A 109,996-nucleotide genomic window follows, 5' to 3' on the forward strand; every position below is an offset into this window, starting at 1 on the left:
CGCAGGCGAATCGCAACCGAATCGCAAGCGAATCGCATGCGAATCGCAACCGAATCGCAACCGAATCGCATGCGAATCGCAACCGAATCGCAGGCGAATCGCATGCGAATCGCAGGGCGAGAAAATGTCTGAAAACACAACCTTTGTTATATTTTTTAAATATTTGAATATAATAATTGAAGTATTATTAAATAACTAAGGTTTGAACTTTTTTTCAAAAATCGCATGCGAATCGCAACAGAATCGCAGGCGAATCGCATGCGAATCGCAACCGAATCGCAGGCGAATCGCATGCGAACCGCAACCGAACCGCAGGCGAACCGCAACCGAATCGCAACCGAATCGCAGGCGAATCGCATGCGAATCGCAGGGCGAGAAAATGTCTGAAAACACAACCTTTGTTATATTTTTTAAATATTTGAATATAATAATTGAAGTATTATTAAATAACTAAGGTTTGAACTTTTTTTCAAAAATCGCATGCGAATCGCAACAGAATCGCAGGCGAATCGCATGCGAATCGCAACCGAATCGCAGGCGAATCGCATGCGAACCGCAACCGAACCGCAGGCGAACCGCAGGCGAATCGCAACCGAATCGCAACCGAATCGCAACCGAATCGCATGCGAATCGCAACCGAATCGCAACCGAATCGCAACCGAATCGCAGGCGAATCGCATGCGAATCGCAACCGAATCGCAGGCGAATCGCAACCGAATCGCATGCGAATCGCAACCGAATCGCAACCGAATCGCATGCGAATCGCAACCGAATCGCAACCGAATCGCATGCGAATCGCAACCGAATCGCAGGCGAATCGCATGCGAATCGCAGGCGAATCGCAAGCGGATCGCAGGCGGATCACAGGCGGATCGCAACCGAATCGCATGCGAATCGCAACCGAATCGCAGGCGAATCGCATGCGAATCGCAACCGAATCGCAGGCGAATCGCATGCGAATCGCAGGCGAATCGCAAGCGGATCGCAGGCGGATCACAGGCGGATCGCAGGGCGAGAAAATGTCTGAAAACACAACTTATGTTATATTTTTTAAATATTTGAATATAATAATTGAAGTATTATTAAATAACTAAGGTTTGAACTTTTTTTCAAAAATCGCAACCGAATCGCAACCGAATCGCAGGCGAATCGCATGCGAATCGCAGGCGGATCGCAAGCGGATCGCAGGCGAATCGCAGGCGAATCGCAACCGAATCGCAGGCGAATCGCAGGCGAATCGCAACCGAATCGCAACCGAATCGCAACCGAATCGCATCCGAATCGCAACCGAATCGCAGGCGAATCGCATGCGAATCGCAACCGAATCGCAGGCGAATCGCATGCGAATCGCAGGGCGAGAAAATGTCTGAAAACACAACTTATGTTATATTTTTTAAATATTTGAATATAATAATTGAAGTATTATTAAATAACTAAGGTTTGAACTTTTTCAAAATCGCAACCGAATCGCATGCGAATCGCAACCGACTCGCAGGCGAATCGCAACCGAATCGCAGGCGAATCGCATGCGAATCGCAACCGAACCGCATGCGAATCGCAACCGAACCGCAGGCGAATCGCAACCGAATCGCAGGCGAATCGCAACCGAATCGCAAGCGAATCGCATGCGAATCGCAACCGAATCGCAACCGAATCGCATGCGAATCGCAACCGAATCGCAGGCGAATCGCATGCGAATCGCAGGGCGAGAAAATGTCTGAAAACACAACCTTTGTTATATTTTTTAAATATTTGAATATAATAATTGAAGCATTATTAAATAACTAAGGTTTGAACTTTTTCAAAAATCGCATGCGAATCGCAACAGAATCGCAGGCGAATCGCATGCGAATCGCAACCGAATCGCAGGCGAATCGCATGCGAACCGCAACCGAACCGCAGGCGAACCGCAACCGAATCGCAACCGAATCGCAGGCGAATCGCATGCGAATCGCAGGGCGAGAAAATGTCTGAAAACACAACCTTTGTTATATTTTTTAAATATTTGAATATAATAATTGAAGTATTATTAAATAACTAAGGTTTGAACTTTTTTTCAAAAATCGCATGCGAATCGCAACAGAATCGCAGGCGAATCGCATGCGAATCGCAACCGAATCGCAGGCGAATCGCATTTCGCAACCGAATCGCAACCGAATCGCATGCGAATAACCGAATCGCAACCGAATCGCAACCGAATCGCAGGCGAATCGCATGCGAATCGCAACCGAATCGCAGGCGAATCGCAACCGAATCGCATGCGAATCGCAACCGAATCGCAACCGAATCGCATGCGAATCGCAACCGAATCGCAACCGAATCGCATGCGAATCGCAACCGAATCGCAGGCGAATCGCATGCGAATCGCAGGCGAATCGCAAGCGGATCGCAGGCGGATCACAGGCGGATCGCAACCGAATCGCAACCGAATCGCATGCGAATCGCAACCGAATCGCAGGCGAATCGCATGCGAATCGCAACCGAATCGCAGGCGAATCGCATGCGAATCGCAGGCGAATCGCAAGCGGATCGCAGGCGGATCACAGGCGGATCGCAGGGCGAGAAAATGTCTGAAAACACAACTTATGTTATATTTTTTAAATATTTGAATATAATAATTGAAGTATTATTAAATAACTAAGGTTTGAACTTTTTTTCAAAAATCGCAACCGAATCGCAACCGAATCGCAGGCGAATCGCATGCGAATCGCAGGCGGATCGCAAGCGGATCGCAGGCGAATCGCAGGCGAATCGCAACCGAATCGCATCGCAGGCGAATCGCAACCGAATCGCAACCGAATCGCAACCGAATCGCAACCGAATCGCAGGCGAATCGCATGCGAATCGCAACCGAATCGCAGGCGAATCGCAACCGAATTGCGAATCGCATGCGAAAAATCGCATGCTCGCAGGCGAATCGCAACCGAATCGCATGCGAATCGCAACCGAATCGCAACCGAATCGCAGGCGAATCGCAACCGAATCGCATGCGAATCGCAACCGAATCGCAACCGAATCGCAACGAATCGCAGGCGAATCGCATGCGAATCGCAACCGAATCGCAGGCGAATCGCATGCGAATCGCAACCGAATCGCGGGCGAATCGCATGCGAATCGCAGGGCGAGAAAATGTCTGAAAACACAACTTATGTATATTTTTAAATATTTGAATATAATAATTGAAGTATTATTAAATAACTCAAAAATCGCAACCGAATCGCAACCGAATAAATCGCAAGCAAATCGCTCGCAAGCGAATTCGCAAGCGGATCGCATTCGCAGGCGGATCGCAGGCGAATCGCAGGCGGATCGCAATCTCAGGCGAATCGCATAGGCGGATCTCAAATCGCAAGCGGATCGCAAGCGAATCGCAAGCGGATCGCAAGCGAATCGCAAGCGAATCGCAAGCGAATCGCAGGCGGATCGCAGGCGGATCGCCAGCGAATCGCAAGCAAATCGCAGGCGGATCGCAGGCGGATCGCAGGCGAATCGCAAGCGGATCGCAAGCGAATCGCAGGCGAATCGCATGCGAATCGCAAGCGAATCGCAGGCGAATCGCATGCGAATCGCAACCGAATCGCAAGAATCGCATGCGAATCGCAGGCGAATCGCAAGCGGATCGCAGGCGGATCAAGGCGGATCGCAGGGCGAGAAAATGTCTGAAAACACAACTTATGTTATATTTTTAAATATTTGAATATAATAATTGAAGTATTATTAAATAACTAAGGTTTGAACTTTTTTCATCGCAACCGAATCGCAACCGAATCGCAACCGAATCGCATGCGAATCGCAGGCGGATCGCAAGCGGATCGCAGGCGAATCGCAGGCGAATCGCAACCGAATAGGCGAATCGCAGGCGAATCGCAACCGAATCGCAGGCGAATCGCAACCGAACCGCATGCGAATCGCAACCGAACCGCATGCGAATCGCAACCGAACCGCATGCGAATCGCAACCGAATCGCAACCGAATCGCATGCGAATCGCAACCGAATCGCATGCGAAGTCGCAACCGAATCGCAACTGCGAATCGCATGCGAATCGCAACCGAATCGCATCGCATGCGAATCGCAACCGAATCGCAGGCGAATCGCATGCGAATGCAACCGAATTGCGAATCGCAGGGCGAGAAAATGTCTGTTATGTTATATTTTTAAATATTTGAATATAATAATTGAAGTATTATTAAATTTTTGAACTTTTTCAAAAATCGCAACCGAATCGCATTCGCAACCGACTCGCAGGCGAATCGCAACCGAATCGCAGGCGAATCGCATGCGAATCGCAACCGAACCGCATGCGAATCGCACCGAACCGCAGGCGAATCGCAACCGAATCGCATGCGAATCGCAACCGAATCGCAACCGAACCGCATGCGAATCGCAACCGAATCGCATGCGAATCGCAACCGAATCGCAGGCGAATCGCAACCGAATCGCAACCGGATCGCAAGCGAATCGCATGCGAATCGCAACCGAATCGCAACCGAATCGCATGCGAATCGCAACCGAATCGCAGGCGAATCGCATGCGAATCGCAGGGCGAGAAAATGTCTGAAAACACAACCTTTGTTATATTTTTTAAATATTTGAATATAATAATTGAAGTATTATTAAATAACTAAGGTTTGAACTTTTTTTCAAAAATCGCATGCGAATCGCAACAGAATCGCAGGCGAATCGCATGCGAATCGCAACCGAATCGCAGGCGAATCGCAGGCGAATCGCATGCGAATCGCAACCGAACCGCAGGCGAATCGCAACCGAATCGCATGCGAATTCGCATGCGAATCGCAACCGAATCGCAACCGAATCGCAACCGAATCGCAACCGAATCGCAGGCGAATCGCAACCGAATCGCATGCGGATCGCAAGCGGATCGCAGGCGAATCGCAGGCGAATCGCAACCGAATCGCAGGCGAATCGCAACCGAATCGCATGCGAATCGCAACCGAATCGCATGCGAATCGCAACCGAATCGCAACCGAATCGCAACCGAATCGCATGCGAATCGCAACCGAATCGCAACCGAATCGCATGCGAATCGCAACCGAATCGCAGGCGAATCGCATGCGAATCGCAGGCGAATCGCAAGCGGATCGCATCACAGGCGGATCGCAGGGCGAGAAAATGTCTGAAAACACAACTTATGTCGCAACCGAATCAGGCGAATCTTATATTTTTAAATATTTGAATATAATAATTGAAGTATTATTAAATAACTAAGGTTTGAACTTTTTCAAAAATCGCAACCGAATCGCAACCGAATCGCAGGCGAATCGCAACCGAATCGCAGGCGAATCGCAGGCGAATCGCAACCGAATCGCATGCGAATCGCATGCGAATCGCAACCGAATCGCAACCGAATCGCATGCGAATCGCAACCGAATCGCAGGCGAATCGCATGCGAATCGCAACCGAATCGCATGCGAATCGCAACTGAATCGCATGCGACGCATGCGAATCGCAACCGAATCGCAGGCGAATCGCAACCGAATCGCAGGCGAATCGCATGCGAATCAGGGCGAGAAAATGTCTGAAAACACAACTTATGTTATATTTTTTAAATATTTGAATATAATAATTGAAGTATTATTAAATAACTATGGTTTGAACTTTTTTCAAAAATCGCAACCGAATCGCAACCGAATCGCAGGCGAATCGCAAGCAAATCGCAGGCGGATTGCAGGCGGATCGCAGGCGAATCGCAAGCGGATCGCAAGCGATTTGCTTGCGATTCGCCTGCGATTCGGTTGCGATTCGGTTGCGATTTTGAAGAAAAGTTCAAACCTTAGTTATTTAATAATACTTCAATTATTATATTCAAATATTTAAAAAATATAACATAAGTTGTGTTTTCAGACATTTTCGCCCTGCGATTCGCATGCGATTCGCCTGCGATTCGCATGCGATTCGGTTGCGACGGTTGCGATTCGCATGCGATTCGCATGCGATTCGGTTGCGATTCGCATGCGATTCGCATTCGGTTGCGATTCGCAGCGATTCGCGATTCGCATGCGATTCGCCTGCGATTCGGTTGCGATTCGCATGCGATTCGGTTGCGATTCGGTTGCGATTCGCACTTCGGTTGCGATTCGCCTGCGATTCGGTTGCGATTCGCATGCGATTCGCCTGCGATTCGGTTGCGATTCGCATTTCGCCTGCGATTCGGTTGCGATTCGCCTGCGATTCGCCTGCGATCCGCTTGCGATCCGCCTGCGATTCGCCTGCGATTCGCCTGCGATCCGCTTGCGATCCGCATGCGATTCGGTTGCGATTCGCCTGCGATTCGGTTGCGATTCGCATGCGATTCGCCTGCGATTCGGTTGCGATTCGGTTGCGATTCGCATGCGATTCGGTTGCGATTCGCATGCGATTCGGTTGCGATTCGCCTGCGGTTCGGTTGCGATTCGGTTGCGGTTCGCATGCGATTCGCCTGCGATTCGGTTGCGATTCGCATGCGATTCGCCTGCGATTCTGTTGCGATTCGCATGCGATTTTGGAAAAAAAGTTCAAACCTTAGTTATTTAATAATACTTCAATTATTATATTCAAATATTTAAAAAATATAACAAAGGTTGTGTTTTCAGACATTTTCTCGCCCTGCGATTCGCATGCGATTCGCCTGCGATTCGGTTGCGATTCGCATGCGATTCGGTTGCGATTCGGTTGCGATTCGCATGTGCTTGCGATCCGGTTGCGATTCGGTTGCGATTCGCCTGCGATTCGGTTGCGATTCGCATGCGATTCGGTTGCGATTCGCATGCGATTCGGTTGCGATTCGCATGCGGTTCGGTTGCGATTCGGTTGCGATTCGCATGCGATTCGGTTGCGATTCGCCTGCGGTTCGGTTGCGATTCGCATGCGGTTCGGTTGCGATTCGCATGCGATTCGCCTGCGATTCGGTTGCGATTCGCCTGCGAGTCGGTTGCGATTCGCATGCGATTCGGTTGCGATTTTGGAAAAAAAGTTCAAACCTTAGTTATTTAATAATACTTCAATTATTATATTCAAATATTTAAAAAATATAACATAAGTTGTGTTTTCAGACATTTTCTCGCCCTGCGATTCGCATGCGATTCGCCTGCGATTCGGTTGCGATTCGCATGCGATTCGCCTGCGATTCGGTTGCGATTCGCATGCGATTCGGTTGCGATTCGGTTGGTGATTCGCATGCGATTCGCATGCGATTCGGTTGCGATTCGGTTGCGATTCGCCTGCGGTTCGGTTGCGATTCGCATGCGATTCGGTTGCGATTCGCATGCGATTCGGTTGCGATTCGGTTGCGATTCGCATGCGGTTCGGTTGCGATTCGCATGCGGTTCGGTTGCGATTCGCATGCGGTTCGGTTGCGATTCGCATGCGATTCGCCTGCGATTCGGTTGCGATTCGCCTGCGATTCGCCTGCGATTCGCCTGCGATTCGGTTGCGATTCGCCTGCGATTCGCCTGCGATCCGCTTGCGATCCGCCTGCGATTCGCATGCGATTCGGTTGCGATTCGGTTGCGATTCGGTTGCGATTTTTGAAAAAAAGTTCAAACCTTAGTTATTTAATAATACTTCAATTATTATATTCAAATATTTAAAAAATATAACATAAGTTGTGTTTTCAGACATTTTCTCGCCCTGCGATCCGCCTGTGATCCGCCTGCGATCCGCTTGCGATTCGCCTGCGATTCGCATGCGATTCGCCTGCGATTCGGTTGCGATTCGCATGCGATTCGCCTGCGATTCGCTTGCGATCCGCTTGCGATTCGCCTGCGATCCGCCTGCGATCCGCCTGCGATTTGCTTGCGATTCGCTAGCGATCCGCCTGCGATCCGCCTGCGATCCGCCTGCGATTCGCTTGCGATTCGCTTGCGATTCGCTTGCGATCCGCTTGCGATTCGCTTGCGATCCGCTTGCGATTCGCTTGCGATTCGCTTGAGATCCGCCTGCGATCCGCCTGCGATTCGCCTGAGATCCGCCTGCGATCCGCCTGCGATTCGCCTGCGATCCGCCTGCGATCCGCTTGCGATTCGTCTGCGATCCGCTTGCGATCCGCCTGCGATTCGCTTGCGATCCGCCTGCGATTTGCTTGCGATTCGCCTGCGATTCGGTTGCGATTCGGTTGCGATTTTTGAAAAAAAGTTCAAACCTTAGTTATTTAATAATACTTCAATTATTATATTCAAATATTTAAAAAATATAACATAAGTTGTGTTTTCAGACATTTTCTCGCCCTGCGATTCGCATGCGATTCGCCCGCGATTCGGTTGCGATTCGCATGCGATTCGCCTGCGATTCGGTTGCGATTCGCATGCGATTCGCCTGCGATTCGGTTGCGATTCGGTTGCGATTCGGTTGCGATTCGCATGCGATTCGGTTGCGATTCGCCTGCGATTCGCCTGCGATTCGGTTGCGATTCGGTTGCGATTCGGTTGCGATTCGCATGCGATTCGGTTGCGATTCGCCTGCGATTCGCCTGCGAAAATGTTTGAAAACACAACTTATGTTATATTTTTAAAATATTTGAATATAATAATTGAAGTATTTATTAAATAACTAAGGTTTTTGCATATGAACTTTGTTATGTTATATTTTTAAAATATTTGAATATTATAATTGAAGTATTATTAAATAACTAATAATCGCGAGCGAATCCAAGTGCGTATATGATATTCTTTTGACCAAGAAAAATGTCCCTTATTTTAAGTTGCTTTGAAAACACAACTTTTGTTATGTTTTTAACATATTTTGAATATTTCAAACATTTTTTAAATAATAAATAAAAAAACGAATAAATCGCGAGCGAATAATCGCGCGCGAATAAATCGCGGGGCGAGAAAATGTTTGAAAACACAACTTATGTTATATTTTTAAAATATTTGAATTTTGAAATTTGGCAAAAATTTGAGACTTTGAAAATTGGGCAAACGATGAATTTGTATGGGCCATAGGCTGAAATCAAAAAAGTATGAACATTTTTGGAATTCGGCAAAATTTTGAAATTTTAAAGGGTGGGCAAACGAAAATAGCGAATGGGCAGTCTGAAAAAGTCAAAAAAATTTGAAAAATTTTGAAATTTGGCAAAAATTTGAGACTTTGAAAATTGGGCAAACGATGAATTTGTATGGGCCATAGGCTGAAATCAAAAAAGTATGAAAATTTTTTGGAATTCGGCAAAATTTTGAAATTCTAAAGGGTGGGCAAACGAAAATAGCGAATGGGCAGTCTGAAAAGTCAAAAAAATTTGAAAAATTTTGAAATTTGGCAAAAATTTGAGACTTTGAAAATTGGGCAAGCGATGAATTTGTATGAGCCATAGGCTGAAATCAAAAAAGTATGAAAATTTTTGGAATTCGGAAAAATTTTGAAATTCTAAAGGGTGGGCAAACGAAAAGAGCGAATGGGCAGTCTGAAAAAGTCAAAAAAATTTGAAAAAATTTGAAATTTGGCAAAAATTTGAGACTTTGAAAATTGGGCAAACGATGAATTTGTGTGGGCAATCAAAAAAGTTGAAAACCTTAAAATTTTTCAAAATTTTGAAATTCTGAGATATGGGCAGACTTGAAAACACTTGAGGCTACCGTTGTAGAGCTTTCGTTTTCATAATTTCGAGGTGTGGGCTATCGAGTTTGAGTCATTCATGCCGAAAAAATGTCAAAATTTTTCAAAATTCAAAATTTCGAAAACGAAAAATTTTTTCGAAAAACTATAAGATGGGCAAACATGGGCAAACGATTCTAAAGCGATTTCCGCAAAAAAATGTTGAAAAAAAAAATTTTTGAATTTTCGAAAAAAAAAATTTTTTCATAATTTCGAAACTAAGGGTGGGCAAAAAAAATTTTTCCTGGGCAAACATGGGCAAACGATTTAAAACAATGGGCACCAATTTTTTTTTGAATACCTCAAATCACAGGACCCAGCTTCTCTGAGCTCCAGTAATTCTCATATGTGAAAAATATCCAACGCATGTAAAAGATTTGAATCTTGTAATATAATTAATTAATTTTCGAAGACTGTATTAAATAGCTCATTTAAAGCCAAAGCTGTTTGCATTAAGGCTTCAAAGTGCATAGCTAACGGTATAAAAGCTTTTGCGCTTGCCTGAAAGTGCACAATTAAGTGACTTTTATCGCAAGAGCTCCTGCTGCTTCTGTATAAAAATAATAATAATATTTATGGTTGGTCAACGTTTCGTTGACAAGCTCAATGAACAAGAAGTGGTGGCGGGAGGAAAGGGAGGGGAGGAAAACATATCGATTTGCATATGTTGTACTTACCAATATATGTATGTTTAAATTTGGTTGTAGTCATCCAACCGTCAGTGGACTTTTATTTCGTCAAGTGTGGTGTGCTTGTTGTATATTATTTATGATTTGAGTTAACTCTGCGTACGAATCCCAGAAATAGCAAACGCACATCCTTTGCATACACACACACACACACGTATACACGCGCATTGACGCACATACACACACGCGAACGCTAAACCGAGGCAGACGAGGCTGTATTAGCACACAACACGCGCCAAAATTGGCTCACTTTAATATGCTGTGCACACACACACACACACACACAACTACGCCCGCGAACATGTGTGTGTGACTGTGTACTTGTAAAGCATTTGTTCGAATTTGGTTACTCGCCTGCTCGCGATGGCGCTGTAACTGTAACCGGGTTGAGGTTAGGATAAACACAACCAGCCGAGTGTAACGAGTGTGACTGAATAGGAGATGGTGGAGCAGGACGGCGGAGAATATGATTACGTGTGTGTGTGCGTGCGTGTTTTTGTTACTTGTTACACATTTTTGCCGCCATTATTTCTTTCATTTACTCGAATTTTCCTTTATTGTTGTTTGCTCGAGTGCCGTTATCATTTGTCGGTTTATTTTCGCCATATGTGTCCATGGCAAAAGCACTCCACCTCAGGCAGTACAGCCACTGCGGTTTATGCGCTCTGCTCCATTGGGTGCCCTAATGCCCTGCGATCCCCACACAGACATACTCACACAGCACAATATATACTACGTAAAAAGGTGCTGAATTAGCACGCCATCTTCACTGTCCATCCTTCGTCGTCCATCGCGTCGGCTGCCCAAGTGCCCTGTAAAACCACTTACGAAAGGTTAGTAGGTCCCCTTTGCAATTGTGTATTAACCACAATAGTTATATATATGCTCTTGTGTTACTTACTTTTTATTATTTATTACATATTGTGGTTCGTGTAACAGCAATTTTAACGCGGTAGCAAAAACTTTTATGGCGCAAAAAAAACTGTAACGATCGCAAGTAGGCTTGAAAAATATACCGACAAATACTTTCCGTTATAATTTGGTTACATTGCTCGGAGCTGAGCTGTTGATCGATAGCTCAGAAATATATCGAGCAACATTTGATATTCTTAAAAAAAAGAACTTTTTAATTAGTTTAAGCTTAACTCAATAGAAGTAGTTGTACGTAAAATTCAACAATTGGCTTACAATTTAAAAAGTTATTTGACGTTATAATTTAAGATGTCAGCCTGCGCAATGTTGCCAGACGCAACGAACTACTTTAAAAAATCATACACTGCGAAGCAACAAACACACATACTACCTCACAATTCACAAACATATGCACAATGAAGCAAATAGATATACTTTTATTGTAATAAATAGCATCATTAAACAGTTCAATATAAAATTACAGTTTAAATTCACATTTCTGCAATCAGCTACATTTCAAATGACTCGCTCGCGCCATACAGCGTTGCCAGACGCATCAAGCCACTTGTGACTGCCATTCACAGCACAACGAAAACCAACGTCAACAAAAAACACACTCACTTGCCTCGCACAGTTTACAAACATATGCATATGGTGATGTGAAGGCAGTTTGTGTATGTGGGGCATTTGTATATTTGTGTTGCAGTGCAGCAAATAAAAAGAAAACGTAATTCCAAAAATAAAGTGTAAAGAAATTAAGTAGAGGGTTCTACTCACTGCACTCGCAGTCGTCAACGGGCCAACAACATAAAAAGTAGTGGGCCCAACAATAATTCGAAGCCACACAAGGAAAATATTGAAGACGACGTTGATAGTTTTGTGTTGTGCATTTGTTGCTGTTGTCGTTGCTGTGACTGTTGCTGCTGTTGCAGCTGTGATTAGTTGGCATGTCCTACTTTATGCACAGCGCCAGCAGCGATTTAGTTAATCTCAATGTGGGCGGTCAACGGTAAGTTTTTGAAGAGTGCATTTGAACTTTATTTTTTTGTTGATGACGCATAAAGTGAGACAAAGACTGATAATCCCCCCTTCCCCTACCCCCGTGCGGTTGCAGCTTCTCAACTTCCAGACAAACGCTTACGTGGATACCGGACACATTCTTTACAGCGCTGCTGAGCGGTCGCATCTCAAGTCTGCGTGATGAACACAATGCCATCTTCATTGATCGCGATCCGACGCTCTTTTCCATAATTCTCAACTACTTGCGCACTAAGGACATCGACATCAAGCATTGTGAAATACGCGCGCTGCGTCATGAGGCGGAATATTATGGCATTACTCCGTTGACTAAACGTTTGGCGCTCTGCGAGGATCTTAATCATTCCTCATGCGGCGATGTTTTGTTCTATGGCTTCCTGGCAGCGCCTGCTATGCCGCCCAATGATGCACTGCAGCAGCAACAACAGCAGCAGGAAGCTGCCATGGAATCACGTCCTGGTTCCATGGTGCGCGTGCCCGAAACATCGTCCGCCTCGGCATCGCGGCATTCATCAACACATTCGCGCAACTCGTCGTGGGATTTGCGCTGCGGTCGCGCCAACAACTCAAGTGGCGCCTCCAGCTCCAATACCGGAGGCTGGAATGCCAACGGCGGAGCCAGCCATTCACGCAATGCTTCACTCGATTTTATGCGTCATTCACGCAACTCCAGCGCGGATCTAAACAAAGCTATACGCAATGAAGTGGGACTTGTCTTTAGTCCCACTCAGAGCTCCAACTGGACGCCACCATTGCGAGTGCAACTCATTAAAGCACATCAGAATTGGATTGCTGTGGCGTATGCGCATTTTGTGACCTGTTATCGTGTCAAGGATTCCAATGGCTGGCAACAAGTGTTCACCTCACCGCACATCGATGCGGCCATCGAACGCATTGCCATCAACTCGAAGGTGAACACATCGACAGCTGAGCCGTTGCCCAGCAAAATGATTGCCATCTCCTATGGCAGCCAGATACGATTGTGGAGCATTCAAGAAGGCGGCAACAAGACGGACATTGGCACCTTTAATCTGCATGTGCGTGTAGAGTATTTATTCTTCATCGGCAGCCAGCTGGTGGCGTTGTCCTCCTCGGGCAAGATTGGCGTCTGGCACGCCATGACACAACACTGGCAAATCCAGGATTTGGTGCCCGTTTTATCCTTTGATTCGGCGGGTTCGTTTTTGCTGCTGGGTTGCAACAATGGCTCGATTTACTACATTGATATGCAAAAGTTTCCATTGCGCATGAAAGACAACGATTTGCTGGTCACCGAACTGTACAAGGATGCCAACATGGATCCCATAACAGCCATCTCTGTGTATCTAACACCCAAGACATCGAGTATTAGTGGTAATTGGATTGAGATTGCTTATGGCACCAAGTCGGGTGCAGTGCGCATAATAGTGCAACATCCGGAGACGGCAGGACACGGGCCACATCTCTTCGAGACTTTCTTTGTGCATCAGAGTCCCATTACAAAGGTAAACCCTAGTCAAACCTTTATTTTAATGCACTTACTTTCAACCCAAACCATTTGTTTGCAGGTCATGTTATCCGAGAAGTATTTGGTCTCCGTTTGCAGTGAGTATCATCACGTGCGCACCTGGAGTTTGACACGTTTCCGCGGCATGTTGTCAACGCAACCGGGTTCCACACCGGAGGCCAGCTTCAAGATCGTTTCCCTGGAAGCCACCGACAGCAATTACAGCTATGCGGCTGGCAATGATTTCGGTCCCTATGGCGACTATGATGACATGATCTTTGTGCAGAAAGTTGTGCCCGAAACGAATCAACTCTACGTGCGTTTGGCTTCGAATGGCGATCGTGTTTGTGTTGTGCGCTCCGTGGATGGCTCCACAATCTCGGCATTCTGTGTGCACGAATGCGAAGTCTCCTCAAGGATGGGCTCGAGATTTATATTAACCGGACATTGTAATGGGGCGATACAGATGTGGGATTTGACAACGGCGCTGGCGCTGGCGGCCAAGGATGAGCCGCAGCAGAAAACCTCGGGCGGACCCGACACCAACGAGCTTCTCCGCCTACTTGACCAGTGTGAAATCAGCAATTCATCATGCTCAACACCTTGTATGTCGCCGTGTCTCTCGTCTCTTATGGGGGGGGAGGAGCCAACGGCGGCGGCATGGCCATCCATAATCCCATTGCCCGAATGAAAGCCAGCAACATAGCGCTGCTCAATCGTGAATCACAACAGCAGCAGCAACCATTGCAAGCGCAACCACCCCCAGCAGCACAGTTGCCGCAGGTGGCACAGGCAGCAATGCCTGTTGTTGTCATGCCACAACAACAGCAGCAGCAACAAGTGCAACCTGCTGTGGCAGCATTGGCAGCTGGTGTGGCAGCGCAACCGGGCGAGAATGAATGAAACGTGGAAGCGGCGTTTTCGGCGCTTGTCGGGCGCGTTTCATCTTTTACACTGCAGCGTTGCAGCTTGATCTTTGATTATCAATTCATATTCCTGCAGTTTGTGCTCTGCGCCATCATCTACATTTGTGTAATGCGCTCACGTGCCTCCTCCGCCTCCGTCTCCGTCTCTGCCTCCTCGTCATTAAGTGCTGCTGCGGCGGTGGAGGCGACACACAAAGCGGGAGACGATGCGCAACAGGGAGATGATGGTTGACTTTTTTAAACTGACTGCATCCGGCAGCCGGCATTTACACGTAAAATGAAATAATCTCCCATTATACATATATACTACATTATACTATTAATATTATTATTATTATTGTGCTCGATGTGGTTGCGAAATGCAATTTGATGCGCGTCATGTTATTATCATGTCTGTGTGTGCTATTGTAAGACCTGACCCGTAAAAAAGTATAAAGTAAACCGTAAACATAATCGTAATTGTAATTCATAAAATCGTAATGAGTAATGAGTAATGCGTAATCTGTAAAGGCAACAAAAACTAAATAAAATACGTATGCAAACATTGTGAAAGTCATCAATAATTTATTCAACTCGGTAGCTTAAGTGTAATTCTTTTGTTTCTGTTGCTCGAATACTTGCAAGTTAAAAGTTTAAAAAAAAAAACGAAGCAGCACAAAATGCCAACATATAAAAATATATATATATATTATGTATATGTATTTTATAATCTACAACTTCCTTCGTTCTTGCTGCGAATCTAATCAATTTTCAAGAATAAAACAAATCTCTTATTTAAACTGCGCGCTTTGTTCGTGCCATTTTTAAATTGAACTAAATTAGGACGCACACTGGGCAAAACTCTTTGTGGTTTTTGTTGTTTTCGTGTAGATATAGATAGTATTTATAAATATATTTATATGGGTGGTGTCAAGCGTTGCGCTATCGCTTTAAATACATAAGTGTTAGGGAAGGGAAGCAAAGTTAATTATCGAAGTAAACATACAAATACTTTGTACATGGAGTTTTTCTTTGCTTTCCTTAAACATTTTCTTGTGTTGTCTGATGTTGTTATCTATTACTTAGTCTAGCAACTAGCTAAAGAGTCTAAAGAGCAAAAACGATATGAAGCATGAGAGAGTTGTTTGTGTGTTGTTGTTGTGTGCAAAAGGTCTATGAACTGCGTCGAGTGCTGTGCATTCCAATTTATGATATGTGCATAAAAATTGCTAAGCAAAATAAAAACAAAAACAATTTGTGTGGCTGCTTCCTATGTTTGTGTTGCTGTTGTTGTTGTTGTTGTGTTGCAAACGAGATCCAGCTCTTCTCTTAAGTGCTACACTTGAAAGTAATCATCCACCAGCAACTGATCGCTGGGCGTGCTCAACTCTGGACTCAACGGGCTGCTCGCCTGGGTATTGTTATCCGACTCCAGACGCTCATAGGCATGACTGCTGCTGCTGTTGGTGTTGCTGCTGTTGTTGCTGCTGCTATTGTTGCTGCTGTTGTTAGCCGTAGTTGTTGCTGTCGTCGTTGTTGCCGTGGCATTCAGATAGCATACCGACTCGTAATTGGGATCCGTTTCACTGCCCGTGCCCGTCAACGATTCGTATTGCGATGAAACCGGCGTTGAGCTCACATTGCTGGTGGTGCTTGTGGTCACCGTAATCATCGACAAACTCGTGACCATCGATGAGGAATTGATTGAACTGGGCGATGCCAACGTTGCCGCATTCTCTGCAATGCGCGCATAATGATCCGTTTCACTCGCTGCTTTTGTCTCCAATATGCTGGCATAATTATGATTGGCATCGGCACCCGGTATCGTGCTATAGCCACCGCTGCTGTCGACAGCATCGCCGCCACCAGGTGGTCGCTTCTTCTCCAGCACTTTGGCGTAGCCATCGTCGGAGTGGGCGCGACTCTTAAGCACCTCGTAGTTGGGATCGTAGTCGGACTTTTTGGCATCATCATCGTTGTTGTGGGGCGTTGCATGCAGTTGCTCATAGCCAGGATCGTTGTTGGTGTTGCTAGTCTTACTGCTGCTGCTGTTGTTGTTGTTGTTTGGGGGCTGACACGGTGGGCAGTTAATAGTCTCATAGTGCTTTGTGCTGCTGGTGCTGGGCGTAATGGAAGTCAATTGGACGCTGCTGCTGCCGCTGCTAATGCTGCTGCTGGGATTGTGAAGCGTCTGACTTGAAGCGGCTAAACGGGAATAGGAAAATCGATTAGTTGTTGTTTAAAGCAAGCATTTTGAAGCTAATTTTAAATCATATTAAACACAGTTGTGTACAAAATATTAAAAGTAAAGGAATATCTTAAAAGAAGTCATTCATAAAGTTGGAAAAATAAAATATAAATACATTTAAAAAGGAAACACAGATAAACTTAATTTTTGTTTGAAGAAACCATTTTAAAAGAATATTTGAATAAATAAAATATGTAGAAGAATAAACTGCAACTTACGAAGAAAATAAATTTGCAATGCAAAGAATAATAGTTCACTTGGTTAAATAAGTAAATAAAAACATTAACTTTCTTTGGAGTTAATACTAAAAAAGGAAACAAATCGAGCTATGAAGAAATCCAAATTATTTCATTTAAATAGAATTTATAATCTCAATAAATTTAGAAGAATTGCAACAATGGCAACAGAGAAAACTTGAAGTATGACGATTTAAGCAAACAATAAAATATGTTGACAATTATCATATTCAATAAATTGTTGTAAACTGGTTTGAGCTGATATGTCAAATTGATTCTTGCCTGATTTTACAATAAGTTTTTAATAAATTAATAAGTTACGCAACAAAAATTGCATTCAACTTATATTAAACTGACTTTTGGCATTAAAAACTCAGTTATAAGTATAATTTTTATGACTAATTAAAAAAGGCGCAGCAGTAAATTGTGTGAAAACGAAATAAAAATCAGCTAACAAAAGCGCACATTTAATTTGCATACTAACCAGACAAAAACTGACGAAATTGTCGCGTTAATTTCATTGTCGCGTTAATTTCTCATTTGGGCAAATCAACTAAATGATTTTTTTGGGAGGAATTTGAGTGAAATATAGTTGTGGAAAGCAAGACACAAAGCAGAGAGAGAGGAGACAGATAGATTGGTTTGGTTTGGTTACACACTGGGAGACAAAGAAGCTAAACTCAATTGATTTCTAGATGGTTACCTGCTTCCTGTTGTCGCTCCTTTTGCAGCATATTGGCGGCATAACAATCCGATTTGCGATTCTCATGTGGCAGCTGATGATGTTGGTGATGCTGGGCCAGATTCTGACCATCGGCTGGTATCGTTTCATAGCCATGATCCTTGGCCGTATAACTGTTGCTGCGCACCCGACTTTTGTCGCCCGCTGAAGAGGAAGTTAACAACGCCGCCGCCGCGCTGTCCAAGGGACTAACGCCAAGCGCCTCCGGCTGATGCGAGGAGAATTTGTGCTTTTTCATCACCTAAAAATAATTGAATATTAAACGGAATCCATTTCGATCTAAAGCATTAACTTACCTTGGCATACATGCCTTCGATGTTGCGGCTGCCCTCCACATCCTTGGAGGGACTGAGACTCTTGCTGTGCTTGCGCTGCGGCGATGCATCGCTTGCTTCATTGGCATCATTTGAGCTGCCATCGCCGCCAGCTTCAATTACCGATATCACTGAACTGCGACCCGATGTTAAATTGCTGCTACTTGCTGCAGAATGCAAATGATGTTGTCCCGATTGACTGAGACTTGCTTTTGGTGTCGGCGGCAGCGGTGAGTTGGCCTGACGTTTCTCTGGCTTCGGTGAGCCAAGATTGCACACGGAAGAGGATGAGGACGCTTGTCGCGAATGCATTTGTGCGCGTAAACTGTCCACATGCGGAGGCACTGGACCCGCATGCTCCATGCTGCTGCTGCTCATCCGATGCGTTGATGCATTGCCAGCGCTGTGATTCAACGTTGACAACTGTTGTCCACTGCTTGACAACGATGTATTATTGCCCGCTGACAAGTTGCTGCTGTTGTTGATCTCAACGGCGACCACAATGGGATTCAATTGCATCGGCTGGATTTGTGCGTAGGTCTCGGAGCCGCTGGTATATATATCGGTGGCATTTGGAATGTGACGATTGTTGGGATCCTCAATGGCCGCATAGGTTTCATCTGCAAGTAGTTTAAAGTGAGTAAAAAAGGCAAGCTTGGTGTCGGAACTGACTAGGAATATATGAAAGTACTCTATGGAGTTAGAGCCGCTTTCTTCTGCCTTTCTTCTAAGTTTGCTCAAACTTACCCGAATCATCAGAGACTGTAGCATAATGAGAATCGTTGACATCGCGCGTTGAAGTTGCATTTCTGGCCGTCAGTTTGCTCGCTGGCTGCTGTGCCAATATATTCGCCAAAGGTTCGCGCACGCTGATGCTTGTATAACCCTCTGTGGATGACAAATAAGTTAGTTACAATATTATAAGTTACAATATTAAGACTTTTCACTGCACACACTTACTGGACGAATCCTGCGAGTCGCCGCTAAAATGCTGGTTAGCTATCGGTGGCGTCATATAAGGCAGATCCTGGCTGGCCGAAATCATGCCTGCTATAGCCGAGGCAGCTGGAATCTCCACCTGTGGCGTCGCATCATCATTCAAATGCTGCGTGGAACCCGCACTCAATTGTGACCCGCGTTGCACTGAATCGGTGCCGTGCTCTTGAGTGCTGGAAGTTGCTGCTGTTGCTGCGGTGGCTGCCACAGCCGCAGCTGCTGCGCTGGAAGTGGACGGTGCATTGAGTTGCGCATAAGGATGCTCGGTGGCACGCACTTTGGCATAATCATGCGGTATGCCTTTAACACGTGAATACGGTGAGCTAACATCGTCCGCCTGACTGATCGAACTATGCTGCGAGACGCTCGTCTGTTTCTTCAGACTGGGTTGAGCTGAAAGTAAAGAATCGGGTTTAAAAGCTGCCTCTAAGCAAGGAATACCTTCAAGCTACTCACGACTCTGATTATGCGCATTGGCCAGCTGTTTATCGGCCACTGTTTCGTACAGTTCCGAGCCATTATCCTGCTGCTCCGCCACTGGAATGTCCGGCAAACTGCGATGCGCTGCCGTGCTGGAACTGCAAGAAGAAATTCCATTAATATACATACATAGCTATGCGGGTTGCTTTATATATATTGCTTATGGCATGAAATTTGTTTTATCGTGGAGGGAAGTCGTATGAACTCATGAATCATACTTTGCTCAAAAGTTAAAATACAGTTTTCTACGCACCGTTTCTCGGAGTCTGCATTTGACACCGTGGAAGCATTGAGCTCCGCTTGTGATTCGCTGTTGTGCACCAAACTATTGCTGGTTGCCACAGCTGTTGCAGACGCCGCTGTTGCACCATTGTGGCCGCTGTTGAGCACAATGATTTCGTCGGGATTCTTCAGCTTGACCATGCCCTCGAGACCCAGCAAATCATTTCTGCAAAATGCATAGAAATTAGTTAAAGTTTTATGCTTCTTTTGGCGCGAGTGCAACGATGTGGAAACTTTCACTACGCCCCACTGGGGCAGAAAGCGGTCTATGTGCTGTGTGTCTGTACTCACTTGGGTATGCTTTTCTTGCAGCACAGACAATTGAAAAACATTACAATCAATGTTAGCGTCAGATTGAGGGTCACAAGCAGATAAGTATAGGCTTCCAAATTGCCAAATTTTGGTGTCTCAACCATGCCTACAATTTGTTTTGTACTCTCTACGCACTATTTGTTATTGTTATTTGTATATTAGCTTAGCACATATCTACGGATCGTTTAGCCATTGCACTTTACGTATTCGCAAACACTTAGCAACTGTTTTACATTGTTTTTTATATTTTGATTTTTATTTTGTGTATTTTGCTACTTTCTTGTTGCAGTAGATTGCAATGTTATTTACGATTTTTCCATTCCATTTTTGAATGCCATTCACCCGGAATGTGCACACGCTGGCAAGCAGGCAGCAACAAAAACACAACCGGGTGGCAACACTAAAACGCACTAAGTGCACTGCAAAAAATATTTGATTGAATTTGTGACTTAATTTATTTTAATTTGGCTTCATCTATTTAATTTGATTCATTTTGATCATATTTTTTATTTTGCAATAAAAAAGGCAACAAATTCAATTTCTACTTCATTCTCATTTTAATTCATTTTGTTGGGTTAAACATTAATATAAATGCTGCTTGAGAGCTGCCTATTTTGGTATAAAAAAATAGTAAGCTAAATTAGTTTGTGCTAAACTAAACAATTGCTTCAGAGATTAATTGCACTTAAAATCTAATTTGCTCGCTTGACCAAGTCATGGTTTCAATATCAATCTTTCGACTCTAAAAATTAGAGTTCTGTGTGCTTGAAGATGGTTTTCTCAATATTCTCCTGAAGTTTTTCAACTTTGCGCGTTTGTTTCTTCAGCTGATCCTCCATGTCTTCAAAACGATTGCTCTTATCCTTGTGCTTCTCGTCCTAAAAGGTCAAAATCTTTATAAACTTTGAAATAGGGAGGTATTTTTAACGTTCACCTTGTATTTTTCTTTGTGCAACGCGTGCTCAGCATGCAGATGACGCAATTTTAGTAAACGACTCTCGAAATGATGCAGTTCGGTCTTAATGGAAGCCAGTTCCTTATCCGTAAAATTACTTGCTTGTGCCACACGCCACAAACCCTGAACCTTGGGTTCAATAAAGTCCTGGCTGTGCGGTCCAGAAGATACTAAACGTTCCAAGCGATCATAATGATCCTTAATACCTGTATGATGACCACGCAGGGAATTCAAATCATTTTGGAATTTCTGCACATTTTGCTGATGTGAGTTTATTTCATTCTCGTTGGGATCATTCGATATGAGATTATAAGTATCCAAATCCTCAGTGTTAATGGCATCTAAATAGAGATTTTAATAAAATTAGAAGACTTTATTTTTATTGTAAGCTTGGTTTAAGCTTACTTTCATGTTTGTCAGTGTCCATGGTGCCAACATGTTCTAGCAAACTATAGTAGACATCCACCTTGTCTTGATGATGGTCAAACTCTTGCTTTAAAGATTTCAATTCGTCAGCTGTGAAGCCAGCGAGCTCTGCCTTTTCCCATAGTCTGTTCAGTTTCTTATCTTTGAAAAGACTTTTGTTCTTGTGACGCTCCTCGGGATCGTGGAATTTCTATAGATATAACATGAGAGTTGAGGAAAATGCACTCGACAGTAATTTCAAAATCCCTTCTAAGTTCTCTCTACCGGGTATTGTAATTTTTTGTTAGGTGGCCTACCTTATAAGGCTTTATTTTCTCCACATCCTGTGTGTCGTCAAAGTGTTCCAGCAAATCGTAGCTACTCATGATGCCAATTAACTTTTGCCGCAATTCGTTTTCTTTGATGCCATCTTTATCCTTCACTTGGCTACTAATTTGCTTCCATGTAATCTCCTCCTTATCATGTATCTTTAACTCCATGTAGAGCGATTTGATTTTGCTCTCAGTCAAGCGCTAAATGAGCAACAGTGTAAATAAAGAATCTTACTTTAATAATTTGCACTTACATTTTGCGCCTTGGCCCAGACGAGATTCAATTTGGCCATGCGAAATGGTCGCTGGAGATTCCGAATTTCCGGCTCATATTTCTCGTTGATGACTTGTTTGAAATGCGGGTCATTTGCCTCTTTGCTATATTTTTTGCTCTGTTTCTTGTCGGCATTTGCACATTGCGTTGCAATTAAAATGCAAAAGGCCACAAGTGCCACAATAGACAAGTGACACGTTTTCGTCATGATTCTTCTGTAGCAAAAAAAAACCGATCAAATCTTCCAGCTAGCTGTTCTTCCTCCTCCACTGAGAAGCTCGTCTCGCAACAAGTCTCCAGCGCAGTGTGGCCATATAATTTACGGCGCTGCCACATTGATGTTTCGTTATCGATATGCAAATCGACACTGTTTAAAGCAGAGTTGCTTTTGCTCCACAGCCGGCGCGTCAATTTAAATTCAAACCACATTATAGGCGTATTTAATACTGTTTTATTAATCGTTCTAAGTTGATATATACATTTCGGTATTTACAAATATTAAGTTAAGACCGCAATTTCAGCTACGCTCACATACATAATTCGCATAACCCCAATGAAGATAATAATAATAATTGCACATTGTGATGTCCTTTCGAGTTGTTTTCGAGTTTTGATTTCTAATTCAACGTATGGCCTGTGACATGTGTAGTGGCGTCACCATCAGCGCCAGCTCGGCATCTTTTAGATTGGCACCACGTAAATTGGCCTCCTGTAAGTCGCTGCCCGACAAATTGCAACGCTCTAAATCAGCGCCAGCCAAAACTGCTGCTCTTAGATTGCAATTCTTCATGTTGGCATTCTTGAGGTTGGCCACACGTAAATTAACGCCCGCCATGTTGCTGCCCTCCAGGCAGGCGCCCTTAAGATTTACGCCCTCCAGATTGGAGCGAACTCCTGTGGGATCTTCAAAGTTGCAGCCCCTTAAGTTGGCGCCCTCCTTTAAGAGAGAAATGTTAGTTATCGGTGCCGATTAATCATCGTTATTGTTACGACGTTACCATATTAGCGCAGAGTCCGCGTACTGAAACCAACTGAGCACATTCCAGATTCGCATTTTGAAGATCTGCGCGTTCCAAACAACAATAATTGAGATTTGTGTGCGACAAATTGCAGCGCGACATATTGGCGTACTATTAGAATATAAGATACATATAGTAAGAGTACATTTTTATCTTGGTTACCCACCTTAAAGTTAATGTTGCGAAAGTCGAGCTTGCGTAGATCGGCGCCAGCTAGATTAACACCCTGGAAACGCAGCTCTGTGATTGAGGGAGTCTGAATGATGGCTTTTATCACCTCCATGCGAGTCAAAGGTCTGTCATCGACCAATTGCTCCTGCTCGCCTAACTTTTCCTCAAGGTGCGTGACCAGCGAGTATATGCCAAAGAAACGCGCCTCCTCCAAAACACCTTTAATGCTGATATGACTTTCACAGACGAATTCGCCGTGACGCAGATAATTAATTATAGGCTCAAAATACCGAGCACTGCGATCGATTAAATAAGCTCCCTGCTCATCACGTTCACTGGGCATCATGCCGCCAGCATCCTGCAGAAACATTCGGGCCAACATTGAATCCGGTTCGCGGCCCACAAGCGTATCAATTGTTGTTGTATAAATTTTACCACCAACATTCAGTTTTATCCATTTATTTGTTGAAAAATTTTTGTGTGTTGTGACGGCTGGAACAACAGCATTACATGTACTTTCTGGCGTTCCATCGCTTTCCATTTGTTTTCTTTAAATTTTGTGTATTCTTGTTTTGTTGTGTTCACTTTGTTTCGCGTTTTTTTGTTGCTGCAAATTTTCTTTGAGTTGCCTCTTGCGTTTTGTTTGTTTGTTCGTGCAAAAATGCATTGGAGTGGCAGCACCGTTCGACAGCAATCGCTATCGTTGTGGTGGCAACGCCTTATGCACAGCCATCGATATGTACACGCAATCATAATCGATATGTGCTAGCGATAAAGTATCCATAAATAATCTTTATATTATTGAGAAAAATTCACAATCACTCATAGGTCACAACATAACATAACACAACACAGGTGTAAATAATAATTTGGAAAAAGTGATATTACAACTACTATTACTATTACAAAAGAACATGCCCACGGCCGAAGCCGAACGTCCTGCTGCCAGCGGCAGCGGTAGCAGCACCACCACAAGCTCCTCATCCAACACGGCCGCCAATCAGCGCGGTGTCAGCCGCGTACTTGCCAAATTGTCGCATTCGTTGGCCGAAGGAGAATATTACGAGGCCCACATGATGTATCGAACGTTATATTTTCGATATACTGCCCAAAAACGTTACGAGGACTGCTTAGAATTGTTGTACGATGGTGCACAAAAGCTCATCGAAAAAGAGCAGGAGAGCAGTGCTGCCGATTTGTGTTTATTGCTATTGGACACACTGGAAAAGCGTGGTGCCATTGCCGAAGATGTTGATAACTTTCAGTGGGTGCCACGACTGGGCGCACTAATACGTGGCCTTAGCGCCACGACAGTGGAGCGTGAAACACTTATTGTAAGTAGAACTGAAACCATAGTTGTTACCACTTTGCAATTGATTTTTCTACGAAATTAGCAACGCGTTGTCAAGTGGAGTACGGCATTGCATGGACAATTTGGCCATCCATTGTTGCATAAACTGATTGCGCATGTCTTTTGGGCCGAAGGCAACATTGAGTCAGCACGTCATCATTACTTGCTCGCCCAGGATGGCAGTCTCTGTGGTCGCGTCCTCATCGAGATCAGTCAAAACAAGGGCTTCCAAAGTGAAGTGGATTTGTTTGTGGTGCAAGCAGTGTTGCAACAATTATCGTTGAAGGATCGCAAGACCGCGGAGGAGACATTCATCGAGTACACACGTTATCATCCGAAATTATTGCGACATGCGTTTCCCTACAAGGAACCGCTGGTGAATTTCCTCTACTTTCTGTTTCGTCTCATCGAAACGAAGAGTGTGACGGGTTTTCGTGCTCTACGCAAACTTTACGATCCCTCCCTGAAGCGCGACACATCATTTCACAAATATCTGACGAAAATCGGTGTCATCTACTTTGATGAGCAGCCAGAACATGTGCACACTGGACCCGCCGGACTTGGCGGCATGTTTGGCGATATATTCAATCGTTTGATGCAGGGTTTCGATGATGATGATGATGATCAGCAGCAACAGCATCAAAGCAGCAGACCTGGCCAGCAGCAGAGACAACGACAACAAAATGCAAGCAATGAGCTCGATTAGCGGCAAATTCAATTAAAATTCTTTGCTACTTATACAACGGGCTTTCTTTATAATGTTATCATATAAACCACATACATATATATATTTGCTAAAATCTAAACTTTAATAGAAACTGTGCAACGCACATATCATTTTTAATGGTGTGGGTGGCTGTCGCTTCAAAAGTTTCCTTAAAATGCCTCAAAAGGCGTATGAAGAAAAAAAGTAATTGTATTGTGATTGTGTTGAATAATTAATTGATTTTTAACATTTTACTGTAAGGTAACAAAACTAAATTAATAGTGCTTCAAGTCGATTGGTCCATAAATTGTAAAATTAAAAAAAATACTAAAAGTGAAATTTGAACTGAAACCCGTTTTTAAAGAGTTGTATCTTTGAAGTTTAAAAATGTCAAGGTAAATTTGAGTTTGCTCTACTCTCTCTTGGCAGCACTGGTTACAGACTAGGTATCGATTGCAGTGTCGCTCGTAAATTTGGCTGTCGATAACGATACTATCATTACTCATATCTATTGGAATGCGGTGTATATTTTTTCGGTATTTTTCTAGCATCAAGGTGCCGAAATTTGCAATGTTTGCTTCACCTCCCATTCGTACGGAAACAAATTCCGTTACGAGTCTTTCGAACCGTAATGTTTTCAAAAACTTTTTTTTAAAAACTCAATTTTTATGATTGTGTTAGCATAAAAGTATAATTGCGTGTTTTTCATTTTGATAAATCTCATTTGGGTTAAAACGTTATATTTTTTAATTTTTCACTTGTGGTCACACCCTGAAAAGTAAAACAGCTTTAAGAAAGCTCTTTTTAAGAAACAAAAAGTCTAAAATTAAACAAAAATAATTCATTCAATAATAAATGAATTTTTAACATATGTTGGCTGCAACTAAACATCGATGTTTGCCATAAAGAAATCGATGTTTTTCAAAATTATAAAAACATCGATGCATCGATAGTGCCATCGACGTTTCTCCACCTCTACGCTCTCCTCGAATGGAAAAAGTTGGAAAGAAAAAAAGTAAAAATAAATATATGAAATCGAGTAGGCTGTGGTGAAACAAAACATAAGTTTACAAATAAATTAGCGAGTAAGTTGATACGATTCGTAACTTGTTAATTGACCAAACCAAGAATGCATAAGAATTCGTGTAAATGGCGTGTTATTGACAGAAGCAGCAACAGCAGCGGCAGCAGCAGCAGCAGCAGCACTATTATTATTATGGATGATAAAGCAACAGCAGCGCCCACTGCAGACGCCGCGACCGAGACCGAGAAAGAGACAGAATTAGCAACAGAGGCCGGCAATAATGAAATTTCATCAGTCACCGCCGCCGCCGTCGTCGCCGCTACCGCCGCACACACAACAGTCACCGTGGAGCCCTTGCCAACGACCTCCAAGTTGCCTCATCAGCAAAACCTCAAATCGGATGTGCTAGACACTAGCAGTAGCGGTGCTATTGCAGTGGACGCCTCAGTGGATACGGAACGGTGTTGTTGGATCTGCTTTGCCACCGATGAGGATAATCGTCTGGCCGCTTGGGTGCAACCCTGCCAATGTCGCGGCACCACCAAATGGGTACATCAGAGTTGCCTCTATCGCTGGATCGATGAGAAGACACAGAAGGGCAATGCGTTGCGTTCCGTGTCCTGTCCACAATGTCAAACGGAGTACATCATTGTGTTCCCGCAAATGGGCAGACTGGGCGGCGCCCTGGAGGCCATGGACAATGTGGTGAAGCGATTGAGTCCGTTTCTGGCTGCGGGATTCTTCGTGGGCTCGTTGTACTGGACGGCAGTCACCTATGGTGCTGTTACCTTTCTTCAGGTGGGTGTCAAGTTTATCAAATATATGTCTGTCTGTCTGTCCATTCGCTTGAACACTTCAATCTATGGGACTTTAATAGCTAGTCCCATAAAAATGATGATAACTCTCGTACAACTTCAATGCAAATAAGTTATTCTTAAGATTTCGGCCACGCCCTTTTTCGTCCTCTGAAATTAGAGCAGCTAATACACTTCAGTTTTATACCAAATAAATCATATTCTAAATGATTTCTAAAAATGTGATTTAACAAATAATTTTATTAGAAGAAAAGAACTAGCATGTATTTTTAGACCCGCTTACCTATAGAGTAGCTACAAGAAATGGTGGAAGGCGACATCTACGACAATATGTATATTTGAATTTTGTTTTCTTATTGAAACTTTAGTCTAATATTAAATCTTATTAATTTTGTATATTCCCTGCAGATTGTGGGCCATGAGCATGGCATGTCTATTATGGAAGCGGGTGATCCGCTTATTTTGCTCATCGGTCTGCCTGCCATACCAGTTGGCCTTATTCTTGGTAGACTCATCCGCTGGGAGGATGCGTTGTTGCGTTTGATACGCAATCGTGGAACCGTTATGCGCAAATTTCCCTTCGTCAACTTCATCTACCCGAATCTGTAAGTAGTTCAGTAATCGAAAAATCCACTTCATAAATAGTATTCCTTATTGAATTTGCAGTAATCAGGAGGAGGAACCGCCCACATCATCGAACCCGGCAACGCCTGCGTTATCCGATCCCGTATCAGCCACTCGCATCTTTTGCGGTGCTCTGCTGCTGCCCACCATCTCGTGCATTGTGGGTCGCATTCTTTTCGATTCGGTTGAGAATACATTGCATCGCACACTGCTCGGCGGCCTTACGTTCATCACGGTCAAAGGGATGCTGAAGATCTATCTGAAACAGAAGCAATATGCGCGTCGCAAGAAGCGTCGTATTGTCGATTATACAGAGGAGAATATACGGAATTTTATGCATCGCAGCAATAACAATAGCAATGCTGCTGCTGGTGGCGGCGGTGGCGCCACAGGACTTGCGGCTGGTGCACGTCATCATCATCATCAACAGCAGCAGCAGCAGCCAGTGCTGCCAATGTCGCGGCTGGCCGCTGCTGCAGCCGCTGCTCGTGAACGGGAACGTGATCGTGAACGAGAACGTGAACGGGAACGGGAATTGGAGGTGAATGGTGACAGCGTTGTTTGAATTTGCAAAATGGACACACTCAATTGAATTGCAGCAATTGATAATTCATATATGTATGACAAATACTTCTTGTTCAAAATAGTTTCGTTTTTGCTTTAAGTTCATATTTGTTTAGAATCCCCAAAACAAAACAAAAAAACAAAACCAAAACTGAAAACAAATCCACACATTTCTTCAGCTGGAAACTCTGAAAAAAAAGAAACCCAAAATTCAATGTTAAATATTTTGACGACGATGACTATGAATGATGATGTACAATGGGCAGCAGCTGTTGCACGTTGCTTGGCCAAAATTGTTTGTTAACAATACACACAAGAGAAATCAAATTGCACTGTCCATTTAGCTAATAATAAAAATATATGTATAACTATTATAATATGCTAAACAAAAAAAAAGCTATGCTATATACGATACGATTATATATATATATAACTAACTATATATAGACATCACTTGATATACTTATATTATGCTTCCACACAAAACTTTGAATTTATGTTGATCACATCTTTTTGTAAACACTCTAAAATTCTACTACAAAATTGCCTATGTAAATAAAACCAACAACAAACCCTGTGGCTGTGGGTGGGTTTATAAATGAAATTTAATCCACCAGCGATTCTCGACTCGAAATTTAATTAACTTTTTTTTTGTTGTGGCTGCAAGGTGCAAATTTTCAGATTAGATAAGCTCCATGAAAATGTGTGAATAGTTTGTTTATTTAAATACATATATAATATCGCAACTTGGACTTGGGCTAAACCATTGGATGAGTCATCAAGATAATGAACCCGCTTTGCAATTGTACTTGAACCCTTCTTGAAGATGATTGAGAAGTAGGAAGAGGAGGAGGAGAGCAGCACCATCATCATCATCATCCCATCGTATCGTACACACAGACACACATAAAAGATACAGTTAAAGACCCCGGACAAAGTGAATGCTCCAAAAAAGCGATCTAATCATTTATAATTGTTAGCGACTCTCGAGTGTTTGTTTTGTCTATTTGCGCTTATCATCGACAACACACGAGCTCTTTGCTGCTAGATGATATCTACAATATATCTACATAGGTATGAGTGTGTCTGTGTGTGTACATATAGAAAATACAAATGTAGCCAAAACGTAGACTTCTTGTTGAGCCACAACGACTCGATGAATGCGCTAAGAGAGCTTTGAACGTAGAAAGGCAGAGAGTGCACCTGAAAGTCCAAAGAGCGAGAGCGAGCTGTTGAGAATACTCATTAAGCTAAGTTATTCTCTCCCGCTTTTTGTTTGAGATGACAGCTATAATCTACTACACTCAAGTGCTGTATCTAATCAATACAAATCGAATTGCAGCGCATTGCGTATGCCTGCCTAGCTGCACCCCTTTGACGTCAACTCAAGCTCTACAAATACTCGCGCAATATTCGCACACACACTACGCACAGCCAGCCGCCAGGTGATTTATGTGTGAATTGCAATTGTGTGTGTGTGAGTGTATATGGCCCACCTGTTTGGCTTTTCAGGAGCAATCACACGCTCTTGGATTCACAGCAGTTGAAAGATTTCTTGCTGCTTTCTTTCGCTGCCAGCCAAACCACCAACAACAACAACGGCATTAAGAAAAGAAGCAGCAGTAACAACTACAACAATAACAACTCCAACGGGTTGCGTTTGTTCTTTGTGACTGAACGCCCGTTGGGGGGCCAAAGGCGGGCATACATACACACACACACATGCACAACACACTCGCAACACCATAACGTAACGAATCGTGTTGCTTGTCGGCTCTTGTCGTATTGTTGTTGTCGCGCTTGTCACTTGCGTCGACGACGACGACGTCAGCGACAGCAACTGCGACTGCGACTACTACTACGGTTAATAACAGCGTTGTGTCGGCAGCGGCAACTTCGCAGTCAAACGGTCACCGGCTACCAACACGCATCGCGGCGTCTCTTTCTCTCGCGCTTCTGATCCAACTCAAAAGCTGTGAAGCACAAAAAGAAAACAAGCATACTTATGTAGTAAAAAAAAAACGATATTTAAAATACGAAAAGATTATCGAAACGCGTTTTAAATCGTTATCGAACTATGAACTGAAGTGCAACAAGTGCTACCGAATTGCAAAATTAATTGTAAACAAAAGAAGTAACGTTCGATCTCCAGAAAGACAAATCAATACTGATCCTGATTCAGATTATTATTAAATCAAAATGAGCAACACGATGACAGCAGCACATGAGCCGACCATGCATTATTTGGACAGCATTTTGAACGAGGAGGAGAAACGTTGCGGCGATCAATATTCGCATCAATGGCGCAATTTCACAATTTCTCGTTCAGGTCGCTTCAGGTCGAAGAACAAGAAACGGGATGTGGTTGATGGCAAACTTTTCGATGGCAGTAATGCCAAGGAAAACAATGATAAGGTGCGTTTTTCATTACCGATTTCTAAAATGGTAATGGGGTTAAACGAAACTGAGAGCTTTTGGTGTTATTCCATTCTCATTTTCAATTTCATTTCATTAGTTATCCGTTATCAGGCTGGGTGCTCTATAAAAAAAAAGTATAAAAAATATTATATATCAATGACAATATCGCGATCTAAATAGTGTAAATTGTGTGTGCGTCAACGCTAACGTGATTTCATATATTGGTATAACGTTTTGGTTGTTTGTCTGGGCTTTTATGTGTATTTATAACTGGGTAGAAACTAATCTAGAAAAGGGGTCTTAAGGGTCTCTGTGGTTCGAAAGTCCACACGTCACTTTCGTGTTTTATTATTTTCGTGTGAAGCGAACAATAACACAAATACAACAACAACAACCACCGAAAACAACAACAATAAACGGAAATGCTCATTAATAAGAAAACGGAAGTTGTTTTATTGTGATAACAACTCCCAATGCATCCCATCCACAGTCAACATAATAATATAAACACTATTACGATCACTCTCGAGAGCAACAAAGATCTCCTATACTATATATACATATATATAGCACTCAATGCCATTTGCAAGTCGAGTGAAATCGAAAATTTCCAAGAATACTCGAAGGAAGTGTAATAATAACTCACTTCAAGATATTAAAAAATTGATGATAAATATTACTCAACTTGAGTCATCTTGAGTTTATTGCAATTATAATAATTAGATGGCGAAGTTGAATCGCATAAATTAGCTGCAATTCACTCTTTAGAAAGGTTGACAACATTAAAGTGCTTATGATAATTAACCGACACACTCTAAAAATGATATATCACATCTATATTTGGTGTATAACTAAACGTGACACTTAAAACACACAATTTTTGCAATGATTTCGTATAGGAAAAGATTAGATTGCAGCAAGAAGGGTACTTTTCTTGCTATCATCAAAAAGAACAAAAAAAAAAAAAAGAACTCTTTTTAGCCTTGACTGCAATTTTATTTTCTATCTTACGACGCAAATCAACGGAAGAAACGAACAAAGACATTTCGTAACCTGGCCAACAAAGTAAAATCCTTTATTGTGGCTTAATTTGCAGCTCGTAAAAAAGGGTTGTATATATTTTTAAACAAAAAGCTACCATAAAAAAGAACTCGAATATTGCACACTTTTTATGTTGGCTCAACGAAAATAAATGTAATGAAATAAAAATAAGTACACAAAGTAAACAAAAAACAGAACTTAGCCGTGTTCAAGCCCAAATAAGCAAGATCAATGGGTTTTTTTTTTTGTTGTATACAAGGTACATACATATGTACGTTTGTATCATGAGAAGCGACCGACAAACACACCTTTCTGGAAACTTTATACATCTGTATTTGTTTGCGACGTTGTAAGATGAGTAAAACGACGAAAATTCGCCACTTTGTCATATAATACGAATTCGTATTTCATCTATATATAGTCAACTTGCATACATATATAGTATATAACACACATATAAGTGTGTGCATTTTTTACAAAGAAAGGGGCGCCATAAAATTAACAAAAACCCGCCCAACTCTTAACTCGACGGGCACGCGAATTTTGTTTTCTTAATTTTTTGGCAAAAGGGGAACTTTCAAGAAGTGATGCAGTCAGTGAGGTCGGTCAGTGAGGAGAGTACCGCGGGGAGTCGTTACAGACCAGTGCCGGACCAGTTCCCAGGTGGGTGGTGGAAGAGTTTATGTGTGTGGTGTGTGTGTGTGTTGTCTTGCGCAATAAATGCAGTGACCGATCGATTGCCGGCAACGTTCTCGCTGCGTCATTGTCGGGGCTGTGCATTGAACTTGGTTAATGTTATAAAAGTATAACACATCGAGCATGCACTTAAGATTACACAGATTCTAAGACAAAGTATAAACAGCTCTTTTATTCTACTTCAAAGGTACTTTAGGTGTTCCATTTAATTGGGGCTTTTTTTATAGACATACTTATCAAGACTGGTTAGATTTTGAAGTACTGAAAGCAAACCAAAGCACAAGGGTTTTTAATAAGTAAATAAAAAAGGTTTTGGTTTTCCCTAGATACTTTTTAAGGAAGTACGTGCTTCATAGCAACGTACATTTAAGTTTTCGCCTCACCTATATCTTTAAGTAAATATCAATATCGCTAGTTATACCATTTCCTTGATATGAAAACTTAACAATCAAAGAAATCAAAGCGTTTTATGGCCGCCTGCCTTGGTACTGCCCTCGAATTTTTGGAAAACCATATATGGGTTATATATTTGATTATAGTATAGTATAGATTTTGTATAGATAGAGGAAACTCCGATAGTAAGACATGAATTATGACCAAGGTTTTACCAACTAAAAGCACTCAAACAATAAGTACATGTCTACACCGCTATACCACCGATATCAGATATTGCAAAATTTTCTTCTTCTTTTTTTTGCGTTTTAACAGTGCAAAAAACCTTATCAAGAGTGTGAGAGTGAGAGAGAGAAAGAGCGCAATAACAAAGACAAACCTTTTTGTTATTGTATATAAATGTAGGTAGTATATCAGGTGTGTATGTCTGTCTATAATAATAATATAGGTAAGTGCTTGTGCACGCCTCGACTGCTTGACGGGGGCTTTTGCTGTTCTTCTAGTTATTGTTATTGTTGTTACTGTTGTTTCTTGCCACTTGTCAAAAAACAGAAACAAAAACAATAATAACAAAAAGAGAGCGAGAGAATTATACTTGTGCATGTCGATAGCTTGTGTTTGATTAAAATCAGGTGCTAAATCAAAAACAAAAAAAAACTTTTATGTATATATAACTTTTGGAACATGCCGTTTGATTACTTTTTTCTCTGATTGCTGACCCCCCTCCAAAAAAAAAAAAATCAACTAAATGATATTCTTATCAGAAGAATAAGCAAACACATGTACTTGGAAGTTTAAATAATGTTCTTCCCTCTTTATGTTCTTTACAGATCTCTGCGCGAAACACAGCGAAATCATCCTCCTATTCAGCAACTCCAACAATTGGAACCAGCAACAACAACACATCGATAGCTCCAACAGCAACAGGAACGACGACGACGTCAGTGCGAAGTCAACGTGACAAAACGGAGAGCTATAAAAGCTTTTACGAAACAAATTTATAGATAGTGTTTGGGGGCTCTATACATCATATGTGTGTATACTATAGCATACTATATATATATATATATATATATATATATAAAGTTATATATAACATTTGTATTACGCTTTATTAAATCAACCTAAGAGTTTATTGCACAACGTTGTGTGGACTATATAAATGTGCAAAAAAAATTGGCAACACAAAAAAGAGAGCAAAACAGAAAAACCGAACGCAAAGGGAAGACTAACTATGTATATAGTTCATATTATTTGCTTTTGCCTTTTTGTGCTTTTGTGTGTTGTTTTTAGTTGTAATATAGAGAACAGATTGTGGGTCTAATATAGGCACTCGCTAAATATATATATATATATATACAATACAATATATATTATAGATCGATTGTACTTACTTAGTATATATAAAGTAAAGTTATGAACATTATTATCTCTTTCATGCTTAGATTGTACAAGTATTAAAACGTGATAATTGCACTAAATTGCATTGCATATGCATATATATCTTTAACTATGCTACATTTACATTTACATAGTACTTATATAATTGTCTTAATTTTTTAGTAAGAAATTCAATTCATCAATCTTAACAATAAAGCATAAGGTTTCTTTTTGAATTCATCAACTGTGTGTTGTTTGTTTTGAGTTTCTTGCTCTTGCCGCTGCCAAATCATGAGGCCTCAGCGTTATTAGCATTGGTTGCCATCGATGGCCTTATATAGCTAACATCGAGCACACAGAATTTGGCACGACACATCGGACAGGTGCATTTCTGTTCCAGCCAAACCTCTCGATCCACATCGCTTTGTCGGGCCGCAAACCAACGAGCCAAACACTCCACACACCACATGGGACGACAATAGCAATTGGAGCAGCAAGCCTCATCGGTTAACGGTGCTCCGGCCCGATTTAGATCGGCACATTGCTTGTTAATTTTGATATTCGGCTCGGCCAGCATGCAGGCGAAACATTTGTCTGTAATGGGTTCCGAGTTGAAGATGGGATTGAGCGCCACTTGTGCTCGGAACACATCCACAAAACGATCGATAACGCTGCGATGGAATTGTATATTTGAGGGTATGGCAATCGGGCGACGCACACGATCCTCCAGACTACGAAACTCGAGGGCATTGATGCGAATGTGAAAATCAGAGACCCCCCTGACGCATTGGACGAACAATGATGCTTATCATTTGCAGCGTATCGTTCTGGTCGTGCTGCGAAATATTGTATGTTTCCGCCTGCAAGCAAAAAGAATAGTTCTTTATTTAGAAAACGTTCGGGTAACTAATATATAGTAGTATAAGCTAGATAAGATGCTTCATAAGAAAATGTAATATCGATGTACGGACTGATTGAAAGTAATTGAAGAGTGGGCGATGTTGAAAACATCCCGGTTTAAGGGATCTAAATTTATAGATAAATAGAATTTTCCTACCTTGGCCACGCTGAGTGTTGTGTTGCTCTGATGAGCGAAATTCACATTGTACATGGTCGTCTTGATGATCCAGTTTTCAGTGGCAATCACAGTACTGATGGAGTTCAGTTTCCGCTTATAAACATCCTGACGCCGGAATTCGGTGCCAATATCGCTGGACACCGCGCTATAACTATCTGGAGTATTTGAGTATTTTGCCAAGGTTTTATTAATAGGATGACGCCGCCAATTGTGTTGATGCCAATTAAAGATCAAGGCGGGCACAGCGAGCACAGCTAGAACACTGAAGCGTTGCGCCATCTTCCAAGTGAGCGTCTTGAAGGCCACAGCTTCCTGTGGCATTGGGAAATCGGGATCAAGTTCATTGTATTCGAGTGGTTGTTGTGTGGCAAACACTGAGAACTTGAGGCGATGGATGAGGAAATATGTGACGGGCAGGCAGCTGTGAACGAAGAGATTCAGAGAAGTGCGGCGTATGTGATAGCCGACAAAATCGAGATATTCTTCGCCCAGAAACCGCGAGAACAGCTGCTCGATGGTGAAGCCCAAACGTTGGAATTCCTCGGGTGGATAGATGACGCACATACACAGCAGGAAGTAGAACAAATTGAAGAGCAGTTCCGACTCGTCCATGTTGCGAAAAATTTTGAAAGAAATTCAACCAAAGAACTACGAAATTATGTCTTATTATTGTATTGATGTGTGTTCCAAGGGCTTTGAGAATTAGTGATGCGCAACTTGTTTTGTTGATGTGTCGCAGTCACCACAGCATTCACGCAGTGTCGCAAATGTTGCGATTAATCGATAGCTTCGTGTGACCGATTGGCGCGACTTTCAAATCGTATTATTTCCCGCAAGTGGTATAATCGATCAATATCCTTTTCTAATTCTCTCTCAGCGATCAGTTTATCCTTACACAATTTTTTAATGTAAATACTTAACTTAATACCCAGCACAACAATTGTCACATTCAGTACGCAATTGATAAAATTGTCAAAAAAATCCATTTTCGTTGTTCACGTATTAAATCTGTATTTGTTTTGTAAAATAGTTTTCTTTTAATACAAAAATTGGTTGCTTTGATTTGTGCTATGGATTGATTACAAAAAGAATACCTGAAACCAAACAAAAAACTATACAAATAAAAAAACATATAATCTCTTGCCTCAAATGAAAAAAAATACATATTTCAATTGGCTGTCATGGAAGCTACACATATATACGCTATATATATATATGTATATCTGAGTGTTGTCGTGAGTTAGCTTGATATGTTAAATTAAGTCTGTTAACAACTTGCGTTAAGTTCTGTTTTTTTTTTTCGTTTTCATTTTTTTTTATATCTTATATGTGTATGTACATGTTGCTCTATATATAGTATATATAGTTTAGTTCAATATTACAAACCAAACACACACTATGGAATGTATGTTATATATTTCATGTGATTTGCAGAAAGTCATGGACGGTCGATAATATTTTTTACTTTTTCTGCAGTTCACTCACATTTGGAATGTTGTGGGCGTTGTCATCATCGTTGGACGCTGAACTGGAATCGTTGATCATCTCAAAGCTATTGTCACCGCTTGTTCCAGTTACCGTTGTCAGACTCGAATCATTGTTCGATGTCTGATGCTCTGAATTACTCAAATTGGGCAATGACACATCCGCCTCTTCGTCATCAACATCAACATCCTCGTCATTATCATCATCGTCGTCGTCATCATTGCTTAAACTGCTCGTGCCGCTGCTGTTATCATCATCATTATGCGATACAGTTCCGTTTGGAATGTCTTTGCTGCTGCTGCTGCTGCCACTGGCAGCATTCAAATTCAACGCACTTATTGCTGGCAAATTATTGTAGCTCAAATCAGCAACAGTTGCCGATGTTGTTGCTGTTGCTGTTCCTATTGCTGTTGTGCTCGCATTAATTGTAGAGCTTATCTCTCCTCTTTGATGTTCAAGTAGAAGCGTTATCATTGGTACATTTGAGCTGCCATTCATCGCCCCAGTCTCAGTTCTTGCTGAGGCTGTGGTGGATGTCGTTGAGTTTGTGCTGGTCGCCAACTCAGTTGACAATGTCTCGGAGCTGCCATTAAGAAGCGATAGATTGGGTATATTACTTTGAGGCAATGCGGCAATTTGTGCCGAGCTGTGCGAAGTAGACGTTTCATCGTTGCTGCTTGCATTAAGCATTGATAGAAAGGGTATATTGGACTCGATTGCTTGGCTAGTTGCGGCATTGCTGGTGGTGTTGTTGCTGGTGGCATTGCTGTTGGTTGTCGTTGTACGTTGACGTCCGCGAGGTGGACGCTGTGGTCGCGTTTCAGCAGCAGCAGCAGCAATCGCCTGCTCTGGCTGTGGCATACTTTTATCACGTCGCACCATATGCTTCTCATAGAAATCCACATTCATGTGCGTGCCACGCGCCTGAGCTTGTCCCGCATTTAGCTCGGAGGTGTCTGGCTGAAAGCTGCTGCTCTCATCCACATCCATCTCCTCACTCAACTCGGTGTTGAATTGCACAAATGCCGCAGGACCGTCAGCGGGACGTTCTGGGTTTAGCTCTGCAAGAGACAAGAAGTGGATAAATTGCAAGTTCGATAGATATCTGACAAGCTTACCGCTTAGGAAATTGTTGGCGACATAGTCCGCTGCACTGTAGATTTCGGCGTGTATTAGCAATTGCAATAACACTCCCACTGTGGGTCGTTCCCATTGTTTGCCCGATGTCTTCCACTCATCAATCATAATCTGTGATATACTCTGTCCACGATCCACATGCTCCGACGCAATCAAATTGATCTGATGTTCGTTGTATTTGTAGCCCACACGAGTGGCAATTTCCTTGAAATTTAAAACACCAGGTGCACTACATTCGGTGGCGTCCAATTGTTTTGGTATTTTGGACATTAACTTGCGCCAGCAATCGTGTCGATCGAGTATGGTGGCCAATTTATAGATGTCGTTGTCCTCCACGCGTCGTAGTTCCGTGTATCGCGTATATTTTGAATGATTGTTGATGTTACTGGTTGTTGATGTCGTTGGACCGTTTGACTCAGCCATTTCCATTCCCCAGCAGCAGCAAAGCAGCAGAGAGCAGCGTTCGCTATTGTTTTGGTTTGTTTGTGTGCGTTGTTGTAGCGACTGCTCCAAGCGTTTGCCGTGTGCTTGGGGCTTGGGTGGGTTATCTACTATTTGTATATTCTAATCACTTGCTACTTTTCGTTTTCACTCAATTTTCACTCAATTTTCCTTATGAGCCATCCTCCAATTTCGTTTCTCCGCATACACTTATGTACAATGAATGTCGTATATACATGCATATGTACATATGGCAGCCGTATGCAAACAGCTGTTTAAGCTTTTAGTGTTGCTTCGCTCGATAAGTTATCGATAACACAACGGCTAACAGCACTGCGTATTTAAATATTTGAAATTCTAACGAATTAAGGGGACTCCACCCATTCTACATATTCAATGTGCCGGTAAATGAAAATGCAATGCAACTTAATAATAATAATTTTTCAATAATTTTTTGTCGTCTTTTATTTAAGAGTACATTTTAAAAGATTTGTATAAGTTTACAAATTAAAAATTTAATACATTGTACATTTTTGGTATGTACTTACAGAAAGACGCATAAAATTAGGACGAAAGACAACTGAAAATGTTATATGCAATAGGTAGCTTTTTTTGCTTATGCTAATATACAATATTCGTTCGTTGTTAAATCAAAAGAAAAAACATATATCATGTATATATAATGGTCGAAAAATATCTATAAAAAAATTGTGATTTCATTTCTATCAAAATTCATATGCTCTACTTAGATGTATATAAGGTCACTTTCTTATCTCTGATTTTTCTTTCTTTTCTTTAAATTGTATTGCATATGCTCAATTCGCTGAGGTTACTGTACTAGTATACATATTTAGACGGAATGTTTGTTGATTTAAATCTAAACGAGACTCTTAAGTTTGTGTGTTTATGATTTGTAAAGCGTGTGCGCTTTGCAACTCTCTCGGACGGTTTGTTTTAATCTTAAATGGCTATTTTTGCAGTTGTCTAATTGTTGGTATAGAAAAAGGTGGTGATAAACAACAAGACACTCAATATCAGCGCTGTGTTGATGTTATGGGCGTATCGTGTATTAGCTGCATTGCGAGCTGTCCTACCCATTTGGAAGCGTAACGTTGGACTGGACATGCGACCATCACCACCATTGCTGAAGGCCAGTACACGCATGTTGTAGCTTTTGCCTGGCGTTAAAGTGTTGATATATTTCTCGAGTTTCTCGCCAATGGGCACAATGGTGTTGTTGGCAGTGATCATATTCTGATCCGTCTCCCAAATGCGTACCTAAAACGAATGATTGCAGTTGATTGAGCTGTTTAACTTTTAAAGTAAAAAAATGACTTACCTTATAGCCCTCAATGGGCTCCTCATCCTGTGCCGGGGAGACGTAACGCCACACGACACGAACTGTGGATGGATTGATGCCATAGACATGCACGGAAGACGGCGGCTTCTGTGGCGCTTTGCGATATGTGCGTTCTGCAAATTAAACGGAAGTGCTCTCAAATCTTTATCATTAAATTCTTCCATATATTGTTATTACCTTCGAAACGTTCGCTTTCGGGACCTTCGCCGGCTGCATTGTATGCCATGACCTTAACAAAGTAATATGTGTCCGGCTGCAGACCCACAATCAACGCCCAATTGCGTGTGGTACGCGACAGATAGTAGACGGCATCTTCCTCTTGATGCTCCGTCTTCCAGTACTTCAACTAAAATAGCAAAGAAATCAATTAAAACTCCACCGAGTATTAGATAATCTAACGTATTTACCCTATGCCCTATCAGCTTGCCACGAATATTCTCACGTGACATGTCGATGGGATTCCAAGTGACATTGAAACAAGTAGAATTGTAGGCCAATGCGAAGGGTTTCTGTGGTGCCACCTGTGGCATATCCTCTGCCGAGTGTATAACAACCGTTTCGCTTTCCGGTCCCTTGCCAATGTCATTGATCGCCTGCACTTTCACCTCGTACTCGGTGTAGTAATTGTTGAGCGGAATATTGACGACAGCAATGCCAATGTTCTCCTGCTTTTTAATGATATCACTTGCCCATTCCAAGCTGCCTTTGAGCTTCCAGAACACCTTGTAATGTATGCCATGACTGTGCTGTTGCTCAGGCAATAGCGGTTGCCATGTAATTGTCAGATCGCCAATCTTGCCACCGCCACCACCCACATTACGTGGTGCAATATACGGCTTATCAGAGTGGGTACTGTAGATAGGTGATGGTGCTGATGGCGTGCCAATGCCCAGATCATTAACAGCAGTCACGCTAAACTCATACGATGACCACGGAGTCAAATTGGTGACCTCAGCCTGCTGGCGAGATGTATAACGATCCACTTCACGCGCCTGCACATGCGTGGAAACATTCACCCAGGTGCGATTCCAATTGGTGCGTCCCAAGATGTTGTAATAGCGGATGGGACGTCCGTTGTTGACGCCATCGACCCACTCAATGATGGCTTTAGTCTTGCCAATCTCAATCACTTGCACACCTCCCGGTGCACCTGGTGCTCCCTCAATAATCACATTGGTCTTGGTGCTAATCTCATTGACAGCCGACTGCACAACGCACTCGTAATCTCCAGCATCGCGCATCGTTATGTTGTGCACCGTCAAGCTGTTCCAGTCCACGATCTGCAAAGATAAGTTACGCTATAGTTTCATATTCAATTTGATAGATTTATTAAGCTTACAATACGCTGAGTGCCATCGTGATCGTTGCGCAGCTTGGCGCCATTGTGCTTCCAAACGTAGGCAATGTCCAGCAGCTCATCAAAGGCAGCTTCGCAGTGCAGATAAATGATGTCGTGCTCCCCGGGACACAATGCGCTGTGGTGGCGTACGAACAAAGCGAATTTCCTCTGCAAAAAAAAATATATTAATGGAGTGTACTCCAGTAATATTGTTTTCTTGACTTACGCAGCACAATGACACGAGCATGAGATTCATCGGTACCCGCCTGATTGGACGCAATGCATGAATACAATCCCTCATCATCTCGAGAAGTGGGTGCAATGATTAAAGTACCACTGGGGAGGATGCGACGATGTCCGCCTGAACCTATCACTTGACCATCCTTCTTCCATTGGAACTTGGGACGAGGCGCTGCCTCTGGATTGCACACAATAGTTGTATTGCCATTGTAGACACCATAGATTTCCGATTCGAGTGGATACTTTTTTGAACGATGGTTTCATGGAGAGCACACGCAGCTGGGCCGAGGAGAAAGATGTCTTCAATTGATTTTGTGCACCGCATTGATACATGCCTTCATCCTTGTCCTTCTCCAGGAACTTTATCGTCAACACATTGTCCTGTATTACATAACGATCTCGATTGACGGTTAAAGGATCCAATCGCTCGGCGTTCTTATACCACGTATAATTGGCATCGGGAATGGCAAACGATTCGCAAATGAATGTCACATCGCTATTGTAATCCTTGATCATGTCCTTTAGCGGAATGGTAAATTCGGGTTTCATTTGTATATTGATGAACACCGATTTCGAGAGCGATGTGCGTGGATTTGTGATACTGCAAGTATATTGACCATTGTCATTGGTTGTAGCATTCCTGATGACCAGCACACGACCGTAGCTCGTTATGTAAGCATTCCGCTGCAGTGTTTGTCCATTTCGGGTCCAATTATACGATGGTATCGGATAGCCAAAAGCCATGCACTCCAAGCGTATATCTTCGCCAGCAACCGGTGCCTCAGGGAAGACCTTGGGGAAGGTGTTGGCAAAGATCAACGCCTGGTAGTTGCTGTTGGGAGTGACACGCAGCGGGAAGAATGGTCCATTGCGGCCCGTATCCGAGACAATTGTTTGCACAGTACAAGAATAATTGGCACGATCCACGGTCTCAATGAATGAGAAGTATAGCGCACCATCGTATGAGACGAAAACACGTTGATCCTCCTCCACGAAGTTGGGGAAATAGTCACGTGCCCAGTAGAATTTAATGGCAGGATAATGTTGTGGAGGATCACAGAAGATTGCCTTGCCCCAGTTCATTTCGCTAGTCTCCGCTGAACGCTTCAGATTGAACTCCATGATGAAACCAAAATTAAGATTTGCGCTCTCCGAACGCACGCTTCCAAATTTGTTTGCAGCCACACAATGATACGAACCCTGATCAAGAGCCTGACTGGGTTTGTAGATGATGAGATTGCCTCCCGAGATGGTATAGCGATCATTCGTTAGCGGATCGATGCGATGATATTCGAGAGTATCGTTGATATAAACCTCACGATACCATTCGTAGGTAGGCGTTGGAAAACCACCAGCCAAACAACGCAGCGACACATCATCGATCAACCGATTCTTGTTCACATCATAGGTTGTGTCATTGGGTTGCCTCACAAAGAACGGTCCACGTGGAACGCGCTCATAGTCACGTATATCCATGCCATAGTCATAGGGTCGCTTGTCGTCCAGCTTGATGTGCACATTATCGGGAGTGTATAGAGCCTTGGACTCGCAGATGAAGAGATTCAATTCGATTTCGTAAGCGGGCATAAACATCCAGCGATCGTTTTTCCGCGAGTAAGCATAAACAACACGATCACGCACATATCCATTGTCGCCATAAGGTTGATTGGGTCCTGCGGAAAGGTTAAAGGATTTAGTATGAAATATGTATATTATAAAATTTATGGTGAAATTGTAAAGAAAATTTAAAAAGCGAAGAGGCATTCGATTCGCTAAACTCCAAAACTGTTCGTAAAAAGGGTTTTCATTAGAGCTTTTGAAATACTCACCGAAATATCCCCGCAAATTGTTTTGATTGCGCTGATTGATGTTCGTTGTGCCCGTCATTGTGTTGTAGTATTGATTGGCAGCGTTAGGATTAAAGTTGCGATTGCTCTGGACCAGAAAACGATTGTCAATCAGATCCTCATTCTCCAGTGCCTGTTGCTCATCAAAGGCAAACGAATCCTCGATGTGCACCAACTGAGTGTTGTCATCATTCACCCAATTCTGCGGTCCCGTTTGACGCGCCGAGATGAAGAAGCGATTCTGACGCTGGTTCTGCAATATGAGATTCTTCAAGATGAACGCATGCTTCTCCACATTGTCCACATTGATCAAGTCCGCCGTGTATGCTTTGCAAATCTTCCTGGCCTCCGCCCAGTTGCGTTTGGGGGAGCGTATAAAGCGATAGCAAGTCTGACGATGCGACACCCAATATTCGGGACAAAAGTTATCTTCATCGGTGAAAATATCACGATATCCGAGTCCGGCATTATTGTTGTTGCTGTTGGTGATGGTGTTGCGATTGAAGGGATCATATTGGGGACCCAGATTACCACCCAAGTTACCAGGTCCGGCCACATTGGCACCGCCAACGCCCAAGTTATTGAAATTATTATTGTTATAATTTTGTTGATTAACGCCGCCAATGTTGCTGCCTCCTACATAATTGGGACTTCCCGGCTGATTATTGTAATCCTGCAGAGGATTATCGTATAAAGCGTTTTCGGGATTCTGTTGTTGTCCCGTGTACAAAGGGTTATAGCGTGGCGAGTAGTCCTTATTGTAACTGGGTTGATATGTTTGTGGGTCTTGCACCTGTGGCTGTGGCAACCCTGCTTGCTGTTGTTGTTGCTGTAGTTGTTGTTGTTGCAGGTCGTTTAAAGGAAGTTGTGCTTTGGTCGCGGTTGCCAACAACAACAGCAATGTAACGATCATTAACCCATAGTGATGATGAGCTGACATCGTGACTTGGTTTAGTTTCATGTTTGACTGCTTGATGATGACTAAAGGCACATTTTCTGCTTGTGGATGGAAAATCTATAAATAAAGCACAATACAGTAGAATGTTTATTTTGCTAATATGGGATTTAGTTGTTCAAAAATGTTTAGCATAAACAAATCTTAAAGATGAGTCGGTTAGTCAGCAGACCCACACATACACAGATTAATGTTAAGGTGTGCTATGTATTTGCGTACGTGTGAGACTGAGTGTGTGTATGTGTGTGTGCTACACTAGGCGTGGTCTAAAGCGCAATTTAAACAATGCACTTACTTAAATTAAACAAACTACCCTTTATATTGGATTCAATTTCTTAACAACCGTTTCATTTATGTATCAATTAATTATAATTCACATATTAATTACACTTGACCAGCGCCCAATTGGAAAAAAAGCTGCGCTTAGTCAAACACCCAACATCAAACCACACCTTAAATTTAGAGCCTCGAATTTTTCAGTTCTCATTTGGCTTTAAACACACAGTCTTCAATTAAAATCAAAACTAATTATGGGACACTACTAACCAGTTGTATATTAAACAGTAATTACACACTTTAAACTTATAGTTGAATTAAATAAAAAACAAAAACTAAGCACACAAATTCCAACAAAAATAAATATCAAGCCACCGATATGTGCAAGCCGCGCGGTGTGACCGTAGCTTACAACTGAGAATATGCTAATGTTGATGTTTCATATATACTGCATAATTACGAAATTTAAAAAAATAGTAATAATAAAAACCCAAGTTGTAAGACCCCTATTGGACTTGGACGAAGACGAACAACACAGTCTTAATAGGCTATAAAAAGTGATTATTATTCAGAAATTTTGAATCAAAATACAAACATAATTGGCAACGCGATAGGCAATAATAGTTGTCAGCGGCTCATGCTTAGGGTTGCCAAAATTATTTTTTTTTTTTATGGTGATGACATGACATCGTGAATTATTAATATTAATTAATTTAACTAAATACAAATAATATAAAAATAACACGCTTATCATATTATTTCACAATAGCTATTTCGTGACACGAAATTGCGAAAACAATAACTGTAGTATATTTGTCACGTTAAAATTGTAAATTTTGAAAAGTGAGCTGGCGGTCACACTGGGATCGGCAATGGTGATGTGTAATAAACCAAAGTGTTGCTGATATTTAAAATAGAATAACACAGGGCTAAATTCGATTAAAATAAACCACTAAGAAAGCAAAAAGCGGAGCGAAGACAAGGCCAAGATGAACTACAATCCAAACGCGGGTATGAGGAATCGTAAGTGGGAAAATTGTAAGGACAAAGCTACGGGCAACGCAAGTATTTTCTTTTAACCACGAAGGCAGCTTCTGCAGTCTTCCGATTTTTATACCCGCTACCCATAGGGTAGAAGGGTATTATAACTTTGTGCCGGCAGGAAATGTATGTAACAGGTAGAAGGAGGCATCTCCGACCCTATAAAGTATATATATTCTTGATCAGCGTCAACAGCCGAGACGATATAGCCATGTCCGTCTGTCCGTCTGTGTGTCTGTCCGTCTGTCCGTATGAACACCTAGATCTCAGAGACTATAAGAGATAGAGCTATAATTTTTTTTCGACAGCATTTGTTATGTTTGCACGCAGATCAAGTTTGTTTCAAATTTTGGCCACGCCCACTTCCGCCCCCGTAAATCAAAAAAATCGAATAACAAGCGTAAATGTCAAGCTAGAGTTGCGAGTTTTGGTATATACAATAATTACTATAGTAGTTATGATTCCTGAAAATTTGGTTGAGATCAGATAAAAATTGTGGAAGTTATTAAAGAAATACTTTTGTATGGGCAAAAACGCCTACTTACTAGGGCTCTTAGTTGATTTGGCTGACAATCTGGTATATTATGCCGCCTATGGTATATTTTGAATGGTGTACTATATCGATATACCAAACATACCATTTAGTATATTTTTAGTATTTTTTTTAGTATTTTCGGTATATTTTGAAAATGATACCGCAATATTTTGCCTTTATTAAAAATGGGTAGCGGGTATCTCACAGTCGAGCACACTCGACTGTAACTTTCTTACTTGTTGTTGTTGCCGCCATTGCTGGAAAACTCAGAAAGCGGCTGCAGCTGTTTTAAGTTCATTCAATTTGTTTCTTTATAGCCCTACTCTCTTAATTGTATGTTTTGCGTTATATGTTATCGTTTCGTTTGCGTCTGTAGCTTTCCTAACACTTTTCCCCTTCCCGCAGTCTTTTTGCTTCTTGTTTGCCTTGCAAACTATTCTATAATTTATTTATTTCAATAAAAATAGCACAAGGCGGCGGCCGAGCGCGTCCCATTAAGCGTGTCAGCGATGTCAATGCCATGGGGCCATCTGCACCGATGCCCACCGGTTCCGCTTTCATGCAACCCACAGCTGCACCCACAATGTTCGATCCCAATTTGTACGGCGGACCGGCGCCTCAAACCAACAGCTATGGGGGTTATAATGCTGTCCCTACGATGGCACCACAAGCGGCAGCTGCCCCAACACAGCCACAAAACTTTGGCTACACAGCAGCGCCGCAGCCACAAGTTCCAGGAGCGCAGCCATCAGCTTCGTATGGTGTTCCTCAGCAGCCAACACCTTATGGAGTAGCACCACCAAACGCTGCAGGAGCAGCAGCTCCTGGTCAATATCCACAGTTTGCCATGTTGCAGCAGCCGATTGTGCAGGACATGGCCATGCAATATGGCCAACGGCTAGCGGATCAAGGCAAGCAACTGGTGGAGAATCAGTTCGAGAAATGGGTTCCAGTGGCAAAGCTAAAGTACTATTTTGCTGTGGACAATGCTTATGTGGGTCGGAAGCTGCGATTGCTCTTCTTTCCCTTTATACACAGGGTGAGCATAAAGAGATAAACATACTTGTTAGTCAGCATTGGGTACATTTTTCTTAAATGGTACAATGTACCAGAAGTAATCACAAATGTACTAGTTGTAGCACAAAAGTACCAAGTAACCGAAAATGTACCTATTGCAGTACAAAATGTACCAAAAGTGATAATGAGCATCCAATTGGATTTATGCTGTTAAGTTAACAGCATATGCACTTTTCCAACTACATACGGAATTATCTGATTGGACTCGATGTTAAACTATACAGTGCTGTTAAGCTAACAGCTTTATAAAATCTCGATACATATTAACAGTTTATGTATTATTCTTTTACAGGACTGGTCTTTGAAGTACGATCAGGAGCATCCAGTGCAACCACGCTACGATATTAATGCACCCGATCTCTATATACCGACGATGGGCTATATTACTTATGTCATTGTGGCCGGCCTGCTGTTGGGCATGCAGAATCGCTTCTCACCCGAACAGTTAGGCATCCAGGCCTCCAGTGCTTTGGCGTACAGCATTTTTGAACTTGTCGTCTATTCGATATCGTTGTATGTGATGAATGTGAAGACGAGTCTTAAGACATTGGATTTGATTGCATTTACGGGCTATAAATATGTCAATATCGTTGTCTGTCTGCTGCTGAGCACGCTCTTCTTCAGATCTGGTTATTATATAGCATTAGCGTATACCAGCATCGCCTTTGGCTTCTTTCTGGTGAGCATTTGATGAACCACATATGTTTAGAATATCGTTTTTAAATTCATGTTTATTTGCAGCTGCGCACGCTACGCACAAAGTTGTTGCAGGATAATTCGCCAGCAGCTCCCAGCGGTGGCATCAACTATGATCCTTATGGGAATCCGCAGCAATTCGATTATAGCGGCGGACGGAAGCGAAAGCTGTATTTCCTATTCATTGTGGTTGCCGGCCAAGTGCTGTTCACCTTCCTGCTCTCCAAGCACTTGTATCTGCCCATTGCGGCGGATGCATTGGCGGCGCTAAAGGCGCTCTAAGAAAACAAGAGAACGAAATCCTTAGTGTAATATTTTTTTTTTGGCGAAACTCATTGAATTAACAACCGCTGGGGCAAATGATATATGTTACATATAAACAGCTAATCCGTAAATATACCTATATTTAGCGATATACTTCCCAAAATCGATGTGTTAAATGTTTCCAAAACCCATTTCCAAAAAATGTTAAATCTTAGTGGTCAAAAATACGAATTCCAATTGTGAGATTACGCGGAAATGAAGCATAAAATATTTTTGTTAAAAAGAAAAAAAAAAAACTTAAAAAGAAACACACATTTTATAAATAAAACAAAGGCTTGAGAAATAAAAAACTATAAATTGTATAAATTTAGCGGGCAGTAAAACAAGCTTTGTGTATGTTTTTTCATTGATTTTTTGTCTTTTTTCAAATAGTATATAGTTTTTATTGAAATTTGTTTTAGTCTCATTACTGTAACGTGTTGTTTGTTTGGTTGGTTGTTTGTTTTGTTTTGTTTGCATGCCTTTTCCTTTTTTGTTTTATTTCAACTTATTGGCTACGTTTTTCATTCGATCCTTTCTTCAAATTTGTCACTAGTTTCTTTCGCACGCACGTAACCGACTTGCATTTTATAAAATATAGGTTCGGTATGAAATATTTAATTTATATTTGTTTGTTTCCTGTTTTGCATTTTAGTCTAATTTGTTGGGTGTATTGGATGTGTGTGTGTGTTTTTATTATGCTTGTGTGTGAGGCTGAGAGAGTTTTCTCTCGAAATATAGCGTGAAAAATAATCATAATAAGTAGTAATAAGAATAATCCATAATAATAATCATAATCCATAATGATAATAACGATAACAGTTGCCCTACATTTTAGGTATTAGTTTTCGTTTACGTTATTCGCTCGTTTCTATTCTTTTCTTTGCGTTTCCTTCTTCTTTATTTAGTCATAATGCAATACTAATTAGTTTATATAGTTAGTATAAGTAGTTCGTTTAGTTTTTTGTTTGGGGGGCCTCAATTGCAAACTCAGTACCATAGCACAAATGTGTGAAAAAGTTTCGCATACAAATATTTCTTTCGCTAGCTTAGCTTCAATTTCATTTTTTTGTTTTTGTTTGTCGGGTTTGTCGTTTCATCAATTTTAATTTCATCATTGTTGACTAATGCAAAATGTGTGTGGTGTGTGTAGTTGTTGTTTTTTTGCTTTTTATTATTATAATTATAATGTGTGTATTCTGTGTGTATTATGCTAGCGCTTAGTAAATAGTTATAAACATGCTTTGCTTTGTTTTCAACAAATTCCACGTATTAAAAATAATACATTTACAACTAATAATAATCCAAATTTAAATATATATTCATGTATATATATATAGATCAATTTATATATATATCTTTTCAATTGTATTCATATATAAATGTTTGTTCTGTTGCCTGTTGTTGTTGTTGCATATACATATATATAAATCGTAGTTATGTTTTACACAACTATATCTCGTATAATATTTTCTTGTTATTTATATAATTTATGTTTTTTGTTTTTTATTTTCTTTTGCTTTATGAATATTCTTTTTCTTTCATTTACGAGTGGAATTACAAAAAGGTCGCAACAAACAGAGAGAGAGAGGGGAAAAAAAAATAATCAATCAAAAAGAAAACATCGTGTGTTGTGTTGTCTCTAAAACAGGAAATTATTTAAGAAATCAATCGCTAGCATTCTAACCTAAATCACCGACTGCGCCGCCTCCTGTTGCTTGACAAGATTACGCTGATAGTTGACCGCATTCATTTTATCGAACTATATTACCGTGCCGCCCGGAGGCGCTGTTTGACTGGGCGACAAGTGCTGAGCAACATGCTGCAAATAAAAGAGAAACAACTTTTAGAACTTACATTAAATGGAAGCATATTTCCCAGACTCACCGTTGTGTGGCCAGGTCGCGCCCATGTGTAGATAAAGCCATCCTGGCATGCCGTCAAAAAGCAATCCTCACGAAATATCAACGCCGTTAGACGCTCATGAGCAATCTTCTTGCACACCAGCGGCTCCAGCAGCGGACATTCCTCGAAACGCGGACACGCTGGTGTCCCTATGAGCTTCATGGGATCATAGCTTCCGACACTGGTTGACGATTGTCCCGCCGTGGCCAGCGATGAGTTGTGCGACGATTTGCCCAGCTTCAATGAGCCAAAACTATTCGCTGTCGCACTGCTTCCCATCCCTGTTCCTGTGCCCGATGTCGATGACTCCACGGTGGTGGAGTGTGCAAAGTTATTGGTGGTGTTGCTGCTGCGATTGTTATTGTGATTGCTGCTGCTGTTGCTGCTGTTGTTGTGATTATGTTGATTATAGCTCTTTAGCATGCTCATGGCTTTGCGATGCTGTCGATGATTTGTCGCCGTCGTTCCATCGTAGCCAATGCTACCCGACGAACGCTTCTCCGAATTGCTCAGAAAACTAAAGTTCGACAGCCGTTGTGTGAGACTATTGAAGGCGCTAAAGCTGCCGCCGCTGCCCGAATGTGAATTCGAATTTGATTTGTTGGAACTATTGGAATTCTTGCTATTGTAGCCGGACGTTGAGTTATACGAGTTGCTCATCACACGCTGCTGCTGCTGTTGTTGTTGTCCGCTGTTGCTATCGATGCTATCCGATTTGGTGGCCACCATGCAATTGGGAAACTTCAACGAATTGCTGCTCGCCGCTTTGCTATTCGTTTTGGCTGTTGTTGTCGTCGCAGCTGCTGCTGTGTTCGCTGTATTCACTGCACTGTCCGTGGCTTGCGTTTCACAGCATTCGTCGGGCGGTGTATTGGCATTGGATGATTGCGAGGATATCGTGCAGTTGGCCGTTGAGAATTTGCTCGAGCTGCTATTGCTGTGCTCGGCGGTTGTGCCAGCCGCCACGCCTCCCGCCGCCTCACGTATCGGACTACAGCTGCCCGAGTCGGCGAAATTGTTGGCCTGACCCATGGCCACGGGTCGTATCACTTTGATGCCATCGGCATCGACAACGCCGCCATTGAGAAAACTGCTATCGTTCAGCTGTGTGCTGTTCACACGCTGTCGCATCGCCGCCAACGGATGTCGCAGCACATCCTCCGTGATGTCCCACAGGCAGATTTGCGTATCCTGACTCACCGAACCGAGGCGATAGCTGATGGCCAGTTTATCCGGCGCCAGCGCCGCCGACGAGGCATCTGAGCGAAACGAGGCCGAATGCGGACGCGCTCGCGTTGCATGCAACGGCGTCGAGTTCTTGTCGAAACCCTCGAAACCGCCATTGGCCGTCGAGTCGCCGGAGAAACGTTCCTCACGCGATGCCGTGTACTCGTTGAGTTGATTCTCATCATCGCTGAAATCACCGCCATCCCAATTCGTATAGGACGTTGTGTACGGATCGAAGGCGACCACGGAGACCCACGAACGATGTCCTTGGCCGCGGGCGACAACACGACGTTCGTGCAGTGACCACACGGTGACCAGATCATCCTCGCCGCCAACGACAATGTATTTGCCATCGGGCGACCAGCAGACGCAGAGGAAGCCACCGAAATAGGAACGAGCAATGCCCAGCAGCTCCATTGTATCGTAGTGAAAGACACGGAGAAAGCCATCCTGTGAGACCAGCGCCAGATTGGAGCCGCAGGGCGAGAAGCACAGCTCATTGATGCAACAATTGTCGGTGCTAAAGACCCACTTGTAGAGCGGATTACGTGTTGACTTCGACTTGCAGGTGAGTATCGTATAGCCATCGCCCACCTTGAACGGTTGATAGCTGGGCGCTGTGGCCGCACAGGGCAACTCCTCGTTGTACAGATAGAGATGACCGGAGGCGTGCGAGGCGAGAAACAGATGCGGTGAATTCGGCAGCCATTTCAGGCAGGTCACTTTGGTCTTGTCGATCAGGCGCTGTCAAAGAGTTTAAGAACCATTAATATCAAGTAAATTGAATATACTAGAGATGTGACTTTACCTCCTCGTTGAACAGCTTGCGCAGCTCACGTGGCCCTTGCTGCGGTGAGACCAGTTGAATTTGTCCCGTTGTGAAGCCAACCAGCAGCGGTGCTCCGGTGGGCGTGGCGGCATTCGCATTGAAATCATGGCAGCTGGGATTTGTGCCCTTGTAGAACTTCTTATCGATTGGCTTGCTCATCTCGGTGCCCTGCAAAAATGCACACAATACCACACAATTGTTAGTCATTAAAGTGTAAACAATGAAAACAATATAAATAACCAAGTTTAAGTCTGGATTTGAGTCACTAGCAGTAAAATAAATATTTTATTACAACTCAAGTCATAGTCGCAATGTTGACTCAAATTTGTAGCCTTCTAGCTCTTACCAATCAGTTAGCATTGCCAACGATCTAATGTGGTCAGTTTAGTCTACCCTTTGTTCGTCTTTTCTAGAGCACAGGGTATGCAAACAAATTAACACTGCTTGTGGCATCATTGTGCAAATTAGCGGCTTGTTCATGAACATTTCTGCTGAGCAGCTGATCTGCGAATGATGCCAATAGCTTGTAGCACGAACTATGCCAGCTTTGGCCAAGACTTTCAAGGCTCAAATTCAGTTTTTGTATTCGCGAAACAAATGCATAAAAGATTATTGCAAATGAAAAAGAATTCAAAACATCTGTGCGTCAAACTTTAATAATTAAACAATATAGGAAATCCAATCGCAGTGAAGTGTGAATACGCTAAATAACCTCGGCTTTTTGGTGAAACCCCTTGCGGGTGAATCTAATTTAATTAGACTATCATTTCGTGTACGAATTTAGCAAAACTAGATATAATGATTAGTCATTTTATTAATATGAACATCACTTAATCTGGAGCAAACTAAAGACGAAAATAGATGGATAGATAATATGAGACTTAACGTCACAGTGTAACAATGACTTAAAGATACTCTAAGGTGCGTATATTAAAGCTACTAAATCATTGCTTTAATTAAAATTTAGATTATAAAACATCAATTTCTATACGGAGTTGAAGCTATATGAAGAACAGAATACTATGGAAGATTATTTTTCATCATGTTTGTTTCTTAAAGTTTAATTTTTTTAAGAAAGTGTATTGAGAAAAAGTGTATATCACGTCGCTGGATGATTTCCAGTGGAAAAAAGCTGCCTTCGAGCGCAATAAACACACATTTAAATAAAAGCTAAGCAAGCGAATTGATCAACAACAGTAACAACAACAACAAAAAGAATAACAACTGCGAGAATTGGAACAAATTAAGCGATTGTGTGTTTGGACAGCAGCATGTGCGCAAAAAAAGGGGCAAAACTGGATACTGCTGAGACATCGGAGATGTCTAGTTCTCTAGTTAGACTAACTAACTAGAGCAATTGACAATTACTGAGCGGGGGTGAAGAGCACAATGATAACAGTGGGTATGATGATGATGACGATGGTGATTATGATGTTGTTGCATTGCAATTGCAATTTTGAATGGCGAATGGCGGCGCTCTTATCAAGCAAACAAGCTGATAAAACAACAGAGGGAAGAAGTCAGGTGTACTCAGCTCAGAAATACCCGAATCTATACTCCTAAAAAGCTATCGTTAATCTCTGAATAGTTATATTTTAATTATGCTCTATTATAGGTATTAATGAATATATCATATAATATGAAAACAAAGGAAAATAAATGAATAAAAATATAAAATTATATAAGAATCCTTTGTATTGACTCACTGAACCTGAACTACAGCTACGAACAGAACAAATGGAAAGAGTTACGAAACTGGAATTCTCCTACAACTTGTTTAAAATTATAAAATATTCCAGGAATCGAGCCAACAATGCGTTTTTTTTCTCTAAGACAAGGCACAAAGAATGCATATCAACCAGTGCTTAGGGGAGAAACAAGTCGATGATTTATGATGAGAAAAGCTGAGGCTAAAGCCGGGTCTATAAAATTTTGTGACGAAAACACCTAATCAAAGGAATAGCGAGGATTTTAACCAGTGCTTAGTGAAGACACAAACCAGTTGTAGCCTGCAAGTCAAACTATGACTTCGTTACAAACAACAAATTAAAGACTTTTTACATACATAATTCTATTTAAAAATGAGATAGTAGATCATTTAACACTACTTAAAAAGGAGAAAAGCTGAGGCTAAAGCCGGGTCTATACATATTAACCAGTGCTTAACGAAGACACAAACCAGAAGAAGTTGTTTTCTTGCGGCTTACCTTTTTGATGCCACGGAACGCATAGACGTAAAGATCGCGTCCGAAATTGAAGCAGATGCGATCGCCGCCATAGATCTGATTGGTCAGCATGCCATTCTGATCGAGGACGCCGCCGTTGGTCATCGAGTGCATCGAGATGCCGCCGCCTAAGCGAGCGTCGACCGTGCTGGTGCCATTGTAGCTATCTCCGCCGCCTCCGCCTCCATTCAATGTGATTGCTGCTGTTGTTGTTGTTGATGTTGGTGTAGCAGGTGTTGTAGTTGTTGTTGATGATGTTGCTGTTGTTGTTGTCGCTGCGCCATTTGACTGCAATCGCTTATCACTCGTTGTTGTTGTTCCGGTTGTTGTGTTTGCTGTTGTTGTTGCTGCTGGCGTTGCGGCATGTTCGCTGTTTGTTTTGCTGTTGCTGCCGCTGCTGGGATTGGGCAGCGTTACAAACGAGACGCGCACCTGAGGTGAGCTTTGATTGCTGCTGTAGCCGACACGATTGGGACGCGAGTACTCCGATAGCGTTAACAGGCGATAAGTTCCCTCGCGCGTTACAAATTGCGTTTTCAGATCGTCCTTGACATTGGCATCCAGTTGATTGGCCATTACGTAGGCGAGTGTGTATTGTTGTCGTTGTTGTGTGCTGTAATTCTTCTTCGCTTTTAGTTACACACCCCGCTCTTTGTTGTTGTTGTGGTTGTTGTTCTTTGCATCACACACTCGCACACACACAACACAACACGCGCACACACACTCACACACACACACGTAGCACATACACCTCAACCCATACCGCGCGCGCGCTCCCCTTACTTAACACACACACATACGCAACTGTTTTGGGCTGCCTGCTACCTGCCGCTGTCGCTGCTTCTGTCACTGTCGCTGCTTCTGTCACTGCCGCTGCTGCTGCTGATGTCGCTGTCGCTGCCCTGCCCGTTTTGCTTTTGTGTTGTTTCAAAAATCGTTAAGTTTTGTGTATTTTGCTACTAATTAACTGGCCTTCTATGCTGACCAGTATGCGTATGTGTGTGTATTGTGTATGTGCTTAATGCTTGCGCGTCGCTTGTTATAATTAGATTTAATTCTTCACTACACTTCTTCTAATTTCTGTGTTGTTGCGGAATTTTTATTTTTCTCTCGCTGCCAGCGTGACCGCAACTTGCATGCACAAAATATACTAATTTGCTACGACGAATATATCAAATATACTACTTTCAGACTCATTCGCTTGATTACAGTTACTAGAGATGGGAGTAGTTTTAACAAATTATTTTTCAATGGTGCAAGTGATTGTTTATTTTCTTCATTGTTTAGGTTTGAAATAATGTCTTGGGGTGTTCTGTATTCATGGGAATATTAATAATATTACCATTTTTCTCTCCAGTGTATAAAACGGTCACATTGCGCGAAATCACACTGATGTCGATAAGCGATATAAATTTCAACGCGCCGCTAACTTCAAGTGAGTCGAAAATTTGCGCCAGGGCAACACAGATGTTAGCAGTGGCAGCCCTTGTTGAATGCGTAGTATGGTAGCGCTTATGTTTTGTTTACATTTTACTGACCATTTTTAAGCAATCTGGCAGCACAGCTTAAATTTAAATATTTAGCGCGTTGTGTTTCTAAATAATTATTTTTTTATTTGTTTATTAATTTGGTTTATAAAAATTCTGACAGATAAACATAATTATTTATTATTATTTGAGAGTTTAAGACTAATTCTTTTTTTTATTGGAAAAGTGTTCGTTCAAGTGACTTGCGATATTTCAGTGACGTCTTCATCCAATTGTGCTTGCATTGGCTTCCCTCAAACTCAAAACGAAAATGCAATTCACACGTCTTTCACAATTGGCCAAAGGCATAGCTTTGTTCGCCAGCACCCCAAATGGTCAGCTCTAAAGCTCTTTTCCAATGCAGTCGGGCATACGTCTTTTTGGTTGTTGGCTATTTGCTGCCTTTGTGAATGTGAGGGGATATTGTGGCAAAGCCTTGTGCTGGCAGCTGTTGTTAGTTGAAATTCTCTTTTCGCTTGACCATTTCAGAAACGCGTGAGTGGCATGCAATTTTCCCGACGAAGCTCGAAAGTAATTTGTACAACGAAAATAAATCACAACTGCCAATGAATCAATACGTGAGATATTGAGAGCAAGAATGCACAACGAAAGTTTGTTAAGTTTAACACTTAATAATAATTAAGACAGTATAGTTTAGCATAGAAATAATATTAATGTATTAATTCATATTTGAGTAGCTAACCAGATTCGAATGTTTATATATTACACCATAGTTTTATATTTTTAAAATAAATATTCATAAATTTCTGTTAAAATAAATGTAAATGTATGTTTTTGCAATACTTTATTTTCAATGTTTTTGAATGAATAACAATTCAGACTAAAGATAAAAAGGTTTTCTCAAGTACGAGTAAATTGGCTGCCATTTCAATTGCTAAGCTTTCTCTTACACTTTCCTTGTCTTCTTTTTTTGTTGTTTTAGCAATTGGAAAATGCGTGTGTGGCATTTTATGTGTATGTGTTGGACACAATCTCGAGAATCGAGCATTAAAGTCACTCAATGGGGACAAACAATCAGAGAGACAAGACTAAACAAGGCAATCCGTGACCTTGTCGAGCACTTGAGATATCTTACATTGATGGCGAGTGCTGCTCAATGGGACACTGAACTGGCCAACAATTCACCCAGCACTTGAGCATTCTATATAAAAGACACAGTATGGCTGAAGTTGCATTCACAGTTCCAGCCAAGCGATTTTCCCCGACTCATCATGCAACTCTCTGGTAACAAGCATAAAACAATTTGAATTGGAATTAACTGATTTTATACGATTTACACTTCCTTTTGCAGCCTTTATTCTGCTCTTTTGTGGCTGTTTCTGCCTGCTGCGAGCTCAATGCATTGATAACTACGAACCGGGTTGCAAGTTGTCAGTGGAGATTGGACGAGCTCAAAGGCATTGCATTGATCCTACCAAGTACTGGATGTGCCATCAATTGAATGCCAAGGCACAGCTCAACAAGTGTATGCCCAACACAGGTTTCGATCAGATCAAGGAGGCTTGTATTCCCTGGATTGATTGGGTGTGGAAGCCATGCATTGAGCCACCAAGTCGACCAGCGGGCTGGACAAGTTGTTAACCCCCAAATAAAAATATTAATAATGGAGAATTAATGGATATTTGTGACAAAAATGAACTTAAATAGAGGGAAAAATGTGCTAAAAGTCTAGAGACAGATCTTAACGTTATTGATTCAACAGTGAAAATTGAATAAAATAAAATAATTTAAAAATTTGAAGCAGATTAAAAACTTAAAATAATAAACAAAGATAAAACTGTGAAATTTAAATTTAAATAGAAATTCATAATAATAAATAAAAGAAAAGAATTTTTAATTTAACATTTCATCAAATTCAAAAAATTAAATTCATAATTTAAATGATAGTCAAAATAATATTAATTCAACATCTGTGCTACCTCAATTTCCAATTTCAAATAAATTATTTAAGATTCGAAAATCTAAATTAAGTGTGTGAATAAAAATAATAAATATGAACTGAGCGTTTACTATATTAAATGATTAAAAGTTCAACTTCCATAGTTCAATGTGTCAGCTAACTAATATCCTAGTTTCTCGCAGTGCATTTGCACATCAGTGTCTGTGTCAACCTTTGACTTATGACATCAATTAAACTGGCACGCCCATTGTAGTCACAAAGTGTTGATAACATTTGACACTGCAATTTAAATCCATGCTGAACTGCCCCAAAAATCCAACTGTCATGCATCACAATATTGCAGCTTGGTAACAATTGTGCAACTGAGCCTTGCAACTGTTTCTCAGTCTCTCTCAAAAACCATTTCATTTCAGTTTTAACAATAAAACTGAGAATTGTTTGCAGAGCTCAGTTGCACAATTTTAAAATATTTCTTTGCCATTTTTTTTTATGTTATTCCATCTGTTACTTGTAGTTGAAAATTGTGTAAAATCGAACACATATTCATAACGAGGTTGCAAAGTGTTATTTTATATTGCAAATATACAAACTTCACATATGTGAGACTTTATTTCTTAATTATCAGTTATTAAATAAATGTTAAATGTTCAGTTCACAACACAATTTTATACATATGAAATCCATCATAAATAACGCTTAAATAAATTGCATTAAAAACAGCGAATTCCGCTAAGGAAATAAATTTTATGCATTCAAACCGGGTTTCCTCAACTATGTTATAAATATGTTTAGACTATATACGACTTTATTATTATGAATATATATTTATTATTTTAAACATATATTTCTTGAATTGTAAATGCTATTATTATGAATATATATTTATTATTTTAAACATATATTTGTTTAATTTTAAATGCTATAGTTCAATACAGCAATATTTAAAAAAATGTTTTAATCAACGATGAATTCTTTTGCAATAAATGTTTGGGTTAAATTAAAAAGTCGACAAACTTTATGACATTTTAGATTGCATATGAAATTATTTATTTATATAGTTCTGAATCACTTTATAATACACGCACAACAAATTCAAGCTTCAACAAATTAAATCACATTTTATAACGATAATAATCTTAAACTTGTTTATTAATGTGTTAATCATAAAACTTGTCAAACCTAAAGCAAAACAATCAATTCTTAAGAATGCACACATTAACCAGTTTCAGAAATACTATAAGTATTATAAAAATAATTTAATTAACTAAAAAAAGTTCTACTACTCCGTTCTCGTAATTTTCCGAACAATCTGTGCAGCAAAGGTTTTATTTAGTTTAGATTTTTAATTGGACTTGCAAGAAATTAAAATTCGGCGAATTGAGTCCATTTAAAATGCAATTATAGTTTCAATACTGAATAAGAAAGTAAATAAATTATTAAATTAATAATATTTAATATTAAGTATGATTTTAATCTTTTACTTACATTCGCCAGTTCTGCAAACATGAGCAATCTTTTCACAAGCATGTCCAAAGTAACGAAGATCTCCTTCGACTGGTTTATAGCTTTCTGGGCAGAAAGAAGCACAATAAGGTTGACATTCTTCCCTGGTGACAATCTTCAGAGCTGTTCAAGTAATAAAATATTAATATTATATTCAATTTAATTGAGTTGAAGCATTATATTTACGTGTCTCGCGTTTGCAGTTCTCCTTATCGTATTCACACTTGTTAAGATACAGATAACAGCGACCTCCAAGAGCCCAAACAAGCTCTTGAGTATCTGGACATTTCTCTGGACAGTCCAAGGAATTGACACTGCAACTTAATCCCAGGCAGAGCAGCAAACAAATAGCCAAAGCGAATTTCATTGCAAATAAATGTATTTATTTGGGTTTATCTCGATCGCCAGCTGAATTTCGACTGTTTTTGGCAGCTTTCGTAGATGCGTTTAAATATTTAAAACTTGAATCTCCGATGAGTTCAGTAGCGTATGGCTTTAAAACCGCATTTAAAAAAGTCTCCAAAATAGTGACGTTAATATTTTGTTTGCATTATCAGCAGCACAAAAATGAAAGAAAAAAAGAAACGCATATTTTGTTTCAACGCAGTCAATTTAAATTATTAACATATTAATGCAAATGTTATGCTAATCATTTGTTTAAAACGTTTTGACTCTTAATAGCTTCAATAGTGAATATGCAAGTTAATATTATGCGATTAACAAAGGCTTGGCTTTTAGCTAAAAAAGAAAATTTTCTAAAAATCTTTATAATTTACTCGCTGCTTAACTTATGTTAAATAGTATTTTTTGACTAAATAAAATTGAATATTTCAAACTGAAAAATCAATATCACGAATTTTGTTACCTAAGTGTACACATATTATGGTAAATAAAATATTGAGAAACAAAAAAAATGAATACAACTAACATACTCAAAGTATATTTAAAGAAAATCCATTTCCATGTTACTCGAATACTGTAGAAATAAAGCAAATTAGTAATTTATTATTTCAGTAAATAATTCAATCCACTTACTTTGTCCAGTTCGACAGGTGTGCAAAATACTTTCGCATATATTTCTGAAATGTTTCACTTCGGTTTTGTAGTATTCAACTACTGGTGGACCTTTCTTCGAGCAATCTGAGTCGCAATGCTTTTGACACTCTACTTTGTCGACTATTCTCATGGGTCGCATAAATACTAAAGTTTATTTGAATATTGTTTAGTTCTTTATGCGCTCCTTTCATCACTACTTACTGGACCATCGAAAGCAATTGACGCCATCAAAGAAGCATTTGTTGCGAAATACGTTGCAGTATTGACCCATGGCCCAGACTATATCCTCAGTATCGGGACACTCCGAAGGACAATTACTTATATGCCACCTTGCTCCCAAACTCAGAGGAAGTAAACACACAAATATCACAATTTTCATTATGATCGGTGGATTATATTTTTATTTACTTATTTACTTGTTTTTAAAATCAAAGTAAACTTTGTAATCTTCAAGTTTATTTCTGTTTTCTGTCAACCTTCACACAATGCCATCCGTAATGCTTTGTCCACAATTGATAACAAACTCAAGCTTATATACGAAAGCGTGGATAAATTAAATTAAATGCAATTGCGTTGACTAAAAATAGAAATGGCAAATTGCATGTGATGCATATGCGGCGAATTCAGTTTGGGCGAATCGTTACAATTTGAAAACCTTTAATAAAATGCAAATTTAAATATTTTACATCTCTTCTGAAAGCTTTTCCACTTAAACGCCTTTATAATATTGCATATAATATAATTTATTTATGGAAGTACAATAATATTGAGAGTAAAAATAATAATTGTATTCGAACATCTTGTGGCTTCAACTACCAGGTTACTGTAAAAATACAAATAATTCGTGTTTGCAAAGTTATTTATGAAAATTAGTGGATTGACTTACTTTGGCCAGTTTTGCAACCGATCAGAATATCTATGCAGGATTTTTGTAAATCTATAGTATAGTTGTCGACGGTTCTTTTATAATCCAAACGCAAGCAATTTGTGTTGCAATGTTCTTTGCATTCTTCGTAGGAAACAGCTCTGAACTGTCGACCAAACACTATAGTTGTTGTTTTTTGTTTTAATACATATTATTATTAAAATATTCATAAATGCTAATAAACTTACGAAATCCAGAAAAGCAATTGGCCATGTCGAAGTAGCATTTGTTGCGAAAGGCAGTGCAATATTTGGTCATGGCCCAGACTGTTTCAATAGTATCGGGACAATCCAAATCCGAACATTGGGCAATATTCATATATGTATTTGCTGACAAACTCAGTGAAAGCAAACACAGAAAAATCACGAGTTTCATTATGATCGGAAGAAGATAAAAACGAAAGAAATTTAATCACTTTTTATAAAATATTTTATAGCTTATAATTTTCAAGTTTATTTCCGTTTTTCACGATCTTTACACAATGCCATTCATAAAGCTTTGCCTTCAATTGATAACTATCTCATGCTTATATGCACAATTGTAACATAGATAAATTAAATTTAATGCAATTGAGTTTAATAAAGATGTCGCGTTGAATGCAATGCAAATGCGTAGTTCCATTTACCAGTGAAAATAACCTATAAAAATACAAATAATTCGCATTTGCAAAGTAAATTAATAAATTTTTTTACCCTCTCCAGTTCGACATGTGTGCAGAAAGTCTTTACATTTTTGCTTCAAACTTTCATCAGCATCGGTATCCATAAGTTCCAAACAAGTAGTGTTGCAATGTTCTTTACACTCTTCATGGGAAACAACTCTCACATTTTGGGAGAATACTGTAATTGTATCTTTGCTTAGCTTCGTTTCACAAATGCATAATTGATATCAAACTTACTTGGCCCAAGAAGACATTGAATGACGTCAAACTGACATTTGTTGCGAAAGGCATAGCAATATGGAATCAATACCCAAACAGTTTCGTTGGTGTTGGGACAAAACATAGGACAATTAGATATATCCAGGCTAGCTCCCAAGATCAGAGGAAGTAAACACACCAAAATTACGACTTTCATTATGATAAAGAATACACTTTTAAGTGATATTTAAAATCTGTAATAATCACTTCTTAATACAAAATTTATAATAAAAATAAACTTCCGTTATTTGCAAGTTTCATTTGTTGGCGACCTTCTCACAATGCCATCTGTAATGCTTTGTCACCAATTGAGAACTAACTCAAGCTTATATGCGAAAACATAGAAAAACAAATTAAGTGCAATTGCGTTGACTAAAAATAGAAATGGCGAATTGCATGCGATGCATATGCGGCGAATTCAGTTTGGGCTAATTAGGAAAAATCGTTACAATTTGAAAACCATTAATAAAATGAAAATTTAAATATTTTACAACTGTGCTAAGAGCTTTTCTACTTAAACGCAATTATAATATTGCATATAATTAAATGTATTTATGAAAATATAATATAATATTTAATTGAGAGTAAAAATAATATTTGTATTCGAACATTATGTGGCTTCAACTACCAGGTTACTGTAAAAAGACAAATATTTCTTCATTTCAAAGCCAATTATGTAAATATTGAATATTCTTACTTTGGCCAGTTTTGCAAGCGATCAGCATATCTATGCAGGATTTTTGTAAATTTAGAGTATAGTTGCTGACGGTTATTTTATAATCCGAATGCAAACAATTTGTGTTGCAATTTTCTTTGCATTCTTCGTGGGAAACAGCTCTGAACTGTCGACCAAACACTATAGTTGTTGTTTTTTGTTTTAATACATACTATTATTCAAATATTCATAATTGCTAATAAACTTACGAGCTCCAAAAATGCAATTGGCCATGTCGAAGTTGCATTTGTTGCGAAAGGGAACGCAATATTTGGTCATGGCCCAGACTGTTTCAATAGTATCGGGACAATCCAAATCCAAACATTGGGCAATATTCATACATATATTTGCTGACAAACTCAGTGAAAGCAAACACAGAAAAATAACGAGTTTCATTATGATCGGTAGAAGAAAACAAACAAAAGAAATTTAATCACTTTTTAACAAATATTTAGAGTTTATAATTTTTAAGTTTATTTTTGTTTTTTTCCACGATTTTCGTTCTTTACACAATGCCATCTATAAAGCTTTGACTTCAATTGATAACTATCTCAAGCTTATATGCAGAATCGCAGCATATATAAATTAAATTTAATGCAATTGAGTTGAATAAAGATGTCGAGTTGAATGCAATGCAAATGCGTAGTTCCATTTACCAGTTTTCTATAAAAAATACAAATAATTCGCCTTTGCAAAGTAAATTAATAAATTGTCTTACCCTCTTCAGTTCGACACACTTTGCATTTTTGCTTCAAACTGTCATCAACATCGGTATCCACAAGATCCAAACAATTTGTGTTGCAAAATTCTTTACACTCTTCGTGGGAAACAATTCTCAAATAATGCGAGAATTCTGTATTTATATCTTTGCTTAGCTTCGTTTCACAAATGCTTAATTGATATCAAACTTACTTGGCCCAAGAAGACATTGAATGACGTCAAAGAGACATTTGTGGCGAAAGGCATAGCAATATGGCATCGAGACCCGAACAGTTTCGTTGGTGTCGGGAGCAGAGCGGAGGCAAAACGCAGCACAATTATATATATCCCGGCTAGCTCCCAAGCTCAGAGGAAGTAAACACAGAAAAATTACGATTTTCATTATGATTTGAATAATGAAAAAGAATGCACTTTTAAGTGATATTTAAAATCTGTAATAACCACTTCAAAATATAGTCGATTTATAATAAAAATAAGACTTCCGTTATCTTCAAGTTTATTTTCATTTGTTGGCGACCTTCTCAAAATGCCATCTGTAATGCTTTACCACCAATTGAGAACTAACTCAAGCTTATATGCAAAAACATAGATAAAACAAATTAAATGCAATTGCGTTGAATAACTGTGAAAGTGCGGCGAATTCAGTTACGGCGAATTGAGACAATTGTCTGCAGCTGCCCTAGGGTAGATGTATGAGATTACTGTGTGAGAATACTGTAGAAGTAAAATAAAAGTTTTTTTTAAATGCTTTTGATTATATAATTTAAACCACTTACCGCCTGTTCGGCAGGTGTACAGTTTACTTTCGCATAGACTATTAAAATGTTTGACTTCGTTTTTGTAGTATACAACAATTGGATATTCTGATTCATCCTCACAATCTGCTTTGCAATACTTTTCACACTCTTCTTTGGGTACGATTTTCATGGGTTGCACTAAATAATTTATTTTAACTCTATTATTTTGCCTAACAAAATACTATATATCAATACTTACCCATAGATCGAAAGCAATTGGCGGCATGAAAGTAGCATTTGTTGCGAAAGACTTTACAGTAAACGTCAAGAGCCCAAACTGGTTCCTCAGGAGCCTTACTACATCCGGCTGTGCAGAGGGGAACGTTCATTCCGGGTGTCAAATTAAGATATAGTATATAAAGAAACACCACGATTTTCATTTTGATCAAATTCGCAAGTCTATTATTAAAGTTTGAGAAATGTTTATTAATCACTTGGCAAACTTTTCAAATAATTCAAGTTTATTCTTAGTTTGTCTAGACCTTCACACAATGCACAGACTTAAAGCTTTGTTGTCATTTGTAAGTAAATCAGGCTTATATACGAAATCCAAAGAATTGCATTGCATAGAAAAGAGAATTGTATGCAAAGCAAATGCGGCGAATTTAGTTACAGCGAATTGGTTTAAAGACTCGTTACGATTTGAAATGCAGTTGTTGTCAGATATTGTAGTTTAGTTTAGGAAAGCTAAAAAAGGGAAATATATAAATTAATATTGATTTAATTAAATTAACATATGCTTCAACTTACTTTCACCAGTTTGGCAGCTGTGCACAAACTTTTCGCAGGCATTGCCAAAGTGCCGAATTTGTCCTTTGTAGTCACCGGAAACAGGATCATAATTTTGTGGGCAAGCATCGGCGCAATGTTTTTGGCATTCCTCCTTAGTGACAATTTGGAGAGCTGTAATAATAATAGCAAGTAAGAAATCAAATATGCCGAAAATATACCACAAAAATGCAAAAAGCTATTTTAGGTAATCAGTACTACATTTTAAATATACCATAGAGTGCAAAATATACCATAGAGTGCAAAATATACTATAAAGTGCAAAGTATACCATAGAGTGCAAAATATACCATAGTGTGCAAAGTATACCATAGAGTGCAAGATATACCATAGTGTGCAAAGTATACCATAGAGTGCAAAATATACCATAGTGTGCAAAATATACCATAGAGTGCAAAATATACCATAGAGTGCCAAGTATACCATAGAGTGCAAAATATACCATAGAGTGAAAAATATATCATAGAGTGCAAAGTATACCATAGAGTGCAAAGTATACCATAGAGTGCAAAATATACCATAGTGTGCAAAGTATACCATAGAGTGCAAAATATACCATAGTGTGCAAAATATACCATAGTGTGCAAAATATACCATAGAGTGCAAAGTATATTATAGAGTGCAAAATATACCATAGAGTGCAAAATATACCATAGAGTGCAGAGTATACCATAGAGTGCCAAAGTTACCGCTTTACGAATATGGATATTTATATTTCAAAAGTTTTTACCTGGTCGGCGTGTGCAATTTGCCTTATCGAAGAAGCACTTGTTGCGGAAAACGCTGCAACCTCCGCCGAGAGCCCAAATAACATCTTCAGTCTCGGGGCAATCACCGGAACAACTTGCATTAACTTCGTAGCTCAAGCTGAGGCAGAGCAGCAAAGAAATAGCCAGAATGAATTTCATTGTAAATAATATTGTTGCTCGATCGGCAGCTGAGTATCGACTGTTGTTAGCTGACGCTCGTTCAAATGTTTAAATAATATTTGACTTCTGTATTGGTTTAATAGCAAACACAAATACACAAGCAAATTTATACACTTTGTGGGCTTGGCGGAATGACGTGTGTGTATTGTATTTGCCTTATCAGCAACTTAAGAAAACAATAGAAAACGAACAAAAAAACGGGTATTTTGTTGAAAGCGTCACGTGACGCTCATATTATAAATATGATATTAAATTGATATTAAGAGAATATGTATGTAAGTTAGCTTTATAACTGTATGATTTTGCAAACATATTTGTAAATCCAGTTTTTACATCGAAATGTTCGAGCTTCATTAAACAAACCAGACAAATTGATGATAATAAATGATTAATTTATAATTTGTTAAATAAACAACTTGAAACTTATTCTATATTATTATATTATATTCTAATTATTATATTCTCGACTATTTGCTTATGTGATATTCTCTCTATTTCAAGATGCAAATTGATTACAAATATTCATTCACCTGACGTCACGATCATTCCATAATTATGGCGATAATGGGAAATCACCGAAATGTTTTTTTTTGTTACTAAGTTAAATATACTCGAAGATTATGGTAAACATTTGTTTAAAATATGCAAAGCTTTGAAGTGAACTTTAAACTTAGTTTCTTTATCAATACGACAAAAGTGATAGAAATATGCAAATGGCTTTTAATAAATATTTATTTTTGAACTAGAAAATAATGACAAATTTGTTATTGATGTGAATTCAGTTTACTCAGCTGTTTTAATAACAATAGTAAAACCTCTTCATTGCAGTACATATATACTTTATTCAAAATGTTTTGCAAATGAATTTGAACTTGTAGTGAAGTAAGTAACCTTGCAAATTAATTGAAGTTCGTCAGAAAAGTTAATACAATTAAGTAATTTTAAGTGCATTGACTTAAGTACTGATATACTGAAATAAGTTTTAATATTCTCGGAAAACTCAGATCTTGAAGTGATAGTTAATGACAATAATTTGCTATTAATTCAGTTCCCATAAAACCGGATAAGGTTAAACAACTATAAAAATGAAGTCATATTCTTTATTACGTTTCATTTAATTAGTTCATTCGCACATCTGTTTTTATTGCTGAAGTCATTGAACTGAAATCAGGTTAATCATTGAAGATCAATCGGGTTTGAGTTATAGATTAAATTGCAAATTTAATTTCATATTATTTTGTAATTAATATTATTTAACAAACTGCTTTTGGCTGACTTTGTGTGTCAGAGAATTAAACGAGACCATCGCAATTGGAAAGTTTATAGCAAGCCGATGGACGCCAGTCTAAAAGAGGAGATATCAAATAAATATTAATTCGAGGATAATTTTCATTAATAATATTACTAAAAGTACTTTGAAATTTGAGTGTTGAATATCGTTTACATGTATTGAAATTTTAAATAATAATAATACATTATAAAGTTCGATGAACTCACCGATTCTGTTGCGGCAGCCACTGACTGTCGCTCTGCAAGAGTTGGAGAATTGGCAACGCAACAATTCTCCCTTGTAATATCCTTCGGCACAAACAGGACTAAAGTCCGCTGTGCAAACAGTAGGACATTCCCTTCGTGTGGCCAAAATAAAACTGAAGCAGAGAAGCAGACTTATTAATGCAACACAGAACTTCATTGTCACAGTTTTGAATATGAAAATTAAATAATTGAATTCGATTCAACTCAGCGACTTATATACTGAGTGTTGGCTGAAATTTCGTAACCGGTTCGAGTACTTGCAAATTGTAAATAATGCAATTAATAAAATGTGTAAAACACTTATAACTGACTTCACTTAACAATGCACTAAATGTCAGGTTTTAGCGTCCTTAAAACGTGCATCAGTTAACTTGATTTTGTATCGTGGAGTTTTGGGTGAACTTAATCCAGTTCGTGATGTATTATTACAAAATTGTTCAAATTAATTACCTACGTAAATTAATTACAAAAATTTGAAGGTGCATATTTATTGTAATTTACAATTTAAAGTTTGAATAATTGTTCAATTTTTTTATTGAAACTAATTTTGAAAAAAGTCTTTTTTTTTAGTAAATCGTCATATTGAGAAGTAGATTTTTTGAATCGAATTATATATATAGAATAAACAATTTGGGAAAGACAGATCAGAGTAAGCTTATTTAATTGTCTGATAATTTTTTTTCGAGATGGAGTTTGTATAAAGCATCGCATTTTGGTGATTCTTGTCTATTAAAACAAGGAACGAGTTGTAAATCTGCGTAGAATGTAAAAAAGAAATAATTATATAATTAGGAAATAATTTTATCGAATTAAACTTGCGTGTTTCTGTCCAACAGGCGGTGTTGTCCCTAACACAATAATTATCAAATCTGCAAAACACTTGTTCACCCTCAATATGTGCCAATGCACAGACAGGACGGTAGATTCCCGGGCATGCTATTCCGCAATTCTTTTTGGCCACTGTCAAATTACAACAGATAAGCAGAGCGATGAATGCAAAACAGATTTTCATGTTGATTGTAAAAATATCGAATTTAAACTAATTTTAAACATCAATATCCATTTCTATTTATACATTTCCGCAATAATTCAAATTTCATGCAATTTATAAACTATATAATCTATATCGAATTGAATTAGCAACACTAGTTGAATAGGAAAATATTCAAACAGCAGCCATCGTACTAAGAGGAATTATACATTTTTTTTTTTTTTGTAATTCAGTAAAATAATTCAATACTTGGCTTATTTTGTTATCTTATATTTGCCATATGCTTTAGGTTTACACAATTGTTCGGTACTCCAATAACGACGCGATTAATCCAGTTCGTGATGTATTATTACAAAATTGTTCAAATTTACTGCGTAAATTAATTACAAAAATGGAAGGTTGCATATTTATTGTAATTTACAATTGAAAGTTTTAATAATTGTTTAATTTTTTAATTGAAATAAAGCAAAATATTTATTTTGTATTTTTTTTTTGTAAATCGTCACATTGTAAAGTAGACTTTCTTAATCAAATTATATGTATAGAATTACTTATTTCTGGGAAAGTCAGATCAGAGAAAATTGATTTTTGTGTATCTTTTCGAAATCGATTTTGTGTAAAGCATCGCATTTGGGTGAAGATTGTTTACCATTACAAGGAACGGATTGGAAATCTGCATAAAAGAAATAATTATATAATTAGGAAATAACTTTATCGAATTAAACTTGGGTATTTCTGTCCAACAGGTGATTTGGTTCCTAAAACAATAATTAGCAAATTCGCAAAACACTTGTTCACCCTCAATATGTGCCAATGCACAGACAGGATCGTAGAGTAAAACGCAAAATAAACCGCAATTCTTTTTAGCCATTATCAAATTATACAATTTATACATTTCTGCTATAATTCAAATTTCATGCAATTTATAAATTATTAATAATCTATATCGAAGTGAATTAGCAACAGTAGTTGAATAGGAAAATATTCAAACAGCAGCCATCTTATTATGAGGAATTATAAACTTTTTTTGTAATTGCAGATAAGAGAAAATTTTGTAAAATAATTCAACTTCTTTGCCTATTTTGTTATTTTATATTGCCAATATGCTTATATAAATTAACAAATCGTTGACTTTGATTTATTAAAAAAAAGCGATTTGCTTTATTGTGTTGCAAAAATGGAACTAACTTAAATCAATTCTAATTCTTATAATGAAACCTCGCTGCCGCTACCGCTGCTGCCGTCGCTGCTGACGATCCCGCGTTGGCGCTGGTTGCGCAAGTGTCCCACGATGGATATTGTGCTGACACAGGGCATGTGGCACTCGCTGCTGCTTGCGATCCCGCGTTGCGCAAGTGTCCCACGATCGATGTGCTGACCCAGGGCATGTGGCGGATGTTCTGCAGACTTTGCAGAGCTTGCAGAATTGGCTGAGTGCATTTCAGGTGTCGATGCACTTAGCCACCTTCTGGTGTGTCAACATTGTTGTTAACTTATATATGCAATTGTTTGATACTCCAATACCTCTGCAAGGAGTGGAGCGTATATCTGTGAAAAATGTATAAAATATTACATGATTATAAAATGTTAAGTGGATTAAACATACTTTATCGTTTCTGCAGGCGACGCGATTAATCCAGTTTATGATGTATTATTACAAAATTGTTCAAATTTACTGCGTAAAATAAAAAGAAAAATGGAAGGTTGCATATTTATTGTAATTTACAAATTAAAATTTAATAATTGTTAAATTTTTATTGAAACTATGATAATTTTGAACAAAGTTCTTTAGTAAATTGTCACATTGAGAAGTAGATTTTTTGAATCGAATTATATATTGGGTTGCCCAAGAAGTAATTGCGGATTTTTTAAAAGAAAGTAAATGCATTTTTAATCAAACTTAGAATGAACTTTAATCAAATACATAATTTCCATTTTGTTCGATAACCTTTTGCCATCTTCCCGGCAAATTTTGTATTCCACACTCATAGAACTTCTGGCCTTTATATGCAAAAAACTGAACCAAGTGCGATTTTATAGCCTCATCATTGCCGAAAGTTTTACCATTTAAGGAGTTCTGCAAAGATCGAAATAAATGGTAGTCTGATGGTGCGAGGTCAGGGCTATATGGTGGATGCATCAAAACTTCCCAGCCAAGTTGTCCCAGTTTTTGCCGGGTCATCAAAGATGTGTGTGGTCTGGCGTTGTCATGATGGAAAATGAAACCTTTACGATTGATCAATTCTGGCCGCTTCTCGTTGATGGCTGCATTCAATTTGTCCAGTTATTGACAGTAAACATCCGAATTAATCGTTTGTTCCTTGGAAGTAGCTCAAAATATACCACACCCTTGCAATCCCATGGCTCATCTTTAAGTGAAAAAACTCCAGAACGGAATTTGCGAAACCAATTTTGACACTGTCTTTCTTTTAAGGCTTTATCACCATACACATCACGTAACTTTTTAGCAACTCCCTCTGCGCTTTTTCCTTTACGGAAATAATAAAGTAAAATATGACGAAAATGCTCTTTTGTGGACTCCATATTAAAAAGGGCGCCAATCAAACAAATGTAAACAAAATTAAGCGCACTTTTTTTCTAAAGCAAGCTAATAGTGACAGCTAATAACTGACAAAAGAAAGAATGCAATTACAGAGTCACAAGCAGTTAAAAAAATTATAAACGCCGACTATATGAAAAATCCGCAATTACTTCTTGGGCAACCCAATATATAGAATAAAGAATCTTGGAAAGACAGATCTGAGAAAGCTCATTTAATTGGCTGATAAAAACTTTTCGAGATAGAATTTGTATAAAGCATCGCATTTTGGTGATTCTTGTATGTTATAACAAGGAACGTGTTGTAAATCTGCGTAAAATGTAAAAAGAAATAATTATATAATTAGGAAATAATTTTATCGAATTAAACTTGCGTGTTTCTGTCCAACAGGCGATTTGGTTCCTTTCACAATCATTATCAAATTTGCAAAACACTCGTTCACCCTCAATATGTGTCACTGCACAGACAGGGTCGTAGACTGGTATGCATGTTCTTCCGCAATTCTTTTTGGCCACTGTCAAATTACAACAGATAAGCAGAGCGATGAATGCAAAATAATTTTCAGGTTGATTGTACAAAGATTAAATTTGAACTAATTTTAAACGTCAATATCCATTTCTATTTCTACATTTCTGCGAAAATTAAAATTTCATGCAACTTATAAACTATATAATCTATATCGAATTGAATTAGCAACAGTAGTTGAATAGGAAAATATTCAAACAGCAGCCATCTTATTATGAGGAATTATACTTTTGTTTTTTTTGTAATTGCAGATCAATTTTTGATTGATTATTGATAATTTTGTAAAATAATTCAATACTTTGCATATTTTGTTTTTATATTTTACACAATTGTTTGATACTCCAATAACGACGCGATTAATCCAGTTCGTGATGTATTATTGCAAAATTGTTCAAATTAATTAACTGAGTAAATTAATTACAAATATGCATATTTATTGTAATTTACAATTTAAAGTTTTAATAATTTTTTAATTTTTATTGAAACTAATTTTAAACAAAGTCTGAATTGAAATAAAGCAAATAGACAAATAAATAAATATTTATTTAATTTGTTTTTTTTTAGTAAATCGTCACATTGAAAAGTAGATTTTTTTAATCAAATAGAATTACGAATTTCTGGGAAATTCTGAGGATATCGCTTCCTTATAGATTTTGAATAGAACATCGCATTTGGGTGAAGATTGTATTTGATAACAATGAACGGGTTGTAAAACTGCGAAAAATATATAAAAGAAATAATTATATAATTAGGAAATAATTTGATCTAATTAAACTTGCGTGTTTCTGTCCAGCAGGCGATGTTGTCTCTATCCCATTTATTCACAAATCTGCAAAACACTCGTTCACCCTCAATATGTGCGAATGCGCAGACAGGACGGTAGATTAATGGGATTTCTATTTGGCAATTCTTTTTAGCCACTGTGAAATTACAACAGATAAGGAGAGCGAAAAATGCAAAATAGATTTTCATGTTGATTTTAAAAAGTTTAAATTTTAACTAATTTTAAACGTCAATATCCATTTCTATTCTATTTCTATTTATACATTTCTGCAAAAATTCAAATTTCATGCAATTTATAAACTATATAATCTATATCGAATTGAATTAGCAACAGTAGTTGAATAGGAAAATATTCAAACAGCAGACATCTTATTATGAGGAATTATAAACTTTTTTTGTAATTGCAGATCAGAGAAAATGTTGTATAATAATTCAATTTCTTTGCCTATTTTGTTATTTTATATTGCCATATGCTTTAAGTATATGCAATTGTTCGATACTCCAATACCCTTGCAAGGAATGAAGTGTAAATCTGCGAAAAATGTATAAAATATTACATGATTATAAAATGTTAATCGGATTAAACATACTTTATCGTGATGTTGTTCAAATTAATTAGCTGCGTAAAATTACAAAAATTGGAAGATTGCATATTTATTGTAATTTATAATTGAAAGTTTTAATAATTGTTTAGTTTTTAGTGAAATTAATTGAATTGAAATAAAGCAAATAGACAGTTACATTAATATCAATTTAATGTGTATTTTGTTAAGTAAATCGTCACATTGAGAAGTAGATTTTTTGAATCGAATTAAATATATAGAATAATGAACTTCTGGGAAAGTCAGATCAGAGAAAACTCATTATATTGTATTAGACGAATTGGTTCTTCAGAAGAGTCTTGGCGGAAGCGTAAAATAAAACACGTTCTGCTTTGGTTATTTATTCGCGACTGTTGTTGATGTTAGTTTACATAATTGCGTCCAGTGCAGATGTTAATGTTAATGCACTGCTAACATTAGTTATCGATAGTTATATTCCTAAGCGTTTATTTCTCAACGAAATGGCTGATGCCACTGATTCGGTATAGATTTTGTTTAGAGCATCGCACATGGGTGAAGATTGTATTTTATAACAATGAACGGGTTGTAAAGCTGCAAATAATATAAAAAATAAATAATTATATAATTAGGAAATAATTTTATCGAATTAAACTTGCGTGTTTCTGTCCAGCAGGCGATGTTGATCCTAACCGAATCATTATCAAATTCGCAAAACACTCGTTCACCCTCAATATGTGCGAATGCACAGACAGGACGGTAGATTGCATAGTGTGCTATTCGGCAATTCTTTTTAGCCACTGTGAAGTAACAACAGATAAGCAGAGCGAATAATGGAAAATAGATTTTCATGTTGATTTTAAAAAGTTTGAGTTTTAACTAATTTTAAACGTCAATATCCATTTATATTTAAACATTTCTGCAAAAATTTAAATTTCATGCAATTTATAAATTATCTGATCTATATCGAAGTGAATTGGCAACAGTAGTTAAATAGGAAAATATTGAAACAGCAGCCATATTATTATACTTTTGTTTTTTTTTGCAATTCAGTAAAATAATTCAATTACTTGGCTTCTTTTGTTATCTTATATTTGCCATATATTTAGGTATACACAATTGTTCGATACTCCAATAACGACGCGATTAATCCAGTTCGTGATGTATTATTACAAAATTGTTCAAATTAATTAACTGAGTAAATTAATTACAAATATGCATATTTATTGTAATTTACAATTTAAAATTTTAATAATTGTTTTATTTTTATTGAAACTAATTTTAAACAAAGTCTGAATTGAAATAAAGCAAATAGACAAATAAATAAATATTTATTTAATTTGTATTTTTTTTTTTTAGTAAATCGTCACATTGAAAAGTAGACTTTTTTAATCAAATTATATGTATAGAATTACGAATTTCTGGGAAATTCTGAGGCTATCGCTTCCTCATATATTTTGAATAGAGCAGAGCATTTGGGTGAATATTGTTTACCATCACAAGGAACGGATTGTAAATCTGCATAAAAGAAATAATTATATAATTAGAAAATAACTTTATCGAATTAAACTTGCCTTTTTCTGTCCAACAGGCGATGTTGTTCCTAACACAGTCATTAGCAAATTCGCAAAAGACTCGTTCACCCTCAATATGTGCCCATGCACAGACAGGGTCGTAGATTAATAAGCATGTTATTCCGCAATTCTTTTTAGCCATTATCATATTACAACAGACAAGCAAACCGAATAATGCAATGTAGATTTTCATGTTGATTGAAAATAGATCGAATTTAAACTAATTTCAAACGTCAATATCCATTTCTATTTATTCATTTCTGCGACAATTCGAATTTCATGCAATTTATAAACTATATAATCTATAACAAATTGAATTAGCAACAGTAGTTGAATAGGAAAATATTCAACAGCAGCCATCTTACTAAGAGGAATAAAACTTTTGTTTTTTTTTGTAATTGCAGATCAGAGAAAATGTTGTATAATAATTCAATTTCTTTGCCTATTTTGTTTTTTTATATTGCCATATGCTTTAAGTATATGAAATTGTTTGATACTTCAACACCACTGCAAAGAATGGAGCGTATATCTGTGAAAAATGTATAAAATATTAAATGATTATAAAATTAAATCGGATTAAATATACTTTATCGTTTCTGCAGGCGACACGATTAATTTAGTTCCTGATGTATTATTACAAAGTGTGTTTAAATTTACTGCGTAAATTAAAAACAAAAATAGAAGGTTGCATATTTATTGTAATTTACAACTTAAAATTTAATAATTGTTCAATTTTTATTGAAACTATTTTTGAACAAAGACTTTTTTTTTTAATAAATCGTCACATTGAGAAGTATATTTAATCTTTGATTCAAACAGCAGACATCTTATTCTGAGGAATTATACTTTTGTTTTTGGTAATTGCCGATCAGAGAAAATTCAGTAAAATAATTCAATACTTGGCTTATTTTGTTATCTTATATTTGCCATATGCTTTAGGTTTACACAATTGTTCGATTCTCCAATAACGACGCGATTAATCCAGTTCGAGATGTATTATTACAAAATTGTTCAAATTTACTGTGTAAATTAATTACAAAAATTGGAAGGTTGCATATTTATTGTAATTTTCAATTGAAAGTTTTAATAATTTTTTAATTTTTATTGAAACTAATTTTAAATTGAATTGAAATTAGACAAATAAATAAATATTTATTTAATTTGTATCTTTTTTAGTAAATTGTCACATTGAAATGTAGACTTTTTTAATCAAAATATATTTATAGAATTACGAATTTCTGGGAAAGTCAGATCAGAGAAAATTGATTTTATTGGCTGATATCTTTTCGTCACGGAGTTTGTGTAGAGCATCGCATTTGGGTGAAGATTGTTTACCATCACAAGGAACGGATACTAAAACTGCATAAAAGAAATAATTATTTAATTAGGAAATAACTTTATGGAATTAAACTTGCGTATTTCTGTCCAGCAGGCGACGCTGTCCCTAACACAATAATTTTCAAATTTGCAAAACAGTCTTTCATCGTTAAAAAGTGCCAATGCACAGACAGGATCATAGATTCTCGGGCATCCTATTTGGCAATTCTTTTTAGCCATTGAGAAATTACAACAGACAAGCAGGCCGAATAATGCAATGTAGATTTTCATGTTGATTGAAAGTAGATCGAATTTAAACTAATTTTAAACATCAATATCCATTTATATTTATACATATCTGCGAAAATTAAAATTTCATGCAATTTATAAACTATATAATCTATATCGAATTGAATTAGCAACACTAGTTGAATAGGAAAATATGAGGAATTATACTTTTGTTTTTTTGTAATTGAAGATCAGAGAAAATTCAGTAAAATAATTCAATACTTTGCATATTTTGTTTTTATATTGCCATATGCTTTAGGTATACACAATTTTCCGATACTCCAATAACGACACGATTAATCCAGTTCGTGATGTATTATTACAAAATTGTTCAAACTAATTAACTGAGTAAATTAATTACAAATATGCATATTTATTGTAATTTACAATTTAAAGTTTTAATAATTGTTCTATTTTTATTGAAACTAATTTTAAACAAAGTCTGAATTGAAATAAAGCAAATAGACAAATAAATAAATATTTATTTAATTTGTATTTTCCTTTTAGTAAATCATCATGAAAAATAGACTTTTTATCAAAATACATATTTAAAATTCAAACTTTTTTAAATCAACATGAAAATCTATTTTACATTATTAGCTCTGCTTATCTGTTGTAATTTGACAATGGCTAAAAAGAATATAAAAGAATCGCACATATTGAGGGTCAACGAGTCTTTTGCGAATTTGCTGATGACTGTGTTAGGGACAACATCGCCTGTTGGACAGAAAAACGCAAGTTTATTTCGATAAAGTTATTTCTTAATTATATAATTATTTCTTTTTACATTTTACGCAGATTTACAACCCGTTCCTTGTGCTGGTAAACAATACTTACCCAAATGCGCTGCTTTATTCAAAGTCTATGAGGAATCCCAGAAAATCAATTTACTCTGATCAGACTTTCCCAGAAATTCGTAATTAATATACATAATTTTAAACGTTAATATCCTTTTCTATTTATACATTTCTGCTATAATTCAAATTTCATGCAACTTATAAACTATATAATCTATATCGAATTGAATTAGCAACAGTAGTTGAATAGGAAATATTTCAAACAGCAGCCATCTTATTATGAGGAATTATAAACTTTTTTTGTAATTGCAGATAAGAGAAAATTTTGTAAAATAAATAAATTTCTTTGCCTATTTTGTTATTTTATATTGCCATCTGCTTTAAGTATATGCAATTGTTTGATACTCCAATACCTCTGCAAGGAATGGAGCGTATATCTGTGAAAAATGTATAAAATACTCGTATTACATGATTATAAAATGTTAATCGGATTAAACATACTTTATCGTGAAGTATTATTAAAAAATTGTTCAAAATTACAAAAATTGGAAGATTGCATATTTATTGTAATTTACAATTGAAAGTTTTAATAATTGTTTAGTTTTTAGTGAAATTAATTGAATTGAAATAAAGCAAATAGACAGTTAAATAAATATCAATTTAATGTGTATTTTGTTAAGTAACATAAATCGTCACTTTTTTTGAATCGAATTAAATATATAGAATAATGAATTTCTGGCAAGGTCAGATCAGAGAAAACTCATTTTATTGTTTGGACGAATTGTTCTTCAGAAGAGTCTTAATGGACGAATTGGTTCTTCAGAAGAGTCTTGGCGGAAGCGTAAAATAGCGGAAGCGTAAAATAAAACACGTTCTGCTTTGGTTATTTATTCGCGACTGTTGTTGATGTTAGTTTACATAATTGCGTCCAGTGCAGATGTTAATGTTAATGCACTGCTAACATTAGTTATTGATAGTTATATTCCTAAGCGTTTATTTCCCAACGAAATGGCTGATGCAACCGATTCGGTATAGATTTTGTTTAGAGCATCGCACATGGGTGAAGATTGTATTTTATAACAATGAACGGGTTGTAAAGCTGCGAAAAATATATAAAAGAAATAGTTATATAATTAGGAAATAATTTGATCTAATTAAACTTGCGTGTTTCTGTCCAGCAGGCGATGTTGTCTCTATTCCATTTATTCCCAAATCTGCAAAACACTCGTTCACCCTCAATATGTGCGAATGCGCAGACAGGAGCATAGATTAATGGCTCTATTGTACTGCAATTCTTTTTGGCCGCTGTCAAATTACAACAGATAAGCAGAGCGATGAATGCAAAACAGATTTTCATTTTGATTGTAAAAATATTGAATTTTAACTAATTTGAAACGTCAATATCCATTTCTATTTATACATTTCTGCAAAAATTCAAATTTCATGCAATTTATAAACTATATAATCTATATCGAATTGAATTAACAACAGTAGTTGAATAGGAAAATATTCAAACAGCAGCCATCTTATTATGAGGAATTATACTTTTGTTTTTGGTAATTGCCGATCAGAGAAAATTCCGTAAAATAATTCATTTACTTTGCTTATTTTGTTTTTATATTTGCCATATGCTTTAGGTATACACAATTGTTCGATACTCCAATAACGATGCGATTAATCCAGTTCGTGATGTATTATTACAAAATTGTTCATTGGTAAATTACTTACAAAAATTGCATATTTATTGTAATTTACAACTTAAAATTTAATAATTGTTCAATTTTTATTGAAACTAATTTTAAACAAAGTCTGAATTGAAATAAAGCAAATAGACAAATAAATAAACATTTATTTAATTTGTATTTTTTTTTAGTAAATCGTTACATTGAAAAGTAGCCATTTTTAATCAAAATATATTTATAGAATTACGAATTTCTGGGAAAGTCAGATCAGAGAAAATTGATTCTATTGGCTGATATCTTTTCGTGATGGATTTTGCGTAAAGCAAAGCATTTTGGTGAAGATTGTTTACCATCACAAGGAACGGGTTGTAAATCTGCGTAAAATATAAAAAGAAATAATTATATAATTAGGAAATAATTTTATCGAATTAAACTTGTGTATTTCTGTCCAACAGGCTCTGCTTTCCCTAACACAATAATTAGAAAATTTGCAAAACACTTGTTCACCCTCAAAATGTGCCAATGCACAGACAGGACGGTAGATTCTCGGGCATGCTATTCCGCAGTTGTTTTTAGCCATTGTCAAATTACAACAGACAAGCAGAGCGAATAATGCAATGTAGATTTTCATGTTGATTGAAAATAGATTGTCTTTGAACTAACGTTAAACGTCAATATCCATTTCTATTTATACATTTCTACGAAAACTCAAATTTCATGCAATTTATAAACTATATAATCTATATCGAAGTGGATTAGCAACAGTAAATGAATAGGAAATTATTCAAGCAGCAACCATCGTAATATGTAGAATTGTACATAATAAATTAAATTAAATTGCTTCGCCTTTATTGTTATTTTAAATTTGCCATACGCTTAATGTATCCACAATTGTTCGATACTCCAATGCCTCTGCAAGGAATGGGGCGTAAATCTGCGTAAAATGTATAAAATATTACATGATTAGAGAATAAGTTAATTGGATTAAACATACTTATATCGTTCTTGCAGGCTATGCGTTTCATTTCACACTCATTCTCGAATTCGCAAAACAATATTTCATCCTTCAAAGCCCCCGTTCCACAAACAGGAGAATCTAATAATATGCACGCATATTCGCATTCCTTTTTTCCCACTGTCAAATTGCAACAAATTAGCAAAACGATCAAAGCAAAATAGATTTTCATGTCAATTGTAAAAAGATCGAATTTAAACTAATTTTAAATGGCAATATGCATTCCTATTTATATTTTTCTATGATTATTAAAATTTACTGGTATAATTAAATTTGTAAGCCGTGTAATCTATCTACACCGAAAATATAAAAGCACCAGCAAGCTAATTCCTATATATAATAATACATTTTTGTTGGGAATTCAAATCAGTGAAAATTTCGAGGATTTCATGGCTGATATTGTTTATTAATTGACATACTTTATACGATAAATTGGAATTCGTGGATCTCCTTTTATGTGATTAGAGCTGGGCATTTGGGTGAAGATTGTTTACCCTCACGAGGAACGGATTGTAAAACTTTGTAAAATGTATAAAATAAATAATTATTTACCTACAAAATTCATTTATCGAAATAAACATGCTTTTGTTGTTCTGCAGGCGATGGTTTCCTTAGTTAAAACTGCAAAACACTCGTTTACTAAGAAGCTAAGTCTAATGTGCAAAATCTTTGGCATTTACTTTTACAAAATTACAACAGATAAGCAGAACGATCAAAGAAGATTTTAATGTTGATTGTTAAAAGGTCAAATTTGAATTATTTTAAAATAACTATTTCTATAATATTTATATTTATATATTTCTGTGTACAGCAGTTCTGTACAATTTTGGTGGGAAATCAAAAGTCCATGTTATACTGCCAATTTATAAATTATATAATTTATAATGAACGAAAGGTAAAAATAAAAAAAAACCCATATTTTATATAAGTTTTATTGTATGAATTATAATTCGTGGTGCATATTTTAAGTGAATAGAGCGATGGTTAATCTTTGCAAGGAATGTAGTATAATCCTGTATAAAAAGTATAAAACATCAATTATATAATAGGAAATAAGATTAACAGATTTTTCATACCTATTCGTTTCTAGGAGGAGACATCATTCATATCGAGCACAATGACATTGGGGAGGGATGCTAAGGGTACACAATTCTAGTGCGCATTTCTTCTCTGCAGCTGTTGTTAAATTGCAACAAATTAAGAGAGCGATCAATGCAAAGTAGATTTTCATGTTGATATTTAAAAGATCGAATTTGAACTAATTTTAAATAACAATATGCATTTATATTTATATATTTTTGAGAAAATTCAAATTTCATGGCATAATGGCAATTTAAAAACTATGCAATCTATATCGAAGTGCATTAAGTAGCAACGGAAATTTAATAGGAAACTATTCAATAAGCAGTGAACTTATTGTGTAGAGTTATACAACTATACTGCAAAAATGAAAATCAGAATAATTTTAAAATTCAATAAATTTAAATTCATGAAGCTTCTTTAACTTTAAAGGATCAAGCATTTGGGCGATGGATTAATCATGCAAGGAGTTCATTTTAAATGCGCATACACCGAATAAAACAAATAATGACTACAAAGTAGGTTTACCGAAATTCACATCCTGAATACTGTGTTCCAGTCGACGCTCTTCATTGAACAATTATCCTCGAATCCGCAATGTTAAGCGGCATGAAACAACGCAATTCTTTTCAGCCACTGCCAAATTGCAACAAATTAGTAAAACGTTCGGTACAAAGCTGACTTTCATGTTGATAGAAGATCAAATATGTGATTTTTATACCCGCTACCCATAGGGTAGAAGGGTATTATAACTTTGTGCCGGCAGGAAATGTATGTAACAGGTAGAAGGAGGCATCTCCGACCCTATAAAGTATATATATTCTTGATCAGCGTCAACAGCCGAGACGATATAGCCATGTCCGTCTGTCCGTCTGTCCGTCCGTCCGTCTGTCCGTCTGTCCGTCTGTCCGTATGAACACCTAGATCTCAGAGACTATAAGAGATTAGAGCTATAATTTTTTTGGACAGCATTCGTTATGTTTTGCAGGCAGATCAAGTTTGTTTCAAATTTTTGCCACGCCCACTAGGCTCCGCATCCTGCAAATCAAAAAACTCGAATAACAAGCGTAATTTTAAAGCTAGAGTTACGAATTTTGGTATATACAGTAATAGCTATAAATAGTTATGATCCCTGAAAATTTGGTTGCGATCAGAAAAAAATTGTGGAAGTAATTAAAGAAATACTTTTGTATGGGCAAAAACGCCTACTTACTAGGGTCTGAGTTGCTTTGGCCGACAATCTGGTATATTGTGCCGTCTATGGTATATTTTAGTGCTTCATGCGGTACTATATCGATGTACCACATATACCATTTGGTATATTTTTTAGTATTTTTGCAGTATATTTGGTATATTTTGAGAATAATACCGCAAAATATATTGCTTTTATTCAAAATGGAATATCTCACAGTCGAGTACACTCGACTGTAGCTTTCTTACATGTTTTTTTGTTATTTTTGTATATTTCAGGGTAGATGCGTTGTTATATTTCAGTGGGAAGTTAATATTACTTGGAATAATGCAATTTACAATTTTTATAATTCGCATAGCTCACTTTAGGTCAATAGAGCTGCGCACTTGAGCGATGGTTTACAGTGAGTTGAGCCTGTATAAAATGTATAGAAAAAATAAAAATATATATTTACAAAACTGATTTATCGGCATTCACACTTTCACTTTCCTCTCTTGCAGGCGATAACGTCCAATAAACAGTTATCATCGAGTCCTTGCACTAGTTCACCCTTAATAGGCTCCATCCTACATACCGAAGTTAACTCTAAAGTGCAATAAATTATTATACTGATTGATGCTAAGCAGACTTTCATGCTGATAGATGATTGAATTTAAACTAATACGAAATGTCTATATGATTTTCTATATAAACATTCATATTTCCTTGGAAAATTAATATGATATGGTATACGGAAATTTATAAACTATTTCAAAATTCATCGTCTACAGAAGTTTATTAAGAAAATACCCATATTAACATAAGTTTTTTCAATGTATTATAATTGGTAGTGCTTCTTTAAAGTTAATCGCAATAACATTCCCCAGGATACGCCAAATTGCATCGTGTTATTTTGCAGTCTTTAGCGTCTGTCCAACTGCAAAAAATTGGAAAGGCAATCAATGCAAAGTAGATTACCATGGCGATAGTTAAAAGATCGAATTTGAACTAGTTTTAAATATCAATGTGCATTTCTATTTATATATTTCTGAGAAAATTCAAATTTCATGGCATAATGGCAATTTATATACTCTATAATCTATATCGAATTGCATTAGCAACGGAAGTTTAATAGGAAATTATTCAATCAGCAGCGAACTTATTATGTAGAAATTTATATTTCTGGGAAACTCATATCAGAGAATAATTCAGTTACTTGGCTGATATTGTGAATTATTTGTGATATTCTGCATGAAAACTATATTTCAACTGTATCAGAGAGTATTGCAAAATTGAAAAGCAAACGAAAAGCGAAAATAATCTAAGTATACATACAATTCTTTTTATTTTCATTAACTAACAAATTGGTAAAACGATCGATTGCAAAGCAGACTTTTATGTTGATAGTTACAAGATCGAATACGCTTTTGTTTCATTTATATTTCTAGGTAGAATAGTTCTTAAATTTCAGTTGGAAATTAATATTACTTGGTATAATGGAATTTATGAACTATGTAATTTATATCGAACGGAAGTTAGAAAATAAAATAGCCATATTTTTTATAAGTTTTATTGAATGGATTATAATTCGTGGTGCACATTTTAAGTAAATAGGGCGATGCTTAATCTTTGCAAGGAATGTAGTATAATCCTTTATAAATAGAAAATAAAATTATTATATAATAGGAAATGAGATTAATGGATTTCACATACCTATTCGTTTCTCGGAGGAAACATCAATCAACATTACAACGACATTCGGGAGGGTTGTAAGGGCTACAGTCTAAGTTGTAGCAATTGCCAGATTGAGCTGTTGTTAAATTGAAACAAATTACGAGAGCGAACAACGCAAAGAAGATTTTCATGTTGATAGTTAAGATATCGAATATGAACTAATATTAAAAGTCAATATGTATTTCTATTTATATATTTCTGAGAAAATTCAAATGTCATGGTATAATGACAATTTATAAACTATATAATCTATATCGAAGTGCATTAGCAACGGAAGTTGCTTAATAAAAACCTCTCATAACAAATAGCCAAATGAATATGAAAATTTCTTTGAAATTTGTTTATTTAATGGGTGGTTGTTCTTTGAACTCTTATTATTAAACAAGGCTCGAGCATTGGGGTGAAGTAATTCCACAGCTAGTTGATCGCCAGTCTGCTAAAAACATATATACAAAATATTAACAAATTATTGCGAAATACATTACACAAATTTCACGTACTGATGTTGTAGAGACAAACACTCCTAGCCATAAAACATGGGTTGGAGGACTCGCAGTGCAGTTGTTGTCCTCGAACATATTATACTCCTTTGTGCAGGGGAAACAAATCTTCTTTTGAGCTAGTGTTAAAGGATCGAATTTCAACTTATTTTAAATGTCAATATGTAAAGTATTTCTATTTATATATTTCCGTAAATATTCAAAATTCATGGTATAATATATATATGTTTATAAATTTCAAAGTGCATTAGCAACGGAAGTTTAATAGGAAACTATTCAATCAGCAGCGAACTTATTACGTAAAAATATACATTTCTGGGAAACTCATATCAGAGAATAATTCAGTTACTTGGCTGATATTGTGAATTATTTGTGATATTCTGCATGAAAACTATATTTCAACTGTATCAGAGAGTATTGCAAAAATGAAAAGCAAACGAAAAGCGGAATAATGTAAGTATACATACAATTCTTTTCATTTTCATTAACTAACAAATTGGTAAAACGATCGACTGCAAAGCAGACTTATATGTTGATAGTTACAAGATCGATTACGTTTTGTTTTATTTACATTTTTGTTTATTGCAGTTGTTGAATTTCAGTGGGATATTGATATTACTTGGTAAAATGCAACTTATAAACTATATAATTTATATCAAACGGAAGTTAGAAAATAAAATAGCCATATTTTGTATAAGTTTTATTGAATGGATTATAATTCGTGGTGCACATTTTCAGTAAATAGGGCGATAGTATAATTCTGTAAAAGTATATAAAATTAATTGTATAATAGACAATAAAATCAACGGATTTCACATACCTATTCGTTTCTCGGAGGAGACATCATTCATATCGAGCACAATGACATTGGGGAGGGATGCTAAGGGTACACAATTCTAGTGCGCATTTTTTCACTGCAGCTGTTGTTAAATTGCAACAAATTAAGATAGCGATCAATGCAAAGAAGATTTTCATGTTGATAGTTAAAATATCGAATATTAACTAATATTAAAAGTCAATATGCATTTCAATTTATATATTTCTGAGAAAATAGAAATTTCATGGTATAATGACAGTTTGTAAACTATATAATCTATATCGAAGTGCATTAGCAACGGAAGTTTAATAGGAAAGTATTCAATCAGCAGCGAACTTATTATGTAGAAATTTACATTTCTGGGAATTTACTTGTGATATTCTGCATGAAAACTATATTTCAAATGTATCAGAGAGTATTGTAAAAATGAAAAGCAAACGAAAAGCGGAATAATCTAAGTATACATACAATTCTTTTCATTTTCATTAACTAACAAATTGGTAAAACGATCGAATGCAAAGCAGACTTTTATGTTGATAGTTACAAGATCGAATACGTTTTTGTTTTATTTATATTTTTGTTTATAGCAGTTGTTGAATTTCAGTGGGATATTAATATTACTGGGTATAACGCAATTTATTAATTATAGAATTTACATAGATCGGACGTAAGAAAAATGAAATAACCTATGTTATATAAGTTTTATTGAATGGATTATAATTCATTGTGCACATTTTATGTAAATAGGGCGATGGTTAATCTTTGCAAGGAATGTAGTATAATCCTTTATAAATAGGAAAAAATTATTATTTAATAGGAAATGAGATTAATGGATTTCACATACCTATTCGTTTATCGGATTACAACGACATTCGGGAGGGTTGTCAGGGAGACAGGCTCTGTTGTAGCAATTGCCAGATATAGCTGTTGTTAAATTGCAACAAATTACGAGAGCGAACAACGCAAAGAAGATTTTCATGTTGATAGTTAAGATATCAAATTTGAACTAATTTTAAAAGTCAAAATGCATTTCTATTTATATATTTCTGAGAAAATACAAATTTCGTGGCATAATGGCAATTTATAAACTATATAATCTATATCGAAGTGCATTAGCAACGGAAGTTGCTTAATAAAAACCTCTCATAACAAATAGCCAAATGAATATTAAATTTGTTTTTTTAAATGGTTGTTCTTTGAACTCTTATTATTAAACAAGGCTCGAGCATTGGGGTGAAGTAATTCCACAGCTAGTTGATCGCCAGTCTGTTGAAAACATATATGCAAAATATTAATAAATTATTATGAAATAGGTTACACAAATTTCACGTACTGATGCCGTTGCGACAACCACTGCTAGTCATAACACATGGATTGGAGAATTGGCAGCGAACTTGTTGTCCTCGAACATTGGCCTCTCCGCAGACAGGATTATATTCCAAAGTGCAGACGGAAGGACAATTTCTCCTTTGAGCCAGTGTCAAAGTGCTGCAAAGCAGCAGACCGATCAATGCAAAGTAGATTTTCATGATGACAGCTGGAATCACTAAATTCAATTAATAGTTTCTATTCACTAGCTAGACTATTTATACCACAAATTGCTTTTGTGGGAGGTGCAGTTTTTCCCAAAGCCGGTTTGTGATTCCCGGAAGCACTTGTTAAACGCAATTAATAATATTTGTGTAGTGTATGTAATTATGGTCGAGGGTTTGTAATCAATTTGATAGATTTTGCATCTTGAAATTGAGAGAATGCAAATAGTTGAGAATATCACATTGTTGCAAATTGTTTATTTAACAAATTGTGGGACAAGTCAAGTTCATATTAAGCGAGAGTCGATTAATATGTAGAATTTGTCTCTGTGCTGAGGCATAAAGTTTTACGCTACTCTATAAGAGAAAATAATGATTTATCTACCTGTTCAATAAATCAAACAGTAAACTGCAAACTTGCATACTTTGTTGCAACTACCATTGGCTTCCATTTTAAAAATTTGCAGAACTTGATCCCAAGTTGGCTACCTGTTGTCATCACATTCCGGACAATTGGCACCTACGAGGCTGCATTAGAGTAGCAAAGCAATACAGAACTTTATTGCAATAAATTTAATGTGTAAACGGAGTTTACAGATCAGGCTTATATATACTCATTGCTGACCATTTAAATTGAAATTTGCAAAAGATCTTGATAGAGCCATAAATGTTTTTTTCGTTGTCGTATATAAATAAATAATTTACCGCATGAAATCAGACAGCAATCAAAAATATCGTTGTATAATTTCGTTTATTTATTAAATTTGTCGTTTCACATGAGCTTCGAACATTGCGGTGAAAGATTGTGACAGCTTGAAGAACGCCAATCTGTAAATAATGTGTTTTTAAATATCTTTACAAATCATAAGTTTGGTAGATTAACTTACCGATTTTGTCGCGACAAGCACTACTATCCATGGCACAAGAATTTGGAAATTCGCAGCGCACTTTTTTTTACCTCGAACATTGGCTTCGCCACACACAGGAGCGTAATTGGCTGGACATATTAAAGGACATTCCCGTTCAGCCACTATGAGGCCAAAGTAAAGCAGCAAAGTGATCACAGCCAAGTAGAGTTTCATCTTTGACGCTTGAGTGTTTTAATTGAATTTATTAGCTTCAACTCGCAGTTCACAGTTTTATACCAATTGCTGATAAAAATTGGACAACCGGTCTTTAATTGAAGTTGTTGATCAAGTGATTTGTAGAAATTGCTTTCTTTTTCTTTGTATATCTATACAACCAGATTTATAAAATATACTTGCAAATTTATTTATTTAAGGCATGAAGTTGTTTTAATGTAAAAATCAGAATAATTTCCATAATCAGTAGAGCACTTGATGCCAATTAAACGGAACTACTTTCACTTTTATAAATAATACATTTACAAAAGTAGCACTTACCAATTTTGTTGTGTTGATCACAGCAACGTAGAATTTTCGTGCTTAAATTGACTTCATAGATACAATTCATAGATAATTCTTTTACACTCAAAAATTCAGAAAAATTCCTAACCTGTTTTAATATTTTCCTTGAACTTGAAAACTTATGTAGAGTAATATAAAAACAGTTACTTTCATGCATGTAAGAATAATCATAATATAATATACGTACATACGTATAGCATACGCAACTGTGATTCCCATTGGGTAAAGGCGTCATAATGTATAATATTTCCGAAATTCGCTTCAGCGTTGTTGGGGAATTTTTACAGTCTGCCGCAAAAGTCACATATTTAATAATAATGTGGACAACGGAACGTGCCCCCTTACAAACAGGTTTCTAAATTTCACAGTAAGCCAAAATATACTATGTAAAATTTGTTTAATCGAATGCGTGACGGCAACTTGATCTGTAAATCATTAGAGCTTAACTATGAATATTATTAAGCATTTAAGCTAATTAAATTGTTTTTTTGTTGACTTTAATTAGTAGCGCTTAAATTTGATTTAATTACAGAAAAAAGTTCAAGATTCTATCAGCGCAAAAATCAAATTAGTTAATATTAATAATTATATTATTATATCTGAAGGGTATTATAATTTTGTAAGAGTCTAGTGGCTTTGGTTGACAATATGGTATATTCTGTACTATATGGTATTTTTTAATACCACAATTTAATTTAATTTAATTAATTTAATTTTTACCAAAAATAGTCTTCGATATATTTTATATATTTTTATCCTCATTTTTATTTATTTATTTTTTTTAGTATATTAATTCGGTAATTTTAAGAATAATACCAAATTGTTTTAATTTGAAAATAGGTAACGGGTATCTCATAGTCGAGTACACTCGACTGTAGATTTCTTACTTGTTTTTCTCTAACTTAATACTCTTCTTAAGAGTATAATAAACAAATTTCCGGTATTACACTGTAAGATATTTGTCCATGATTCTGCACTAATTGCATTATCAGTCAGTTTCTGTGGAAGTCAACATAAGATAAAAGATGTTTGTCATTTCATTCAGCTCTTATCGAGTGAATGATAAGTTATCTGCTGATGGGCGTGTTATTCTGCGAGCGGTGTGAGTCAACTGCAATTACCACTTGATTTGCCACAGTGTAAACACACATTGATTCGATTTCAATTGGCAACAGGCGCTTGACTTATGACAGCAATTGAACTGACCCTTTTATTATTTTTCTCTTTTTTAATTTTTTGGTTAAACGAACGGACACATTGATCCTCAGCCTCTGCGGCCTTTGGCAATCGTCAAGTGCTAATAGTTTTTGACAGTGAAATTTAAATCCATGTTGGATGGGCCCAAAAACATCTGTCATAAATCAATATTGCCCCGTTTGCCAACTGTTCCAATTGCATTTCGTTCGTCAGTGTAAGAGTGTAAGGAAAAAACAGAAAACAAAAAAAAGAAAAATGCCACAGTTCAGTTGCACAATTTTTGATTATTTTATGGCTCGTTTTCGTTTTATTCCATTTTTGTCAGTTATCAGTCAAGCCCTTTGTCAGTCCAAAGGCAAGGCGAGCACATCAATAAAACGAGCTGCAAAAATTTATTCCAATGGATGGTCGTGAAACTTTTTTATATTGCTTTATTCGACTGCTGTTTTTTGCGCGTTTCGAGTGGGAAATGGAAAATATTGCAAATAAAAATCAACATTTACATGTTCTCTAGCATATTGCGAGTGCAAAGTTTACAATTTTGTTGGACTAATAAATACTCTGCTATATAATCTAGATTGTACATTTTGTAGTCTTGAAGAAGCCTTTTGAAATTAAACATTTTTTTTTATTTTATATTTAAATTTTAGAAAGTTTTATATTTAGCATTTGCCTTAATTTGTATTCCTTCTTTGAAATGTTAAACTGCTTTATTACAATGATTTCTATAATATTCTGAATATTTCACACTTTTTACAGCTGACATTCCTTACTTGATACGCTTCAGAAATTCATAAATGGAATGGACCTGAAACAGAATCAGCAATGTTCCAACAAATTGTAAAATGTAATTAAATTGGCTATGAAATACTCATAACAAATTATTTGAATATAATTAAATTGTAATGCTGCAATGTGGCCACAAAATCGGTAGTTTCCATTGATTAAATACTGCATTCGAAGAGCAAATAAATTTATAAGAAATATAAAAATTCTTTTGATTTTGTGGATTTCCTAGAAGAGTTGTTTTCTATTTTCTTTGACAATAAAATAAAACATTCTTGTTTTCATTTCATTACATTTAATAAACATGTTTACAGAATGAAATGTTTTCTTCACGAACAACTTCAATTGTTGTTTTCCGACTTCCGTCATTGCTCGAAAGAAAACAAGCTTTAAGTGTGTGTTTGGGCAAAAGTGCATACAAATTTTGTAGTTGTTTTGTAAAATCTGCGAATAACTTGAAAATGCTACAAATGCCACATGAATTAACATAAATCACCAAAAAGCCGAGCTCTAGAGACCGTCACTGGATAAGAGGAAGGCAGCGTACTTGTAGTTGTTTTCCCCCTCGGTTGTTCCCTCTTTCTGGTGTCTTTGTCTCGGTGTGTGCCTGTAGCTTCATTTAATGGCAGACATTAATAACCTGATTTAATTTATGGCCAAAAGCAAACAAAGCCAAATGCGCAACGTGCGCAATAAAGGCGGCCCTTAGACGCCCCCCAAAGAGAGTCGTCCTCAGCCTCCTCCTCGCCAGTGCCTTTTATCCAGCCACAAGGCTGAGGCTCAACTGCAGCCGCACTGCAATGGCAAGGGCAATTACTCAAGTGTGCAGGACCTAATATGGCTTAAGGCGGCCCAAAAGCAAGTCCTGGACAACTAGCACAAACGAGCACCAAGGCTGAGCAGGCGAAGCAGACAGAGCGACTCATTTCCCAGGTGAAAATTTCTTTGGCCCGCCACCAAAAATGCCTTTAAGGCAGTGTTTTGAATTAATTAGCTGTTGTTCCGCTTGTTGTGGCTTGCCAGGGCTATCTCTGAAAATAATTTACAGCTGGCGTTGATGTCATGAATATGCAAGCAGTCCAGCAGCCCAACAACTCAGCTCCCTCGCTGAACGGAAGAGCTAACACAGCTTCAAACGCTGGGCAAACAAACAGCGCCATAAACTGCCTGCCAAATAGCAACAGGGCTTTTAAACCTCCCATATTCTCCCTATGGGCTTTATAGTACCTCACTCTCTCTCGCTTTCTGGTTACGTGCCACACTTTTGATAAGATTACGTTCAGGTAGTTGTGTTTTTTTGCTAGTGCTATATAAGCAACGCCATGAAATTAGCATAGGTCAGTCTAATTCTTACAGCACATCATGAATTATCTGTATATTCTTGCCTGCTGCCTTGCTCTAATCAGCTGCTCCAGCGCTGCTGCCTTTGGCAAACCAACTGGACAGCCAGGTTGCCAGACGGAAGAGGAGATCGCTGTGCAGTTCTATCCGCATTTTTATATCAAGAACCAGTACTGGGTTTGCTCCACTCTTGGAGTACCTGCTACCGTCGGCTATTGCCCGATTGCCACGGCATTCCTGAACGATGCCAAGGCTTGTGTGCCTTGGGCTGAATGGTATTGGTCGCCACCAGTGTTGCCCCCCAAGTGAGCCTCTGCCTGCTGCTATCTAAAAGGATCAACAAGGAACTGCCTAGCAAATTGAAATAAAATTAAATAAAAGTGACGAAATTCTCATAACGTATACGCGTTGTATTACGCATACGTTTAGTTGCACCAAAGAAATACCTTTATTAAATATGCTTGTCATTTAAAGTCTCAACTATTGTGTATTCAAGTTAAATAAAAATATTTAGAACAGTTAAATAAGTGTGTTAGAAATATTTCCTATGAGTATTTATAATTTCTTAAAAATGACAACCTGCACATTAAACAAGAAATTAAGCTTACGTCTAATGTCACCAAAACAGTAAAAACCAATAAGAAAATTATGACCAAAGCGAAATTAATAAGAAAATTCATAACAATTTAATAAATACTTGTGCTAAGATTTCTGTCACATTTCTTAATTTAATGAAATTCAACTTAACACAAAATAAGCAACTAAAGAAATTGCAATCAAAAAAATTACCAAATTTATTTATTAAGCATGTTTGACATACATATTTCTAAAAATATTGAATAAAATGTATAAATTTATATAATTATTTTATTTTTGTTTTTTTGTTTAAAACTGAAGAGCGAGTGAAGATAGTGCCATAATACGCATATTAAGCATACGCATAGTTTCACCAAAGAAATGATTTTTTTTATATTTAAGTTTGAACCATTTTACAAATATTCCGATGTTATTAATACGAATTATATTTACAATTTACAAAAAAAGAAAACTTAGACTTCCTACTTTAGTAGGAAGTATATGTATTAAGTATACGTGTTGCTTTTTTTTAAAGGAATTTTATAAATATTCTCATATTATTAAGAGGAACTATTTCTATAAATTAAAAAAAAAACTTAAATTCATAATTCCAAGTAAAGTTCATATTAAGTTTATTAACAAACGACTAGTTGAACAATAGAATTAATTAGCTTCGGCATTTTGATCATTTCAATCGGTGATATTGAAAGTAATATCAACAAATTATAAGCAATTAAATAAATGTTTTGTAAATATTTCATGCGAATTATTGGAATTAACGGAATTACGCGGAACACAAAATAAACTTCATTAAATAGCAATTTCGGGCAGAGTATGCTCACAACAATGTCAGCCAACGGCTGCTAATTAAAAATTATTAAAATGGGCAACAGGGCTAAAGCCACGCCCCCGGCTCCACGTTGCCCTCTTTTTGGTGGCTGTCCCTTCCACCGTCAATTTACCGAATTACGCAAACAATAGACCGAGTTCATGTTGCGTCAAAAAAGAGGAAAGGATTTACGTGAACCACAGCAGAATTTGCTGTGCGCCACGCCCACGTTACGCCCCTCATACCCCCATCGGCCATGGCCGAATGCATTTGACCACGCACTCTGCTTAATTGTTCTGCGCGTATGGGGGACATCACAACAAATAAATGCAAATCCTTTTGGCCAGCACCCTTTGCCAGCCATACGGCTCTGTTCCATGTGCTTCATGTGCTGCATGTTGCATGCTGCATTTCTGATGGCATTCATGTGTGCGCTCCAAAGCGGCTTATTTCCCATTGCGCTGTTTGCCAAACGCTACGACCCGTGCTTTCTCTCTCCTTCTCCTTTCGTGCCTATAAATAACATTTTGGCCAAAAATTGTTTTTAATTAAATTGTCGACAATTTTTCTGGTCTGGCTTTAATTATCAGACACTGCGGGTGGCAGCTGTTAGGCGACAGAGCGTATCAAATGAATGTTCTCTTTCTCTTGCACTCTTTCTCTCACTCAGTTTAACCATTGTTTAACCACATAAGCCTGGTGGTTAGACACCAGTTCATTTAAGTGCTCTTAATCCTGCTTGATGATGACAAGAAACTTTTGCACTGTGTTCATTTTGAGTTTGAGGCTTATTCTCTTCAATTTGCTCAAAAGTCAATTTGTGCTTTTTTAATAACTTTTGTTTTGGTTGCGAAATTTAACTACTTATCTAGTGTGATACATTTCAAAATGAAAGTATGATTTGGAGTTACTTTTTTTTGTTGTTTTATAACGATGATAATGCCTGACAAAGTTAAAGAAACTTTGCAGAAAATTCTCTTTTGAATTTGACAGAATTTAAATCACTTTTGTCGTATGACTAATTTAGAGATATTTTTTTAGACAAGCTGCTTTATCTGCTTGTAAATCAAAATTGCCATAAAACCCAATTTAAAGTATGATTTAGTGCCATATTTTAGTCAAGTGTTGGCTTACGAAAGTATAAACAGGTAAAGTTAAAGGCAAAGTTTTGCATCTATTTTCCTTTTTTATAAAAGAAACTTTCGTGTGTTTTTTGTTCGCTGAATACAGTTTAATGTTGCAACTCATTTGGGGGAAGAGGCCCAAGACAGCAGAAGCAAAAGCAAAAGGAAGAGCAAGAGCTACTTTGCCTGCCGTGCTGATTTGCTGTAACAGCTGCGCTCTCAGGCAGTCATTCAGTTTGTTGTGTTGTGTTGTGTTCTGGTGTTTTTTCTACTTTGGGAGCGCCACAATTTGATACACACAAATCGATTTAGTTGCGCATGCAAATAACTTTATTTGTTTAGTGGGCAAAATAAAAAGCAAAAGGGAGAAAACTGTTAACAAAAAGTCGTTGGCGGAGTGGTTGTTGCTGTTGTTTTTGTGTGTTGCTATCGCATGTGGCAAAGACGGGAAGCAGGCAAAACAAATTTGCATAGATCGCAGTTGGTAGCACACACAAACATATACATATACATATGTATTTAACACACACACACACACACATGTGCTTATTCACACTCTTGCAACGACATCAATGTCGAGGCATCGACACGAACCAAACTGACTGAGACTGAGACTGAAGAGAAATGAAAGGCGCAAAGACTAAGTGCATGCTTGAGTGTATTTGTATCGTTTCCATGTGCTTCACTTACACCGAAGAATAGCTGGGGGAAGGGGGAGGAGACTTTGGGGCTTTGTCACTGCAGCCACTGCGATTGAGCAGCGACGTTTTGTTTGCCTTGCTCTGTGGTTGCCACACCTCTTGTATGAGTGTGTGTGTGTGTGTATTTGCGCTTATGTAAATCAAGGTAAACAGAAATCTGTTACAGCATGATACCATTACAATGGCATGCAACAGAGCTTAGGCTCGACAGCAGACTAGATACTTAGACACGTGTCTCCTATTGACTACGATATATGTTATACAAATGCGTTATTGATGCCCCATCGCCACGCCAACTACAGCAACAGCAACATCAATCGGCAACCAGCAACCGGCAACCAGCAACAACAATAGCAACTGGCAACTGAAACATGCTTAACGACAGCTTCTGGAAGCCAGACATGAGAGTTCTCGACTCTCTTGCCAGCAAAACTACAATGAATTGGAGCAGAGAAACCTCTCAACAGAGAGCGAGAGTGCGGGGTGGGGGAAGGGGAGTTATTTAAGCTGCTGCCACAATTGCTTCTTTCCACAATGCGAAAGCAAGTGCTTGCAAGCTTGGTCATTAAATCGAGCTCGCCCCCTGAGGTATGCAAAATGAGCAGCTGAGCACAAAAGATATGCCAAGTGCGTGTCCAATTGTTTAAGAAAAAAAGCAGTAAAATGCAAAATAAAAGAAGGTGCGAGACGACAGAGATAACGACGAAGGAGATGACCTAAAAATAACACAAACTTGCTAAATCTGACAGGCTGTAAGGATTAAAAGCTAAACGAAAAAGTTGCGCTGTCAAACTGTTGTATAATGAGCAGAAAGAATAACAAGAAAAGCAACACAAAAAAGAAAATACAGGAAAAAAAACACACTTATTATGAAAAGTTGAGGAATTGTGAAAGTGTAAAATTCAAAGTTATAATAACTACGATAATTTGATGTAAATTCAATTTAAGCAATGTACTTTAAAGAAAAAATGTAGCTATTGAAAAAAAATTGTATTAAAAATTCCAGCATTTAAATTTAACAGATTTTTTAATTTCCTTAATGAAGATTTGGCACAAAGAAATAGATAAAAGGTAAAACTATTTTATTTTTTAACAAACTTCTTTCAGCAAACAAAAAAATTTAGCATACTTTTAGGTGCGCTTTATAAATAAGGCCTTAAACACAGTCGTTAAACATGCGCTGCTTAATTGAGTGATTACAATCATCTATACTAAACTAAACCCGCTTAATTGTGGTAGTATATGAGTGTTATCCTTCAGAGTGTCTAAGTAGGCCACTTCGCCCGCAGAACCTAAATAAATGATAACACTTTGATGACGTCGACCTGCAATCGCGCTCAGCCCGCAAATGGCAATGGCGGGCAAAATGGCAATAAAGTAAAGGACAAACAACAAACAATGCAAATGCAATAACAGAATTCAAATTGGAAATGGGGCGGAAATTGAAATCGAAGGCGTTGAAGTGATTTCGTCTCACGAAAATTCAATTGGAGTGGCGAAAAACGCCAAGCGAACGAAAATGCCTGACAAACAGCAGTTAGACGGCAGATGCCGGGCTAAAATACGAATACGAATTCGAATCCGAAACAGCCAAACACCTTCAACAACATATTGCAGCAACACACAGAAGTACAGTGTTTGGGGAGGGTGTTAAGGCTTGTGGCAACGCGATTTTGTGGCAGTTTGCACACACAATTTGTATTTTCCTTTTTTTTTGCGTCTGCTTTCTGCTCTTGCTGCCGCTGCTGCTGTATGCAATTTTAATGCGATTTCGGATTTGATTTGTAACCAAAAAATAAGCCAAACAAACTTTGCGCAGAAAGTGCAAAGTTGTTGTTATTGCTGTTGTTGGTGTTGTAGTTGTTGTCGCTTGTTAAGTGCAAATATAAATTCAACGGCGCCATAAAATACAAATGCTAGGCATTGCGAGGGGACGTACCAAAAGGCAAAAGGAGGGCAGGTCAAATATTTATTTGTTGCAGTGCAGAAATTTCGTGCAGCATACTTTTATGCGCCGCTGAAAATACAATACGGAGACGATGCGATGCGATGCGACGACGGCAGAGGCGCATAAAACCTTCCGTTGCCATTCAAGTGGAAAAGTTTAAGCCAACTTAACAGCAAGTACTACATCTTCCCATCCACAACTCTCAACGTCGGTCTTGTTGGGCTTTACAAAAATGTGCGCGCAGAAAATCATCCAACAAGCTGACGGTTGCGATGCGTTCGCGTTGTCGTTGTGGGTGCACAGCACGAGGGTGAAACGGTTTATGTGGCTGGTGCTGCTCAAGTTGGCTTGTGTAGTGACAGAGTATGGTATAAAAAATGCCAATTATGGCTACTCGACAGGAAACGTCGCACAAAACGGCTTCAGGCTTCAGGCAGGCAAAAGAAAGGCAATGAAAAAATCTGTTGCATACTTTTGCGCGCAATGCGTAAATACAGCTAAGGTGTAGCTCAGCTATTGCGGCAGAGTTTAAGGTAACTTTATTTATACGAACTGTTGCCAACTATCACAGACAGACAAACACAAGCGTACACGTACTCATCAGCTGTAATTAAAGTGGCAACACCGTTGACCAATGTCCATCAACGTTCCTTTTGCGGAAACGGAAGTTGTGCCGACGTCGGTTGCAACTTCTGGTGCTGTAGTGTAGTAGAGTCGAAAGTTGAGCCACGTTGCAGGCACGTTGCGAAAGGCAATTCAAATGCATAACTTGCAAAACTCTCTCAGTCGGAGTTGACCAGGCCGCAGAACAATTGCAAACTCAATTAAATCTGAGCACCATTGCGACAGCGCCCTTTTCCCTGCCACTGACCCTTAACTTAAACTACAGGCCAAGTTCTCTGGTGCTCTGACTTTGCCACAGACTACTTCTGCACTGGACATTGGCTATGCGCCTGTCTCTGTCACTGTTTTGTGTTGTGTATGTGTGTGTGTGTATGTGTGTGTTGATAACATACGACAATTGTGACTTTAAAAATCCCTTTTCGTAATTTCAGTGCACAACTTGTGCAGGATTAATGGCCCAAGCGGCACACCAAGCCAAGCAATTAAAATGCAGCAACAGCAGGAGCAGCAGCAGGAAAAGCAGGAAAAGCAGGAAAAGCAGCAGGAGTAGCTAGAGATGTGGCTGCAATACGAAACGAACGAACAGAGGGCGAAAATGGAGCAGAAAAATTGCTGTGACTTGGAGAGCGTTTTCAAAATGCACATGTGTGACAGAACAGTGTCGCATCGGAGATAGCTAGCGTCGCTTTAAAGTGGCTGCAGCACAGGACGACAAACGACGAACGTCCTAACGACGACTAGGCGCCACACACTGCAGTCATGAAGTGTTGGAGTGTTGGGTTTGGGGGGTAAAAAGGACAGTTTGCGCGACTCTGCTTTTTGTCCGCAACATCCAAAAGACAAATAATGCAATTTCCTGACTAACTCATTTGGGGGTATCCAGCAAGCAGTGTGCAATCACAATCGCAGTCGCAGTGGCAGTCGCCTCTCTCTAGTCTATTGTTGCAGCAGTTTTCGTGTCACTGACACTCCAACTTCATGCACAACATGCATGCTTCACTCTCTCGGCATGTGTGTGTGTATATTGCAGTCAGACATTTATTACCTAGGCAATAGAGTCGCATTAGCTATGGATGGCATGAGTTCTTTGTCTGCTAGCGCTTGACTAAATGCGTAACTATCCATGAAACTATCAAAAGCAAGTGCTTGCATCAGTAAATTCAGCTGGAAAGCAAAACTAATTAAACAGCTGTGAGTGCTGAAATTAATTGGAATTCTGATTAAAGTCAAGCAGCAAATGAAAGTGAAATAATGGTGCTTTTATACGTATACTTAATTTAATTGTAATAGAAGATTGTATTGTAATAGAATATTTCCTCATTTCACTACAAGTTAAAGCCAAAGCAACTGAGCAAAATTACAAATTACATGTGAAACTTCTCAAACGCATCTGCTATCCAAAGGAATAAATGAGAAAACTTGCACATACTTAGGAATTTTCATATATATTTCTTCGTGCTCTGGCGCATTCGCAATGCTGCTGGCATTTCGTTTGCCGTTCAATAATCTAAAAGAAAATCTATAAATCAACTGTCGCTGCTTTGGTGTTTGGCAATCAAGTATACGCCGAGTTGTGCACAGTTTAGATTTCGCCAGAAGATACAAAAACTAACTGCGAACTTTAAACTCATTTTGAACTCGCAGCAAGTTGACACAACTGAGACACAAACACATACACAACCACACACACACACACACATACTTGAGTTGACTGTAGTATTTTATTTGATACATATGCTCGGTGACCGAGTCAGGTTTCCCGTTGCCTTTTCCCCATTCTGTGCTCTGCAATTTGCCATTTCGTGTTGTTTTGTGTGTGGTGACAATTGTTTTTCTGTTTTATTTTCGCTGCAAGCTAAGAGTGTCACACACACACACACACACATGTTTGCTGCGGGAATTTCGCTGCAGAAAACTTTTTATTTAAAGCACTGCAATATGCTTCATGCGCTGACATTAGAGGAATAACGAAATGAGAAAGACTTGGCTAGTCACTTTACTATTGTAATATTGTATGGTATAAATGTATTTTGAAAAACCTTTTTCGTTCAGTTTATCTTATCAAACTATTGATTATTAACAATTTGCCAAACGGCGCTTGACTTAATTATTTTATAATCAATTTTGGGAAATTGAAAATTAATTTATATATTTCATATTGCATCATGATAAAGTCAGGTAAATAAAAACGTAATTAAAATGCTTGACACTTTCTGGTTGGCTTATCTATTTGAACTGTCGCATTGATGCGTCGTCGGGTGAATTATTGTATTACTCAGTAGTAGGCAGAGTGTAAGTGTCGCAGCCACTCGCTGTGCGCCATTGAGGCCAGTCAAAGCAGCCAAGGTAACCGTTATTATTGGCAAAGACCTTGCCGTTCAGGCAGGGCAGCAAATCGGGCTGAGCACCTTCGGCAGTGCACAGATAGTAGCTAGTTAGCGAACTGCTGCGTTGCATCTGCCTCAAATTGTTGCCAGTGCAAACAGGTGCCTTAATCGTGGTATCAATGCACAGGGGATCCACATCGGCAGCGGGTATACAACCCGATACTTTGGCATTGCTCACATAGTAATGATTGGCAATGCATGTGGTGGTCTTGACCTCACCATTCACGCAGAACTTGAACGCATTCAGCTGGGGCACACCCCATGTTTGTGTTTCGTAGACGCAAGTTTCAGGCGTCACCGTGGTGCCTCCTGGAGCAGCGGTGGTGGAGGATGGAGTGGTGCTGCCAGTCGGAGCAGCGGTAGTAGAGGCAGAGGTAGTAGGAACAGCGGTGGTGGAGGCAGAGGTAGTAGGAGCTGCGGTGGTAGGAGCAGCAGTGGTAGGAGCAGCGGTGGTAGGAGCTGCTGTAGTCACTTCAGTAGTTACAACAGGAGCAGCGGTGGTGGGAGCAGCTGTAGTCACATCAGAAGTTACATCAGTGGCAGCAGTAGTCACTTCAGTAGTTACAACAGGAGCAGCTGTAGTTACATCGGTGGCTGCAGTAGTCACCTCAGTAGTTACAACAGGAGCAGCAGTAGTCACATCCGTAGTTACATCAGTGGCAGCAGGAATTTCAGTAGTCACTTGAGGAGCTGCCGTTGTGGCAGCAGGCGTAGTTGAATCCTGCTGCGCCAGTCCTAGAGCCAAAAGGCCTAAGAATATCCAGAATACTGCAAGCACAACGTACACACATTTTGTAAACACTTTGTAGCCATTAAAAATCCTTTTTGCATTTACCTTTTTGCATGTTAAAGACACTTGAATTTCTCTTCAAAGTTATTTCTTATTGAGCACTTGAAAATAGACTAAATTGTTGTGCGTCCAATGGATGGACATTTATAACCTATTGGCGTTGTAATCGGGCGACTTATCTTTTGATAAGTAGCCTTGTCAATGGGCACATTGAGTGTCTGCTATGCGGATGCTACACATTGCTCATACGCACCGTAATCGCTAGATAACTGCCTTAATTTGTTTACTATCTATTCTATTTAGTTGTTTTGGGTAGTCAGTGCTCGGTTTTTTTTGGGCCAGTTATCAATTGAAGTGAAGTGGTTTGGGTGAATTCCAAAGAAATATACAAGTCGATTTTGATGCGCACAGACAACGTCATTATCATTGGCATTGTCATTATCATCATCATCAGCAGCTGCTGCGCATGAGCAAAGTTTTAATAGAAATTTCGCTGGCCACATGCCTATTGGAATTTATGTCGATTATGTTGTCAACTTTGCTGCGCGGTATAGAAGTTTCTCTATTTAAACTTGGCTCGCGTAAAATAGACTGCGAAAAGTGCGCGCAAGAGGCAGAAGAGAGAGAGAAAAGTTCAATTGACAACGTGACTCAACAAAGCAGAACAAAAGCCGGATGCTATTTGAATGGTTTGTTGGGAACTTTCCTTCTTCTTCTATTATTATATATATTTTTTTTTGGCTCTTCGCTTCTTATTTTTTTCTTGCCCAGGTTATGGCCTACACTCACGGTCTTCGACATCGTCGCCGTCGTCAGCTGGGCTTCGCTGATGTCGAAAGTTCAATGGCTGTTTTGTTGTTGTTGTTGTTGTTGTGCCCGTTTCGGTGGCTGGAATTTTGCTGTAAGCGAAATCAATTAGAACTTTTGACAGCAGCTGGCTGGGCTGGCCTGGGCTGGGCTATGCAGCCGAGGCAGACACAAAGAGTGTGCGAGTGATGCACAAGTGTTTTGGCATTTCTTGGGCCTGTCATGTAGCCGAGAGTTTTGTAATTAAATTTTGTCTGATTGCCTGCAGCAATAATTTCCAATTTACCTTCATTTGAAAGGCAATTAATGTTATGCTATCGCATTGATAAGGCCATTGTCGCCTTTTGTCTGCTGTCGTTGCCTTAGTCGCTAAGCGATTTCAATGAACGTGACTCATGTGGAAAATCATGCCCTTAAAAAACGCGCGAGTTAATTGTTTGATTTTGATTTTTATGGGCTGGTCAAAAATATAGAAAAACCCAAACTTCAACAAACTCTAATTTTGATAAGATATCAGATAACTTGTTAGAACCAGAAAAAGTTTCGAACGTCACAGCTTCACAGCTGCCTGATAAAATATAAGATAAAATTCACAGAGAGAGAGTATAAAAATGAATGACAATGGCGCCGCATCAATCAGTCAATGTGTTTGTGTTGCACGGTGCAAAAACAGCGACGTTAAAGGGTCTCGCATATACATATATACAGTTATAAATGTTTTTTTATGAACGCATCAAATAATAATAACACATACGGAATAACAATAACAATAAAGTGAATTTTTGTGTTGTGAGTGCGAGTGTGCCAATGAAATTATTTATGAGAAATGCAGCAGCAACAAGAACGACGATGATGGAGCTGACAACGATGATGCTGTTGCCGTTGCTGTTGCTCGCGATGTGCATGAGGAATGCAAACGCATCCGTTGCGGCCACGAACAGAACATGCAAACATGCCACGAACATGTGGGGCGATCCCAATCCCAACATATTCTACGTATGCACTGCGGCGGACCAAATGCCCCTGCAACTCCACTGTCCGCAGGGACGAGGATTTTTCAATGGCCTCGGCCATCTGGGCTGCCTGCCCTACGACCAATGGCCAGCCTGTCGTAGCCTCAACTTTACCGCCACGTCGGCTGCCCCGTCGGCTGTTGACTGTGACAGCGGCAGCGGCAGCCAAATAGCGAAAACAATACAGCATCAGCCGTGGGCAACGCTGGATCCCAATCAATTCTACATGTGCCCGGGTGTTAATGCCACACCCCTGCTGCTCAATTGTGCCCCGGGCAAAGGATTCGTGCAAACTTCACAGTCTGTGGGCTGTGCGGATTGGCCACACTGGCGACGTCAGATGCAGTGCGAGAGTTATTTCTGAGTTTCCAGTTTGCAGTTTGCAATTTGCAATTTGCAGCCGGGCGTTAATAACAATTAGCGGTGACAACAAATTGGCCACAAATATAAATACTACACACATCAAATGCATGTGTGTGTACAAACAACAAGCACTGTGATCGTTTATTGTGCATTTTCAACAAATAACTAAAACTAGAAAACATCATCAAACAACAAATGCAAGTGATGTTAACCAGAAATAAAAACACACAGCACACACACACACACATTGTTTAGACTTTTAAGCATACCACAATTGTACACCTTTCTAAAATGTACAATTTCCTCATATCAATTGATAACAATAACAGACTGATAAACGATTGAATAAACTGATATCTCTATTCTGAAGAAGGGAGTGAAGCAACTTTCTTCAATACTAAATTCAATGTCGTGTTTTTTTCTAGAGTTATTTATATAAAATAAAAGAAAAAGTTGCTAGCGAATTTAAAGTTGAAATTTAAATCAAACTTAATATAAAATTCAAATTTCAATATAAATTTCAAATGATGCTTAAACTTTCTTTTAAATTTGTTTAGTAGATAACAATTTCGAAATACTAATACATATAGTTTTATAAATATATAGAAATTAGAAAGTATGCTGAAATTATGCTAAAGAATACAAAGTTAAAATATAATCGGGCATTGCGAATGTTTCTATCAAGAACAGAAGCTAAACATCAAACTTTTTTTTAGGAATAATATTTACATTTTGTTCTATAGGAATAATACTTAAAATATTGTCAATCTTATCTAGATATTTCAATCTTTTAGTTGGGTTAAATTTGTGATTTTTAGTTGAACAAACTTATTGATCATCTATTAAATATTTTCTAAGCATTTAATTCGATTATCTTATAAAAGCTTAGAAGCTTCTCAAAATATTTTATTTATTTATTGACTTTTATAATTTCTTTCAGTGTTAGTAATGCAATAGAAACCCAAAGACTCGCCACGATTTAATCATGGCAGAGTTGCAAGTCAAGCCAACTAACCACGTGCAGCAGCAACTGAGTGCTTTACGTGGCTGGAGCAGAAGGAGTGAGAAGTCCTTTAGTCTTTAGTCTTTTCACTCTCCGCATATGCTGAATATTCCTTTGATGCACCATTACCATTTGCGTGTTGGCAGCTGTGGTCAGATGGTTAAGACTCGCTGTCGAAGTCGCAGTCGCAGTCGCAGTCGCAGTGGCAGTTGCAGTCGAGCTCTTTTTGGCTTTGCTGCTGTGGTGCTCTTTGTCATCCTTTTATGTGCATATATCCTGGGCATGTGTGAGCCCAACTTGCCTTTCACCTGTGCATGTGTGTGTGTGTGTGTCTCGGTGTCTGACTCCTTCTCAGTGTTGCCGTGTTACGCTTGCAGTTATGAACCCGGGGCCATAAAACATGGACACATGCAGCTGCTGCTGCCGATGCCGATGCCGATGCTTCCACTACTTGTGATGTCCACGGCATGAATGTTTGGAGCATATAAAAAAAGGGCCAGCGTGTTTAATCGGAAATTGCATTTCGCTTTGAGCGCCCAGGCTACGCCAGGAAATTACTGTCAATGGCAGCTAAGAGAAACCTTTTGTCGATCGCCCTTTAATTTGCACATTTTTCTGGCCTTCTTTGAGTCCGTTAATCAAAGTGTCGCTGCAACGAATAGCACTGATAAAAGTTCAGATATAATCGAAGCATATCGCGATATTCTTAATGGTACTTAATAGGCTGTGGAATTTCTGGACTTAAAATAAAAGGTTTTTAATTAATAAGTGCTGTTTTGGAAGATTATAATATGGGAGTATGGAATTAGAAAGGAAGGATTAAAGTATATGTAACTTAATAAAAATTCAAATTTTATTGAATACTTTATGTCATGACGAAGATAAGATAGTAAGAAAGAAATAACAAGAAAGCTATAGTCGAGTCTAATAATAAGACAGTGCGGTATTACTCTTTAAATATACCAAATAAAATGTACCGTAAAAAACAAAAATAAACCAATTTATAAAAATTCTTCGGCTTTAAGCATAAAAGAAGATATTAGTTTCAGCGTTTCAATTCCTTAAACATAAATCTTTATCTATGATAGAAATTCTTTTTAAATTTATATAACGTAAATATAAAATGTTTTTCTTTTTTATTTACCATTTTGATCCGGTTTCATTGTTAGTAAATTTGCATTATTAACCCAAATGCCAATTTAAAAATGCAGCAGTTTCGCATTACAAAATGCTGCTGTGGATAAACGTGTATTAATTCAAAGACAAATATAAAATTTACATATGTAACTGATGCGGGTTATATTGCCCACTTACACGCAAATAACGCATATTAAACGTGAATGAAAATGTTGTTAATAATATGCAAATCGAAGGCCAACCAGGGAAGTGTAAGCGTAATATAGTTGCACAACATTGTGCATATTGAAGTGAAAATAGCTTTAAATGTTTAGCTAGAATTAAGGCAATAGGAGCTGCAATTAATTAACTGAATGTAGGTTTGGTAAGTGGGCTACACATGGTAGAGATAGGGGATTTATCTCTCTGTCTCTCTGTAAATCCAAAAAGTGCTTCAAAAATACAGAGGAGAAAGAGAAAGAGAGAGAGCTGGTTAAAATATGCGTGAAATGCAAACAAGCTGACGTTGCTAGTAGTTCCCATATGCATCTGTGTGTTGGTATGTGTTTGCTTGTGTACCTGTGTGTGTGTGTGTGTGCTGTGGCATAAACCCATTTACAGGTGTTTGCCCAGAGTCAACAGGAGTCATCGTCGATGCAGGCGCAGCCAGTCGTAAAACATTTGTCACATTTACATTAAGAGCAACGCAATGCACTGCCAATGTGGCAGTGGCAATGGGACCTGGCAAATGCATTGGATGCAGTCTCCTCTGAGTGCTCGTAACTGTGTGGGTGTGGGTGTGGCTGGCGGGCTATGCGCAATTTATATGCGCACTGCACTTGCCAATTAATTCTTATCTCAGCAGCCATGCGGGTCGCCTGCACAGCGACTGTATAAATCAATGCGACCGTTGTGATAACTCATCTGAAGAGACACGAAACGAGACGACGACGACGACGATGTCGACTAAACGGAGTCCAACTTGGGTAAAGTCCTGCGGCGGCTGCAAAACTGCAGCTCACTCAATTTCATGGTGTCAATTCTAGGCAAGCACACAACACACACACATCAGTATATACATACATATATGTAGCTTAGTTTTCCCATATGCGAGTCCAGCTTAAGGTACCAGCATATTGCATTTGCCAACGAAGCATGACACCCGCTTGCTTTCATTCCTGCATCTTTTCAGACCTTTTGGGTAAGCTGCACCCAACAACAGCAGCAGCAGCATCTAATTGAATTGCATTGCGTCAATGGCTGCGGCACTGGGAGTCGCCTTGCCATGCGGCAGTGCGACGCCTAATTGAAAAGTGTTGTTCGTCAAACGCCAAAAGCAAAGCAAAGCAATCAGTCAGTAGTTTTCTTTTTCTGCCAACTACTTATCAGCGAAATGCCTTCAGCCATGTGTTAGCGCTACTTCATGTAAGATAAAAAAACTCACTCACACTCTCTTTCACTTGCCTTTGGTACTATGTTGGTTTATAAATAAAAAACTCTATGCACGACAAGCAATAGAAATGCGTGTTTGTGTTCTTTAAATAGACAAAAGCGTAGCTAATTTGACAGCAAAAATGTTGATACATTTTTGAAAGAAAGCATGAATTTTTAAAAATGTTGTTTAGCATTTAAGATTCCTGAATACCACTACTTATATTTTAAGAGTCTATATAAAAGTTGTAAATATATAATTAGCTTGAGTTATAATAATTTAACTTCATAAAACCCAAATTTTTTAATAATCAAGTAAGAAGGCTATTTTCAATTGAAAAGCCAAATTCTAAAAATATTCCAAATTAATATACAAAAAAAACTTAAATATATTAAAGGCAATATTCAGAATTTCGATGTAGTATCAGATTACCAGATTAAGACTCTTTTACAGCATTTCTTCATACAAAAGTATTTCTTACCTAACATCTACAATTTTTATCTAATTGCAACACAATAAAATGTATTCTTTTTTTTATTTGTTGATGGGTTGTGAAGACAGTACTTCTATTAAATGAATTAACACAAAACTAGGAAGAGAATGAATATCTTATAAAAACACCAATATTTGTAATATATAATTAGCCGCAGTATCCATACTTGGTAGAAGAATTAAAATAAACTTTATCGCCCATAAATTTCGATTGCTTGTTTTCCAGTGTATTATTATGTTTGTTTTAATATAAGCTTTTCAGCATTCTAAATTTGATCACTTCTAATTTAAATCACTTACTAAAAACATTTAAATATGTGAGTAAGTTTAATGCAATTATAATGCGTGCATTTCATTTTTAGAGTAGCTATTGTAATTATTCAAATTTCATTTGAACAAATTTGCCAACTTACTCTCGCATAATTAATACGAATTTATTGCTAATGAATTATGTTCAAATTATGCGAAATGCAAAACGTATTTAGAATTTGACAAATTTGCCGAAATTAAAGCGTAAGTAATCACTTACTGCAAAATAAACAAAAATCAGTTGAAAACGATTCAACTCATTATAATTGCAAATGTGAAAAGCCAAAACAAAAAAAAAAAAAAAGAGGGGAGGAGAAGAGAAATTTAAATACTTTAATATTATAATGCGATTTGATGTGCTAAGCAACTGGTAGGCGGGCAGCCTGCGAAACTTTTCGATTAGAAACAACAACAATGACTTGGGGCATTTGGCATTCGCCGAATGCCATCGCATAAATTCGTATAATTAAAATGATCCAATTACCGTTGGGTTTTCTTTATATTATTTTTATTTTTGTTTTCCGCATAACTCTCAGCCAAGCTGTCAGCAACAGCCGCACCTGAGTCCGGGGCCCAGTTTCCGGGGCGTTGATTGTCAAGTGAGGCATTGAGGTTAGGACCTAGCCGCTGTGTGTGGCACGCAACGAGATGCCGATGCCGTTGGGAAATGTGCGCGCTCTGGTAATTAATTATGCCAGTTGAAATGACGGCGCAGAAAATGTTCGCGTATATACTATTTTTGCATACACAGGCAGCGGCAGCGGCAGCTTTTCACAAAAATGTCCTCGGCCCAGGCTAGCTGCCAGAGCGGAAGCGGAAATAAGTACAAACCGTTGACGGCGATGGCAGCGGCAGAAAAGTAGAGGAGAGCAAACACAAAAGTTACTTGGAATGTTGCCGAAATGATTTATGCGAAACGACAGTTTCATTTTTCATAGTCAAGACGACGACGACGAAGACGAAGACGACAACAGCGAAGGCGCAGCGCAATAAGAAAATACTCGTATAATTTGCTTGTTGACAAAAACGTAACAATTCTACATGCAACTAAATGCGTATTTCCGGCCGGAAGGGCGCGCCGTCATTGTGCGTGAGGCAATATCTTGGTGTGTGTGTGAGTCTAACATCCGTTACGTTTGTCATTTTGTTTTTTATTTATTTTCGGGGGGTATTGTGACAGGTCACAGCACTTGATAATCTCAGTCATATCCTAAGATGTTTTAGTTCAAACAGCGCAGAAAAGTATGCTATATTTTTATCTAACAGTAGAGATGGCAAAACCGCACGGAAACAATAAATTTGCTGCAATGCGAAACGGAAATGTTTGCTACGGAAATAGAGGAAGCGCAGTCAGCAACCCAAGTGCAAGCAAGCAGCATCTCCTTTGGCTGTTTGTGTGTCCGCTGTCCTCTCGCATACAAACAAAGTAATTGGCGCACAAATTGGCTCTCGCAAAAGTGTAACTGAAGCACAAGAAGAGATACTTGCAAAAACAACAACAACAAGAGCAGCGACAGCAGCAGAAAAAGTAAGTAGAAAATTGCCAGCAGCTAACTGCAGTAATGGCTAGTAAATTTTATTATGACCATGAGAAGGTTGACTCTCTTGTTGCCTGCTTTTGCCTCGCTGCTCGCTGCCTGTTTGAATGTTTGCTACTAAAACCCGCTTGGTTGCCGTGTTCCTGGTTATCCTGCCCAGTCACCATCACATAATTTATGCATATTTAGCTGAGTGAAATTGAAAACTAATTAATTACACTTGCAGCCCGGAAGCAGCGTGCCAGCGTGGCCAAACACACTGTGGGTAGCTTGACTCTATTGGTTCAGAGAGGGGGCGAAGAGAAACGCCAGCTCGCTAGCTAGCTGGCTAGCTAAAAAGAAAAATGTTGTTCAACTTTTTAATTGCCAGCATCAAGTGTTTTTCAAATTGCTCTTGGCTCTAATTATGGTAGAGAAGTGGCTGAAACGTGAGACATTTAATGCCGGCCAAAAGGGTCGCAGCTCGCGCTTATAATCGCACTCTTCAAATGGTTAAATATCTGTGGGTGGAAGGAGAACTCGTCGCAGGAAGTTAGTCAAAGCAACAGCCACAAAAACTTGAGACACTTGTTGGCCTACACGGAAATTCGCTGCCGACAAACGAAATGAAACGAAACAAACTGAAAGTTGAGGTAGATTCTGGTGTTGGACTTTGGCGCGCCCTTTGGCTGTTTAACAAGCTACAAGTTTAATTAATTCAGACTCTTAAAATCAAACACGAAATTTGTGCCAGCCGATTTTCAACCGTTGGTCTGCGTTATTACTTATTTAATACTTTGATTAGTTTTGCCATATCAAAAAAGACTTGGTTTTAAGTTTTTTCTCTTTTTATTTTGTAAATTCAAAGTGCCAATCAAAAGGGGCATATTGATTTGTTTTTATGCCTCGCTCACAGCTGCAACATCGACGCCAGGTAATTGTGGCAGCTCCCAAAAGGGGCAACAGTCACGTACACCTGACACAGCAGCAACAGCAGAGGCAGCAGAAGAGGTCGCAACCCAGCTGGCATTTTATATCACCTGTCTACCTTTTGCAAATACCCTTAAGTAAGCGATTCCAATGGGGCGTATGCGTTATGTGTGAAAAGGAGTTTTTGAGCGTTTTGAATCGTGACAATAGCTGTGAATAGCTGTGAAATTGCTGCATGTCAAATTATTATTTTGAATGTGACATATGCAGGTCAATAAGCAATGACAACAGGGCGTATACGTCATATTTGATATGAAGCATTTAAAGTTCCAATTTTCAACATTTGAAGTCGTGGCAATTGTTGTGAATACCTTTCGAAAGGTTACGTAAACTATGCAAAATTATTATTTTAAGACTAACATCTACAGGTTTGTAAGGGATTTCAACGGGTCGTATACGTAATGTTTGCTATGATTCAATTGATCAGTTCTAGTCGTGACATTACCTGTGAATAGCTGAGCAATTGTTGTCTAAAGTGATTATTTGTAGACTGATGTCTAGAGGTTAGTAAGAGCTGCGAACTGGGCGAATAGTTCAAGTCGTGACTTACAGCGAATAGCTAAGAATTT

General features: G+C 38.2%; 21 protein-coding genes and 6 long non-coding RNA genes across 34 annotated transcripts; 8 read left to right on the forward strand and 19 right to left on the reverse strand.

Moving 5' to 3' along the window:
* Positions 1-11,807: 11,807 nt before the first annotated feature.
* On the forward strand, positions 11,808-15,192 carry LOC133837039 (BTB/POZ domain-containing protein KCTD3). Its single transcript, XM_062267689.1, is given in 4 exon segments — positions 11,808-12,199; positions 12,305-13,712; positions 13,776-14,345; positions 14,348-15,192. Coding segments are annotated over 4 exon segments (2,565 nt in total). The 5' UTR covers positions 11,808-12,137; the 3' UTR covers positions 14,873-15,192.
* LOC133837037 (uncharacterized) lies at positions 14,890-20,644 on the reverse strand. The gene is made up of 8 exons (XM_062267688.1): positions 20,209-20,644; positions 19,889-20,083; positions 19,612-19,733; positions 19,120-19,548; positions 18,907-19,047; positions 18,142-18,779; positions 17,807-18,086; positions 14,890-16,824 (listed from the first exon to the last, which is right to left on the reverse strand). The coding sequence occupies exons 1-8, from the start codon at positions 20,331-20,333 to the stop codon at positions 15,956-15,958; spliced, it is 2,799 nt and encodes a 932-aa protein (XP_062123672.1). The 5' UTR covers positions 20,334-20,644; the 3' UTR covers positions 14,890-15,955.
* Positions 20,645-20,762: 118 nt separating this feature from the next.
* Positions 20,763-22,485, reverse strand: LOC133837042 (alpha-2-macroglobulin receptor-associated protein). Its single transcript, XM_062267693.1, has 5 exons — positions 22,176-22,485; positions 21,907-22,122; positions 21,590-21,800; positions 21,164-21,525; positions 20,763-21,107 (listed from the first exon to the last, which is right to left on the reverse strand). Exons 1-5 carry the CDS (start codon positions 22,401-22,403, stop codon positions 20,979-20,981), a joined length of 1,146 nt encoding a protein of 381 aa, XP_062123677.1. The 5' UTR covers positions 22,404-22,485; the 3' UTR covers positions 20,763-20,978.
* Positions 22,486-22,629: 144 nt separating this feature from the next.
* Positions 22,630-24,037, reverse strand: LOC133835969 (BTB/POZ domain-containing protein KCTD9). Its single transcript, XM_062266168.1, has 3 exons — positions 23,381-24,037; positions 23,194-23,325; positions 22,630-23,132 (listed from the first exon to the last, which is right to left on the reverse strand). Exons 1-3 carry the CDS (start codon positions 23,924-23,926, stop codon positions 22,818-22,820), a joined length of 993 nt encoding a protein of 330 aa, XP_062122152.1. The 5' UTR covers positions 23,927-24,037; the 3' UTR covers positions 22,630-22,817.
* A 108-nt stretch (positions 24,038-24,145) lies between these two features.
* Positions 24,146-25,542, forward strand: LOC133835967 (Golgi to ER traffic protein 4 homolog). Its single transcript, XM_062266167.1, has 2 exons — positions 24,146-24,719; positions 24,780-25,542. Exons 1-2 carry the CDS (start codon positions 24,300-24,302, stop codon positions 25,440-25,442), a joined length of 1,083 nt encoding a protein of 360 aa, XP_062122151.1. The 5' UTR covers positions 24,146-24,299; the 3' UTR covers positions 25,443-25,542.
* An 826-nt stretch (positions 25,543-26,368) lies between these two features.
* LOC133835965 (E3 ubiquitin-protein ligase MARCHF5) lies at positions 26,369-28,614 on the forward strand. 3 transcript variants are annotated; one of them, XM_062266164.1, is made up of 4 exons: positions 26,369-26,527; positions 26,610-27,264; positions 27,690-27,886; positions 27,948-28,614. In XM_062266164.1, the coding sequence occupies exons 2-4, from the start codon at positions 26,659-26,661 to the stop codon at positions 28,468-28,470; spliced, it is 1,326 nt and encodes a 441-aa protein (XP_062122148.1). In that variant the 5' UTR covers positions 26,369-26,527; positions 26,610-26,658; the 3' UTR covers positions 28,471-28,614. The 3 variants fall into 3 exon arrangements, with proteins under 3 accessions (XP_062122148.1, XP_062122149.1, XP_062122147.1); XM_062266165.1 differs by having other exon boundaries at positions 26,397-26,527; positions 26,616-27,264; XM_062266163.1 differs by lacking the exon at positions 26,369-26,527 and having other exon boundaries at positions 26,534-27,264.
* Positions 28,615-30,352: 1,738 nt separating this feature from the next.
* Positions 30,353-34,227, forward strand: LOC133835971 (uncharacterized). Of its 2 annotated transcripts, none has more exons than XM_062266170.1 (2): positions 30,353-30,884; positions 33,848-34,227. In XM_062266170.1, the coding sequence occupies exons 1-2, from the start codon at positions 30,669-30,671 to the stop codon at positions 34,019-34,021; spliced, it is 390 nt and encodes a 129-aa protein (XP_062122154.1). In that variant the 5' UTR covers positions 30,353-30,668; the 3' UTR covers positions 34,022-34,227. The 2 variants fall into 2 exon arrangements, with proteins under 2 accessions (XP_062122154.1, XP_062122156.1); XM_062266172.1 differs by lacking the exon at positions 30,353-30,884 and adding an exon at positions 32,212-32,591 and having other exon boundaries at positions 33,848-33,986.
* Positions 34,228-34,354: 127 nt separating this feature from the next.
* Positions 34,355-36,499, reverse strand: LOC133835966 (E3 ubiquitin-protein ligase TM129). Its single transcript, XM_062266166.1, is given in 3 exon segments — positions 34,355-35,175; positions 35,177-35,257; positions 35,455-36,499. Coding segments are annotated over 3 exon segments (1,203 nt in total). The 5' UTR covers positions 36,088-36,499; the 3' UTR covers positions 34,355-34,686.
* Position 36,500: 1 nt separating this feature from the next.
* LOC133835964 (protein Tube) lies at positions 36,501-38,787 on the reverse strand. The gene is made up of 2 exons (XM_062266162.1): positions 38,079-38,787; positions 36,501-38,021 (listed from the first exon to the last, which is right to left on the reverse strand). Exons 1-2 carry the CDS (start codon positions 38,524-38,526, stop codon positions 36,937-36,939), a joined length of 1,533 nt encoding a protein of 510 aa, XP_062122146.1. The 5' UTR covers positions 38,527-38,787; the 3' UTR covers positions 36,501-36,936.
* A 190-nt stretch (positions 38,788-38,977) lies between these two features.
* LOC133835961 (contactin) lies at positions 38,978-44,969 on the reverse strand. The gene is given in 10 exon segments (XM_062266156.1): positions 38,978-39,816; positions 39,878-40,011; positions 40,076-40,244; positions 40,306-41,178; positions 41,238-41,357; positions 41,359-41,405; positions 41,464-41,725; positions 41,727-43,150; positions 43,307-44,339; positions 44,826-44,969. Coding segments are annotated over 9 exon segments (4,302 nt in total). The 5' UTR covers positions 44,286-44,339; positions 44,826-44,969; the 3' UTR covers positions 38,978-39,522.
* A 423-nt stretch (positions 44,970-45,392) lies between these two features.
* LOC133839539 (protein YIF1B-A) lies at positions 45,393-48,310 on the forward strand. Of its 3 annotated transcripts, none has more exons than XM_062271138.1 (4): positions 45,393-45,578; positions 46,599-47,170; positions 47,501-47,887; positions 47,950-48,310. In XM_062271138.1, exons 1-4 carry the CDS (start codon positions 45,545-45,547, stop codon positions 48,184-48,186), a joined length of 1,230 nt encoding a protein of 409 aa, XP_062127122.1. In that variant the 5' UTR covers positions 45,393-45,544; the 3' UTR covers positions 48,187-48,310. The 3 variants fall into 3 exon arrangements, with proteins under 3 accessions (XP_062127122.1, XP_062127121.1, XP_062127123.1); XM_062271137.1 differs by having other exon boundaries at positions 45,394-45,593; XM_062271139.1 differs by having other exon boundaries at positions 45,395-45,566.
* A 328-nt stretch (positions 48,311-48,638) lies between these two features.
* Positions 48,639-55,509, reverse strand: LOC133839538 (WD repeat-containing protein 20). The gene is made up of 4 exons (XM_062271136.1): positions 54,376-55,509; positions 52,148-52,336; positions 50,095-52,083; positions 48,639-50,029 (listed from the first exon to the last, which is right to left on the reverse strand). The coding sequence occupies exons 1-4, from the start codon at positions 54,967-54,969 to the stop codon at positions 49,970-49,972; spliced, it is 2,832 nt and encodes a 943-aa protein (XP_062127120.1). The 5' UTR covers positions 54,970-55,509; the 3' UTR covers positions 48,639-49,969.
* Positions 55,510-57,057: 1,548 nt separating this feature from the next.
* Positions 57,058-57,712, forward strand: LOC133837926 (uncharacterized). Its single transcript, XM_062268840.1, has 2 exons — positions 57,058-57,164; positions 57,232-57,712. The coding sequence occupies exons 1-2, from the start codon at positions 57,152-57,154 to the stop codon at positions 57,519-57,521; spliced, it is 303 nt and encodes a 100-aa protein (XP_062124824.1). The 5' UTR covers positions 57,058-57,151; the 3' UTR covers positions 57,522-57,712.
* Positions 57,713-59,214: 1,502 nt separating this feature from the next.
* Positions 59,215-59,913, reverse strand: LOC133838163 (uncharacterized). The gene is made up of 3 exons (XM_062269159.1): positions 59,530-59,913; positions 59,326-59,466; positions 59,215-59,252 (listed from the first exon to the last, which is right to left on the reverse strand). Exons 1-3 carry the CDS (start codon positions 59,708-59,710, stop codon positions 59,239-59,241), a joined length of 336 nt encoding a protein of 111 aa, XP_062125143.1. The 5' UTR covers positions 59,711-59,913; the 3' UTR covers positions 59,215-59,238.
* Positions 59,914-60,211: 298 nt separating this feature from the next.
* On the reverse strand, positions 60,212-61,021 carry LOC133839541 (uncharacterized). The gene is made up of 3 exons (XM_062271142.1): positions 60,601-61,021; positions 60,379-60,543; positions 60,212-60,319 (listed from the first exon to the last, which is right to left on the reverse strand). Exons 1-3 carry the CDS (start codon positions 60,776-60,778, stop codon positions 60,309-60,311), a joined length of 354 nt encoding a protein of 117 aa, XP_062127126.1. The 5' UTR covers positions 60,779-61,021; the 3' UTR covers positions 60,212-60,308.
* Positions 61,022-61,117: 96 nt separating this feature from the next.
* Positions 61,118-62,204, reverse strand: LOC133839540 (uncharacterized). Its single transcript, XM_062271140.1, has 4 exons — positions 62,017-62,204; positions 61,513-61,962; positions 61,286-61,444; positions 61,118-61,222 (listed from the first exon to the last, which is right to left on the reverse strand). Exons 2-4 carry the CDS (start codon positions 61,697-61,699, stop codon positions 61,212-61,214), a joined length of 357 nt encoding a protein of 118 aa, XP_062127124.1. The 5' UTR covers positions 61,700-61,962; positions 62,017-62,204; the 3' UTR covers positions 61,118-61,211.
* Positions 62,205-64,848: 2,644 nt separating this feature from the next.
* LOC133839542 (uncharacterized) lies at positions 64,849-67,923 on the reverse strand. Of its 2 annotated transcripts, XM_062271143.1 has the most exons (4): positions 67,691-67,923; positions 65,995-67,538; positions 65,226-65,378; positions 64,849-65,162 (listed from the first exon to the last, which is right to left on the reverse strand). In XM_062271143.1, exons 2-4 carry the CDS (start codon positions 66,170-66,172, stop codon positions 65,149-65,151), a joined length of 345 nt encoding a protein of 114 aa, XP_062127127.1. In that variant the 5' UTR covers positions 66,173-67,538; positions 67,691-67,923; the 3' UTR covers positions 64,849-65,148. The 2 variants fall into 2 exon arrangements, 1 of the variants encoding a protein (XP_062127127.1); XR_009894102.1 differs by lacking the exons at positions 64,849-65,162; positions 65,226-65,378 and having other exon boundaries at positions 66,189-66,359; positions 66,724-67,538.
* Positions 67,924-74,460: 6,537 nt separating this feature from the next.
* LOC133837580 (uncharacterized) lies at positions 74,461-76,059 on the reverse strand. The gene is made up of 2 exons (XR_009893828.1): positions 75,924-76,059; positions 74,461-74,531 (listed from the first exon to the last, which is right to left on the reverse strand). It is a non-coding gene; the product is annotated as an uncharacterized LOC133837580 (long non-coding RNA).
* Positions 76,060-79,430: 3,371 nt separating this feature from the next.
* LOC133837579 (uncharacterized) lies at positions 79,431-80,018 on the reverse strand. Its single transcript, XR_009893827.1, has 2 exons — positions 79,801-80,018; positions 79,431-79,740 (listed from the first exon to the last, which is right to left on the reverse strand). It is a non-coding gene; the product is annotated as an uncharacterized LOC133837579 (long non-coding RNA).
* Positions 80,019-80,735: 717 nt separating this feature from the next.
* On the reverse strand, positions 80,736-81,175 carry LOC133837577 (uncharacterized). Its single transcript, XR_009893826.1, has 2 exons — positions 80,898-81,175; positions 80,736-80,834 (listed from the first exon to the last, which is right to left on the reverse strand). It is a non-coding gene; the product is annotated as an uncharacterized LOC133837577 (long non-coding RNA).
* Positions 81,176-82,333: 1,158 nt separating this feature from the next.
* LOC133837581 (uncharacterized) lies at positions 82,334-82,658 on the reverse strand. Its single transcript, XR_009893829.1, has 2 exons — positions 82,573-82,658; positions 82,334-82,507 (listed from the first exon to the last, which is right to left on the reverse strand). It is a non-coding gene; the product is annotated as an uncharacterized LOC133837581 (long non-coding RNA).
* Positions 82,659-83,394: 736 nt separating this feature from the next.
* On the reverse strand, positions 83,395-84,405 carry LOC133837576 (uncharacterized). Its single transcript, XR_009893825.1, has 3 exons — positions 84,307-84,405; positions 83,786-84,239; positions 83,395-83,723 (listed from the first exon to the last, which is right to left on the reverse strand). It is a non-coding gene; the product is annotated as an uncharacterized LOC133837576 (long non-coding RNA).
* A 1,437-nt stretch (positions 84,406-85,842) lies between these two features.
* LOC133838668 (uncharacterized) lies at positions 85,843-86,689 on the reverse strand. The gene is made up of 3 exons (XR_009893968.1): positions 86,457-86,689; positions 85,968-86,389; positions 85,843-85,907 (listed from the first exon to the last, which is right to left on the reverse strand). It is a non-coding gene; the product is annotated as an uncharacterized LOC133838668 (long non-coding RNA).
* Positions 86,690-87,354: 665 nt separating this feature from the next.
* Positions 87,355-87,773, reverse strand: LOC133838453 (uncharacterized). Its single transcript, XM_062269567.1, has 2 exons — positions 87,543-87,773; positions 87,355-87,483 (listed from the first exon to the last, which is right to left on the reverse strand). The coding sequence occupies exons 1-2, from the start codon at positions 87,735-87,737 to the stop codon at positions 87,370-87,372; spliced, it is 309 nt and encodes a 102-aa protein (XP_062125551.1). The 5' UTR covers positions 87,738-87,773; the 3' UTR covers positions 87,355-87,369.
* Positions 87,774-91,398: 3,625 nt separating this feature from the next.
* On the forward strand, positions 91,399-91,886 carry LOC133837029 (uncharacterized). The gene has a single exon (XM_062267675.1). The coding sequence runs from the start codon at positions 91,428-91,430 to the stop codon at positions 91,713-91,715; it is 288 nt and encodes a 95-aa protein (XP_062123659.1). The 5' UTR covers positions 91,399-91,427; the 3' UTR covers positions 91,716-91,886.
* A 7,232-nt stretch (positions 91,887-99,118) lies between these two features.
* Positions 99,119-100,524, reverse strand: LOC133837415 (salivary glue protein Sgs-3). 2 transcript variants are annotated; one of them, XM_062268164.1, is made up of 3 exons: positions 100,431-100,524; positions 100,000-100,363; positions 99,119-99,969 (listed from the first exon to the last, which is right to left on the reverse strand). In XM_062268164.1, exons 1-3 carry the CDS (start codon positions 100,438-100,440, stop codon positions 99,480-99,482), a joined length of 864 nt encoding a protein of 287 aa, XP_062124148.1. In that variant the 5' UTR covers positions 100,441-100,524; the 3' UTR covers positions 99,119-99,479. The 2 variants fall into 2 exon arrangements, with proteins under 2 accessions (XP_062124148.1, XP_062124147.1); XM_062268163.1 differs by having other exon boundaries at positions 99,120-100,363.
* Positions 100,525-101,824: 1,300 nt separating this feature from the next.
* LOC133837196 (uncharacterized) lies at positions 101,825-102,805 on the forward strand. Its single transcript, XM_062267873.1, has one exon. The coding sequence runs from the start codon at positions 102,000-102,002 to the stop codon at positions 102,567-102,569; it is 570 nt and encodes a 189-aa protein (XP_062123857.1). The 5' UTR covers positions 101,825-101,999; the 3' UTR covers positions 102,570-102,805.
* The last annotated feature ends 7,191 nt before the right edge of the window (positions 102,806-109,996 follow it).

Source organism: Drosophila sulfurigaster, chromosome 2R (genome assembly GCF_023558435.1).
Source record: "Drosophila sulfurigaster albostrigata strain 15112-1811.04 chromosome 2R, ASM2355843v2, whole genome shotgun sequence".
Lineage (NCBI taxonomy): Eukaryota > Metazoa > Arthropoda > Insecta > Diptera > Drosophilidae > Drosophila > Drosophila sulfurigaster.

Coding starts and splice junctions, on each gene's coding strand:
- LOC133838163 (XM_062269159.1), bottom strand. CDS start 59,710: ATGAAATTCGCTTTGGCTATTTGTTTGCTGCTCTGCCTGGGATTAAGT. Junction 59,467..59,529: donor GAACTGCAAACGCGAGACAC/GTAAATATAATG, acceptor TTACTTGAACAG/CTCTGAAGATTGTCACCAGG.
- LOC133839541 (XM_062271142.1), bottom strand. CDS start 60,778: ATGAAAATTGTGATATTTGTGTGTTTACTTCCTCTGAGTTTGGGAGCA. Junction 60,544..60,600: donor CAATTGCTTTCGATGGTCCA/GTAAGTAGTGAT, acceptor AATAAACTTTAG/TATTTATGCGACCCATGAGA.
- LOC133839542 (XM_062271143.1), bottom strand. CDS start 66,172: ATGAAATTCATTCTGGCTATTTCTTTGCTGCTCTGCCTCAGCTTGAGC. Junction 65,379..65,994: donor AAATTGCACACGCCGACCAG/GTAAAAACTTTT, acceptor TTATTATTACAG/CTCTCCAAATTGTCACTAAG.
- LOC133835964 (XM_062266162.1), bottom strand. CDS start 38,526: ATGGAAATGGCTGAGTCAAACGGTCCAACGACATCAACAACCAGTAAC. Junction 38,022..38,078: donor CGCCAACAATTTCCTAAGCG/GTAAGCTTGTCA, acceptor TGTCTCTTGCAG/AGCTAAACCCAGAACGTCCC.
- LOC133839539 (XM_062271137.1), top strand. CDS start 45,545: ATGAACTACAATCCAAACGCGGGTATGAGGAATCGTAAGTGGGAAAAT. Junction 45,594..46,598: donor GAATCGTAAGTGGGAAAATT/GTAAGGACAAAG, acceptor CAATAAAAATAG/CACAAGGCGGCGGCCGAGCG. Junction 47,171..47,500: donor TCTTTCCCTTTATACACAGG/GTGAGCATAAAG, acceptor ATTCTTTTACAG/GACTGGTCTTTGAAGTACGA.
- LOC133835965 (XM_062266163.1), top strand. CDS start 26,572: ATGCATAAGAATTCGTGTAAATGGCGTGTTATTGACAGAAGCAGCAAC. Junction 27,265..27,689: donor GTGCTGTTACCTTTCTTCAG/GTGGGTGTCAAG, acceptor TATTCCCTGCAG/ATTGTGGGCCATGAGCATGG. Junction 27,887..27,947: donor AACTTCATCTACCCGAATCT/GTAAGTAGTTCA, acceptor TTGAATTTGCAG/TAATCAGGAGGAGGAACCGC.
- LOC133837029 (XM_062267675.1), top strand. CDS start 91,428: ATGAATTATCTGTATATTCTTGCCTGCTGCCTTGCTCTAATCAGCTGC.
- LOC133835967 (XM_062266167.1), top strand. CDS start 24,300: ATGCCCACGGCCGAAGCCGAACGTCCTGCTGCCAGCGGCAGCGGTAGC. Junction 24,720..24,779: donor TGGAGCGTGAAACACTTATT/GTAAGTAGAACT, acceptor CTACGAAATTAG/CAACGCGTTGTCAAGTGGAG.
- LOC133835969 (XM_062266168.1), bottom strand. CDS start 23,926: ATGGAAAGCGATGGAACGCCAGAAAGTACATGTAATGCTGTTGTTCCA. Junction 23,326..23,380: donor TTCGCAACATTAACTTTAAG/GTGGGTAACCAA, acceptor ATATTCTAATAG/TACGCCAATATGTCGCGCTG. Junction 23,133..23,193: donor GCGGACTCTGCGCTAATATG/GTAACGTCGTAA, acceptor TCTCTCTTAAAG/GAGGGCGCCAACTTAAGGGG.
- LOC133839540 (XM_062271140.1), bottom strand. CDS start 61,699: ATGAAACTCGTGATTTTTCTGTGTTTGCTTTCACTGAGTTTGTCAGCA. Junction 61,445..61,512: donor CAATTGCTTTTCTGGATTTC/GTAAGTTTATTA, acceptor CAACAACTATAG/TGTTTGGTCGACAGTTCAGA.
- LOC133839538 (XM_062271136.1), bottom strand. CDS start 54,969: ATGGCCAATCAACTGGATGCCAATGTCAAGGACGATCTGAAAACGCAA. Junction 52,084..52,147: donor GCAAGCTGTTCAACGAGGAG/GTAAAGTCACAT, acceptor ACTCTTTGACAG/CGCCTGATCGACAAGACCAA. Junction 50,030..50,094: donor CGCGACCTGGCCACACAACG/GTGAGTCTGGGA, acceptor TTTTATTTGCAG/CATGTTGCTCAGCACTTGTC.
- LOC133835971 (XM_062266170.1), top strand. CDS start 30,669: ATGAGCAACACGATGACAGCAGCACATGAGCCGACCATGCATTATTTG. Junction 30,885..33,847: donor CCAAGGAAAACAATGATAAG/GTGCGTTTTTCA, acceptor TGTTCTTTACAG/ATCTCTGCGCGAAACACAGC.
- LOC133837196 (XM_062267873.1), top strand. CDS start 102,000: ATGAAATTATTTATGAGAAATGCAGCAGCAACAAGAACGACGATGATG.
- LOC133838453 (XM_062269567.1), bottom strand. CDS start 87,737: ATGAAACTCTACTTGGCTGTGATCACTTTGCTGCTTTACTTTGGCCTC. Junction 87,484..87,542: donor TGCTTGTCGCGACAAAATCG/GTAAGTTAATCT, acceptor CATTATTTACAG/ATTGGCGTTCTTCAAGCTGT.
- LOC133837037 (XM_062267688.1), bottom strand. CDS start 20,333: ATGGTTGAGACACCAAAATTTGGCAATTTGGAAGCCTATACTTATCTG. Junction 19,048..19,119: donor CGACTCGCAGGATTCGTCCA/GTAAGTGTGTGC, acceptor TGTCATCCACAG/AGGGTTATACAAGCATCAGC. Junction 16,825..17,806: donor GGAGCGACAACAGGAAGCAG/GTAACCATCTAG, acceptor ATTCCCGTTTAG/CCGCTTCAAGTCAGACGCTT.
- LOC133837042 (XM_062267693.1), bottom strand. CDS start 22,403: ATGACGAAAACGTGTCACTTGTCTATTGTGGCACTTGTGGCCTTTTGC. Junction 21,526..21,589: donor GGACACTGACAAACATGAAA/GTAAGCTTAAAC, acceptor ATCTCTATTTAG/ATGCCATTAACACTGAGGAT. Junction 21,108..21,163: donor TGCACAAAGAAAAATACAAG/GTGAACGTTAAA, acceptor TTGACCTTTTAG/GACGAGAAGCACAAGGATAA.